Source organism: Myotis myotis, unplaced genomic scaffold, assembly GCF_014108235.1.
Source record: "Myotis myotis isolate mMyoMyo1 unplaced genomic scaffold, mMyoMyo1.p scaffold_m19_p_7, whole genome shotgun sequence".
In the NCBI taxonomy this organism is placed as follows: Eukaryota; Metazoa; Chordata; class Mammalia; order Chiroptera; family Vespertilionidae; genus Myotis; species Myotis myotis.
In genome coordinates, this window is record NW_023416379.1 from 47,892,478 (window position 1) to 48,036,656 (window position 144,179).

The 144,179-nt window shown below is 38.7% G+C and overlaps 1 protein-coding gene across 2 annotated transcripts; it reads right to left on the reverse strand.

The window, feature by feature from the left end:
- Positions 1-31,492: 31,492 nt before the first annotated feature.
- On the reverse strand, positions 31,493-74,229 carry MANEA (mannosidase endo-alpha). 2 transcript variants are annotated; one of them, XM_036317371.1, is made up of 5 exons: positions 74,099-74,229; positions 63,010-63,591; positions 55,546-55,655; positions 33,313-33,389; positions 31,493-32,600 (listed from the first exon to the last, which is right to left on the reverse strand). In XM_036317371.1, exons 2-5 carry the CDS (start codon positions 63,551-63,553, stop codon positions 31,943-31,945), a joined length of 1,389 nt encoding a protein of 462 aa, XP_036173264.1. In that variant the 5' UTR covers positions 63,554-63,591; positions 74,099-74,229; the 3' UTR covers positions 31,493-31,942. The 2 variants fall into 2 exon arrangements, with proteins under 2 accessions (XP_036173264.1, XP_036173265.1); XM_036317372.1 differs by lacking the exon at positions 74,099-74,229 and adding an exon at positions 70,062-70,081.
- Positions 74,230-144,179: the final 69,950 nt, after the last annotated feature.

A 144,179-nucleotide genomic window follows, 5' to 3' on the forward strand; every position in this document is an offset into this window, starting at 1 on the left:
CAAGGAGGTAAATTCAGCAAGTTATGGATTCAGTTCTGCTATAAGTTAGAGGAACAAACCGTGCCTAGACCTAGACCCTTCCTTCTCTCTGTCCTATCTGTTCTTTCTCAGAAGCCTTCGCCCTCGCTGGACAGCTGAAAGAAAATCCTAACATTAAGCCACTCTTTATGTAATTCCAGCTCTTTGGGATAAAATGTTTTCTTTCAGATTTCTATCTAGTCCCTTTTGAGAAAGGGCAAGACTTATGCTATCTCATGTCAGCAGAGGAAACTCAGGCTGTGGACCCACACGGTCCCCCATTCTCCTCCAGAATCTTGGCTGTGGAGGGTCTGGGTTAGTCAGCAGTCTGGCCTATGACTGTCTCAAGTATGACTGTTCATATATCACTCTCTGTTCCAGGTGCTGGCAGCACCTCTGAGATTATGGCTACAGATGTGTGCCTAGGTCTCAAGGTTCCTACCTGAGATAGCTCTGTCTTAAAACTCCTGTCCCTCTAAATAACGTTTGCCTCCCTTCAGGGGTGCTTAGGAGCTCTCAGAGCATAGTCCACAAGGAAGGGACTTCATGACTACCTCTCGAAATCTATCTATCTTGTTCCTGGCCATCACTTCTGAGCCAGCATGTCTATTCCACTTTGGCACATTGGATCCAGAGCATTTTCCCAGGGTTTTTCCACGTCCATCACAATTCCCATGGAATTAAGCCACTTGCCACAATGTTTCCAAACCCTAACCTAGGAATCTGGATATTTCTCTAAAGCTCACCTTAACATTTGGGAATTGAGTACAAAGAGAAGAAAGGGGCTTTGGCCGTGTAACTATTTTGCCTACCTTAGGAGAGCAAGCCTTATGATCTAATCATCAGATAGAGAGAAGCTTAGATATCTAGATAGCTGTTTTCACTAAAATACTATTTTGAGTATCATAAACTCTATACAGCATTAACTCATTCTCCTTTCATTCCTGCTGCATCAGGTGTTATATGTACAAACACAATGCTTCTAGCCGATGGAAACAATTATGAACATATTACAGAAAATGAAAAAAATGTATTAATATATTTCAAATTTTTGGATTTATTACCCTTAGGAAACTGTAGAATTATAGTGGCATCAATTTGAACTTGGAATCTATTATCTAGCAATTTATTCTGAACTTTCCACTAACTTCTTTTAAATTAGGAATATCAAGCAAACAGGGCCAACATCCTATCATTTTCCTATTTTTTATATATTGCTCAGGCAAAAACTGGAGTTGACCCCCTTATGTAACATTAATTATCCTTGAGAAAATGTAACTCTGGGATGATGAAAAAAAAATGTTAGCACTCCATTTTCTGGGTGTGGTAGGATTCTATAATGTCTCCTTTCCAATGGTCTACCTTCTTACTGTTCTCACAGAATCTAGTCTCCATATTTTTTTATTTTCTTCCTTTGCCCATTAATCCCATCATAAATTTGGCCCTTTTAACTTGTTCTGGTTGTACATTTTTCTGTCTGTTCAGCATCCTTTCTGTATTTGTTATCAATAGCTGTGTAACAAATTACCCCAAATTTAGTGCTTAAAAAGTATTTATTATCACACTACTTCTGTGTGTTAAGGATTGGGGAGTGGCTCACCGAATAGTTCTGGCTCAGAGTTCCTTATAAAACTACAAGCAAGATTTCAGTGCAGACGGTAGTCAACTGAAGACTTTTCTGGGCTGATGGATTTGCCTACAGGCTCACTCACATGGCTGTTGGCCAGAGGCCTCAATTCCTCACTATAAGGGCTCTCCATATGAGACATAGAAAAGCTGTAGTTGTGTAGTTGTGTGTGTGTGTTTTTTTTTTGTTTTTTTTTTTTAGAGAGAGAGAGAGAGAGAGAGAGAGAGAGAGAGAGAGAGAGAGAGAGAGAACGGAGAAAGCTGCATTCCTATTATAACCTAATCTCAGAACTGTGGCTGGCTGTGACTCACTTTCACCATATTCTGTTTGCCAGAAGCAAGTTTATTAAGTCCAGCCCACACTTAGGGAAAGGGAATTAAGCTCCACTTCTCAAAGGGAGGAGTACCAAAGAATTTGTGAATATACAGGGTGGGCAATAGTAGGTCTATATTTGTTTGTATTAAAGATAAAATAACATTTAATAACTAATGATACAAGAATAAACTCTGTTTCTCATACTCACAATTGTAAACCTACTTTTTTACCCACCTGGTATTCTAAGCACAACACCTTCCTGTGGGAAATGATTCTTCAGCTATAATAATGCATCTGACTTCCACAGTGCTGTCCTGGACCCAGGGGCTAGCATGTGAGCAGATCTAGCGAGGACTTCCATCCACAAGACAGTGATGGTCCATTCACTCTTTAACCCTAGAGATATATCTACTGTGATCTGTCATAATATCTTTACATTCTGTGCTCTCCCAAATTCATATATTTGTTCACCGTATTTTCTCTGCCTGGAATACATTTATAAAAAATTTCCCTACCTTACTATATATTCTTAATCTTTATGGATAAAACCCAGGTCCATCTCTGAGTTCTAGCTCAAATGCTACCTCAAGTTAAAGTTTTGTGTGTTAAGAATGTCTTGTCTTTCCCTAGTTGATCTGGCTCACTGGATAGAGCGTCAGCCTGGGGACTGAAGGGTCCCAGGTTCGATTCTGGTCGAGGACATGTACCTTGGTTGCGGGCACATCCCCAGTGGGGAGTGTGCAGGAGGCAGTTGATCAATGTTTCTCTCTCATCGATGTTTCTAACTCTCTATCCCTCTCCCTTCCTCTCTGTAAAAAAATCACTAAAATATATATTAAAAAAAAAAAAAGAACGTCTTGTCTCCCGCTCCTGTCCTCTTATATTCTCTCAACTTACCCTTCAGCCATTGCCATAGCAACCAGTTTCTCACAGATGCAACCTGAGGGCACCTCCCCTTAACTGCACCAATTATTTTCTACTTTCTGTTCCAAGCTTCTCTGACAGAAAACACCTGTTGGAACCAACTAGGCTACCATGTGCAATCCAGAAGTATAAGAGAGTTAATGACCCAATGGGCAACTATTGATCATTGGAAAGAGAATCACTTATTAAATTCCTCAGACAGGCAGTTCTGGGACACAACCTTTATGGCTTCACAGAAGGTTCAGGCAGAGTCAAGCTAAGTTGTCTCCGGTGGTGACCAATTCTAGAATATTTTCTAGAGTTGGCTTTTCCTCCTGACCTATTTCCCTCTACCTTGTCTGTTGCTACTCTTCCCTGGGGTTACTTCTGAAAGTAAACAACTGCCTACTAGCAGCAGTCTCAGCCTCTGTTTCCTGGTGGATGCCTTCCTTATGGCATTTTCCCTGATGATTAATGGAAAGCAACCATTTCTTCTCTATCACAGTAGGTCATTTATGTTGCTCTAATTATGCCTCCTTGTACTTAGCTGTAAAAGTCTTTAAAGTGGAAACTCTGTGCTATTCATCTTCATAGCCATGATGCCTACCCTAGTTTTTTCCACATACCAGGTTTTCAAACATTTCTTGAAGATATAATTTTTAAATTCCATAAAATTAGATGACATAGCAAATACATATGCATGTTGTCTGCAAAACCAGATAAGTACCTTCCTTGTGAAATGTGCACCATAAACATTTGGTCAATGATACAAATCAAACTCAGGCTGTTTAAAACGAAATTCTCAAAAGAGATGCAAACTCGGCCAACCTGCTTTTTGAAAGGAATCCCTTCTGGAAAGTTATAACCATAAATTTATGGGGAACTTTCAGATATTTTATGGTCTTATCAAGACCAGGCATCTTGGGGAAATCATCTGAGGCTGTCTATATGACATCAGGAAAAACAAAATAACTTAGAAAACAACCCAATTAATATAAAAATGAAAAGCATTACATTAACAAAGACACCAGTGCCATCATTTTTCTTTGCCTTTAGTTCATAATGGTCTGCACTAGCAAAAAATCCTGCTTACTGTATCTATTGATCTCTTTCGCAAATCTCCACAAACTCAACAGCTTTCGTGTTAAAGAATTATAAGGCATAATATTCTTCCTGTTCCCATTTCACTTTCTTAAAGTTAACTTCCCACACAGCAGCCAAAATATTTTTAAGGCATATCAGGTCATGTAACCACCCTGCTTAGAACAGAGAATGTTAGAACAGATCCACCTTCTTGTCCTAACTACACAGCCCTGCACGATCTGACTCTGACCTGCCTACCCACCTTTCATTCTACTCACGTTGATTGCCGTACCAGTCACACAGTCCTGTGTTCTCTGACATGCCCATCCTTTCTCACTTCGGGGCTTCACCCTACTTTTCTATATCTGGAGTGCCCTTCTCTCATGTTGCTTGTCTGATTCTTATTATCCTTCAGTGTGAGCTCGATGTTACCTCCTTAAGGTAGTTCTTCCCTGACAGCCACATCGAACGATACCATACTCGTCCATTTATTTCGTAGCACCTTTTGCATTCTGACATTAAATTACATGTTTATTTGTCGGGCAGCTTCCCTTGTCTCGCTCTGCCCCACCAGGCCCGTGAGAGCAGGGCCCCTGTCTTTTGCATGCATTGCTTTCTCCCTAGTGATCTGTCCAGAGCAGGTGGCATTCAATAAATGTCTGTGGAGTAAATGAATGAGAAACAGTACAGCATGCTAGGAAGAGCATGGGGTTTTAGAGTCTGACTGACTGATTTTGTATATTAGCCTAGCCCCATTGCTCACTAGTTATATTACCACGGGCAGCTTACTTGACCTGTGTTTCCGTCCAATGGAAGTGATGAAAGGACCAATCTCATAACATTATTGTGAAGATTAAATGCCTTCGTGTAGAAAGGAAAATGTTAAAACGTCTCCTTCAGTATGGCTTTTGACAAAAGTGACCATGGCCATGTGGTGGCTGAGAAACGGCTAAGGATCATGTCCAGGAGGCAGTGTTTAAGCTTTATGGAGTAGCGCACATAATGGCATGACAGATTCTCAGAAAGAAAGGGCGAGGTGGATAAATGCCAGAATTTCCTGAGATTAATTCATGAAAAGATTGGCTAGGCCTCCATAAGAGGCTTTGTGTAAATGAAAAACACAATTTTAAAAAAGAAGCAATGGATAATCTAAATTTAATTTTAAGGTTTCTCTTTCCCATTCTTTCAAAATTGGCATTGAGTAGCAAGATGAAATCATTAATAGAAAATAAGATTATAGATTTTATGAATCTGAGTTACCGTGTATGCATTTTAAAATTCCAGACACATACATACACACCCACACTTGCTTAAAATTATTTTAAATAGTATTTTATGAAGATACAATGAAGAAAATTCACCAGTGATGCCATATCTCACACCAAGGAAGAGGTCTTTGAACTTGAGGGGTGAAAGAATCCATGGTGATATAATTATAAACTGTGCAGTCCTTGTCTCCAAAGAATCTGACTCTGTGGGTTGGTTAGGCCTGGAAATCTGCATTTTAAAGCCTTGTTAGATGACCTAGTATATGGCAGACTGAAGACTAAAGTAGAATAGAACTCTATCTCCCAAAGGTTTATCAAACTGGTAGTTAGGACAAATCAGGAAGGAACTTTCACAGGGGCATTATGCAGGAACATAAAATGCCTAAATTTCAGACTATATGAAAAGACGGGAATAAACTGTTGAAAATACAAATGCCATTAGATTATAATCTAAAATTCTAACAAGCAACATTTTTTGTAGTAACTATTAACCAGAAAAAGTTGAAATATGTTAGAGAATGAAAACTCTGTATAATTAAAAAGTTTAGGGGGGAAAAATCTTACAAAGAAAAGATTAAATTCTCTGTATTTTATTCTTCCACTTTCCCTAATCATTTCATTCCCAAATAGATTAAATTATATCTGAAGTCAACTATAAAGCTTTGTAACTCTTAACAAGCACCTTAACTTTATAACTTTGAATGCACATCAAGGGCAAATGCATTCCCATAGGAACCTCAAGTGACTCAAAGCAATTTGTCATTTAAAAAAGAATTTCGTACCACTGCATGATTCCATCTATACATTAAGCTCTGTGACAAGCAAAACTAATCTGTGTTGTTAGAAGGTTACAAATGCGTTTGTCTTTGGGGAGCAGCGGCCGTGCCTGAGGATGGGGATCTGGGGAGGGGGAGGGGGCTTTGGTAGTGCTGATAATGTTTTATTTCTTGATCTGGGAGCTAGATATACAAAGTTTAAATACATTGAGCTATATACTTAGGATATATATATATTTATATATATATATACATATGTATGTATATATATATATAAATATATATATACACACACACTAATAAAAGACAAAGATGCTAATTGACCATACTTTTGCTACACCAAGCCATGCCCACCAGCCAATTAGAGTGACTATATGCAAATTAACCCAACCAAGATGGCGGCCGGCAGCTACAGAGCTGGAGCTAGTAGGAGGCTTGGTTGCCTCGGCGATGGAGGAAGCCAAGCTTCCCACCTGCCCTGGCAGGCTGTGGCCTCCGCAAAAGGCAACAAAGTTTCAATTATAGAAGATAAATAAATCCCAGATACCTGCTCCAGCCAGCCTCCACTGGGAGCTTGGGAGGCTGTGGGCCATGGCCAGCCTGAAAACAGCCATCAGCCCCTCACCTAGGCTGGCCAGGCACCCCAGCAGGGACCCCTACCTTGAAGGGGCTGTGGCCAGCCTGCAAACAGCCATCAGCCCCTCACCTAGGATGGCCACACCCTCATGGGGTGAGGGTCCCCACTGGGGGCCTTGGCCAGCCTGCAAACAGCCATCAGCCCCTCACCCAGACTGGCCAGCCATCCCAACAGGACCCCCACCTGGTAGGGGCTGTGGCCAGCCTGAAAATGACCCTCAGCCCCTCACCCAGGCTGGACAGGCACCCCAGTGGGGACGCCCACCCTGAAGGGGCTATGGCCAGCCTTCAAACAGCCACCAGCCCCTCACCTAGGATGGCCAGGCACCCAAGCAAGACTCCCACCCTGATTCAGGACACCCTTCAGGGCAAACCAGACAGCCCCCACCCATGCACCAGACCTCTATCCTATATAATAAAAGGGTAATATGCAAATTGACCCTAACAGCAGAGAGACTGGGATTCACTGTTCACTATGACACATACTGACCAGCAGGGGACAGACACTCAATGCAGGAGCTGCCCTCTGGTGGTCAGTGTGCTCTCACAGGGGGGAGCTCTGCTCAGCCACAAGCCAGGCTGATGGCTGCCAGTACAGCGATGGTGGTGGGAGCCTCTTCTGCCTCCTCAGCAGTGCTAAGGATGTCTGACTGCAACTAGGCCTGCTCCCCGCTGGCAAGTGGACATGCCCCGAGGGCTCCCGGGCTGCCAGACGGATGTCTGACTGCCAGCTTAGGCCCAATATCCCAGGGAGCAGGCCTAAGCCAGCAGGTGGTCATTCCCCGAGGGGTCCCAGACTGTGAGAGGGCACAGGCTGGGCTGAGGGACCCTCCTGAGTGCACAAATTTTTGTGCACCAGGCCTCTAATATATATATATATTAGATTATTCTTAGACTTATGGAAAGATTGTGAAGATAGTACAGAGAAATCCCACATATCTCATGCCCAGTTTCCTTTATTATTAATATTTCACATTTGCCATAACTAATTTATTCAGATTTTCTTAGTTTTTTTCTATTACCTTTTTTTCTGCTCCAGTATTGCATCCCAGATTCCACATTGCATTTAGACATCTTGCCTCCTTAGCTGTGACAGTATCTCAGAGATTTCTTAGTTTCATGACCTTGACTGTCTGTAAGAATACTAGTCAGGTATTTTGCAGAGTGCTGTCTCTCGGTATCCCTAGAGTGTTGGTTCCAGGATCCCCCACAACCTGCCATACACAAATCTTCAGACACTCAAATCCCTTATAGAAGATGGCATAGTACTTGCATTTTAACCTATATTTGCATACAGGCTACAGCAGGGTATGCCTACACTTTACTATATGGATTCAGCATAGTGCAGATTCAAGTTTTGCTTTTTAACATTTCTGGGATTTTTTCCAAATGTTTCTTATCTGTAGTGGATGCAAAATGCATGGCTACAGAGGGCCCACAGTACATGTAAAATATCATCAGAACTGTTAACCAGTTCTGCATTGTAAAACAATCTTATCGACTAGGGTAGAATGCTTATATGCTATTCCTTTTACCTTTTGTCTTAGAAACTCCACATGTTTCTCAAGTTACTTCAGTCAGCAGCTTTCTCTTCATCCCTTCAGTGAGGTTGTTTTATACATTAGGTCATTGTGCCCTACTCTGCATTCTACCTTGTGGTGTCCTTTGAAATCATTTAAATTGGTTTCTTAAAATCTGCATATATAGAGCTTCACTCTTTGTGCTGTAAGTTCTATGGGTTCTGAGAAAGATGTAGCTTCATGTATCCATCATTACAGTATCCTTCTGAACAACTAGGTCTCCCCCAAATTCCCATCCCCTGTATTTCAATGATTCATTTCTCCCTTTCCACCACCAATCCCTGGAAGCCACTGATCTACTGATTGTTTCTATAGTTTTGCCATTTCAGACTGTGATATAATTGAAAGTATATGTATGTAGCCTTCTTAGATTGGCTTCTTTCCTTTAGCAATATGTATTCAAGAACCATCCATGTGTTTGTGTGACTTGGCACTTTATTCCTTTTTATTGCTGAACAGTATTTCATTGCATAGATGTAAAACAGCTTGATTATGTATCCAGTTTTGGGTGATTATGAATGAAGCTGCTATAAAAATGTGTGCATGGGTTTTTGTGTGGACATATGTTTTTAAATCATTTGGGTAAATATCTAATTGCTTGACTGCTGAATTACATGTTAAGATTATGTTCAACTTTATAAGAAATTGACAGACTGACTCCCAAAGTGGCTGTACCAGTTTGCATTCCCTTCTGTAATGACTGGAAGTTTTGTTGCTTTATGTCCTAACCAGCAGTTGATTTTATACATTCTAATCTATATATATAAAACCCTAATATGCAAATAGACCGAACAGAGGAACAACCGAACAACCAGTCGCTGTGACGTGCGCTGGCCACCAGCGGGGCCCCAATTGCTCGGCGCTGTCAGCAGGTGTGAGCGATGGCTGCTAGTCCTGATTGCCCCTCAGGGCTTCTCCACCTCCCTCTGCTTCTGAGGGGTGATTGGGGCCGCAGCTGCCTCTCACACCCCCTGCTGGTGATGGCCCCGCTCATACCCGAAACTGGTGCCGGAGCCACCACTTGCACCCGCTGCCAACACCTGGTGCTGGTCCTGATCGCTTGGCTCTCATCACCCCTGAGGGCGCCAGCCCTGCTTGCACCCGCTGCTGGCGCTGGCCCCAATTGCTCTGCACCATCAGTGTGTGCGAGTGGGGCTGGCGCCATCATGGGAGCAGAAGCGGCGGGAGCAGGGCTGCAGGCAAACAGGACCAGGGGCCGTGGAGGAAGGGTTGGGAGGGGCATGGAGGATGGGCGGAGACCTGCCCATGCCTACTGCAGCCTCCTGGCCCACAGTTCCTTTCAAGGTGCACAAATTCATGCACTGGGCCCCTAGTATGTATAAAATGGCATCTCATTATTGTTTTAATTTGCATTTCCCTGGTGACATATGATGTTGGGCTTCTTTTCATATGCTTATTTGCTACATCTTCTTTGATGAGGTATTTGTTCAATTCTTGTGCCCATTATTTAATAATTTAACTTAATTGTTTTAAGAGTTCTATATATATTTTGGATGTCCTTTATTATATGAGTTTTGCAAATATTGTCTCTCAGTCTGTGGCTTTTCTTTCATTTTCTTAATTGTTTCTTTTGCAGAAAAGTTTTTCCTTTTATTAAAGACAAACATAATGTTTTTTTCTTTTAGAAACTGTGTTGAGTACTGCATCAAAAATAATCACCAATCTCACAGTTACATGAGTTTTATGCTAAAAAATAAAAGACAATGTAACTTGATTTTATAAACTGAAGTGATGTTGTTCTTGTGCAAATCTCACTGCAGCAATTGACACCAGGAGGCCAGATTTATAGACAGCTCCTTGGAAACCACAGCACAGCTATCAGAAATGCAGGTGGTTTGAGGCTTAAAAAAACTAGATAAATTACACAGCTAATTCTAAGGTTGACACACTCTCCCTTGGGTTGAATTTCAGTTTTTGTCAATTAAATACCTATTTATCTAACTTGTATTCAGTTCTCCACAAATCTGAAATGTGAACACCTGCAAGAGATACTGACATTCTAAAGCCCAAGCAGCAGAGGAATTGGTGAGGCGCTTTGGTTCCCCCCGACCCCCTCATTATTATTTTCTTTTGTTAGAAATGCCCTTGATCCAGATCTCTCTATGAGGAAAATAAGAATGTAATAGAAAGAAAAAGGAAAAAAATCCCAACATTGTCTTCTAAGAAGATGGATGCTTTTCAGAGTCACTGTCTTAGTAAGCCCTCATCCTGAATTATTTTGCAGTGGCTATTTGGCAGTAGTAGAATGTTATGATAAATGAAAGCTCTGATGCCAGGCTACATGCACTTGTGTCCCAGCTCCAAAAATGGCTGGAGAGTTGATCTTTCACAAGTTCCTTAACCTCAGTTTCCTGACATGCATGTAATCACAGTGAGCCTGCGTTGCCGGCGGTCACAGGGTAATGCTCAGCTGGTTTAATTTAGTGCTGCTTTGGTCAGGGGAGAGGTTCTTCCATGAGCCCCATTTTCATGAGGATGTTCCTACCGTCTCTTCAATGGGGAACTTACAAGCTTCAAACTATGGAAGCTCAGGTTGTTCACTGCTGATAGGGTGATGTGGTGATGAACCACCACAGCTTCATCTCAGATGTCTCTCCAAAAATTGCAATTAGTCCTTTTGTCCCTCTCCTGTCCAAAGTCCTGTTTTATCTAACGAAAAGTCTGTCTCTGAAAAGGAAACTATTTCCCCCTTTCGGTTGGCAGGTGTGTTTTTTCCCAATCTTTCTTTTCCCTTTAGTGTAAGATAGATGGAAGGGGAATGCCCCTGGGGTTACAAATGTGAAAGAAGAGGGATAGGGAATTAGAGAAAATAGATTAATAGTTCAGGATATAATCCCACCATACATATTATATCTACAGTCCAGTGTCTGTCACTAGTAAGAGACCTCTAGTAACAAACTTACATTACTATCTAATCATAATCACCACTGTTACAATGACTTGCTTAGTTCAGGCTGCTAAAACAAAAGGGCACAGATTGGGCAGCTGATACACAGCAGACATTTATTGCTCTAGTTCTGGAGGCTGGAAGTTTGAGATCAGAGGGCTGGCATGGTTAGGTGAGGGCCTTTTTGCCGGTCACAGACTTATTGTGTCTTCACAGGGTACAAGGAGCAGGGGAGCTCTCTGAGGACTATAATAAAACACTGACCCATTCATAAGGGCTCCACCCACATGACCTAGGCACCTCCTAAAGGCCCCACTTCCTAATACCATCATCTTTGGGTATTAGGTTTTGAATATATGAATTTGGGGTGGGAGACGGGACACAAACATTCAGACCATAGAAATGGCCCAGACAGTTTCCCTAATTTGGAATTTGGAAATGATTATAAATAAGAATGCCTGCCCTGGCCAGTGTTGCTCAGTGGTTGGGCATTCTTCCATGTACTGAAGGTTGTAGGTTTGATTACTGGTCCAGGGACATGCCTGGGTTGGGGACTTGATCCCCAGTAGGTGCAGGAGGTAGCCAGTTGCTATTTTATTCTCATATCAATGTTTCTCTCTCTCTCTTTCTCTCTCTCTCTCTCTCTCTCTCTCTCTCTCTCTTTCTTTCTCTTTCTCTCCCTCCCTCCCTCCCTCCCTCCCTCCCTCCCTCTCCTCCCCCTCCACCCCACCCCCCGCCACCTCCTCATTATCCCTTTAACTCTTTTAAAAAATAAGAAGAAGGATTCCTGACTGGGGAGATTAAAAAAAAGGGGGGGGGGAATCCTCCTGACCACTTGAAATAGCAAACAATAATATAGACCAAAAGAGAGAGTGAACCATGGGCTAAAAGAAATCAGTATTTTCCTTAATGCTTTCTTTGACTAGCCTGTATTTCACTCTAAATAGTAGCACCTTGACCCCAGATCCAGGAAGACAAAAATCCGTGCTGCTCAAGAGCTCACATATATTTTAGCAAGTGCCAACAGAAAGGGTTTTAATGACCAACAAGATACATCTCTCTCACATCAGTCTTGACTGTGGGTGTTGGTTTCAATGCCCCAGCTGGTGCCAAGACAGGGGCTTACTGCAGGAACCAGGCTAGGTGAGCTCTAACGAGCTTCTTTTTCTTTTCAGCACAAATGATTCACAAGTTACTTGGGGTAAAGCAAATTTAAGTAATAGGTGGGAAACTATCTCACATTTTCAGCTGATGTTTATTAACCAGACAAATAATCTAGTTAAAAAGATTGGTCTCAACTTAAGGATTTAGTAATTTGAGAAATCATCTTCTATTTCTTAAGCCATACTTGGGTCAGTTGTGCATGTTATATCCAGAAACTAGAGTTATTCCTTTTACTAAGATAAGCCATCAAGCACACTCCCTGTCCTTCCATGTCACGAACCTCTAGGATATTCTCTGAAGCTACCTGGAGGCTATTGGGGTGAATTAATCCTAATTTTTATTTGTTTTCACTAAACATACAGATTTTTAGCACTGAACCTCAGCTTGATTTTTCATATCATAATAGTCTATTTGTATGTGCTTTACATGTTAATTATTATGCTGCTATTCTCTTTGCTATAATTAAAGCTAGCACTTTATTATAAAACCTGATTTTCTAAGTTTTATAGCAAGACAGTAAATATTCCCTGAAACTAACATTAACCTACCCAATCATTTGCATTTTCTTTTTATAAATCGAGATGTGTGTGTATGTGTGTGTGTGTGTTTCTGTATGTATGTGTTTGTTTGTTTTCCCCAATGATGAGGATGGTAAAAAGATAGAAAGTTTTATATTTTTGTTTTGTTTTTATTTCTTAGCCTCAAGTTGAAGTATTCTAGTATTATAATAACTGAACATTCTCATCAACTTATTTTATTATTGCTACAAGTAGTTCAGGTTACAAATTTCAATCAACATTTACTTTATGAAAACCTTTCATGTTAAGACACCTCTACCATCATATGATTTGTGGGGGTTCTGGATAACCCAACTATTTCTTAGCAGTCTACTTGCAATGGAACTAAACTGGACCAGAACTTTGCTAAGGGCTAACAGCAGTATTGACTGAGCCAGTCTAAGTGTAAAGGCTCAAGGAAAACTTCAAAACACAGATGTCATTTACTTTTCATTTAACTTCCAGAACCTTGACCATGTCTACTCTCTTCTGAATCCATCTTTGCTAACTTTGAAGAAAATATTCTAAAAAATGTTTGTGACAATATGGATTGATTATCAAAAGATCTATTTTTTTCCTGGCAGTCTGACCAGGTATAAGTCTTTTAACTTCTCTGGTATTTGGTTTATAATATGAGGGTTTTGATGAGATCAATTCTAAGGCCTAGTATCGCTTTAATATTCTGAGGCTGTGAGAGCTGAAATTTCAATGTCAAAAGGTCTGTGTCCAAATCTCAAGTCTACTCTGATACATTATCGACTTGCCAGTTAACCTCCCTGAGGTTAGGTTTCTCATCTGTGAAATGAGAGAGTATATGATCTACACAGGCTTTTCCAGGTATAACATTAAGGATTTCCATTTACTAGGTTCATATATAGTAGCAGCAAAATAATAAAACCACAACTGATCGCATGTTGAATGTATTCATTACGTTCTGCTCCTTCTTCTATAATACCATTAAATGATACAAAAATGTTTATAAGGTGGAAAATGACAAGAACAATGAGAATGGGAGAAAACACAATAGCAACAAAATTTGGAAGCTGGAATGCAGAGGCACAAGGAGCTGCTGACTTGGGATAGCCAAGAAAACCGAGCCCTACGCCAATGGTGTAGAAGGCAGAGAAACAACTGCTTTATTTGTACTGTGGAACCTTCAAAAGCCTCCAGAATTCACTTTAATAGATACTTCTGGAAATCAGTCAGAAAGTAGGGCTCTAAAGGCGGAGTGAGAATCTCTTTAAGGTGCTGGTAGGCCTCCACATACCCATCCCACTCTTGCAACTGAGCAGTGATTCTTCCTCCAGAGAGTGATTGAAGTTTATGGATTGGGTCAAACTGAGGGTTTGGGACTGGAGACAGAAGATCAAGTTGGAAGTTGGGGTCCATAAAAAAGAGGGGGGTAAATAAAAGTGCACATACTGATCACAGAGTCCCCAAACATTCTTCTTCATTTGCCCCCAGAATTCTAGCAGCCAGGCAGGAGACGGAAAGGATCTCCAAGTAGCCTGCATCAATCACAGGAAAGACCTAATGATGCTGACAAGATGTTTCTCAATAACTGGTTCAGATGAACATCCCACATTAAAAATACACAAGTCCCACCCAGATGTTTCTATCTGCTTTTTAAAAATATATATATTTTATTGATTTTTTTACAGAGAGGAAGGGAGAGGGACAGAGAGTTAGAAACATGGATGAGAGAGAAACATCAACCAGCTACCTCCTGCACACCCCCCACTGGGGATGTGCCCGCAACCAAGATACATGCCCTTGACCAGAATCGAACCTGGGACCCCTCAGTCCACAGGCTGACGCTCTATGCACTGAGCCAAACGAGCTAGGGCTCTATCTGCTTTTTATTGTCCTCTCTGAAATATGAGTGGACAACCAAGGGTAATCTAGGGAATGCATTTAATATGAAAGACAAAGCCAGAAATGAACACGAAAAGAGAATGAAAAGATAAGTTGGCAAAGACAGAGACAAGACAATGACACACACAACAAATAACTTCAAAATGACTATTTTAACTCCTTCATGCTCAACTTTTATAAACATTAAAAAAATCAAATTAAAAAATATTAAAGTGACAAAAGATTTGAAAAGATGAGGGGGAAGTGTAGGGATTGAGGAATGTAAAGGGGAAGGGAGAGAGGAGAAGGAGAAGGAGGGGGAGGAGAGGGAAGGGGAGCAGTGGCCACTCCCTGGGTAACTGGTGTAGTAAACTGAACCAAATTTCAATCAAGCAGTGCCCAAAAAGAGAACTATAAGTTATGGATGAGCTCATTTCTTTTTAAAGGAAGAAATAAAAAAATCAAGACAACCAGGCAGGTAAATTTCAGACTTTAGGAATATTCAAAAAAACTCCTAAAATAACTTATTTTTAAAAGCCTCTTTTGGTCATGGTTATTTGGACTCGTGGCCTCAGACTTCTGCTCAATTTGGTTAGCAGAATTCTGGCTGCAGTGACAGGAACACGCTGAATTCTTTCTTCCTTGCTTGTTTTGGAAGTGCTCCAGAGGAAAGCCCAAAACAACCCTTTTGTATCTTTAAGAGGTCCTCTTGGGGGCCTGAAGGGGTAATCCGGTGGCTAGAGCCACACATATCACTGATTTACTTCTTTTCATTGCCAGAACACTGTGGTGAGGATGTGGTGGAGGTGTGAAGTAGCAAGGATTGTGGCAGGTTTGTTGAGACAAAAGTACAGTCAGCAGATGGAGAAGAGAGACTCACTTCGTGGCCTGGACCCCAGTGGGGAGCATCCGGCTGTGCTCATGAAAGGAATTCCATGTGTATACGTGGTCCCATGTGTTTGACCTTCTCTGTGGTATTATCTGGGGAAAGGCAGGAGCCCAGGCCCAGCCCATCACTCACCATCCTTCCTGCTACACAGGCCTGCTCAGTGTCTTCAATCCGCAGCCTACTGCCCATATTTCTCTCTGCTTTTTCAATGCCTGTTTTCCGTATTTCAACCCAGTGTTTGTCCAGGCCCAGGAGTCCCCAGCTGGAGGAGGAAGCTCTGTGTGAAGTAGCCCCTCTGCTTTGTGAAGGAGACTTGAAAGCAGCAGAAGAGGCAGGACTCAGCTATCTAGTATATTCTGTGAAAAAGAAAATCAAGATGCTTCCTGTGTTTGTTTCTCAGCCACTGCTTTTTTTTATTAGTATGCAGGAGGGGAACTATGCTCTCTTAAAACACTGATTTTTAATTGATAGGTTTTTGCATCATATTTTTAGGTGTGGAAATACTATGTAACAGGATAGTCTGTCCCTGATGACCTCTTCTTGTTCCAATACTCCCTACGCACTTCACAGAGGTGGAAGAGATTGCCATACTTCAATACAGGATCCTTCCTAAACTGCTAGTGCTAGTTTGAGAAACTGACATTCGAGAAGCCATGCTGTGTTTCCATGGAAACTACTTGCAGTTTTAAGGAAAACTATTAGAGCCAGATTTTAATCTCAAATGCAAGAAGCACAAAACTACACATTCTAAATGGAGACGAGGAATGAAATAATGGAAGAAATGCTAATTTGAAGGCACAGAGTGATTGTTTTCTGCAAATTTAAAAGCCCATCCTAAAGTTGTACTTGTATGTATATAGTTTGCCATAATAGTACGATCAAGTTTGATTTTGTCAGAGGTGCAAGCACATTGACAACGAAGCATTTTTAGTAGGAGACTCTCATCTTCATTTTTAGCCAGAATTTGAGAAAGCCATTTAAAAGGAAAAGCACTAAGAAGAGATGATTTTGTGATTATGCACAATGGGTTTGTACATGTTCGGCATTGACTCATCTCTGCAGAAGCTTAACACCATTGTTAGGCACTAAGTGACAAATGGGCTGTGTATTACAAACTGAGAGGATGAGCAGGTGTGTGAGAAATATGTGAAACAAATTAAGACTGAGAATGAGTGAGTAGGATTCTTTTGTAATATTTATAATGAAAAAGAAAAGGGAGAAAAAAGAAAAGCTTTGTGATAGACTCAAAAAACATTCATGGGTACATTTGCACATATAGAATAAGTTGGAAGTAAAAGGTATTTCTAGCTCGGATAAAGAAAAAGGTCTTTAAAAGGTTTTTTGAAAGATCATTTTAAGTTTTCACCATCTGGAAAAGATGAAAGCTAACTAGAGGATTACTGATTAGGTAATGAATCTTACAAAATGTCCTAACTCATTATTTTACTCAGTGAAAATGTTGGAGTAGAAAATGTTCCATTGATGAAAATTTCTTAAAAGACTACTGTAGATAAATACAGCTATGATAGTTTACTGTTTTAAAATTTAGGTTGTTATTGTTTATTTGTTTGCTTATTTGTTTTTTAGGTGAATCGTGGTAGTCAGGGGCAAGAATAATGGAAACAAGATCCCCTATTTCCCAGAAGAAAAAAAATGAGACTCTCTGAAATGTGGTAAGTTCATCAAAAGAACATAAACAGCTACAAATAAATTCTAGTTCAGAGGTGATGGATCTATTGCATAACAGCAAATTCTTTTTTTTTTTTAATATATTTTATTGATTTTTTACAGAGAGGAAGGGAGAGAGATAGAGAGTTAGAAACATCGATGAGAGAGAATCGATCAGCTGCCTCCTGCACACCCCCCACTGGGGATGTGCCCGCAACCCAGGTACATGCCCTTGACCGGAATCGAACCTGGGACCTTTCAGTCCGCAGGCCGACGCTCTATCCACTGAGCCAAACCGGTTTCGGCAGCAAATTCTTAATCAACAAAAAATGTAATAGAAACCTGCCTTTTCTATAACGCAACAAATGATGATATTTTGGTATTTCTACGATTTGCTCCTCTGAGCTTGTTTCACGTACCCCATGAATTTGTCTGCAATCTGATATAGCAGTGAGCAAACAAAGGACCCGCCACATGGAGCTTGTGTTCCAGAAGGGAAGACAGGCTATAAAAAGAAAAAGCTATTATATTGTCTTCAGGTAAAAGAGCCTTGAAGAAAAGTGAAGTAGTGCAAAGGAATAGAGAGTGATATGGCTGCTGTTTATTTTATTTATTTTTTAAAAAATATATATATTATTGATTTTTTTATAGAGAGGAAGAGAGAAGAATAGAGTTAGAAACATCGATGAGAGAGAAACATCGATCAGCTGTGAGAAACATCAGCTGCCTCCTGCACACCCCCTACTGGGGATGTGCCTGCAACCAAGGTACATGCCCTTGACCAGAATTGAACCCGGGACCCTTCAATCCTCAGGCCGACGCTCTATCCACTGAGCCAAACTGGTTAGGCATGGCTATGGTCTAAATAGCACACTGGGGAAGATGTTTGGAGACTTTTGGCCAGAGACATAAATGAAATGAGGGTAACAGTGATCTTTGCAAATAGATGTGAGGATCATTCTAGAAGAGGAAACAGCAAAGGAAAAGAAAGGAGGAACCTGAGGAACGCATCTGCACAGAGGTCTGTAGCGACAGCACAGAAGCCTGTGTGCCTAGGGGGAGCGAGCAAGAGAAGAATGAGGAAGCAGGCCAGGGCTCAAGCAAGGGCTAGATCCTGCAGGCCTAGTGTGTACTATAAATACTTTTTAATTTTATTCTTAGTGTTGAGGGAGTCATTGGATGGTTTTAGAAACGAAATATCATGATGTAACTTAACATATTAAAAGGATCATTCTACTTAACAAAAGGATAGACCGAAAGTTTCCAACAATAGAATCAAGGTGAGAAGCTATAGCCAGGGAAGCAAAAGTGGTGGCTAGAATCAAAGTGGTCCTAGTGAGTGGAATGAGAAAGGTTGATATTGAGAACACATGTTGAAGGTAGAATAGGCAGTTACTCAACAAAGGAATGAATGGATGTGGGATCTGAAATAAAGATAGGAATCAAGATCAATTCCAATGATTTGGAACAGAAAGTATGCTGAAGCCACTTCCTCAGAAAGCAAATATTTGTGGAAGGAAAGAAATTAAGAGTTCAATTTTGAAAAAGTTAAATTTTAGTTACCAATTAGAAATTCAAGTGCCAATTTGATATGAGCTTAGAGCTATAGATATACTTTGAGAGTTACATGCTACAGATGATGTTTTAGAGGTTTTGTGCATGTCTATGAGACTCAAAGCCATGCCTACAAGACTGCCTAGGAAGGTAATGTGGATAGGGAAGATAAGAGGTACAAGGCAGAGCCCAGAGCACCGTTACCTCCAGCGGTTAAGAAAGGCAGGAGGATGAAGCAAGGTAGACTGAAACAGAGCAGTCAGTGTTAGAAGGAAAGCCAGAAATGGGCGATGTCTCCAAAACTAAGGGAAGAGAGTGCTTCAAAGAGAACAGAATTTTTATCAAAAAGAGTTAAGGGACACTGGGCAAGCAGAAAAGAAACAATCAAAACAGATGTCGTGTAAAGAAATGATTCTTTTGCTTCTAAATTGTGAACTCTTTGGGCATGAAAATAGTGCATTCATTTTATTTCATCCTCTGCCTTTGGATTATTTAATCAAGTGCTTAATGACAACCTCAAAGTCCCTTCACCTTTGTCGAATTCTGTTAGAAGATCCTGTCCACACTTTAGGAGCAGAGATTATATAAGGGCATGGCTCATTGGGTATCATCTTCAGTTGCTTCTACTTTCTTAAGTAGGAAGCAAGAACATTAATTGTTTAGACAGAGGAGGAAGAAGTGGAGGTTTGAGAAAATGGGGAAAAAAGAATGAAATATATATAAGAATGAGTGTACCTTTCGACTCTAAATAATCTCTTCAAGATTTGTAGGGCTTCTCCAGTATGTGGCTTCCTAAGATAACTGCTTGTCAAACTCAATCCTCATACTTTAATCAATTATTAAATATTCTGATGGCATTTGTGGGACTTGGTCATAAATAGTAAGAATAATTGATTCTACTATCTTAAAATTTATTTATTGGTGGTTTCTGAACCATTAAAAATACCTAAGAGACTTTAAAAGTAGGTTTTCTCTTACACTTGATATTGAAAAAATTTGTAAGAAATTTGAAAACATGTTACAGAAAAGCTGTAAGGTGTATATGGGCCACTTAATCACTGAATATTTTGAGTATATTAGCCACTGATAATCTGCCTGTTTAAAATGACCCCTGGTTGAACTCTCATGCTTTGAAGAACTAACTTTTTTTTGAGTTATCAGTTCTTTGGAGAAATAAATTTTGAGGAGATGTGGGAGGAATACATTTTATAAAATCTTACAGTGAAGCTCACAAGTTTTAAGTATGCTATTAAAAATCTGTAATGGATAGTTAAGGCAATTACCAGACTGTGAAATAAGCATGTGAGCTTGCCAAACAAGGATTTCAGTGTAGATTTTGTCTTTACTCAGTGATCTTAAAAGGGACAAGTTACAGTTAAAGATTGAATAGAAGAACCTGCCATTGTTGTTCCATAACTGGTTGTTGCTATTTACATTCCTTTGTTGAGCCTGTATCTTCAGCTGTTTAGCAGGTATATGTCAAACACTTCTATTTCATGGTCAAGACAGGATCAGAGGCCGTAGACAATGATAACTGATTTGTCTGTTTTATTCTGTCTTTTCCCAGAATAAAATGAGTCTACAGCCTACTCTAATTTATAAGCACACCTGGAAAACCTACAGGTTTGTGGTTATCTAGGACTAATATAGCAAATAGTGCTGTTATTTTTGGTAAAGAAAGTCAATTTTGTATAGTTTATTTCAACATAATAAAATGTGAATTTTGAAAAAGATTTATTGGTCTATGAGGAATTAGGAATAATGCAGAAATGACGTTAATATCCAGCAGCATATGCTTTTCTAAATCTTATTGTTTGAAAAGCACGTCGATATGTAGTTTTTAAAAATTTCTAGTGCATGTTCTGTTTTAATAGCAGTGTTAAATTCAGCAAAACATTTAATGAAAAGAGCACAGGGATTATGCAAATAGCTCAGAATCTATGACTATTTCAAACATAATACTTGTTAGAATAAATGACTTATTAAAAGTCTGTTTAACTGGGATTCTTCCAGAATTTCTACCACTAAGACATTAAATCAACAGCAATAGCCTCACTTTTAGGGAACAACATAGTTTTTCTTTGTTTGCTTTACAGAACTTGCCTGAAATTGACTTTGTGTGAAAGGCTCATTAACCAAAAAAACAACTTATGAAATAGAACCACAATTTTATTTTTAATGCTTTAGTTAATAAATATAACAGGAAATTATACACACACACACACACACACACACACACACACACACACACACACCAATATTATTTGGCTACAGCCATCAATCATGGAATCTGTCTACAATCTTCCTAGAAGTAGTCTACGAGGAATCAAATAATGTTAAAAAATATTTATGAACAGAAACCTCTAAGTAACACACTGTTTTGTATATGCAGTGTTCATATGAATCTATGTTAAGTTCGACAAGCATTTAATTTGCCCCTACTGTGTCAGGCACAGGGGATATAAATGTGGAAAGGACATACTCACTAATTGAGGCCAGGCTTCAAAGCTACAGGAAATGCTACATTTCATTACAGTTAGTGTTGGGTCCATGATAACACTAAATCTAGCCCAGTTCAGTGGTTGAGTGTTGACCCATGCACCTGGAGGTCACCAGTATGATTCCTGGTCAGGGCACATGGTTGGGTTGTAGGCTTGATCCCTGGTGGGGGATGTGCAGGAGGCAGCGATCACAATGTTGATGTTTTCTCTCATAAATGTTCCTATCTCTCTCTCTCTCTCTCTCTCTCTCTCCCTTCTTCTCTCTCTAAAAATTAATAAAAACATATTTTTTAAAAAGTGTAAAAAAAAGATATTCCCTACCCTCAAGGTGCTTATAGCAGATAAAAACATACTCATGTATAAAAGCTTATCTCAATAAAAAATAGTAAGTGCTAGATGTGTACTCTGAGTGCCAAATCTGTGTGAGTGGGGGGAAATACTTCTAGATAAATTGACCCTATAGTAAAATGACAGTTTGTTCAGGTCTATCTCTACTCAGCTGTGGGAGACTGGCAACTTCCTCATGTATAGTTTCTTTAACTATAGAATAAATAAAGGCTCCCTCAGAATGTTGCACGTATATTACATAAAATAACATACAACACAACATGGTGCTTGACACACATTAGATACTTATTAGAAATATTATTTCCTTTTTACTTTTTTGTCCTACTCACCTCCTCTTTCTAGTAGGAGTAAATGGTTTTTGTAAAACCAACTAAAAAATATGTTTATGCGTAGACATAATTGATATCAATGCAAAAGATATCTCACACACACACACACACACCTTCATGTGATTATGAAATAAGTTGTGTTTGGTGACCCTTCTGAAATAAAATATTGCAGAAGAAAATTTAAGAAAAAATAACCAGGAAATGAGACTATCACTGTAGGCATAGAACAGTAATGGGACATCTTATATGCCTTCTGAAGAAGTTTGTGCTTTATTCTGTAGGCAACTGGGAAAATGACCTTGACTCCGATTCTAGAGATTGATTTGAAATAGTCAATACTGTAGGTATAGAAACTAGTTGAAAATATGAAATGGGCCTCATGAAAAATGATGATGAGCTGGATATAGTCAGTGCAGATAGAGAATAGCATACATATTTAGGAAACATCTAGGGGGAAAGGAATCAAGACTTAATGTTTGATGGGATTCAGGCATGAGAGTGTGATAAGGCCAAGAATGACCCCATGTTTCTGGTTGAGTGGTTGAATGATAATGTCCTGAATTGAGATAGGGAAGAGAGAATAAGGAAGATGAGCTATTCTACTACTGGAAGTGAAATAGTTGGTCATGTGGTAAAGATATGCTTAAATTTATAAGAAACTGCCACATGGTTTTTGAAAGGTGAAATATTTTATACCACTACCAGAAATAAGCTTTAGCATTGCTAGTCTTTTTAATTTTAGCCATTTTTAGTACCACATTGTAGGTTTTTAAAACTATTAATATACAGAAATTTTAATGTTTTGTGTGCATGTGTATCGGGTGTGTGAGGGATTGTATAGCTCTACTTGGCAAATGTAGAGTCAGGTAATCATTACCTTGATAAGGATATAGAAGATCCCTCACTCCCCAAATTATCTTGTGCTTTTTTTGTAATCAACCCCATCCCCAACCCCTAAACCTTGGTGAGCACTAATCTATTCCTCTCTTAATGCCAAGGCAGCTATATATTTTATTGAGAAATGTATTTATATCTTGTACTGTGGACATTACACAATGTGTAGATGATTAGATGTCTTTTCATATTGTCCAATCAAAAGCTTAACTATCAGTATAGCAGTATATTTGCCATAATATTCAGTTTGCATTTAATGCTGGGTTCAATAATTATATTCCTATTCATGATCTACTTTTCACTGAGACTATGTTGTCACATGTTTTGTATTCTAACAAATCACTAACATCATTTTTGAAACAAAGTAGATAAGCAGGCCGCCAAAGGGTAGGAAGTAGGTTGCAGTAAAGGGGCTAGAATCAAACCCAGTTTTTTTTTTTTTTCTTGCCAGGCTTCAAAATGGATTTAAATCTAATAAGCAACAGAATAAAAGCATCCCAGTTTCCCTCAGTGAATATAAATTAAGGCAAATCACTATTCAAAAGCCAAATTGGGAGGAATAATAGAAAAGATCGGCTGAGATATGAACCCAACTCTCCCTTTGGGGTGCTTTAATTTCTGATCTTGCATCAGATCAGACCTGAGGAAAGCTATCACATAATCAGAACCCTCATGAATTCACTGTCACTGACTTGCCTTTTATTGTTACATACTTGGAATTTATCCAATAATCACCACAATGAATAGTCATATGAAATCCTCTTCAGTATTATAAAAGTTTGAGGATATTTTCATTAAAAGTTTTACATTCTATCAGAGGTCATAAATTAATGACCCATGAAATGAATCCAATCAGCAAATAGTTTTTTAAAACTTTGCAATATTTGCCAACACGTTATAATTAGAAAAATTTACACAGATACACAAATATATATACATGCTCATTTTAGTGACCCATAGCTACAAAGGGTGACATGGACAGGAGCTGACCAGCAACTACTCCTTGTAGGTGACAGTTACCCACTGTCCCTAGACTCTCTGGAAGAGTCTTAAACCTGATGCATTTATTTACAGTACCTGAGAGGTTCCTGTAGGTTTTTGCATTTTGAGAAATTTATTTTAAAACATACCAACAAAGTAAAGTTTGCATCACATATAAGGAGGTGCTTCTTTTCTGGCAATAAGAACAATATGACATCTTGTAGTAACTACTCAGAGGGTCAATACCAAATGTGTAGTCATATGAGCATTTAAAAAATTCCACCATTCATAATTTATATATTAATTTTGTAATTATTTTTTGTGGAAAAATACTTGAAGTCCTTTTTGAAAAGGGTCAGAGTGCACATATTCTAGTAAAATAAGACATTACCTAAACTCTAATTAAGAATGACTCAAGTTGAGAGCAACTAAGATGGCGGCATAGGTAAACACCGGGAAATTATTGCCTCACACAACAATTGAAAATTACCGCAAAGGACTGAGCAAACATCATCCAGAACAACAGGAAGGCTGGCTGAGTGTAAATTCCACAGCTAGAGGGAAAGAGGGGCACGCTGAGAGCCAGAGGCGCTGCGGGGGTGAAGTGCAGAGGTACGGCGGCGCGCGCGTGCGAGGAAAGGGGGTGGCGCCTGAGGACGCGGCTGTCTTTTTGAATCACAAACTCCCGACGGCTCTGAACTCCGGTTCCGGGAAGTCTCTGGGGTCCCAGGTCTCATACGGGGAGAAGCTGGTCTGTCCGGCAGCGAGCGAACTTGAGGGCGGCTTTCCCTCAGAGGTGCTTGCAGCCATTACCGGAACACTGAGACGCGCGACTCCGGGCAGAGAATCGGCCATGGCCGCTTTCTCCGCCCTCTGACTCCCTGAGACCCCGCCCCACCCAAGCTGCGGCAGAGGCTTTTGCATGTGAATGTACCTAACTGCAGCCGAACCAGGCAGACCTGGAACTTCCAAGAGAAGGCCCAAGGCCCCGCAGCGGCTTGCATTGCTTCACAGCTGAGCCTCTTCGTGGCTCCTGCTGTGTGGCCTCAGGCAGAGGCTGAATTAGCACCTCCTTAGATCCAGGAGCCACTGTACCCAGTGGTCAGAGGGGGTCCACCCAGACTGCAACTCCTCAGATCCATAAGGGACGCACTCAGGGAGCAGACTCAGTGAGCACCAAAGCCCCACTGAAGCAAGTCTTGCCCCAGAAGGGTGTCTTCAGCACAGAAGTTCTCCCACTTTAGACACAGCTGATTCTCACAGCCAATTGGCCTGGAGGTCAATTCCTCCCAGTGATTCTACAACAACCAAGGCACCAAGAGTGCACCAAGAGTGTCCACCCCAGGTAACTGGGGAGGCTGAGCTACTGGGCCCTACAGGACACCTGGCGCACAGGGCCACTCTATCAACACAGGGAAGCTGCCAAAATGCGGAGACAAAGAAACAGGTCACAAATGGCAGAAATGGAGGAAAGCAAACGATTGGATATAGAGTTTAAGGCCACGGTTATAAGGTTTTTCAAGAATTTTATGGAAACCGCCGATAAATTTAATGAATCCCTCAATAAGTATAGGGAGACCATGGAGGACATGAAAAAGGACCAACTAGAAATTAAGCATACACTGACTGAAATAAAGAATAATTTACAGAGATCCAGCAGCAGAAAAGAGGATCCCAAGAATCAAGTCAAAGATTTGAAAAACAAAGAAACAAAAAATACCCAACCGAAAAAGAAAAAAGAAAAGAGATTCCAAAAATATGAAGATAGTGTAAGGAACCTCTGGGACAACTTCAAGCGTACCAACATCAGAATTATAGGGGTACCAGAAGGAGAGAGAGGGCAAGATATTGAAAACCTTTTTGAAGAAATAATGACAGAAAACTTCCCCTACCTGGTGAAAGAAATGGACTTACAAGTCCAGGAAGCGCAGAGAACCCCAAACAAAAGGAATCCAAGGAGGACCACACCAAGACACATCATAATTAAAATGCCAAGAGCAAAAGATAAAGAGAGAATCTTAAAAGCAGCAAGAGAAAGACAGTCAGTTACCTACAAGGGAGTACCCATACGACTGTCAGCTGATTTCTCAACAGAAACCATGCAGGCCAGAAGAGACTGGCAAGAAATATTCAAAGTGATGAATAGCAAGAACCTGCAACCAAGATTACTTTATCCAGCAAAGCTATCATTCAGAATAGAAGGTCAGATAAAGAGCTTCACGGATAAGAAAAAGCTAAAGGAGTTCATCACCACCAAACCAGCATTATATGAAATGCTGAAAGGTATTCTTTAAGAAGAGGAAGAAGAAAAAGGAACTCTTGCCATTTGCCACAGCATGGATGGAACTTGAGAGCAGATAAATACCACAGGATCTCACTCATTTGTGGAATATAATGAACAACATAAGCTGATGAACAAGGACTGATCCAGAGACGGAGAGGCATTGATTGGACTGTCGGGACTTGGAGGGAAGGTAGGGGAGGGTGGGGGTAAGGGGGAAAGATCAACCAAAGGACTTATATGCAAGCATATAGGCCTAACCAATGGACATGGACAACGGGGGGGTGAGGGCATGAGCGGGGGTGGGGGGTAGAGGGTAACGTGGGGACAAGGACACATATGTAATATCTTAATCAATAAAAAATATATTAAAAAAAAAAAAGAATGACTCAAGTTAAAAAAAAAGTGAAATGAGAAAATAATGTATATTAAAAAATATTTTATTTGGAGATTAAGTCTTTAACTATAAACACAATACTTATATGAAGAAAAATAAAATTTGAGCTCAGCTCCTATTCATATCATTGTCATTAAATATTTTTCGTACAAAATACCTAAAAAGAGCATAATTTTTAAGAATGCACTTTAAATATAGCAACACAGCAAATTTTCAAGAATATAGCAGTTGAATTTTTACATGTAGTCAGAGATTCAACTGCATCATTTTAATAATAATGGCTTAATAGTCTGAAACATGGCTAATCTAAGTCTGGATAATTAACAAACGATATGTAGAAGCATTCAATAAGAATATGTTTAGTATATACAAACAAAAATTGGTGGCATGATATCCTAGGTGACTGTGTTCAAACGTATAAACTGCTTTAGTTTACTGCATGCATTTACAATTGAATTTCTTTCATATATTTTTCTATTTTGCATTTTCTATTTTCAAGATCAGGGTCAAGACCACATTATATTAGTTACCAAGTTAACATGGTGATATAGTGGTTTGATAATGGTTTTTGTAAAACCAACTAAAAAATACGTTTATGCGTAGACATAGTTAATGTATTTATTTTAAATGTTATTGAGTAGCTGTAGTTTGTCACTTTTGTGTTGTTTACAATGATCTTTGCTTAGACTTCTATTCTATTCTTTCAAAAAGTCAAACAAAAAAGCACAAAAGGATACAATCATATACCATAAGTTGAATTATATATAGAATTATCTTACCATGGTACATCATTGCTTTGTGTCATGAAATAGTTATTTCAATGGGGCTTTTTATCTAAAAAGCTTTTTATCTTTGTTTAAATATGTTGTTAATTTGCATATAAATAGAAAACTTAAAATTCAGTATACATGATGCTTTTTAGAAAATGAAATCTAGAACATTCAATAGAAAAAGTGCTAGTTTTGAGTTTAGTAAATTTTAGATCTAAGACTATCTGATTAGGTCTGAAATTATTTTCTTTTTAAAAAAATATTTTTATTGATTTCAGAGAAGGGAGAGGGAGAGGTAGAAAAATCAATGATGAGAGAGAATCATTGATCAGCTGTCTCCTGCATGCCCTCTATTGTGGATGGAGCCTGCAACCTGAGAATATGCCCTGACCAGGAATCCAACCATAACCTCTTGGTTCACAGGTCGATGCTCAACCACTGAACCATGCTGGCCGGGCTATTTTGTCTTTTGATGTCATCAATTAAATAGTAACCATATAACAACAAAAGCTAATCACTTTGAAAAAATGCTCCCTTCATTGGGAGCTGGAATAAAACAGCACAGTTACTAAGTTTTTTTGATTTGGCTAAGAATAAATGAGTCTCTTCAATTAAGTCAAAGTAGTAACTGAATTTTCAAAAATAATAACCATATATGAGGCATACAATAACAGTTAGCTTTTATGTAGATATATAACAAAGTCAGTATAAAATTTAATTTGAAGTACATTTTTAAAAAGAGGGCTATCTGAGCCAAAACTTTTTTGCTTGTGGCTAGATCAATTTTTTTATTTTGAAATTATAGATATTTATAAAAATAACTAAAAATTTGCTGGTTGTAAATAAAGTATTTAGCTCTGTACTGTGAGACATGAGGGTGTCGACCTTAATTCAAAATTTAGGTATAGATTTTCAAACACTGTTTCTGTGTGCACTATAGAGTTTAAGAGCAGTCGCAGGATTTAAATTAACTGATTAGTTTGAAAAAGCACAAGGTTATGAACTTGGTAGGTTTTTCAGCTTGTTACTTTTGCTGTTTGGGGGGAAGATTAATTTCCTAAAGAATATCAGAGCTAATATATCATTATGCCCAAAGGATAAAATAACAAAGCACCTCCCAAATTAAAAGAGAAAGTTTTTTTTTGTGTGTGTGTATAATTCAGATGCACAGATTTCAAAAGTATGTAAAATTAAACATATCTACTTTGTAAATGCTACATATCTCAAATAGAGAAACTATAGTGTGATTGAATATTACCTTTTCATTTGTTGATCAGACATTAAATAAAACATAGCATAAATAGAAAGGAATAAATTTTTATATCTGAGATATAACATATTTCATGTATGCTTTTATTAGATGAAAATTACTCCATATAACAAAATAGTCATCTTTTAATTACATATTCTTTAAACAAAAAAATGTTAACATGCAACTTATATAAACAATAATAACAGTTTTAATAATACTGGTCCTTAAGGGGAGCAATGAAAGAAATATTTGGTTTCTACAGTCAAAACGATTGGATTACAACATAAAATAATTCAGTGGAATTCATGCATTGCATATATTACGCTTTTTCTTTTAATGGTTATTTTAGTTTATTGAATTAAAACGTATAGTTTTAAAATTAGGAAATCATTCTTTGCTCTTATTTACTTGTGAGCTAAACTGTTTGTTACTAGTCAAATGGTAAAGGCAGCTGTAATGAATACCTGAGAGTTTGAAAGCATTCCTCCCTAATAATAACAAAACTATCAGATAATTCCTCCTAATAACTTTTATTTAAAAAAGGAGAAAAATATTCATCCTGTATAATAAAAGGGTAATTTGCAAATTGACCAAACAGCTGAACAACCATGGCTATGATGTGCACTGACCACCGGGGGCAGATGCTTAATGCAGGAGCTGCCCCCTGGTGGTTGGGTGCACTTCCACAAGGGGAGCGCGTCTCAGCCACAAGCCAGGCTGACAGTGGTGAGCGCAGGGGCTGTGACAGGAGCCTCTCCTGCCTCCATGGCAGTGCTAAGCATGTCCGATGGCTTAGGCCCGCTCCCCCAGGGCCTAAGCCATCAGTCAGACATCCCCCAAGGGCTCCCGGACTGCTAAAGGGCACAGGCCATGCAGAGGAACCCCCCCGCCCCCAACAACGAATGTTGTGCACCAGGCCTCTAGTATAATTATAAAGTATTAAACCACTATGTGATCACATTCCAAACATTCATAATGAAATCAGAATCTGTCGTATCTTACATTGAAATCTGACTGCCTATTACTGGCTAGTGGGGTAATGTGTTGGGAACTACACTGAAGGTCAGAGTTAAACTGTGCTGTAGTAGGTTATCTATTTCGGCCCTATGAGCAGGATAGGAAGTGGTGCTATCTGTGTTGAGGATATACTGAACATGTTTATACAATCTCCCTTAATCTTAGAACTATTTTATAAAATTAATTTCCTACCATAATGAATTCAAATACACAATATAAGCAATGACAAAAATTCCTCTGTAGTAGCTATTTCTCTAACCAATCTTTAATAAAATGTGGTATGTTATAAAATATTATTAGGTATGACATATTTAGAGTTTATATCCATAATATATAGTGGCTAAGTGGATATAAGAAAAAAAAATCCACAGGTTATATCTATGAGTATTTATTCCTATGAAGATGCTTGGTTATATCAATCATATACTGATTTTTTCTTGTGATTTCCTATAAAAAGTAGATTATTACTATTGTAATAATTTCCTGTGGCCTGATCATTTTTTGAGGAATGGCAAATTCTAATTATAAAAATGTTCTTTTACTTCAAAACCACTGGTTAAAAATAAAATTTCATCCTATGATGGGCTATTTTATGATAAATTACACTGCTAATTTGTTTCAGACTCTCTTTATACTTTAAAGATTTATATGCATTATTGTTTAGTATACCCTATTGCTTCTCTTCAATAAATAATATTCATGTAGTAACATATATATTAGACTTTTTACTACAGTTCTAGTTACACATATTAACTATAATAACATATTTTATTCTCTAGTTTTTAAAGTAAGGAAATTCATTTTTAGCACACAGGTGCTTAATTTATCATAATATGATAAACAACTGACCACAAGTATTTAACCTGATAGGAACCATAAAAGTACATATAATTGGAGAACTATTAAAATAACTTAAAATATTATCTTTGAAACAAAAATATTATTTCTATCAAGTCTTAATCAAATGTCAAACTTCAGGAATGAATTTAAGATATAAAGAAATTTTCATTTCAACGTCTCTAAAAAACTAAAATAAGCTAAGTAAATGTTCTCACTTTTGGTAAAAGTAGCTTAATATCATAAAAGGAGGCAATCTAATAGTAGTATCAACTTTTTTCTTATCTAACAGTTGGTTTCTGATTAAATTGAAAAATATGAATAATAGAATAAGAAGTTAAAGTCTAAAACATTATCTCTAAAAATGATAACATTTTGGACATTATATCTATCCTATATAATAAAAACTTAATATGCTAAGTGTCTGGTCATCCATTCAACCAATCAATGAGTAATATACTAATGATATGCTAAGACCACTCAACCTCTTACTATGATGTGCAATGACCACCAAGGGGCAGACACTCCAACCAGTAGGTTAGCATGCTGCTGGGGTCTGGCCAATTGGGACTGAGCAAGATGAGCTGGACACGGCCTGGAGCCCTCCCGCAGTCTCTCCCCAGCTGGCCAACCTTCCACGTCCAGCCCCGATCATGCACCAGTGGCGTCCCTCAGCCTGGCCTGCGCCCTCTCGCAATATGGGGCCCCTCGGGGGATGTCGGAGAGCCAATTTTGGCCCAATCCCGCAGACCAGGCTGAGGGACCCCACTGATGCATGAATTCGTGCACTGGGCCTCTAGTATATAATAACTGTGAAAGAACTATGTTTTTTTATTTGAGAAGCAATCGTTAACTTTTGTAAAAGAATTTTCTATAGCTTCTAAAATCTAGAATTCAGCTTTTTAAAGCAGAAACATTACACATGCAAAACACCTAGCATGCTCTAGGTAACCAAAAATCTGCAAATGATGATACATGTTGTGCTGCAGAAAGTAGGCCTTCCAAATACAATATGGTTCACAGTAAAGTTTAAGATATGTGATTTTATTTTTGTAAGAATTATTATTAAAGAGTTATCCAGAATCTAAACACTAATACCATAAAGTTTATTGAATCATTGAAAAAACATACAGATGAAACAAGTACATTAACAAATACATAATCCTATTTCTTTGGGCCCAGAATACAGTAGGATAGAAAGAACTGTGTGCTAATTATTTTATGAAATAAGCATTTATCTATTGTAAAATAAAAATTAAACTGCTATAAAAGCAGGATTTCAATTTTAGTCAGAAATTTAGCAGATGATGGCACAGGGAATGTTTTTGCACAATTTTTTCTCAGGCATTTTCTCAGTACAGCATTGTGAACGGTGGTGATGATAAATAACATTACTACCTTTAAAAAAGTACAAATTATTTTTATAAAATAGTAACAATGCATATGATTTTGACAGTTTTCTTTCTGTAACTCAAAACAATAGGCATTTACTGAAATTAGGTGTTTTCTATAATTATTAAACGTTAAATAGTGCATTATGAAACAGGCAGCTGGTGCTCTAATGCGTAAGTTGATCTTTCCTTACTGTATTTTTCAGACCACTTGCGAGTTAGTTCCAGATAAAGACTTGGTTTATGAGGCCGGTAATCCAGGTACACTCTTTTACTGGTTCGTTTGGGCACAGCTTTTTCAATCTGAGTTCCTTCATGCCACTCATTGAAAGAGGTGATAGAAATTACACTAGGGTGAGCTTGCAGTGCCAAATTCAGAGCAGTTTCATAATACTTCCCATTGATTCGGTTCCGAGTGTTTTGAGTGTTCCATGGACGGATGCTGGTATCTATGTATCCTGGGCCCACACTTGGGATAAATAATAGTTGGAAGTGATCACAAAATAATTTTATTTTAGCCCAATTCTCATATGATGAGCCATAAGTAAAGCCATTTGTGGCAAAATACGTGTAAATTCCATTAAAACCACTTTGAAGGATATCATATTTATGCTTGTCTTCTACTAGAAGTGCAATAAACAATGCATCATAAGGAGAGTTGCGAATGCTCTGAGACCCTGAGGTGGTTAACAGATTGGCCCATTGTTCAGGCTCTGTAATATAGGAATCATAGACATAAAACATAGGAAGAGAATTGCCGGTCTTAGTCTTGTACCTGTAAAAGGCCGGATGATTTCCATATCTAGAATACAAACATAGATAAAAGTGAAATAAATATTCACATTTCATTTGCCATAGATAATAATTATGTATGAAAATCAAGGTAATCAGAGTTTATACAAATTGTTCACCTTCTTTGGGGAGTCAGTTATATAAGTGTAATTATTAAAAGTGCATTTTAATTTTATTGATTAGGGAAGGAAATACTAGATATCAAGACATTACCAAACAAGAAATTAATTCTTATGCTGAGGTCTACAAATGATGACGAACACCATGAAAAGCCCATTTTCTACATGAATATATAGACTGCTTTTTTTTGTATCAATAGTACATGGCCATCTGTTGCTGACAAGTTTCTTTGTTAGAGTATGGCATCTGTCAGACTATTATCAGTAGTACTCATGAACAGAGTGAAACTGAATAAATTCTTATAATCAGACTAAGTATAAATGAAAATATTAGATGTTGGGTCCACCGTTACAAAAGCAGTTCACACTTCATAATCTGAACCTTCTTTTAAAAAGATAAAAATCTATATCCATAAGATTTAAAGAATAATATAATTTTAAAATGTCAGTATGAAGAAATCATAAATAGCATAAAACATATGTAAAATACTAAAGAGCAATCTTTATTCATATAGAAAGTGAACTGTACGGAACCTCAAATGTTCCTCAAAATGACTTCAATATTCACTACAAAATTAATTTATAAACACAGGAGAAACTCACTTGTCTATAATGTATTTGACATTTCTGTACATGTTTTGAACATCTCGATTGCTATATGGTTCAATGTGAAAAGCGACCTAAAACAAAAATATTGATTAAAGAAAAAATCATCTATGATGTAAATATAAAAGTATATCCTATGTTTTAAATTAATCCCATTATTTAATAACCTTAATTTAAAAAAGGAATAGTTATTGAACATAGAAGTTACCCGAGAATTTTAATATTTATTAAGAGCTTTTTCTATTAAATAATATGCTAAGTATTTTATACACTTTACCTCAGTTAATTCTGCCAATGCTATAAGGTAGTTACAATTAATATCTTCATTTTCTAAGGGAAGCAGATTTAAGAAAGGTGTTGTAACCAGTCACACCCAGCCAGCTGGAGGCATTGAGGGTGATCTGACTTTAGAGCCCAAATGTCCAACCACTGTGAAATACTTCTTTCTGTATGTTAATTCCTGATAAAGAATAAATAGGGAGGGCTTGGCCGGGTAGTTCAGTTGGTTAGAGCATCATCCAAATGATGCTGTGGGTTGGATCCCAGGTCAGGGCACATACAAGAATCACCCAATAAATGCATAAGTAAGTAGAAAAACAAATTGAAGTTTCTCTCTCTCAAATATCAATAAATAAAAATTTAAAGAAGTAATAAATCAGGATATATTCTATATTCAGACATAACTATTTTTTAAAAAATATATTTTATTGATTTTTTACAGCGAGGAAGGGAGAGGGATAGAAAGTTAGAAACATCGATGAGAGAAGAACATCGATCAGCTGCCTCCTGCACACCCTCTACTGGGGATATGCCCGCAGCCAAGGTACATGCCCTTGACTGGAATTGAACCCGGGACCCTTCAGTCCGCAGGCCGACACTCTATCCACTGAGCCAAACCGGTCAGGGCACAGACATAACTATTTTTTAAGAAAGGTACAATAACAACAACAAAAAGAACCCCAAAGGAAACCAAACTATAACGAAGAAAAATCTGGATTCTTTTTTTCAGATGTGATTATATGTGTACACTTAAATGGAGTCAACAGCAAATGCCTTTAAGTGAAAAATTCTTCTATATAATTAAAACAGAATTTTACAAAATAATGTAAATTTAATTTATACTATTAACATTCACTTGTACTATAAAGGGCAATAATTTTCAGAATGCTCATTATTGACATGGTTTATATATCTCTACTGTAATAGTAGAAGCAGTAACCAAAAGTATTTTTAAGATACTATGCACAGAAGACTCCATTTTTTAAAATTGAGGTAACATTAATAACATAAAAATTTCAGGTGTTCAACATTATAATTCAATATCTGTTATGTGCTCCCCACAAAAAGTCTAGTTTCCAATTTCACCACACATTTGACCCCACTTTGCCCTACCCTTACCACCTTCCCCTCTGGTAACATCAATCTGTTGTCTGAATATGAGTTTTTGTTATTATCCTTCATGACTGTAATCATATTCTTTGTCTTTTTCTCTTATTTTACTTAGTATCATACTCTCGAGATCCACCCATGTCATCACCAACGGCAATATTCATCTTTTTATGGCTGAGTAATATTCCACTGTGTATATTTACCTCATCTGTTGATAGACACTTCTTTCCATATCTTGGCTATTGTAAATAATATTGCAATGAACATAGGGGTGCATGTATCTTTTCAAATTAGTATTTTCATTTCAGATGAATACCAAAAAGAGGAATTGCTGGATTATTTGGTAGTTCTACTCCTTATTTAAAAAAACTTCATACTGTTTGCCATAGTGGCTGCCCCAACTTACATTACCACCAGCAGTGTACCAGGGTTCCCTTTCCTCCATATCCTCTCTAATATTTGTTATTTCTTGTCTTTTTAGTTACAGCCCTTCTAACTCGTGTTAGGTGACACCTCATTGTGGTTTTGATTTGCACTTTCCTAATTGGCGAAGTTGAACATCTCTTCATGTGCTTGTTGGCCATCTGAATGTCTTCCCTGAAAAAATATCTATTCAAACCCTCTGCTCAATATTTAATCTGTTTTTGTTGTTGTTGTTGTGGTGGTGGTGGTCGTGGTGGTGGTATGAGATTTTATTTGGATATTAACCCCTTCTCTCATTTGATTGGTTGCTTTATTGACAGTTTCCTTTGCAGCACAAAAGCTTTTCAGTTTGATGTAGTGCTATTTGTTTTTATTTCCCATGCCTTTGGAGTCAAATTCACAGAAAAACATCACTAAGACTAATGCCCATTAAGTTTAGTGCCTACTTTTCTTCTAGGTATTTTATTGTCTCAAGATCTTACATACAAGTCTTTAATCCATTTTACGATAAATTTTATGTATGGTGAAAGATATTGGTCTAATTTCATTTTTTTGCACATGATTCAGTTTTCCCAGTACCACTTATGGAAAAGACTTTCTCCATTGTATATTCTTGTCCTCTTTGTTACAAATTAGTTGTCCTTATATATGTGGGTCTATTTCTCTGCTCTCAACTCTTTTCCATTAGTATATAGGTCCGTCTTTCTCCCAACACCATGCTGTTTAAATAGAGCATTGTAGTATAGTTTGAAATTAGAGAGTGTGACGCCTCATACTTTGTTCTTTTTTTCCTGAGGACTGCTTTGGCTATTTGGGGTCTTTTGTGGTTCCATAAAAATTTTAGGATATTTTGTTCAATCTCCGTGAAAAATGCCATTGGGATTTTAATAGGGATTGCATGGAATCTGTAGATTGCTTTAGGTAATATGGGAATTTTAGCAATGTTAGTCTATTCCTCCAATCCATGAATGGAGCCTATCTTTCCATTTTGGGTCTTCTTCAATTTCTTTCAACAGTGGTTTGTAGTGTTCAGTGTGCAGGTCTTTCCTGTGTTAAGTTTATTGCTAGGTATTTTTCTCTTTCAGATACTTCATTGTTAGTATATGGAAATGTAACAGATTTTTGTATATTGATTTTGTACCTTGCAACATTACTGTATTCACTTACTATTCCTAATAGTCTTTTTGAGGTGAAGTCTTTAAGGTTTTCTCTATATAAAACCATACCTTATGCAAATAGTGATGGTTTTACTTCTCTTTCCAATCTGGATGCCTTTTTTTCCTTACATAACTGCTCTGTCTAGGACTGACAGTACTATCCTATATAATAAAGAGGTAATATGCAAATTAACCCCCACACCCTCACAAGATGGCTGCCTACAACCAGGCCTGCAGGGGGGTTAGTGAGGGACGACCAAACGACTGAACAGCAGGCTGCGTGGGGCAACCAGGCCGGCAGGCAGGTGAGCGATTAGGAGCCAGTGGTCCAGGATTGTGAGAGGGATGTCCAACTGCGGGTTTAGGCCTAATCCTGAGGATCGGGCCTAAACTGGCATTGAGACATCCCCTGAGGGGTCCCGGATTGGAGAGGGTGCAGGCTGCACTAAGGACACCCCCTCCGTGCACAAATTTCATGCATCAGACCTCTAGTGTTGAATAAAAGTGGTGAGAGTGGGCATCTGTCTTATTGGTGATCTTACAGAACAAGCTTTCAATTTTTCATCACTAAGTATAATGTTAACTGTAGGTTTGTCATATATAGCCTTTATTATGCTACAGTACTTTCCTATATATCCACTGTATTCACAGTTTTTATCTTAAATTAATGTTATACCTTTTCTCCATCTTTTGAAGATCATATAATTTTTACCCTTCATTATGTTAATGTGGTATATCACATTGATTAATTTGTAGATGTTGAACTATCCTTGAATCCCTAGAATGAATCCCACTTGATCAGGGTGTATGATCCTTTTAATATATTATATTTGATTTGCTAGTGTTTGTTGAGAATTTTGCATTTGAATTCATCAGAGATATTGGTCTATAGTTTTTCTGTGTTACCTTTGCCAGGTTTTGGTATCAAGGTTAGGTTGGCCTCATAAAATGTGGTAGGAAGTATTCCATCCTCTTAAATTTTTTGGAAGTGTTTGAGAAGAGTAAATATTAAATCTCCTTTGACTGTTTGGTAGAACTTACCATTGAAGCCACCCGATCCTGGACTTTCGTTTTTTGAGTTTTGATTTCTGTTTCAATATCCTTGCTGGTGATTGGTCTATTCAGATTTTCTATTTCTTTATGATTCAGTCTTCCTAGGAAGGTTGTGTAATTCTAAGAATGTATCCCCTTCCTCGAGGTTGTTCAATTTGGTGGTGTATAGCCTCTCATAGCACTCTTTTATGATACTTTATATTTCTTTGATATCCATTTTAACTTCTCTTTTCTTTCTGATTTTGAGTCTTCTCTTTTCCTTAATGTGTGTAGCTAAAGGGTTGCCTCTCCTACAAGTTCCAAAACACCCACCTTCAGGTTTACCAATCTATGGATCTCTCATAGGAACCCATTTTGGATTATAGATGTTCGACTAGTTGTAGAATGAAGGGGAGATACAAAGAGGTTGCCTCATTCTGCCATGATGCTCAAAGACTCCATTTTATTTCACTAAAAATGTTGTTTTTGTTGATTTAAATATAACTAATTATGGCAAGTAAAACCATTTTGTATGTCCATTCTAACTAATAGTGTAGATTGTCATTTTAAGAACAGACAATATCTTTATTGTCTATTTAAGATCTGTAAGACAAATAATATAAAAATTTTCACTTTTATTACTAATTTTATTGATTTATTAGTAGCCATTAAAAATCTTTATGGCAATCTAATAAACTTATTGATGTTATTTTAAACGTAGTGTTCAGTCTCTGGAAAACATGTAAGGACTTCAATGCCACTATGATATAAAATGCCTTAGTTTCAGCTACCCATTAAAGCAAAATGGATTTCCTTCTTAACCTCAATTGAAAGATGATTGACAAGGGTATAGGTATTTTTATACTCTTATATAGGGTTATCTTGAATAATTCTCTTTTTAAATGCAACATTATATTTTTTAAAGTAGGTGTCCATTTTATATATAAATGATACCATATCTAAGCAAACATCCTATGTCAAAATGATTTGCTTTTAATGTTGCAAACCATAAATGACATCCTTCTTTTGTAAAATGCAGCTCAATATATGTAAATAAAAAAGCCAAAAATTAGTAAGTATAAGAATTATAATTTTCCCTCATATATTTCAAAATTTTTAATTGTAATAAAATTACTTGTACATTTAATTAATGATGTGATTTAGTCACTATTTCTCTCTTCCATTTGGCAAAATGTATTAGACTAATATTAAAATAACTTTTAACATGACAATACTACAGTTTACTGTTGAACATGGGGGTTAAGAGTGCTGACCCCCTGTGCTTTAGAAAATCTACGTCTTTCCATTCCTCAAAAACTTAGTTGTGCATTGGTATCTATTAGTGATTGGTTTCAGGACACCTCATGAATAGCAAATGACATAGATCAATGCATATGGTTGGCTCTCTGCATCTGTGAATTCACAGCCGCAGATAAAAAACAGTACAGGCATTTATTGAAAAATATCTGTGTATAAGTGGACCCTTGCAGTTTAAAGGTTATTCAAGGGTCAACTTTTCTGTCTTATCTCTAGATATTATATGTTCCCTTATTTCATGCTTCTAGTTTGACCTTGCCAGTCTCTATCCTGCAGCAAAAGTGAACTTTCTAAAGTGAAAATGATCCTGAAGAATGATTTCAGAAACATGGTGGTATAAAACATTCCTGATACTTATCCCCCTTCAACTAGCACCTAACTCCAAGAAACCAGGAAGAGTCTTGCCCACCAGAGGAGCAGCCAAAATGCCTCTTGTCACTGCTGGACAAAAGCTGGGTGAGTACAGGAACTCACACATTACAGAGAGAACTTGCAGAAGTCCAGCCTTCCCAAAAGGAGACTCTCCAGCACAGATCACTGGAGTGGGGGGACGGGGGATATGATTTAGGACACAGTGGAGGCTGTCAGGAAAACTCTTCCAGCACCATTGAAACAGTGAAAAGCACTAATTTATCTGCTGAAGGTGACCTCTCCCACAGGAAAAAAGGAAAGCAGTGTTATCCCCAGCTAGTTGGCACCCAGCTGGAGAAATCAAGTCTTTCTTGTAGCAGTTAGAGTAGTATGGTGAAAGCTCTATAACTGTGGGTGGGGGTAAGGCATTGAGAAAGAGGCAGATAAGTATTTCAAATGGTGTTAAAGGGATTGTGTTCAGCAGGAAGTCCTAACTGGAGCTTCTGGGTGTACCACCCTGTGTGCACCCTCTGGGTCTGCAGGCACCCCCACTGCACTCAGTGCTAAACCCACACCTCTCCCTACTCTATGTCAGCTCCTTGTGTGGGCTGACAAGTACCACTGCGAGAGCAAGCTCCAGTGGACAGAGAGCATGCTCAGGAAGCACAGAGTTGAGTATAGTGCCCCCTTATTTAAAACAAAAGAGAGTTTCTAATACTCAGCCTGGTGATTTTTAAAAACCAGAAGAAGCACAAAAGCTTAAACTTTTGCACAAAAGAGGGAGCAATAGGAGTGGAGCAGTACACCTTCACAAGTGTTGGGGAGACAAGAGACTTGGTTGGAAAGTTGTAAGGAGGACATTCTGAGAAAAGGGAAGTGTGTGAAGGCCGCCCGCCCTATCAGAATTCTGATTTAGGGGCGACTTAGGGGAGTGTCGAAGGCGGCACCCCTAATTATTCCTTGACCTTTCCAAACAAGTCTGTGCATATGCAAACCCCCGGGTGTTTACTGGAATCCTTATGTTTAATCTCTGGATGCCCTTGCCTAGAGGACAATGTAAACACATGTGTCCTCCCAATATTACTCACCCTACTGATTGTATCTAAAGATAAAAATTCCAATAATGAGGCAGGCAATCGAGGCTGCCTGGCTTCTTCAACGGGGCTGTCCCTTAGTCCTCTCCCCCACAGTGAAACTGTGTCGGAGTAATTTGTTCATCCGTCGCTCAGGGGCTGCTGGTCAGCCCCAGCACACAAATACAGATAAAAACTCAGGTAATAACAGCACCTCATCTGCTGAAGGAAATGAGAAGAGAGTCAAGAAGGTATCTACTGCAGCAAAGCATATCTGCAAGGAATATGAAACTTCAAGGAAATATGGCATCAAAAAAAGAAAATTATATTCTCTAGCAGTCAAGCTCAAAGGTACAGAAATTTGTAATCTAACAGTTAAAATTTCAAAATAGCTACTCTGAAGAAATTCAGTTATAAGAAAACTCAGAAAGACAATTTAGTGAAATCAGGAATAAAATTAGGAACAAAATGAGTTCTTTACCAATTTTATAATTTTATAAAATTATAAAAGAGAACCAAACAGAAACTCTGGAACTGTAAAGTCAATGAATGAAATTAAGAATGCAATATAGAACCTATGTAGCAGGGCAGATTATATGGAAAAAAGAATAATTAATTTAGAGAATAGGAATTTTGAAGTAACACAGAAGAGAAGAGGAAACATAGTTTCAAACAGAGCAAAGACAGTCTCCATGAGTTATTGTTATTCATAAAAACAACATATAGAATAATCAGGAATCCAGGACAAACGGGCAGAGAGTTTATTTAAAAAGTAGTTGAGAACTTCTCAAACCCGAGGAAAGACCTGGACATACAAGTCTAAAAAGCCAATAGATCATTCTGTAATCTCAATTCAGAAAGACCTTCTCCAAGACATAACTGTCAGAAATCAGTGATAAAGAATCTTAAAGGCAGCCAGGTTAAAAAATATTATTTAACTTACAAAAGAATCCCCATTAGGCTATTGGTGATTTCTCAGCAGAAACTACAGGTCAGGAGAGAGTAGAATGACATACTCAAAGTGCTGAAAGATTAAAATGGCCAGCCAAGAATACTTTATCCAGAAAACTCATCCTTAAAATAAGATCTGAAGTAGTTCACTACCACTAGACCTGCATTGCAAGAAATGCTGAAAGGAGTTCTTCCTACTGAAATAAAAACATACAAAAGAATACAACACACTAGTACAGATGAAAAATGTACAGCCAGACTTAGAAAACTGTATGTCTAAAGATTAAAGGAAAAGAAAAATATAACTACAGTTATTATACATAACAAAAAAGTAAATTGTGATATCAGTAATATAAAAGGTAACAATAAAAGGTTATCTACTAGTATCTATACTAATAAAATCTATACTAATAAAAGGGTAATATGCAATTGGTCACCACACCCTAACAGTCATGAACAGATATGCTAATTAGTCACAACCACTATGCAAATTGACCATCACTCCAACACACAAGATGGCTGCCCCCATGAGGTCAAAGATGGCCACCACAAGATGGTCTATTGGGGGCGATCAGGCCAGCAGGGGAGGGCAGTTGGGGGTGGGGGACCGGGCCTGCAGGGGAACAGTTAAGTGTCGGTCAGGCTGGCAGGGGAGTGGTTAGGGGGAAGATCAGGCTGGCAGGCAGAAGCAGTTAGGGGCAATCAGGCAGGCGAGTGGTTGGGAGCCAGCAGTCCTGGATTGTGAGAGGGGTCCCAGATTGGAGAGGGTGCAGAGGCTGGGCTAAGGGACACCCGCCCACAGTACACAAATTTCGTGCACCAGGCCTCTAGTGTGTGTGTGTTTATATATATATATATATATATATATATATATATATATGTATATGTATATGTATATGTATATGTATATATATACACATATATAATAAAGAGGTAATATTCAAATTGGCCGGCAGGGGAGGGAGGGCAGTTGGGGGGGACCAGACCGTTAGGGGAGCAGTTAGGCGTTGATCAGGCTGAGAGGCAGAAGTGGTTAGGGGCAATCGGGCAGGCAAGTGGTTGGGAGCCGGCAGTCCTGGATTGTGAGAGGGGTCCCAGATTGGAGAGGGTGCAGGAGGCTGGGCTGAGGGACAACCCCCCCCCCCAGTGCACGAATTTTGTGCACTGGGCCTCTAGTATATATATAAAACCCTAATATGCAAATAGACTGAATGGCAGAACAACTGGTCGCTATGACACGCATGGAACATGGTGGGTGGCGGGATGATGGAGCAGGTGAGCGAGGGCTCTGGTCGCTGTCATTGGGGCAAGCCTGTGGTGGTTACTAAAAATTCTTTGCTCCTGCGTGCCGCAATCCCACCCGGCACTCACACCCACTGCCGGCCCTGCTTGCATCCGATCGCTTGGCGCCATCAGTGGGTACAGGCGGCGCTGGCGGGAGCGGCCAGGCAGGAGCACAGAGGATAGGCCGAGACCTGCCCCTGTGCCCATTGCAGCCTGGCGGCCCACAGTTCCATTCAAGGTGCACGAATTCATGCACTGGGCCCCTAGTGTTTTTATAAGACATCAAAGATAAGTTGTTATTAATCTAAAACGAACTGTCTATCTAAAAAATATTTTATATATATATAAATCCCATGGTAAACACAAAGCAAAAACCTGCAGTAGATCCACAAAAGACAAAGGAGGGGAAAACAGAGCACACCATAATAAAAAATAACCAATTTATAAAGTAGGCAAAAACAGAGAAAAATATGGCAGTAAAGTCCTTAGATATTAATATTTACTTTTAAAAGAAATGAAATTGAATTCACTAATCAAAAGGCAAAGAGTGGCTGGCTGGATAAAAATAAAGACCCTACTATATACTGTTAACAAGAGACCCACTTCAGATTTAAGGATACACATACACTGAAGGGATAGAAAAAATATTCCATAAAAGTGAAAACTGCAATAGAACCCAAATTTCAGAATGTAAATTCTAAAAGGGCAGAAAAAATGCAATGTCCAAGTGGAAATTAACTTTTTAAGAAAAACACTTTCATGTGTTATAATAGTGACAGTGTATTTTTTAAGTGTTTTTATGTCTCCTGTTTTTTTTTCCCCATTAAAATGTCAACAGGTATTTATTATTGACTATATTCATGTTGATTACATTTAAATTTTTCACAAAAATGTTTCTCAGGGAGTGTCAAATATTACCTTTTTTGTATTTTTACTTATAATTTTGTTGAAGTAAGTATGTTTCTACTCTTTTGGAAAAAACAAAGAGGGTTCCAGTTAAAGACATAGGAAGATCCTGAACTTGCCTCTTCCATTAGAGACACCAAATCTATAGCTACATATGGAACAATTTCCTTTGACAAAACCAAACACCTAAAAACTGGCAGAGCAGCTCCTTCATATCTGCAATCAAGAGGAAACCCACATTGGAGCAGGTAAGAAAGGCTGAGACATAATCTCACAAACTCTTGCATGGAACAGTGACCCACAATTGGCAGAAAACTGGAAACCAGGAGCTTCTCCATGAGGGGCAAAGGGTTCATACCCAACACTGGGCAACCTAACTTTTAACCTTTTGTGCTCCAACGTCGAGGCTGAATCTACAGACCAGGCGCTGGTAGCAGGTCCAACGTCAAGTTGGTGATTGAGGTAATTGGCAATTTCCGCCAGAGAACTACTGCAACCAAGAGAGGAAGGACTTCCAATTCGGACCACACTGTTTGAATTCCAAAATTAAATTGGAGCACAAAGGGTTAATACCAGCATGTGAGAGATAAGCCCAAAGCATCTATATTTAACGACCAATGGGGCTTGTCACCAAGGGACTATCGTGAACTGAGAAATAGCTCTTACAAAGGCTTATGCACAGGCTCAACTGCCATGGTGCCCAGGGCAGAAGCAATCCCTGGAAAAGTACCCGGACTTTATGTGAGAAACAGGGTCCTGCTGGGATACTCTTGGGGAAAGGAGGCTGGTGGGCACCATCTTTCCATGTGCCCTCTGTCTTGCTAAAGCTGCTGTGTGCTACCTTTTTTATTCTTCCTTTTCTCTTTTTTAGGTGGATACTGTCTTTGCAGTGGATCCAGCCAGTAGTATTCCAAAGTGATATCTCCTAGATAGGATCCTCTACACAGACAGGTCTGGTGCCCTGTGTTTCGTGGCTACCACCCAGGGCTATTACCCCTGACTGCCTGGCTCTAGAGGCCAGAGAGGTGGTGTTCTTGGGTCCCATGAGACTGTAGCAATCTTGTTAGACTACCACTCCCAGGGCATTGCAACAGCTAAATGAGTAGGGCACATCCCAATGTTTCTGAGAAAGAGGCCCATTTGCTTGTTCAGAAGATCTGCCTGATGGGTACACATATATAGGCCTACTGCGGTGCTCTCAGGGAACAGAGGACAATGCCTGCATTCACACAAGCTCACCCTTATCTCCCAGGACAGAGCTTATATCCTTGGCTGGTGGCCTGATTTTTGCAGCTGCTACCAGGGGATACATCTACATCACCTGGCTCTAGGGGCCAGCTGACTTATGCTGTGGGTCCCACAGGACTGTAACTAACACATAGAGTCTTAAACAGCTACTACCCCTAGGGCACAACAGAGGCAGGGGCTCAGCATTTCTGTGAAAGAGGCCTATTACCTTATCATCATAGCTGTAGGCTGAGAAACAGGCATCGAATTTATCACACATCCAAGAGTGACTGAAAACCTTTCCTGAGACTGTAGAGGTCAGGAATTACCTTCACACTCTGCCACATTCCAGAGCACCAGCATCTCTTGGAGGGGAAGCTCTTACATGTGTCTGGTGCCCTGGTTTTTGTGGCTAGAGTCCAGGGGATAATCCTTAATTGCCTGGCTCTGGTAGCCAAGGGGGCTTGTGTTCCTGGGTACCAAGGGAATATGACAATCAGAGAGAGAGGCCTTGGCTACCACCAGGCACTACAGAGACAGAAGACTGAAACACATGCCCATCCTTACTGTGAAACAGGCCTACTTGCCTGGGACAAGTCTGGCACACATGTAGGGGCTACAGAAATGCCCTCAGGGAATGCATCTCGGTGCTCTCTCTCTACCCCACGACAGCGCACCAGTATTTCTCAGAAAGGAGCTTACACTTGACTAAAACACCAATTTGTAAGTCAGCCTCCTGGCTCTGGGGGCTGATGGGGCTTACACCTTTGGTCCCACAGACTGCATATATCTGCATTCTTCAAGAGCTGCTGCCCAAGGGTCTGGCTTACAAAAGCCTGAATCTAGGTGTTGAGACTCTCTCCTATGGGGAATCAACTGGTCTTTGCACGCCTGGAACCACTATGGATCATTAAACATAAAATGGGCTGCTTAAAGAGGTTTGAGCCTGGCCGGCATGGCTCAGTGGTTGAGCATCGGCCTATGAACCAGGAGACCGCAGTTGGGTTCCCATCAGGACACATGCCTGGGTTGCAGGCTCCAGCCCCAGTGTGCAACGTGTAGGAGGCAGCCGACTGATGATTCTCTCATCACTGATGTTTCTATCTCGCCCTTCCTCTCTGAAATCAATTTAAAAAAAAGGTTTTAGAGACAACCAAGGTCTAGATCATGGTGAGTGATAAGATTAATCTCCTAAACCAGGGGTAGAGAACCTTTTTTCTGCCAAGAGCCACTTAGATATTTATAATATCATTTCACAGCCCATATAAAATTATCAACTTAAAAATTAGCCTGCTATATTTGGTCAAACATTTAATTAACTCACCCCTAATGCCTTGACAGGGCCGGATGTTCCCCACCCCTGTCCTAAACAAAGTAAAACCCTCAAGACTGGGAGAGATGGCTGTTTCATCTTATGCATAGAAACAAACACAGAATTAAGCAATTAATGAAAAACAAATATCACCAGGTAAAGATAAAATCTTGGGGAGGTAATAATAAAGAGTTCATATTAATGATCATAAAGTTGCTTATAAACAAGGCTTGGGAGAAGAATGAGTGGACACAGTGAGAACGTCAATAAAGTAAAGAAAAATATAAGAAAGTACCAAACATAGATAGCTAAAGAATATAAAAAGTAAACAGAAATGTACTAGAGGGTTCAATAGAAGACAGAATTAGTAAACTTAAAGACAGGACAGAAAAAGTCACCTAGTAAGAGTAAACAGGAATGAAAAGAAAGTGAAGCTAGATTAAGAAACTTACCTAAACAATCAAGCGGACTAGAATTTGCATTTCAAGAGTTCCAGGAAAAAAAAGAGAGAGGAGCTGCAATCTTCCCTAACCTGGGGAAGAAAACACTTCCAGATCAAAAAAGCCTAGAGCAGCGGTTCTCAACCTGTGGGTCGCGACCCCTTTGGGCGTCGAACGAAGACCATCGGAAAACACATAATTACATATTGCAGAGGTTCTCAACCTGGGGGTCGAATGACCCTTTCACAGGGTCGCCTAAGACCATTGGAAAACATATAATTACATATTGTTTTTGTGATTAATCACTATGCTTTAATTATGTTCAATTTGTAACAATGAAAATACATCCCGCATATCAGATATTTACATTACGATTCATAACAGTAGCAAAATTACAGTTATGAAGTAGCAACGAAAATAATTTTATGGTTGGGGGTCACCACAACATGAGGAACTGTATTAAAGGGTCGCGGCATTAGGAAGGCTGAGAACCACTGGCCTAGAGGGTTCCAAATGAAATAAACCCAAAGAGACCCACAGCAAGACATATCAATTAAAAAGTTAAAGAGAAGAAGATTATTTTAAAAGCAGTAAGAAAAAAACAAAAACAACTTGATATACACATTTTTCAGCAAAAACTCTGCAGGCCAGAAAGGAGTCATATAACATATTCAAAGTGCTGAAAGAAAAACAACACTTTCCAAACAAGAATACTCAGCTCAGCAAAGATAGCATTTGGAACTGAAGGAGAAATAAGAGTTTTCCAGACAAGCTAATGGAGTTCAGCACCACAAAACCAACCTTACAAGGAAAAGTTAGACTTTAAGCTGAAAAGAAAGGGGGCTAAATAATAACAAGAAAACATCTTAAAGTATAAATTTTATTGGGAAAGGTAAATATATAGTAAACGAAGTTGATTACTTATAATGTTGATAAAAAGATTACAAGACAAAGGTAATAAGAACAACTGAAATAGCTACTTTAGGGTACACAAGATAAAATGATGTGAAATATGACAACCATCCAAATTGGAAGGAAAGTATTAAAACTATTATTATTTGCAGATAGCATTATATATAGTGAAAACACTAAGGATTCCACCAAATAACTATTAGAACTAATAATTTGTTACAGTGGCAAAAAACAAAATTAAAAATGCAATTGATTTTTTAATATTATACACCAAAGATTAACTATCAGAAAGAGAAATTAACATTTACAATTGCATTAAGAAATTAAAATACCTAAGAACAAATTTATCCAAGGAGGTGAAAGGCCTATTACTCAAAAAATAATACACTTAAAAAAATTGAAGGTACAAATAAATCAAACCATATACCATGCTCATGGATAGGAACAATTAAGATCATTAAAATGCCCATACTACCCAAAGCAATCTATAAATTCAACTCGAAGTCTATCAAAATACCAATGACAAAACTATAACCATCTTAAAAAGCCACGAACAATAAAAGCTATCTTGAGAAAAAAGAACACAGTTGGAGGTTCACACTATTTGATATCCAACTACACTACAAGGCTATATTAATCAAAACAACATGGCACTGGCTTAAAAACAGATACAAAGATCAATGGAACAGAACAGAAAGACCAGAAATAAACCCTTACCAAAGATCCATCTATGACAAAGGAGGCAAGAATATGCCATGGAGTAAAGCCAGTCTCTTTAATAAAGTATGCTAGAAAAACTGAACAGAAACATACAAAAAAAAAAAAAAAAAAAAAAGAAAGAAAGAAAGAAAGACCACATTTGGACTCCACACACAAGAAATAAACTAAAAGTGGGTTAAAGAGCCCTAACTGGTTTGGCTCAGTGGATAGAGCGTCAGCCTGCGGACTGAAAGGTCCCAGGTTTGATTCCGGTCAAGGGCATGTACCTTGGTTGCGGGCACATCCCCTCTCCCTTCCTCTCTGTAAAAAATCAATAAAATATATTTAAAACATAAAATAAAAATAAAGATGGGTTAAAGATTTAAACCTAAGACCTGAAACCATAAGACAAATAGAAAAAAACACTTTGACATTGCTTTTAGTAATACTTTTTTGGATATGTCTCCTTGGGCAAGGCAAACGAAAAAATATATAAATGAGAAACCATTAAACTAAAAAGTTTTGCACAACAAAGGAAACCATCAATAAAACAAGACAACCTACTCAATGGAGTAAGCTATTACCAATAATATACCTGTTAAGGGTTTAATATCCAAAATATATAAGGAACTCATACAACTTAATAGTAACAAAAGAAAAAATGCAATTAAAAAATGGGCATAGGACCTGAATAGCCATTTCTCTAATGAGGACATACACATGGCCAATTGACATAGAAAAGATGTTCAACATCACCAATCAGGGAAATGCAAATTAAAACCACAATGAGATATCACCTCACACCTGTCAGAATGATTGTCATCAAAATCAACATATAACAAGTATTAAACTACCATATGATCCAGCAATTCTGCTGGGTATTTATCAAAAGTAATCTAAAACACTAATTCAAAAAGATACATGCAGCCCTATGTTCATTGCAGCATTTATAATAGCCAAACTATATAAGCAACCTAAGTGTCTTCTGATGGGTGATTAAGAAGAGGTAGTACATATATACAATAGAACACTACTCAACCATAAAAAAAATGAAATACTGCCATTTGCAACAACATGGATAGATCCTGAGAGTGTCATACTCAGTTAATTAAGTCAGACAGAGAAAGACAAAAACCCTAATTTTTCACTTATATGTGGAATCTAAAAAACAAAACAAACAGAAAGAAATTGATAAGGTACAGAAAATACTATAGTGGTTACCAGAGAGAAAGGGCTATGGTGGGAGGATAAAGAAGGTAAAATATATAGTGATGAAAGGAAACTAGACTTTGGGTGGTAAGCACACAATGCAATATACTGATGATGTATTATAGAATTGTACTACTGTAACTTACATAATGTTACTTACCAATGTCACCCAAACAAATTTAATTTTTTAAAAAGTTGCAAAATGCATTGCACAGGAAAACAAGAATAAACTCTAAGAAAAAATAGCAATCTGAAAATTAGAATTATTAGAAATGAAAATTATTGTCCAAGAACAACAGAATGGATAATGCAAGAAAACTAAACCAGTATCATAAAAATCATATATAAGTATTCCTTTTACATGATTCAAAATGATTGATTATATATCAGATTTCCATATAAAGTGCCTTATTATTGGACTGTGTTTCATTGATCTGTTTTCTTTCTGTATACTGATACTAATGCTATACTCTTTTAATTACTTCTATTTTATTATTTGGGAAGACAAGTTCTGCCTTCATTATCAAACATTTTAATAAATTAAACTATATTTTTAAATTTTAGAATTAGCCTGTCAAATTCTGCATTAAAAATCTCACTGGAAATTTGGATTAGAATTACATTAAATTTATACATATTAATATTATGAGTTATATTAAAAATATGATACAAATGTTTGAGAGAACATTTTTGCGATTTTGAGTCTTCCCATCAAATTTATGTTTCTGTACGTTTTCTTTCATTTCATATCCTTTATTAAAATGTCCTTGCTATGCTAATTACAAAGTACATTTTCCCCCTGAAATGTAGGAATCCTATTGCCGTGTATATTTTTGGTTCCAGTCACATTACTAGACTTATGATGTCTAATAATTTTTAGATTATTTTCATTGGTTTTGTAGGTATTTTCCATTTGCAAAAAATGATTTTACTTAGCAGTTTAAAAGTATTAAAAATAGTTATTTCATAGAATCTCTATAGTAATATTAAATACTGATGGAGGGCAGGCTTGATTGGTGTTGCTATTGTTTCCCCATTAAGTATGGTGTTTGACACAGTTATTAAAATATACCTTTTTATCAAGATTAAAAAAAACTTTCATTATTAAGCATGTTATTAGTAACAAGTTATTTTCTCAAAATTTCAGTATCCAATAAGATATTTATCTCCTTAAATATCCAATGAAGTCCTATTTACTTAATTGTTATACAGTGTATTCTGTGCCAGACACTAAATGCTATATATATTAAAGCATGTAATCTCTATAACCATTCCATTTGAGAGATGAAGAAACTGAGGCACAAGAGTAACATATATAGCTAGTAAGTGGTTGAGTCAGGAATGAATATAGGAGATTTGAATTCAGATTTCATATACTCTTGAAACTATTCTTAATATCCATTCTAATAACAACTTCTTTTTAAAGTCTTCTTTAGGAATTTTGCATATATTTTCATCAGTGGGATCAGCCTATAAATAAATCTCTTTCTTATGCTATTGTTTAGTTTTTGAATCAGAATCATGCTATCACTATATAATAAATTTGCAAGTTTTCTGTAGTAGCCACTATCCAAATTAACCACATATGATCCCCATTTTCTAATATTCATGACCTATGCAATTGCCTTTTTCATTGTACCAGGGTTGGTTTATCAGTGAATAAACCAATAAAATAGGATGAAAGTGATATTATTTCAAGATTAGTTCAGAAAAAAACTTCAGCTTCTACACTGGACTCTCTCTTCATTCACTATGGAGAATCTGTTGGGGAGCACACGAGACTTGGTTGGAAAGTTATAAGGAGGACATTCTGAGAAAAGGAAAGTGTGTGGAAGACCGCCTGCCCTGTTTATCAGAATTCCGACTTAAGGGAGACTTAGGGGAGTGTCATAGGCGGTACCCCTAATTATTCCTTGACCTTTCCAAACAAGTTTGTGCATGTGCAGACCCCCGGGTCTTTACTGGAATTCTTATGCTTAATCTCTGGATGCCCCTAGAGGACAATGTAAACAAGATTACTTACCCTACTGATTGCATCTAAAGATAAAAATTCCAATAAAAGCCTAAGGAGGCAGGCAATCAAGGCTGCCTGGTTGCTATCAGCCAGGCCATCCCTTAGCTTTCTCTTTCACAGTGAACTGCAGCAGAGTAATCTGTTCATCCATCGCTCAGGGGCTGCTGGTCAGCCCCAGCAAGGTGGCACCCCCTGTGAGGGGCCCCAGCAAGAATCCAGCTCCCATGTCATAAGAGACACAGGAAGCCCCACAGAGAGGCTAATGTGGTGAAGAACTAAAACTCCCATTTCAATAGCTGAAAGAAACTGATGCCTGTCAATGACCACATGAAAGAGTTGGACGCATGACTGTAGCACCAGTCAACAGCTTGATTGTAATCTCCTGAGATATCCTGAATCATATTACCAGGCTAAGACACTTCCAGATTCTTGACCTTTAGATATAGTATTAGATGATAAATGTTTTGTTTTAAACTGCCAAGTTTTGGAGTAATTTGTAATGCAGAAATAGGAAACGAATGAAGTTTTTCACATGAATAGTTCGAAATAACTGCTTTAAGATGCTCACCGAGGTCAGAACACAGTGAGAATTTCAATAAACAGAAAATATAAGAAAGTATCAAATACAAATGATGGAGTTAAAGAATAAAATAATTGTACTGAAATATACAATGGGGGGGGGGGGTGTTCAGTAGCAGACTAGAAAAAGTAGGAGAAAGACTCAATGACAAGACAGTGGTACTCATCCAATCAGAGCAGCAAAAGAAAAATGAAAATAAGAGAACTTAAGGGACTTGTGGGACAATATCAAAAAAGACCAATATGTGCATTATAGGAGTCCTTAAATAAAAAAGGGTAGAAAACCTCCCTAATCTGGGGAAGAACAGGCATGCAGTCCAGAAATCCCAGAGAGTTCCAAATGAAATGTACTGACAGAGACTCCTAAGATACATTATAAATAGTCAGAAGTTAAAGGAATCTTAAAAGAAGCAAAAGAAAAAAATGGTATGTTATGTTCAAGGGAACCCCTATAATATCGACAGGTTTTTCAACAGAAATATTATAGGCTAGAAAGGAGTGGCACAATATATTTAAAGCACTTTTAAAAGAAAATTTACAAACTAGAATACTCTCCCTAACAAAATTATCCTTCAGAACTAAATGAGAAAGATTTTTCCATAAAAGTACAAGTTAGAGTTCATGATCGACCAGCCTTACAAAAAATGTTAAAGGGACTTCCTTAGCTTAAACAAAAAGGAGCTAATTTGTAATAGAAAAAAAATAAAAGTATAAATCTCACCGCTTGAAATATATATATATTAAAACTCAGAAAAATCTAATGTAAAAGCGATGAATTAATCACTTATAAAGCTAGTATTAAAGCAGAAATAGTAAAAATAACTACAATAATGTTATGGGAAACATAAAAACATGTAAATGGGGGAACATGTCTACAAAACACACTAATACAAATATAAGTTGTTGTATGGAAGTCTCATGATAACAAAAAAGTAAAAACCTATAGTACATACACATAAAATAAAGAGAAAGAAATATAAGCCTACCTCTATAGAAAATCATCATAAAGGGAAGAAAACAAGAAAAGAAGGAACAAAGGAATTACAAAAAAGCTATAAAACAATAACAAGACCCCATACCTATCAATACCTACTTTAAGTATAAATAGATTAAATTCTGCTCCATGGGGAGTGGGCCTAAGCCGTCAGTAGGACATCCCCTGAGGGCTCCCGGACTGTGAGAGGGGACAGGCCAGGCTGAGGGACCCCCCCCCCAAAGTGCATGAATTTTCATGAACCAGGCCTCTAGTATATCTATAATAATAAAAGGTAATATGCAAATAAGACCGGACAGCTGAACAACCTTCTGGACGAAGCTGGGCTGCAATGGGCCTCTAGTATAGAATAAACTTGCTTAATTAGACCTGCTTTCTGATGTAGCTAAACTTTTTCCAGCCCAGTAAAGCACCCCAACTTCTCTTTCAGGTAGTTGTCAGCAACACAGCAGTAAATATCAACATGAAGCAGATTATTATTGTAGATCACACAAGGAGAACAAAGGGTAAAATATTTAACTGCAGCAGAGTTTGACTATGCAGTGAGAAAACCTGAAGTCATTTTCAAGGTCCGCCATTTCTTACTTCTTTTCAGTTGGATCAAGTTTCTAAGCTTTCTAAATTTCCGTTTTCTGGCTAATGAAACGAAAATAGGATTCCACCCAGTCTCCTATCTACCTACTTCAGGACTTCTGTGAGGATCAAATGAGAAGAAGCACGGGAAAACGCTTCACAGACATTTGGTTAAAGTGTAAATGTTTTCATCTGGCTATAAAGCAAGTCATGTTCCGGAGCTGAAGAAACTACAAGGAGGTTACTAGTAGTCACTAGGGAGAGGAAACCTGGCGTTGCTACGTGACATCATTACCCAGTGCCCACAGCAACTATTTCCGGGCTGGCCATGGGGTCTCGACAGCATCAGCTGCAATTTAGTGGGCTGTTGCTCCAGGGTGGTGGCGGGGCCTGTGTCCCACTTGGGGGAAGCTGAGTGTTGCTTTGTCGGCACCAGGCCCACGCTGCCATTTCTCTGTAAATGGCCAGTGTGCATCATGGCAGCTCCTGAGTTGAGCATCTGCCCACTGGTGGTCAGTACACATCATAGCGACACTTAGCATATTAGCCTTCTATATACTAGTATACAGATTGATTTCAGAGAGAGGGAGATAGAGATAGCCACATTAGTGATCAGAGAGAATCATTGATCGGCTGCTTCTTGCACGCCCCGTACTGGGAATCAAACTTGAAAACCGGGCATGTGCCCTGACCAGGAATCCAACCCTGACCTTCTGGTTCATAGGTTGACCATTAAACACTGACCCACACCAGCCGGGCTGTAAACCTACTTTTTCCATACCCTGTATAAAGGTGTTAATCCAACAAGAGACTATATATAACATTTCTAAATATTTATTCAACCAATATAGGGAAACCTAAATACAAAAAGCAAATATTAACAAACTTAAAAGGCTGAAGTAGGCAGAACTAAAATAATAATAGTACAATCAGTGGATAAATCATCCAGACAGAAAATTAATAAAGACATGTTATACCAGATGCAATTAACAGAACATTCAATCCAAAAGAATAAAAATATTCTTCTCCAGTGCATATGGAACATGCTTTTGGATACATCAAATGTTAGGCCACAAAACAAGTCTTAAAATTTTAAGTAGGTTAAAATCACCAAGCATCTTTTTGGATTACAATGATATGAAACTAGAAATCAATTTTAGGAAGAAAACTCACAAGTATAGATTAAAAAATGCTACTGTGCAACCCATTAGAAAAATAACAAGAAAAATAAAAAAGTATCTTAAGAAAAATAAAATAATATGGAATGATATCAACCTAAGAAGCTTCTTTCTGCACAGCAAAGGAACCATCAACAAAATAAAAGGCAACTTACCAAATGGAGGAAAATATTTGCAAATATTTATCTATAAGGGGTTAATATTCAAAATATATAAAGAACTCATACAACACAATAGCAATAAAAACAGAAACACCAATCTGATTTAAAAATGGGTAGAGGTTCTGAATATACACCCCCCCCCACTCCAAAGAAGACATCCATATCCCAACAAATAAATGAAAAGATACTTTAAGTTCATTAATCATCAGGGAAATGCAAATCAAAGCCACAGAGAGATATCATCTCACATCTGTTAGAATTACTATCAAAATGGGGGAAAATAACAAGAGTTTGCAAGGATATGGAGAAAAGGGAATATAAACTGATGCAACCACTATGGTAAACAGTAAGGACTTCTTTCAGAAAAGTAAAAACAGAACTACTATATGAAGGAAACAGAAACATTAAGTGGAAAAGACACTGGATACTCAATGCATCATTATTTACAACAACCAAGAAATGGAAACAATGTAGTGTCCACTAACCAATGAATGGATAAAGAAAATGTGGTATATGTATTCAGCTATAAAAACAGAAGGAAATCTTGCAATTTGTTACATCATGGAAGGAAGTTGATGGCATTATGCTAAGTAAAATAAGTCTGTCAGAGAAAGACAAATACCACACAATCTCACTTAAATGTGGAATCTTAAACACACACACACACACACACACAACCAACAACTCAGTGCTGCAGAGAACAGATCGTGGTTCCCTGAGATGGGGTGGAGCAAAATGTTTGAAGATGATAAAAGGTACAAACTTCCAGTCATAAAATTATTAAGTCCTGGCATGTAAAGTAAAACATAGTAACTATAGTTAATAACTATAATAACTGCATTGCATATCTGAAAGTTACTAAGAAAATACATCTTATAAATTCTCATCACAAGACAAAATATTGTTACAATGTATAATGATGGATATTAACTAGACTTATTGTGGTATCGTTTCAAATATATACATGTTATTATAATGAACACCTGAAACAAATATGTCATATGTCAATCATATCTCAATAAAAATTTAAAATACATGAAATAAAGTACCTTTAGATTGTATTTATGAGCTTTATCCATAATAGTTGATACCAAGTCATCAGTAGGTACTCCATTCTCATCATGTGAATCAGGTGGGTACCAAGAAAGGACTAATACACCTAACAGAAAAGACCAAAAAGAAAAAAAGAAAAAAATGAACACAGAAACAAGAATGACTACAGGTATTCTTTAAGAAAAAAAAAAGGGGGGGAGGGGCACAATGAGAATTAAAGTTTTAACAGAAGAGAAATATCTTCCCTTAACATTGTTTTGTTACATTAGTTAGACACTACCTATGGCTATTAGATTACTTTGTATAATCAATTTTATGAACTCTTTCAGGCATCAGTAACTGAATTAACAGGTTTTTATTTTTTTAAGCAAATTTTAGGTTTATAGAAAAACTGCACCCAAAGTACAGTATTCTCATATATGTACTCCCAGTTTACCCAACCCCTCTCCATCCCATATAGTTTCTATTATTATTAGCATCTTGTTTTAGTGTGGTACATTTGTTAAAACTGATGAACTAATATTGATACATCATTATTAACTAAAGTCCACAGATTACAGTAGGGTTCACTCTTGAGTTGTACAGTTCTATGGCTTTTGATAAATAAATACATGCTGTGTGACCACTATTACAGTATCATCTAGATTAGTTTTTCTGCTCTCAAAAAATCTGTGTGCTCCACCTATTTATCCCTCTTCTCTCCCCGTCAACTCCCTGAACCATAATTAATCTGTTTACTGTTTTTATGGCTTTGCTTTTTCCAGAATGTCATATAGGTGGAATAAAAAAGTAACTTTTGTCTGGACTGGCTTCTCACACTTAGCAATATGCATTTAAGGTTCACTTATGTGTTTTTATGGATTTATTGCTCATTCTTTTTATTGCTAAACTAGAGGCCCGGTGCATGGATTCGTGCACTAGTGGGGTCCCTCAGCCTGGCCTGCGGGATTGGGCCAAAACCTGCCCTCTGACATCCCCTGAGGAGTCCCGGATTGCGAGAGGGTGCAGGCCAGGCCAAGGGACCCCACTGGTGCACAATTGGGGCCTGGGAGGGACCGCGGGAGAGCTCCAGTGCATGTCCGGCCCATCTTGCTCAGTCCCAATGGGCCAGACCCCAGCAGCAAGCTAACCTACCAGTGCGTCTGCCCCCTGGTGGTCAGTGCACATCATAGTGAGTGGTTGAGCGACCTTAGCATATCATTAGCATATTATGCTTTGATTGGTTGAATGGATGACAGGACAACCAGACACTTAGCATATTAGGCTTTTATTATATAGGATAGTATCCCATTGTAGAAATGTACCACACTTTATTCACCTACTGAAGGACATCTTGGTTGCTTCAAGTTTGGGACAATTATGAATAAAGGTGCTAAGACTTGGGGAAGATATTCTTCGTTCTTTGTTCTTCCTTATCCTGTTACTGTGCTTCAATTTCTTTATTGTATCCATTATCACCTCCACGTGTTTAATGCTATCCCATACTGTGCTTCACAACCCAATTTTATCTTTGTACAGTAAGTTTCCATTTAAGGCAGATAGCCTGATTTAAGTCTGCATGGATCAACTTCCAGAGAATAACTGCATTGCCCTGCCAAGGGGATTAACATCCCTCCCTCCCCCAAGTAGGAAGGACCAACTTTGCAGGGAACAACCATACAATACGAAGGTGGGGGTGGGGAAAGAATAAGTAAAAGAGATTTTTATGCTTAGGCACGTGCAGTAGAAATCAGATCACGAAGCAAAACTATTAGACCACTGCAGTAGGAGCCCAAATGGGACATAACAGCATGGGAAAATCTGAGAAAAGGACTGGATAGGATAAGGGCACAGAACCTCAAAGACCAAGGAAAGGGATTGCATGGGGGGAGGACCCAGCATAAGCCACAAAGAATTAGAAAGAAGACTGGTTAGTTTGAAAGAAAGCTTATCCCTTCACAAGCCCAAAGTAATATGATCAAAGCTTATTAACAAATACCAGGGGCTGGTTCCTTCACACCTTCTCTCTTCCCATTGCAGCCACCCGTGTGAAGCACAATGCTGATCAGGCCAGAGGGCAGCCAGGAGCAGAGTCTACGTTGGACTACCAGAGCCAAGGTGATGGCAGTACAGTTCCAGATCCTGACCCTCTTGCTGGGTTGTGTACTTGTGCTGACCAGGCCCCAGACTTCCACAGCGAGATGGAGCTAAGCCACCTGGTCTTGGATGAGACATCGGGACCCTGGGGGCAGTCCTAGGTTTCCATTCCAATAAATACTGCCACTATTCACATCCTCCTATGCCTAAGTCTCCAAAATGCTTTTCTCACAACTCAGTGGAAGTATCCCATTTCCACTGGCAACACTATGGCATCACGTCAATGTTATAACGAAAGACATAGAACAAACATTATTTGAGGACCTGCTGTATAGTGCAGAAGACTCACTCATGAGCTAGCTCTACATAAGTAGTATTCTGGGAACCAAGCCAATGATGATTGTGACCTGAGGACAGTTGGACCATTTACAATGGTAAATGAGTCCTTCATAGTCACCAGATTCCTGTAAAATACATCAACCAGGTATCATTAATAAGTAATACCTATTATTATGTATTTCTACCTTTCCAATTGCTTAATGAAAAGTAATACTCATTGAAATCCATTCATAGAATATTAGTATGTTAAATGCAGATCACATCATATTGATGGTGTCATCCCTCTAAAGAACTTATCAAAGGATGACCTTCAATATAACTGACACCCATTTTTTTCCCCATTAAGTTAAATAATGCATTGAAACAAGGTAATAGTTAAGAACACCAGATACGAAATTGACAGACTTGGAGAATCAAGTCCCAGTTATGTCATTTGACAGGTGTTTATTTTTATGTAAGTAATTTTACTTAAGTTTTCACATGTGTAAAATGGGAATAAATTCATAACCTAAAAGTCTGTTTTAAAAAATATAAATCAGCCCTGGCCAGTATGGCTCAATTGGTTGTGGATTTGATTCCCATTCAGTGTACCCAGGTTGCAGGTTCAATCCCTGGCCAGGGTGCATTTGGGAGGCAGCCAATCGAGGTCTCTCTCATATCATCAGTCTCTCTCTCTCCCGCTTTCTCCCGCTCTCCCTCCCTCCCTCCCTCCCTCCCACACTCTCCTTCCTCTCACTAAGATCAATTTTAAAAAAAGAACATATCCTGGGGTAAAGATTAAGAAAAAAAAAAGTATATATGAAACATGCATCACACAGAGTAAGTCCCCCCAAAATTAATTACAAAAAACAATAATATGAAAACAGCAAAATAGTAAATAAATTTGGATACTTTTAACTCCACAGAGCTTATGAAAGCTTCTCTTACATTATAGGAAACTTACATATAGTGACTCTTTAAAATATCACGAACATTCTTTCAAACTAAAGATTTATCTGAAAGGCAATTCCATTCCCAGACATAAACACTATTATCACAATACAGAATGACATGAAACATTACAAAGCACATAAAAATTAAAAGGCAAACAAATAAGCAAGGAAAACAACTCACTGACAAGAGAAAGCAATCAATGAAACCAAATTCAGACAAGAAACAAATGCTGAAGTCATTAAACAGGGAGCATAAAATCACTATGATTACATGATAAAGGATCCAAAGGGAAAGATAGCCAATAGGTAAATTCAGGTGAAAACAGCAAAGATAAAAATTACAAGAATCGAACAGAAATGCTGCAAATGAAAATCCTATTAAGACATGAAGAATACCTGCAACAGACTCAAAAATAGACTCAACAGTAGTGAGGAAAGAGGTAATTCTGGCAAGTCACAAAAAATTACCAAGATGAAATATAATGAGGAAAAATAATGGGTAAGAGAACACAAAACAACATACCCAATTGCTCTGGGATTAGTCAGACATAGAAGGACAAATAATGTAAGATATCTCTTATATGTGGAATCTAAAAAAACAACAAAGAAAGCTCAAAGAAAAACAGAGTGGAATGGTGGTTACTAGCAGATGGAGAGTGGGGAATGGAAGATATGTTGTTAAAGGCACATACTTGCAACTAGTATATAAATAAGACAACCTAGAGATCTAATATACAGTGAGTATAAACAACACTATTATAAACATTAAACTTGCTAGGAGACTAGATCTTAATTGTTCCTATCACTAGAATAAATAATAATTATGTGACGTGATAGAGAGGTTAACTAATGCGATAATGGCAATATAAATGTATCAAATCAATATGCTATAAACCTTAAATTTACCAAATGTTAAATGCAATTATATCTCAATTAAAATGATTAGTATAATTCAATATTTAATAAGGAAATAAATTCTTTATTTACCAACGGGTTATGTCATTTTTTTTTTTTTTTTACTATCAAGGTGTTTTTTAATTTTCTCCTGCAGAAAATCTACCAAAGAAATATTTGCATCAATTTGACTGAAATTGTCAAAATTTAAGATAATTTGGGAAGAGATTAACCAATGAATTTATATGCATATAAGCATAGCCCATGGATAGATAATAGTGCAGGGAAGACCTGGGGAGGGGTGGGAGCAGGGTGGAGGGGGTTAATGGGGGAGGAAGGTGAACATCTGTAATACTGTCAACAATAAAGATAAATTTTAAAAATTTTAAATTGTATTGTTGACAATGTTTTGAAATGATTCATGTTCATACATATTACGTAGTAATATATAATTTACAGGGGGAATGGTCTTCATAAACACTAGATAGGCTTAGAACTAAATATGAACTGAAACTTTTTCTTAATCATAATTAAACTATAATATATGCAATATGCCATTTACATATTGCTCACATACAAAGAGTTATGCATCTGATTGAAGGGAAAAAGAGCCTTATTGTATACAGTTCAGTTTGCATTAAGAAAACTAAAACTACCATGAACATCCATTTTTTTTCTATCAATCAAGCATGGCTTTTCTAGCCACAAACACATCAACTTTGAAATAAAAAATAATTGACTGTAATACAAATTCTTTGTAGAAAGTAGGAAAAAGTCATTTGAAAGGTGCTCCCCCAAAAAGTAAATTGTAAATAGAGATGGACACATACACATGCACTAGTTAATGCTATCTGAATTTACAAATCCTATCCTATCTAATAAAAGAGAAATATGGTAATTAGCGTACAACCCCTACCCTTCCCACTGGCTAATCAGCGGTGACCAGGCTGGTGGGGGGGGGGGGGGAGTTGGGCGCGATTAGGTTGGCGGGGGGGGGGCAGTGAGGGGCGACTAGGCCAGCGGGGGGGCAGTTGGGGGCAACCAAACCAGCAGGGGCAGGCAGTTAGGGGCGACCAGGCTGGCAGGGGGGGCAGTTGGGGGTGACCAGGACGGCAGGTGGGGGCAGTAAGGGGTGACCAGGCAGGCAGGCAGGTGAGCGATTAGGAGCCAGCGGTCCAGGATTTTGAGAGGGATGTCTGCCTGCCAGTTTAGGCCCAATCCCTGGGATCAGGCCTAAACCGGCAGTCAGATATCCCCAAGGGATCCCAGATTGGAGAGGATGCAGGCTGGGCTGAGGGAGTCCCCCCACCCATGCATGAATTTCATACACCGGGCCTCTAGTTTTTTGTCATAATTTATGTCACAGAACATAGAAATTAGAGCTATAAGTATATACTATAAACTTAGATTTGTTTTAAATGGTTGGAAAAAAAAATCCCACAGAAGAAAAACAAGCCATCTTACACATAGTTGATGTAGATTCACAAAATTCTGTACTGGTTTGTTCATTAAAAAGCCTTGCATGTCTCCACATACATAGAAGACTGATAGTGAGTTTGTACCTTTTGTACAACTAGAAAAATGTGAGAACACCTAATTTCTTCTTATGGCCCTAGTGTTAGGAATACTAAGAAGACAAAGGGAACCAAAACAGGGAGGTTTTTATAAAACATATATTAATGACCTGAAGAATTTTTAGGCACCCAATGATATTTTTCTCATATTATTTACTAGTGGGATAATATGTCTCTTTCAAATATGTGTAACTGGAGTGCCAGAAATTAGAGGGAATAGAAAGTTGAAGAAAAGGAGGAACAAGAAAAAAAATTACCGGTGATTTCTCACCCATCTAATTAAGGATGCATATTGTAAACGTTGCAATATTATATGTAATAAACCAGAGGAAAATATCAAACAGCAAAAACATAAGAGAAGGAAGAAAGGGGGGGAAAGGAGCAGAACAGATGGGATAAATAGAAAAAAAAATAGTAAAATGAAACTTTTAAATTCAACTATACCTAAATGTAAATGAAATAAACAGAAAAATTAAAAAATAGATTGCCAAGCTTGTGTGGCTCAGTGGTTGAGCATTGACCTATGAACCAAGAGGTCACAGTTCGATTCCTAGTCAAGTCAAATGCCTGGGTTGTAGGCCCAATCTCCAGTTGGGGGCATGCAGGAGGCAGCCAATCAATGATTCTCTCTCATCATTGATGGTTCTCTCTCTCCCTCTCCCTTCTTCTTTGAAATCAATATGTTTGAAAAAGAGAAGAGATTGTCAGACTAGTTTTAAAAAACAGAAAAAAAAACAAATCATTTGCTACATGCCTAAACCTAGAAACAGCCCAAATGTCCATCAAGATGAATGCAGAAACAAACTGCTAAATTGCTATAATCATTACAATGGAATACTATTCAGCAATAATAAAGTACTGATATCATTAACATAGGTAAATTTCAAAATAGCAGCCTGAGCAAAAGACCACAGACACAAATGCTGAATAATTCTATTTTTATGTAGTAAGAGAACATTCACAACTTCTCTACAGTTACAGAAATGGCATTCATAGATTTCTGGGGTGGAATGGTGGGGCTGAATAAGGGAATCATGAAAAGACTTGTTGGGCTAAAAAGTATTTTACTTCATGACGGGTGGTATTTAAACAGATGTACATCTTTGAAAAACATCATTGAGCTGTATACTTAAAGTGGAGAATTCATGGTCTCTTACATAAATAAATAATAAAATTCTAAAAGAGTAGTAAATTAGAAATCAGTAAAAATATATACATAAATCCTACAAAATTTTAAAATTAAACATAAAGTAGTGTTAAAAGGCGTTTCTGCCCTTGGTGTGGTTCAGTGGTTAGCGTGTCACCCTATGCACGGACGGATTGTAGGTTTGATTCCCGGTCAAGGACATGTACCTGGGTTGCAGGTTCTATCCCTGGCCCCGGTCAACCAATCGATGTGTCTGTCTCACATTGATGTTTCTCTCCCCCCCACCCCCTTCTACTCTCTCTAAAAATCAATTAAAAAAAATATATCCTTGGGTTAGGATTAAAAAAAAAAAGTGGTTTTCTGGATGTTTAAGAACATATATAGTTTAATTTGAAGATTGTAAGTCTACACTTTAATAATGTGAAGATTAGTAACTTAATTTTATACAAGAATTATATATTTTACTCTCATACACACACAATAAAATAAAATAATTACCAATTGAAGCTGAGTATATTTGTTTCATGTGAGTTTCGATGACAGAAGGATCCCGAGAGCTGTATGTTCCCAACTCAGGGTAAAAGCTGGAGCCAATATCATCAGGAGGTTTGTGTTTCCCTTGTGGATAATTCTTGTTTATTCTAGGGTCCCAATGCTTCAGCATTGAATGGTTCCAATGTATGTATTTACCATCAAATTGTGGATTTCCATACCAACTGTAATAAAATACATGTAAATAATAATTCAGAGGTGGCAGTTCTTCCAGGTAAGGTTCAGATGCTTTGGGAGGTTTCACAGTAAATTCAACATTTTTTAAATTCTTGGTATTTGTTTCACTGTTGATTGTGTCACTCAATTCGGAATCAAAAATTTTCCCCAAGCGAGGAATTTGTTGACGAACTTCTGGAAGAAGATCAAGTCCAAAAGGAGCTCCAAAAATACCTTTATTTGGTCTCAACATTTTTAAACCCATCATCACAGAAAAAATAAATAGAATAAAAAGTGACAAAATGATGCAAGTCCTTCTTCGAAACTTTGCCATGATGACATACTTTAAACTCCAAAATGATAAATGTTTAGCTGTAATTTATTGAAAAACAGTAATTAGTAAGTGGTATTATTATTTTCCAATGTATTAAAAAATGAAAACTCGAATGCACAAAGTTTATTACATTGAAAAAATTTAACAGTGCATTAGGGTATTAATTATATCAAATATTTATGTCTACAACAGAATCTATATATGGCTAGACTAAATGCAGTATTTGGAAATACCATAATTAGATTTTTTCAGATAAACATTTTTTTTAAATATATTTTATTGATTTCTTACAGAGAGGAAGGGAGAGAGATAGAGAGTTAGAAACATCGATGAGAGAGAAACATCGATCAGCTGCCTCCTGCACACCCCCTGGGGATGTGCCCGCAACCCAGGTACATGCTCTTGACCGGAATCGAACCTGGGACCTTTCAGTCCAAAGGCCGACGCTCTATCCACTGAGCCAAACCGGTTTCGGCCAGATAAACATTTTGAAAATATTATTTAAAAAATATATATATATTTTTCATCGTTTGGGAAGATTTTACAAATACTGATTATAAATAAAACATTCTATGTATAGGGACTAAAACTTTCTAAATATAAAGTTAAGGTTCATAGTTTAAAAAAAGAAATACTTGTGAGATTTTCAAGAAACTAATTTTTTCAACAAAAAATAATTATTTCACAAGAAGGAAGTAATCACCCATTTTAAATGACATTTATTATGGAAGAGAATGAGATAAAAAATTTAAATGATCACAAATTAGATTCCTGATTTTTAAAAATATTTTTACTTTATAACTTAGAAAATCACATTGCACAGAGGTTATAAAATTAACTTACAACTTTTTTAAAAAAATATATTTTATTGATTTTTTTACACAGAGGAAGGGAGAGGGATAGAGAGTTAGAAACATCGATGAGAGAGAAGCATCGATCAGCTGCCTCCTGCAAGCCCCACACTGGATATTGAGCCTACAACCGGGCATGTGCCCTAATGGGGAATGGAACTGTGATCTCCTGGTTCACAGATTGATGCTCCACTACTGAGCCAAGTCAGCTGGGCGACATTCACTTTTTTATTGTCATCAAATTATTTTCTATTTAAATTTGTTCTGTTGCATCGCTTTGCCTTTCTTCTACAGGAAGTTCTACTACTTTCTTTGAATTTTTGCTGAATTTTCCCAAATGCACTTTCTTTTTCACCTCTTCATTTTATTTTGATTTTTAAGTTTCTCTTTACCATTTCTCACAAGGATTTATCTGTTGTGCTTGTCTTCTAGTCTTCATTTATGAAATCATTTATGAAGTTTTATTCTAATTATTTTCTGATTAATATTACATTTCTGAGTTTTCATATTTGTAATTTACTTATTCATTCATACATTATTATTTTGTTTGCTTTAACTTAAATATTAGGGTACAGTTGTCAGATGTTTTGTGAGCACATCTCCAGCAGGCTTTCAGTGTTTACAAGTATGATAACTTTTTGCCTATAATTACTTTTTATGGGATTTGACTGCAATCATTTTCTGTTGCTAAAGGCAGCAGGTCCTCAAATAACTTCACTTTGTTAAATGCTCTTTTGTTACAATGTTGACGAGATTAGGGTAAAATTGGTTTTGTTATAAATTGTTTTGCTTATAGTCACAGAACCTATTGAGAACATATGTGAGAACATATGAAATAATTTCCCCTTAATTTTTGGAAATAAATGTTGAATTGTGATAGTTTTTCCAGCCTCACAGCTCTACAGAGATCATTTTTCTGCTGCTTATGTGAAGTCTTCATATGGCCTAAAATTTTTCTGAGATCGGTTGGGATTTTTCCATTCCCATAATTATCTGGAAGTTTTTATTTCCTTCACTTCTATTTTGTTCCCACCTTAATCAATTTGAAAATTATTTCCAGACCTTACTCTTCAATATGGAGTTTTATCCTGAACAAATTTCAGCAACTTAAGGTTTTAAGGGTTCTTGAAACCAATATGCTTGTAGCCCCTTCAAATATGACTTCAAACTCCACATTGCAGCACTATTCTCAAATTGGAATGTCAATCTTTCCTAAAATATATACATTTAGAGAATGAGGAAAATGAAAGACAGTTTAGAAGTAACTATTCAGACTGAAAAGACAAAAGGAGGCAAGTTAAAAAAAATTAAAGAAATACATGTGACATAAAATTCTAACATGTGAATAATGTATTCCAAAATGGGAGATAATCTATCTTCTCTCTTACTTCCTTGAACATTTTAATCCCATTTATATAAAGTGCAACTCTAATAACCTGAATTTGGATCTTAATGATTCTATTTCTATTGCCTGTTTAATATTTTTTTGCTTACTTGTTTGTTTCTCTCTTAATATCTGGACATTCACTATCTTTTTTTTTTGTAAGCTAGGTTTATTTTTATTGAATGCTGTATAAAAATTTTTAGAGACAACTCTCTATATATTATTTTCCTTTGAGAAATCTTATTTTTTGCTTCGTAGTCTGCTAGAGAATTATCTTAATCTAATCACAAACTGAAATCTTCAAAATTGGGCTTAAATCCCTATGAATATTTGTTCTATTTCTGATTCATCCTTACTCAATAACAACCACAAGTTCCAAAATCAAAGCATGCGTCTTTCATGGATTTGGAAGGATCCTCAATTCCAACTTTGTTTCCCAAAGAGTCCTAAAACTGCCCCAAACAGTTCATTTTCTCAACTGCCACATTCTACTTATGATCTCTGCTTCTCTGCTGCTACTTTTGAATCAGGGGTTTTAAACCCCCCCTCTTTTGGACCCAAATCTCCCAAAGAATAATGCAACTTATAAGGCTCAGAATCATTCAAATGATTAAATAAATAATCCCACCTGAATTTGCTTATAACCCCCGAGTATAGTGATAGGCTTTATAACTTACTAGAGGCCCAGTGCACAAAAATTTGTGCACTTGGGGCAAGGGGTTCCCTCAGCGCGGCCTGTGCCCTCTTGCAGTCTGGGACCCCTCAGGGGATGACCACCTGCTGGCTTAGGCCCGCTCCCTGGGGGATTGGGCCTAAGCTGGCAATAAGACAGCCCTCTGGCAGCCCATGAGTCCTCGGGGAATGTCCACTTGTCAGCGGGGAGCAGGCCTAAGCTGCAGTCGGACATCCTTAGTGCTGCTGAGGAGGCGGGAGAGGCTCCCACCACCACCGCTGTACTGGCAGCCGTCAGCCTGGCTTGTGGCTGAGCAGAGCTCCCCCTGTGGGAGCGCACTGACCACCAGGGGGCAGCTCCTGCACTGAGCGTCTGTCCCCTGGTGGTCAGTGTGTCATAGTGAACAGTGAATCCCAGTCTCTCTGCTGTTAGGGTGAATTTGCATATTACCCTTTTATTATACAGGATAGAGGCCAGGTGCACGGGTGGGGGCCGGCTGGTTTGCTCTGAAGGGTGTCTAGGATCAGGGTGGGGGTCCCGCTGGGGTGCCTGGCCAGCCTGGGTGAGGGGCTGATGGGTGTTTGCAGCTGGTCACACCCCCTTCAGGGTGGGGGTCCCCACTGGGGTGCCTGGCCAGCCTGGGTGAGGGGCTGATGGCTGTTTTCAGGCTGGCCAAGCCCCCCAGCGACGGAAGCTCCCAGCCTCTCCTTTTTTACTTTTTATTTTTTATTCTGGGATTTATTTACCTTCTGTAATTGAAACTTTGTTGCTTTGAGTTGAGCTCAGAGCCGCTCGCGGCAGGTGGAAGGGAAGCCTCCTGCTCGCTTCAGCTCCATGGCCATGGCCAGCTGAAAGCAGGTATCTGGGGTTTATTTATCTTCTATAATTGACACTTTGTTGCTTTGAGTGGAGCTCAGAGCCAACCTCGGCAGACGGGAAGTTGGCTTCCTCCATCATTGGGGCAACCAAGCCTCCTGCTCGCTCCAGCTCTGTGGCTGCTGGCCGCATCTTGGTTGGATTAATTTGCATATAGTTGCTCTGATTGGCTGGTGGGCATGGCTTAAGGCATAGCAAAAGTACAGTCAATTTGCATGTTTGTCTTTTATTAGTATAGAGGACTCAAAATTCAGAAGGCATAAAGGACAGTAACTACATAAAATCTTAAAAAATATATACAGAGTGTCCCAAAATGTATACACACTTTGAATAATTTTTAATTCCAATGAGTTAAATCTGAAAAGAAAGAAACATCAATTGAGCTATCAAAAAATGTATGGGGGACATGCTAACTATCAGAAAACTATGAAGGGCAATTGGAAAACTGAGTGAAGATAAATAAACCCCAGATACCTGCTTTCAGCCGGCCATGGCCACGGAACTGGAGCGAGCAGGAGGCTTCCCTTCCATCTGCCGCGAGCGGCTCTGAGCTCAACTCAAAGCAACAAAGTTTCAATTACAGAAGGTAAATAAATCCCAGAATAAAAAAAAAAGTAAAAAAGGAGAGGCTGGGAGCTTCCGTCGCTGGGGGGGCTTGGCCAGCCTGAAAACAAGACCTGCATCACCCAAAATTAGAAAAATGCAAATTAAAACTACAAAGATACCATTTCTTACGTAACACATTGGAAAAAAGAAAGCATGAAAATACATCCTGTTCCAAGAGAGTGAGAAAACAAGCACTCCCATATATTGCCAGTGAAGGCAAATTGGTGCAACCTTTTCGGGAATTTGGCAATATCTAACAAAATTACACATCCATTTACTTTTTGAGTCACCAATCCTACTTCATAGAATTTAGCTTAAAAATACACAAACAATAGTAAATAAATTCACATACAGCTTTATTTGTAATTGTATTGATTGACATATTCAGTGGAAAAAAATGAGGAAGAGATTCCTGAAATCCCATAAAGTGTTTTTCTGGGTATACATTTGGCTTTGTATACCCAAATGCCAAATGCAAATAGGAAGTATACATTTCTCATGAGCAAAAGAAACACAAAGACTAAACAAGACTTTAATTAGGCTGATTATTTAAAAGGGGTGAGGAGGAACAAGGTGGAAAATATGGAGGGGATGAAAATGAAATAGAAGGGCTAGGAAATGAAACACTCTTCTCTGATTATACCTTTTTGCAGTCTTATTTTTTGAGCCATTTTATATTTAGCACACTTAAAACAAACAAACATATCTAATATTAAATGTTGAACTCCAGTTAGTAAGTTGTTTTTTTGCAATGGTATTGGTTAGCAATTCTTGAAGTACTTAATGTGTATTCTAGAAGTAAGCAAATAAGCAATATATGCTGGAAAATAGGGGCCAGAATTTTCACTGACAAAAAAAAAAAAGTGAACGATAAAAAAGTAGGAGACTAGAATAAAAACTGTGTTGTTAGATTGTAATTGGCAATTTCAGGATGGATGTGGGGTTTTTACCATCAATATATAGGTGTAGGGGTGTGTGTGTGTGTACATGTAAATATATTCACATTATTTCCTAGCTCTGACCACTGAGAGTGTCTAGAACCAAAGCAACATCAGCAGCAATTAACACATCTGATGCCAAGATTTTGGTTTTTAAGTACCTTTCTCTACTTAAAAGAACCAGGTTCTGTGGAGAAATGTTGATTCTAAGACTGTGGATGGAAATTTATAAGGTACGCCTAGAAAGTAGGGAAGTACACAAAAAATGTAGGATGTATATCTGTAGGACACAGGAGCCAGCTTGACGAGACAACCACTGCCTAAATCTGGGACAATTTCAGCATCAAAATAAGGAATAAGAATAAACTAAGGCATTAAGATAAAGTGAGAACTACTGAATCTTTATTTTTTAAAAGGTAAAAATAAATGGAATAAAGTAGACTCATATTAGAAAGTCAACAAATAAATTTAGATGGAATAACGGAATTAGAATATCACCATTTGGCAACTACCATAACAATTATTATCAGGCAAGAGTTATCAATGGATATTAAATGAGGGAGAAAAAGTTTGATGAGAAACAGGATATCTCCCCAAAAGATATCTAATTAACTACAAAGGGAAAATAGTAACTTAACAGTACAGAACCTAGCAGACACCACGTTATTAGACAAGTAATCAAAATTAAGTTCTTCAGTTAATTTTGGAAGGAGATATGATGAATCTCCTGAGAGAATGTCTTAAGGACACAGAATCACTGCTGTGGTATTTGTCAAAATTTAATCTGGATCTAAGCATGAGGAAACATCAAACATGTTAGACACACACACACACACAGATCTATGTATATTTATATGTGCACACATATGTGCACACATGCATACAATTACATACATGTAATCGTACACAGTATATTTATATGTGCACACATATGTGCACACATGCATACAATTACATATATGTAATTGTACACAATGTACTATGTAAGTGTGTATGTGTATAATGATAAAGCAAATGTGGTAAAATGTTACCATTTGATGAATCTTCAGAAAAAAGCAAAGGAGAACTGTTAGTTCTTTGTATTATTTTTGAAACTTTTCTTTAAGTCTAAACATGTTTGAAAATTAAAAAGGAAAAATAAAGAAAGCAAACTGGAGGACATACACTGTTAACCTAATACCTGCTTATTTCTGGGAAGGTCCAACTCATGTACTCTTTCAAGCTCTGCACTGAGGGACTCCAGGGAGTGAAATTCCTACCTATGGAATGTGGCAGTCCTATAGAATAAGAATAAAGGAATGATATCACTATTTGTGGTTACCTGTGATTTGTTGTCCTTAAATTTCCATGAAGTAGAAAAAAATTATGAATATAACAATATCTCAATTATATTAAAGATACACACAGAGGGAGAAAATAAGGTAAATAGGTATAATGATTACCTCTGGGTGAGAAAATACAGTTATGTTTTCTTACTCTGTCTTCTAAAATGAAAGCAATCCTTTTAAGAAAAGTTTGGGGCAGATATTTTATAAGGAAATAATCAACGGTAATGAATATTGATGAGTCACAGAGGATGGAGAAAAAACTACTGAATTTAGAAATCAGCAAGACATTGAATTCTGAGACGTTGACTAGTTCAGTGGTGAAATGCATGAGAGTCAGGATATAGAATGGAAAGAATATTGATCTTGGAATGGAAGAATCAGTCATGTTGATTTAGTTGTGTGACCCTGAGTAAGTAACTTAATCTCTTCTTTCAAAAGAGTATGTTGCCTGTTTTACTTTCTGACAAAGTTGTTCTGTGAATCATGCAAGATAATGTATGTGAAAGAAAGTATAAAAGGGTAATGTTTTAATCAATTGGTAAGTACCAATTGGATTTAAAAATAAATAAAAAGGAAGGAAATATAGGCAACATAGTTGATTTTTTAAATATTTGTTATATAAACTTCTCAGATCTACATATGAACATAAAACACACAAAAAAAATCCATTTATGAAAGTTGATGCTTTTTTTCCCCTCTTGCCTGTCAATGTAATTTCTTAAACTGGACCCTCTGTCTTCTTTTTTTTTTTTTCATTCACTTAAAAAAAGTTATCACATCATTATAGATGTTCCACTGGTTCTATCCCAACCTTCATATCTCAAATAACAGTAAGTCATCTCAACCATAAGCAAGGCAGCGGGTCATTGTGATTAAAAGTATGGGCTCTGCAGTTCAGATGCCCAGGTTCAAATTCCAGTTGTATCCTTTTTAGCTATTTCACCTACACAAGTGAACTGACCTTTCCCTGCCTTTTTTTTTTTTTTTTTTTTTTTCATCTGTACGAGTTATCACTTCACTCAGAATTTTTGTGAGGATAAAATAAGTTAACATTATAAAATTCTTAGAATCTTTCTGGCTTATGTTACACTGAATAAATATGAATAAGCATTTATGACGACAATGCCTACTATTAAAGCTGGGTGTCTGGCAAAAAATTAAAAACTAAAACATGATTTATTCTCTTTAAATGCCTATTGTTTATATGGCTAACTTTTAAAATACTACTTATTCTTCTAGCTGAAATGTTGCCTCTTCTTGATACCTCTAATGGTTCCAGAGAGAAAAGCACTCACTTTCTCACATATTCTATTGTTACAGCGTTACCTGCTTTTTAAATTGGCATTTAAAAAAAGTACTGCATCATTTTATTTATTTACATGTATTATATTATATTCCCTACTACATTGCTCCTTAAAGTCCAGAAATTGAATCCTTACCTCTACAGTCTAGTAGAGCCCAATATATCTTTCACATAGTTAGTGACTATTAAATGTTTAGCTTAAACAATTTAATTTCTGGCCTTTTTGTTCTGATACTGGTATATATTTGGGCAATATGTGTATAGACAGATTCTACTGACTATACATATACTTAATATGTTTATAGTCTATAGTGAACTGATTATACAGGGAGAATCATAGGTATACAGATCCAAAAACTTTAAAAATCAATTTTAATAAAAATCATGTCCAGCCCTAATCAGTTTGGCTAAGTGGATAGAGCATCAGCCTGTGGACTGAAGGGTCCCAGGTTCGATTCCGGCTAAGGGCATGTACCTTGGTTGCAGGCACATCCCCAGTAGGGAGTGTGCAGGAGGCAGCTGATCAATGTTTCCCTCTCATCGATGTTTCTAACTCTCTATCCCTCTCCCTTCCTCTCTGTAAAAAATCAATAAAATATGTTTTAAAAAAAATTATGTCCAACATAGCAAAACCACAATGACCCTCGGGATGCCTAACAGGTGTAATAATCTCACAGGAAAGGTATTAGGAACTACTTATTTGGGTTCAACAAAAGTTTCAGAAGTCACTTAAGAGAAAAAAACAAACAAAAATCCTGCAAGTTAATTATAGATGTATAGGTTCTCAAAGCAGGAACCTACTCCAGGTGTTGGCTATTGAAAATCTGTTATCTGCAAAGGACAATTCACATTACATCAAAGATTCTTTCTAAATTTTATGGTTTCTATATTTGTGTGTTGTGCTTTTAATCTTTGAAGTGCTAGTTTTTGACTTGGAGGTTTAGTGAGGTCCAAGGGACCCAGAAGCCGTATGATTTAACTATTATTTCAGAAAGTATTTACTGTTATCTTGTTACTCAGAAAAGCCAAAACATTTCACCTTTTAATGATCCATTATACCGACTTCTGCTGCTTTTCTTATTTTAGTATTGCTTTCTTCTAATTTTACTTTCTATGAAGCCACTAGAGATACACTAGTACTGTAAGACAACCTGGAACTTTCAAAATCAGTTTCAGGACCAAGGCTTCCTGCCCAGGTGGGCAGGTCGGTTTTAAGGAAACACTTGCACCCTCTGGCTAACAAAAATTCAGTTAAGCGTAATCTCATCCTTTTGTTTTAATCTTCACAACCATCTATGAAGTTAACGCTATTTTACAGCTGATGTAACTACTGTACAGAGCCGCCTTTGATAACTTTATCAGCTAGCAAACGGCAATCACCTGCCTGAGGTTAAGCAACTAGCAAGGCGCAGGGCAAGTCTGGCTCCAGAACTCAAGCTTTTGCCCTCAGCCATTCCATCTTCCTACAACATCAGCCACATCAAGTTTACAGAATATAACACTGCTGACGTGTGACCATATTTTCATTAAACAGTGATTAACTGTTACCTCCTCAAAAATGGTAGCCCAAATTTAATCTCAAAACAGCTTATTTTCTGATCATACACTTACTATTCATCTCGTGACTAATGTTTTAGGCGTGGAGCCTGAAAAATCCCAATATTCACTGCACTCAAGGGCTTACCTATAGCTTAATATGAATAGAGTAACATCATGAAAATGATTTGCAATGTGACATGTCATTACCAATCTCTAAATTTTACTTTGTATTAATATTTCCAACTATTGTCTAAATATGTTAACATAACCCACTTCAGTCCCTCTTGTCTTTTTTTTTTTTTAAGTTCATATAACAGTATCCTCCCTTGCTTTTTTTTTTTTTTAATCACTTCTACATTTCCCCTTAACAGCTATCAGTAGGGTCTTGCAATAATAAAACCAAAACAAACTATCCTAACTGCCTGAATTTCAATTCCCTCTTTTGGAAAATGAAAAAAGACACCAATCCACCATAGTTGCACCCTGAGACCTAGCAAATATAAGTCTACGATGACAGTGCCCAACATGTTAACAGGTGAATGGAAAAAAACATGTCTGTGGGGCCTCGCCATCCTAGCTCCCCGCTCCCGACGCCTAAAAACACTGCGAGACGGGCGACCGCGACTTCCCGCCGCAGCCCGAACCCGAACCGGGCAGGCCCGGCTCCCTCCACTCCCGGCTCCCGCCGGCCGCCGGCTGGGGATACGGGGCGAGGTGTGGACCCGCGTTCCTCACTCCCCAGTTCCCAGTGTGCTAGCGACGGGAAGGAAAAGCCGAGGCAATTGAGGTGCCATCGGAGAGGACCCCGACGGGGTGGGGAGGAAGCAATAAAACCAACCCAGGCACAAAAACGGGGTCCGAGGGGCACAGCGCAGTGGCCCGGGTCCGAGGCCCGCAGCTCCCACCTCCCGCCGCCGGCCCGGGGTGCAGGGAGCGGCGAGCAGATTGGCTGGCGAACCAGCGCGCAGGCGCAGGCACTGGGCCCCCCCCCCCCCCGTGCCCGCCGCACCCGCGTGTGCGGGGCCTCAACTCCCCCAGGTTACTCACCGGGGCCTGGGAATCCGGCCACCGGCGGAGGTTCCGCTGGCCGAGCTGTCTAGGTTGGGAGGCGCGCGACAGGGTGCCTGCGGCCCCCGACGGCTAGGCCAACCTGCCCGGCCTCCGAACGGGCGCGCGCAGAGCGTTCCGGGAGCAGGGGGCGGGGCTTGCTGCGGGGGCGGGGCTTATTGGGGGCGGGGCTTGATGAGGGGACGGGCTCTGGTTCCCCTGGCAAAGGCCCTTCTGGCTGTGCGGGTGGGGAGGGAAGTGGATGAGAGTGGAGAGCTTTTTAGTGTGTCCTGAGCTAATAGTGGAAAAAATGTGGCAATGCGGTCAGGCTGGATTGCTGTCCTCTTCCTCCAAGGATAGATGACCCGCCCCCCTCTCTCTGAGAAACTGGTCCTCCAAGGTTCCACTGGGAAGCGCTCACCAATACCTGTCAGCTGATTTTGATAAAGTAACAGGAGTTGCAAATTTGTATTTGCGTTTAAGTCTAGTACAGTGGTTATTTTCAACCTTTTTAAATTAAGGAACCCCGTTGTGTTTAATGGAGCTTTACTTGGAAGGCCAAAGTAGACAGATAAAGGTGACATTTTTAATTTGCAAAGTATTATATAACCTCACCTTTGTATTGAAATATTTATACAGGTAATTGAGAACAGTGAGGAAGGTGTGAAGAAAAAGAACTTTTGAAATAGCGGTTACAGCTGAAGGTTCCTTCTTACATCAGCCTCAGAAGCCAAGAGAATTCTCTGTTTGGTTCCATAGTAACAAGGAAATCCTGACTCACAGTTTAGAACTTACTGATGTACACAATTTGCTCTCCTTAAAATCTCACTGAATTTTTAAAACACATATTAATTGTGAAGTATACATATATAAATTATCCCATATTTGCACATTTTAAAGAATAATAAAAAGAATATCCAGGTATCACTTCAGAGCTGAAGATACAGAAAAATACCAGTATTTTTAAAGCCTTTTAGGAAGGCCTCTCCTTAAGTATCTCTTTCTCTCCCACCAAGAAATACCATTATGCTGAATTTTATATTACTCACCCCCTTACTTTAAAAAAAGTTATATATATGATTCCATAAAAATATAGTTATCCTGGTGTTGTATTTTATATAATGAATCATACTCTTCTTTTTTCACTACACTCTGAGGTTTTTGAGCTTCATCTATACTTAAGTCCATTTCACATGAGCTAAGCTGGCACATCATTATCAATGACACCTGCTGTGGTTAGATTCAAAACTTTTGCCTGGAAATAGTCTCTTTTAATTTGCATTTTCCCCCTTGCTATCTGGGTTTTGCATGTTTGTGTATGCTAGTGGCTATTTGTGCTTCTGTGAAATGCCTGTTCTCAATTCTTGACTCATTTTTAATTGGCTTCTTTGCTTTTGAAAATTAATTTATACATAATCATGTATTTTAAAAGTTTACATATGGGTGGTGGTACACAATGCGATATGCAGATCATGTATCATAGCAATGTACGCTTGAAGCCAATGTGATGCTCTTTACCAATGTCACCCCAATAAATTTAATTAGTAAAAAATAATAGAACATTTTTCAAAAAAAGTTTAAATACTTCCCTTTTATCAAATTCTATTCTAATGCATTAACCTAATAGGAGCCTTTGGTTTTTCCTAATTGCCATTGATTAATATAATAATCTCCACCCCATAAGATCGTTGGAATTAATCTTGTCTTGCTATTAGAACAACAGAACCATTTTCTCTCTCTTTTTTTTAAATATATTTTATTGATTTTTTACAGAGAGAAAGGGACAGAGACAGAGAGTCAGAAACATCGATGAGAGAGAAACATCGATCAGCTGCCTCCTGCACACCTCCCACTGGGGATGTGCCCGCAACCCAGGCACACGCCCCCGACCGGAATCGAACCTGGGACCCTTCAGTCCGCAGGCCGACGCTCTATCCACTGAGCCAAACCGGCCTCGGCCATTTTCTCTTTTGGCATTAGCAATAAAGAGCCTCTTATTTCCCAGGCCTATGCAAACTTTTATATAGAGTGTCCCAAAATTCACGCAAGAAGTAATTTGATAGAAAACACAGGTTTATAATTAAAAATTGTAAACTTTTTATTGATTCATAAAGTATATAGTATAGGGTTATGTATGGAATAGCACATTGGGTAAATGGCCTCCACGGCTTTGCTGGCATATATGCAAAGCTGTGGTCTTCATTGGTCTTCATTGTCCCTGCTCCTGGGCCATAATTGGTACTTGGTAATCCTTATCAAATTGAAGGGATTGAAATCAAAGGGCAACAGATATTAGAATCTGATTTAATAAACCAAGTAAAATTAGGCTTTTATTTTTTGTTGTTGTTGTTAATGCTCACGCAAAATTCAAATCTTTGCGTGAATTTTGGGACACCTTATACCTACAACCATTCCTCTCCTTGTCTCCATTTTAATGAGCCTCAGACACATACAAAATATATAGTATGCAAGAAGTTATGCCAGTTAGGATTAGCTTTAATTACATAAAACAGAATACTCAACAGTTTTGTAAATAAGACACAGCTTTTCTACTTTCTTGTATAAAGGAGTCCGGGGATCATAAGACAATGCCACAGTTGTAACGCCACAGACTTCTCTTTTTATTTTATTTTATTTTTTTCATTTTACTTATTTTTTGCGCCACAATCCTAATTGTTGGCTTCCATCCTCTCTCAATATGCTGGTTTTCATCCTCATATCTACCTTGTAGTTAAGGATGGCTGCATGCTCTCGACATCTTGTCTGAATCCTAGTCAGCGAGTAGAAGGAAGTGGTAGCAGGAAATGTTGAAAGGGGATGGCTCTTCCGGCTACTTATTAAAGGATTTTTCTGGGAAGTACAAGCCAACCATATATGCTTTCATGTGATTGACTGTAATTGAGTCACTTAGCCATTTCCAGCTGCAAAGGACTCTTAGAAGTGTGCCCTTTCACCTGTGCTCAACAACTCCTACCCCCAATTAAATCAGAGCTCTGTTACTAAGAAAGAAGCAAAGAATGGATATTGGGTAGGAAATGAACAAGACTTACCTCAGCAGAGAATAGAGTAGAGAAAGAGCAGATAGACCTTACCAAGATCTTGGGCCCAATCCAAGAATCTTGGAATACATAGCTTATCACATGGCAGCTTAGTTCCCCTATGGGGTGTACCTGTTTTTAGAAAGGTAATAAAAAGGGTATAAAAGCTCTGCCATAAAATTGATAGCATCTGACAATATTACCACACATCAGTCTTCCAGTTTCCAATATAAGTGGTGGTGAATATAGGTCGTTAGGTGTTCAGAGGAATAAAACACTCACTCAATGAAGGTCTTCTCCCAGTGCCAGTTATAAGCCATCAAATTCTTTAATACCATTTTGGGGGCAGACACATCAAAGTGTACTCCTGGTCCTAGCATTAGAAGTGGTAGATATTCTTGTGGTTAACTGTGTTTGATGTTGATAGGTACAAGGACCAGTGAAGTTTCAATAAAAAGCGTAACATTCACCCTGGCTGGTGTGGCTCAGTTGATTGGAGTGTCATCCCATATACCAGTGGTCGGCAAACCATGGCTCGAGAGCCACATGCGGCTCTTTGGCCCCTTCAGTGTGGCTCTTCCACAAAATACCATGTGTGGGCGCGCACGTACAGTGTGATTGAAACTTCGTGGCCCATGTGCAGAAGTCTGTTTTCCGCCTGGGCGAGTCTATTTTGAAGAAGTGGCGTTAGAAGAAGTGGGGGGTGTCGGTCGGTCAGGTGACGGGAGACATGGCGCGTGCGATTCCTGCACGAGTTGAGTGAGCCAGGCAGTCAGCAGTCTCATGTGCAGTGGTTAGTGCTAGTCGCATCCGCAAATCGCACGCGGGTGACAAAAGTACCTACTTGAAGCATAAAGTTACCTGTATTTTTCCAACCAGCTGCAAATCCTACAAGTGTTTTTGTCATCAATTTAAGAATTGTAATTATTCTGTGTTGGTGGCTTTATTATAAAATGAGGACGTTCTTAGCAAAGGCCAGCTTAGGAGTACCCTAATTAAGTTAATAACAATGTACCTACCTATATAGTTTAAGTTTAAAAAATTTGGCTCTCAAAAGAAATTTCAGTCGTTGTACTGTTGATATTTGGCTCTGTTGACTAATGAGTTTGCCGACCACTGCCATATACCAAAAGGTCCTGTGTTTGATCTCTGTCGGGCGAGTATCAGAAGGCATCCGACGGATGGTGGCAGCTGAGATGGATGCATGCCTTGTAGTTGAAAGCTGGGCAAGCAGGGAGATGCAGCACTTCCTGGGAGGGAAAACTACTACACAGGGTGATATAGAGCCTCTCGGTGTTTGGGAGGAAGGAAGTTTCATGTGTTGTAATCGAGCATTAGTTTCACACCTTCACCAGCCGAGCCCTCAATGTGACACCACTTTTAAAGCCCATATTTTACTGGGTCATTTCCTAAGGCATTTAGGGTTTGAGTTTCTTCCTTTGCAGGATACCTTAGATTCCTTATGATGCCTTAACCAAATAAGATTCCTCTGCCATAACAACACCCTCTGTTGTCATAAAAAAGAGCAGCTTGCACAGTTACTAAAAGAAAAAAAAAAGGCTTGTTTTTTCCTAAGATAGATGAGCCTACTCATCCTGTCTTTATATAAGAAAGAAAAAGTTAATTTTTCTCAACAGTATCTGCTGAAAGGTGATTTTCTGTGCCTGCTTATTCTAAGAGGTAGCTGGCAATTTTCTTGTTAGAATAAAAATAGGAAGAAAATGTATTTATTCTCTGCTAATGCATTCCTTTGCTAGAGAATCCAATTAAAAAGCAGGTCTATGCTTTGTACATTTCTTCTATTCCTCATAATGTCAAACTCTATGAGCGCAGATACAGAAATGTCCGAGTCTCTGAGTCTCCTACCTCCAGCACCTACTGCCATATGTCACAGTATTGTTTGTAGTGGGGTGAATAATGCCCCCCCCACCCAAATATCTAAGTCCTAATCCTCTCAACCTGTGAATGCTACTTGATATGGCAAAGGGGACTTTGCAGATGTGATTAGGGTTTTGAGATGGGGATTCTCTGGATGGGCCCTAACTATTATCTTTATTTATAAGAGACAGACAGAAGAAGATTGGACAGATTAGAAGGCAAGGTGACCACTGAAGCAAAATACTGTGCTGCTGGCTGTGAAGATTGGGGAAGGGGCTACAACTAAAAGAATGCAGCTCTAGAAACTAGAAAAGGCAAGAAAATAGATTCTCCCCTAAGCCTCCTATAGGTGAGTAACTGCCAACAATGGGATTTCACCCAGTAAAACTGATTCAGACTTCTGAACTCCAGAACTTCAAGAAATTATGTTTTTTTAAGCTACCAAGTTTATGGTCATTTGTTCTAGTAGCCATAGTGTTAAATAAATGAAACAATGAACAGTAAGATTTTAGTAATCATTACATCAATTACAAGATGATCACGTTGATTTAAATATGATGTGTGAGAAGAAAGATTATAGATATACTGTATATTCATTATTATTATTATTAGCCTTGAAAGATTCTTTGGATGTGAGAGAAGCACCATCCTTCAAATATATCTAAAGAATTAAAACTGAATACATTTATCTTACCTGGGGTTTTTATTTACCAAACATTACTCTGATTGTTTTTGGTTGGTTTTGGTTTGTTAATATTGCTCAATATGTTAGTTTTGTGATAACACTAGACGCCCGGTGCACGAAATTCATGCACTCCGGGGTGGGGGGATTCCTCAGCCTGGCCTGTGCCCTCTTGCAGTCCATGAGCCCTGCGATCAATCACCCTGCAGAGGGAGGCCCCGCCCACCCAGCCTGGGCCTCCCTCTGTGGGGTGATCCTTTGATCCAAAGAGGTAGACCCTGACCACCTGGCCTCCTTCTTTGGGGCAATTGTGGAGCCCCCCTATTGATCTCCCCACTGGCCGGTGGCCTGGGCCTCCCTCTGTGGGGCAATCATGGGGTAATGGGAGGCCCCCGAACCAATCGCATCGCACCCACCTTGGCTGGCCTGGTGCCAGTGGGTGTCATAGTGTGGTCATCTGGAAGGTGGTTCCACTGTTTGGCTGTTTGGTTGATTTGCTTATAATGCTTTTATTATTATAGATGTTTCATTTGCTTATTCATTTAGTCACAATATTTAGGTGTTGCCTACTCTCCGAATACACCAATTCATAAGAAATCTGTCTTCTAGACATTTGCCATCTATCGAGAGAGATACAGATAGACACTATGTGGTTTATATTAGTTACCCACTTACCACTGCTTGGATTACTTTAATTATACATATATAATCTATATTCTCAAAAGCATTTGAATTCCTGTAAGGCAGGATTTTCTTCATTCACCTATGTATTTTAATAGCACCTAGTTCGATGCATTTCATGAAGAAAATCTTCAAATTTTTGATTAATTGCATCAATTCATTCTTTATTGACTGAATAAGGACCAAAGCACTGGTGTGTGTGTGTGTGTGTGTGTGTGTGTGTGTGTGTGAGAGAGAGAGAGAGAGAGAGAGAGAGAGAGAGAGAGAGAGAGAGATAACTTGGTGGTAACATTTTTCTGTTCCTGCTTCTTTCAAAATAAATTGAGTATGGTGCTTAATTTTCTTTTTAAAATGAAAGAATAAAAACAGAACTTATCAAATTACCATTAATGACTTCATCGTTGAGAAATATACATATATATTCTGTTAACTACTATATCTCAGTACTATTTTATGATTCATTAGAAGAATATAATATGCTCTCAAAAAGATTTATTAAAATAGACTTTTATACGTACATTTTAATGACTTTTGTAGGTTTAGAATTTGCTGCAAGATATGAAATATCTTTATTCCACAACATTAATTTTTATATTCTGTACATCTTGTTCAGGAAGAGTATATAAAGAAATGTCAAAGCTATTTTTCAAGTAAGTATTAATGCTATTTTTTATTCAAAAAATAAGATGAAGAATTTTTAGATTGGGTTCAATAAGGAAGAGAGAATATGTTGGCTTCTCCAAAATTTCTTTCAATTTTGATCCCCTCCTAGATACGTTCAAGCTCCCTAGATAGTCTTGTCTTCCTAGTTTTCGATGTGGCATCTTTGCCTCCGGACCTGAAATTTCTTTTCCCTTAATCTCCTACTGTGGGAAGTTCAGTGACACCCTCTACCAATACTAACATGTAGATCCAAAAACTTTTACTGACTGGAATTACCTGGTTTAGGCTCATTAACTCTCCCCTTTGATTACATCAGGCTTGCATCTACTGGTGCTTTGCTGGAGTTATGCAACCCATAGGATTTTACAGTGTAAAAGGATAGTAAAATTCAGCTGGACATCATTTCTCTTAGTAGATCAATCTCTTCAACACTCCAAGCAGTTGGTTCCAATACTTTGTTCTGAAACAGCCAAGATAGGCAACTGACACTCCCAAAGCCAGGAAAAACTGCTGCAAATTGTCCACAAAGTTAAATGAGTTTCCCTATCTGTTTCATACATTGGTCCTAGCTCTCTTTGTGGAGCTACAGAAAATACTATAATCCCTCTTCTAGAAGAAAGTCCTACCAATATATGAATATGGTCCTACTTTTCTTCCCAGGTTTTTAGAGAGGAGCATTTTAATCTCTTTGAAAATTCTCCATGTGACTTTGTAGCCAGAATAAAAGCAGTGATTGTCAATGCAAAATACACTATTTTGGCAAATATTGCTCTGTCAGTGCAGCTTAAGAAAAATAAAAGCATAAATTCTTCACATCAACCTTACTTTAAATTTCAAAATAAAACTTCTGGTGAACACAACTGGGTGAACTAGATAGCCCACCATCCCTCACACATAGAAATTGAAAACCGTTGACCATATAGAAGCCAACCCTTGCCAAGTATCTACATGGACTCCACTTCTCACTTACAATGGCAATTGACAGCACTCCCCCTAACAATCAGAAGCAGAGAGGGATGGGATAGTTTAATCAGCAAGTGGCTTTCATACTGTATCGCAGTCCTTCAGGCCGCGAGCCCTTGCTTGTCCAAGGTCAACGTAAATCAGAAGCTCAACCTAGAAGTTACCTCCTCAAAACTCAGGACCCGACCAATTAATGAACCCTAGTTCAAGACTGTAGGTTCCTGAATGTAAGAGAAATGTCAGGATCAATTTTATCTGTGAGCTGCACGTTATGCAGTATTCCTGCTGGATTGTGGTAAGAGTAACTGGGCGTGTTTATTTTCTTTCATCCTATGAAGTTTTTAAAAAGTAGAATTTTAGGAGAATAACGAGACTTTAGAGATTATCTAGTTGGGTCTAGCTCGGTGGTCGGCAAACTGCGGCTCATGAGCCACATGCGGCTCTTTGGCCCCTTGAGTGTGGCTCTTTCACAAAATACCACGTGTGGGCGCGCACGTACAGTGCAATTGAAACTTCATGGCCCATGCACAGAAGTCCGTATTTTGTGGAAGAGCCACATTCAAGGGGCCAAAGAGCCGCATGTGGCTCACGAGCCACAGTTTGCTGACCACTGGTCTAGCGCGATGCTCTCATTTTACAAAGAGGAAATTGAGGCCCAGAGTGGTAGAGTAACTTGAAAGCATCACACAGCTAAGAAGCAGCAGAGCTCCTACTGTCTCCCAGTCCAGGTTCTACCTCCAGCCTCTGAAGGAAAACCCCAGGAGCCCCTTTTCTATCATCTCACCCTCCTCTCTGTTTCTGCACTTCGGCAGGGGTGAGTGTCCCCCTCTCGGAGAGAGAAAAGACAACTGTGCATTCTCTCTGCTGTGTTACAGTGTCAACTGTGGGCTAGGCTAGAGTAAGGAGGAGGAGGGGGCAATTTTGGAAAGGTCATATTTATAGGGCAGAGTGCCTCCCAAATCCCTACAACATCCTGGTGCCTCAATGTCTACGGGCTGAAAAATCAGTGCATAGGAAGGTACTTTCTTGGTCACCCTGTAACTAGGAGCGCAGCTGCACTGGAGACCGCACAATTCTCCAGGAGCAACCAGGCATCGGTCCAGCACCTCTGAGAACTGAGGGGACTGCAGAGAGCTAACTTCTTCCTTCCAGACTTGGAGAGATGCTTTGCTTGAGCTCTCCCAGGCTCGCAGGGGAGAAGCAGATTAAGAAGCTACAGAATTGAACCCAAAAATACCTTTTCACCAGGCGCAGTCTCATTTCTCGGTGCTGGCTTATTTACAGAGAAATGTGTGTGTGTTGGGGGAGGGGGCGGGGGGGTGAGGGTGGGGGGAAGGAGAATAGAGATGTTTGGTGGAATGTACAGTTTCAATATTTCAAGGTGTAATAGCTTGATTTAGTTTTGTGTTTGTTTTTTTTTTAAACTTGGGCCTGACATGGAGAAACAGATTTCTTAGAATTTTAAGGGACTTGAGAAGCCATCAAGTACAAAATACCAATTAATTGAGGCATCCAATCTGTAACAGACTTAAAGCCCTTTAATTCATCATCGAGAAATGAAAATAAATGATAAATTGTAATTTGGTAATTTCTACTAACAAAATATTCTCTGGAGAGAGAGAAGACTGAGACTGTTGCCTAAATATTTTACTGGTCCATGAATTTCACATTTAAGTGCTTTGTACCTCAATCACTACCAAGGAAACATAGTTGCTTATCATTTTAGGTAGCTTTCAAGAAAAGTGGTTCACAAAAATGCCTACTATGTGCTGAGTACTTTATAGGTAAAGACAGATGGCAAAAACAAATAGGACTTGGTCCTGCCATCAAGGAGTTTACAACAAAGGCAAGAAGCCCGACAATTCTATTTTATCTGTACTTACTTTCTAACCTCTGACCTCTCTCCTAACCTCCAGTTCTGAACTTTTAACAAAGTGCATAACCCCTGCCTCCCCACACCCGTATATTCCAGTGCATTCCTCAAGCCAAAATGTCTAAAGCTGAATGCCTTGTTTTCCCTCCAAAATTGATTTTCCTGTTTTCATAAATGATACTAATATTTTCAAAGTCATCCAAACACAAGACCTTGGAGTTCATTTTCATTCCACCCTTTTCTTTATTCTCAAATTCAATCACGTCATCCTATTGATCCTTTCTTCCTAATCTCTGGATTTCCTTCCTCTCCACCTCATTCATCTTCCTCTCCCCCTCATTCATCTTCCTCTCCCCCTCATCTTCCTCTCTCTCTCTCTCTGGAACCGAGCCTCAGGCCCTTCAGTCTGCAGGCCGACGCTCAATCCACTGAGCCAAACCAGTCACGGCTGTTTAGAAGGAAGATAAAACAACCTCAAAAAGAATTGTTTTCAATTTTCAATTGAGGGGTTATTTTAAAGCAAATACATGAACCTGGTGAAAGGGAGAGAGTGAGGAGTGAGTGTGGGAAAGAGAGGCTTTGTAATGACCCTTTAATACAGTTCCTCATGTTGTGGTGACCCCCAATTTCATTGTTACAAATTGAACATAACTAAAGCATAGTGATTAATCACAAAAACAATATGTTATTATATATGTGTTTTCCGATGGTCTAAGGCAGGGGTCCTCAAACTTTTTAAACGGGGGGCCAGTTCACTGTCCCTTAGACCGTTGGAGGGCCAGACTATAGTTTAAAAAAAAAAAAAAACTATTAACAAATTCCTATGCACACTGCATATATCTTATTTTGAAGTAAAAAAACAAAACGGGAACAAATACAATATTTGTATTTGCATGTGGCCCGTGGGCCGTAGTTTGAGGACCCCTGGTCTAAGGTGACCCCTGTGAAAGGGTCACGACCCACAGGTTGGAACCGCTGCAAGAAGGAAAGGAGAAAGGCAGAGGGTTTGAATCCGTACCAAAAGGAGGGGAAAAGAACTCTACATGGACACAGAGCAGTCCAAGTAAGACCCCATAGGCTTGAAATAGTGTGCAAGTTGGGGAATTATGATGTGTTCCAACCGTAAAGTGAAAGAAAAGATGGAAGGAGATGAGGTTGCAGAAAGGGGTCCCAGGCTGTCCTCACATGGAAGTCATTACAAAGCCTCTCTTTCCCACACTCCCTCCTCACTCTCTTTCTCCCTTTCACCAGGTTCATCTATTTGCTTTAAAATGACCTCTCAATTGAAAATTGAAAACAATTCAGGAAGGAAGATTTGCAACATAAATGGCATCTGTGAATGCTCTGGAAATTAATCCATTATATACATCATTCTTTTTGAGATTGTTTTATCTTCATTCTAAAGAACTCAGAAACTCAATGGCAACTTGAAACAGAACCCAATTTAGTCCTGTCATTAAATATAGCACCCTAGAGAATTAACATGTTCAGCTGTTGCCATTGTCTGGTGTAAATCTCTCTCTATTCACCTGTTTCCCTTGGGAGAGAGTAACTCAATGGACCATGGCTGAAAACTCCACATAGTCCAAACCTTGGTGATCTGTTTGGTTTATTCTCTCAATGGGCCTCTTCTCTGTAGCCACACACACCCTCTGTCCATTCCTTGTACTGTTTATAGTACCTCCCATCACAGGGTCTGTGCATTTATGTATTTCCCACATTCAATCATCCTAGCCCACCCTACCAGCCACTGTTCACCCACCTAATCCTCTCTCATTCTTTAGATCTTATTTTAAATGTCTCCAAGGCAACTACCACCAACCACTGACTCTCAGACTATCAGAAATATAGCTACCTGTACCATTTATTCATCACACTGATCACATTTGTGAGTATTTAATTGAGAGTCTCTCCCACTTCTCCATAAACTTCATGAAAATGGGAATGGAGTTAGTCATTCTCTTCATCGCCATAGAAGCAGTCATGTGTTGACAAACTAGCCAATGTGGCCTTCAGGCTCTGGGGTGGAGGAGAAAAAGCAGGTGCTTTCATTATAAAGGACAATGGGACTGGCAGGAATTTGTCCACTCTCCTTTATGATGGGCCTTTCAAAAGGCTTGTTTAATCCCACAGGGTCCCACAGGACCCCATTAAGCTCCTGGATTTTGTAGCTGGCATCAAACAAAGCAGGTGTCTAATACCCTCACTTCATTTACAAGCTAATCTTCAAATCTTTCTCCTTAAGCCTCCTTATGTTCCAGCACAGCTTCTCACCTCTGAGAGTCTCCTTCTCTGATTTCATTTCTTCTGCATATAACACTGCCTCCAAATCGTTTTGCCTTTCTCCATCCCCAAACCATGGTTGGAGCTCCATCCTTCTTAGCTGAAGATGTGCCTGTCCATGTTCTGGTTCCCCCCAAATGCAGCTCTATGGATACTCCAGCCTGATTCATAGCCTTTCAGTTTCTCAAATCCTTTGCTCCCTCAACCCCAGAGTTCTGCATCTGCTTTTCCACTGCCAGGAGTATTCTTCTTCTTACTCTGCTAATTTGGTTAACTCAGACTCAAACTTAAGACAACAATGCAAATAAGAACCCTTCCCTGACTCTTAGCTTCTGCTAACACCATGAACAGGGCATTTATAAAAAATATTTGGAGCAGTTTATAAGGTTGTATTTGTGAGATTATTAATGTCTATCTGTTCTAGACTTTAAACTCCAAAAAGGCTGTCCTTTTGTTGTTGTTTTTGTCCATTAGTACAACCTTCATGCCTGGCATGGAGTGTGTGCTTAAAATATTGGTTGAATGAATAAGGGTAGAAATTCTTCAAATTGAATACATCCACCTTGAGCCTCTGCCCTTTTCTACTCTAAGAAAATTCGCTGAAGAGCATGGACAGTCTCATATATAACCTTCTCTAAATGTCCCCTACAGTAGGGGGGCAGATACAAATGCCCTCAATTACTAACAGTGAGAGATGAACAAGTACTCACTTGCTCTGTTCCTCAGTCTCTACCTTTCCAAATGATTCCTAGAATAACTGCCTCAAAGGGTATGTTTATTTATTCATCCAACCATCAATTCATTCATTTATTCAGTATATGGCATTTCTCAAGGTGAGGTCCTAGGACCAACTGCATGGAAAGCACCTGGCTACTTATTAATGATGTAGCTTCCTAGCTCCTATGAGAAGATTATAAAACTAAAATCTCTTCACATGCAATTTTCATTTTAACAAGTATTAGTGATTCTTATGCACCTTTAAGTTGAGAGCCAATGGGTGTTGTGGGTTGTGATGATTGAACAAGATGCTCTATATAAAGGATTTGGGAGCCATTTTATAGCACAGAGCCTGACACATGGTTGGTGCCACACACCAGTCCATCTTTCCATCTACTTAACCATCTGTCTCCCTAACCATCTATCTTCCTCCATCTTTTCTAATATAGTACTTTCATTTCTCCATGTGATTCCATCCTATTCTATTTGCTTTTCTCACCTTATCTTAAACTAGAGGCTCGATGCACTAAATTCGTGCAAGGGGCTCGGCCCTCGCAGCCATGGCTCTCGAAGCTGTGGTGGCTTGCCTCGGCCCTCACAGCCCCGGCTTCATCCGGAAGGTCATCCGGAAGGACATCTAGAAGGTTGTTCAGCTGTCTGGTCTAATTAGCATATTACCCTTTTATTATTATAGATATTTTACTCTGCCCCAAACTAACAGGAGGTCCATCACTGAACTAAGTGATGAGAGAAATATAGAAGACAAAGAGCTGGTTCTCAGGGAGCTCCTAGCGAAGAGAGGAGATATGAAACTCCACAGCTGTATACAGATGTGTGGGCACATCCTGGCCCATGAGCCTTGACCTGTGCAAATTGCCCCTCCTCTGCTCTTTTCTCCTATCCCAGGAAGCCTAGATCCAAGCTCTCCCAAATGACTCTAGCTCTGGTTCTCAAACTTCTCCATCCTGTGCTTCTTTGTCACTTGGAGATAGACACAGTCACTCATTCACCACATCCCACCTGGGCATTCAGAACTTCCTCCTCAGGGTAATCGTAAGATAAGATTAATTATGCTAATCAGCCTCTGCAGGCGGGCACAATTAACCAGAGCATGAAATAGCTCCAGAAATCTGTATAGGAGCTGCCTACCTGCTGGGTTTAATTTCACCATCCAGCACAGTAACTAGAGGGGAGAGGTGGGAGGTGCGGTGAGAGGAGTTTGCTCTTTTCAACTAAGGAGCACATTGTTCTATCTTCCAATGGAAGTTGCAGGAAGTTTTCCATGGAATGTCTAGCCATTTAATTTCCCCTCTTCATACCTGTTGCTGGACATCTTCTTGGGGTTAAGTACCAGCACTGTAGCCATTTTTTCTTGATGGTGGTTCAAAATGAGGTACTTGTATTCTGATACATTTTAAAATCCTTTTCCCTCCCCTATCTACTCTTAAGCACCTTTAATATTTTAAATACCTATTTTTCTTATTCAAATATAAGAGAAGTTGGCCCTGGCTGGTGTGGCTCAGTTGGTTGGGAATCATCCCATGCACCTAAACGTTGATGGTTCAATTCCCTGTCAGGGCACATGCCCCTGTTGTGGGTTCAATCCCTGGTTGGGGGTGTGTAGGAGACAGTTGATCGATGTTTCACTCCCACATCAATGTCTCTCTCTCTCTCTCTCTCTCTCTCTTTTCTCCCTTTCCTGCTAAAAATCAATAAAATATTGTGTGTGTGTTTTTTTTTTTTAAATAAGAGAAGTTGCAAAAACTTTAGATCAAGCATCCCTAACATGAGAGCATCCCTAACATGAGTTTCAGGGAGTGCTAGTTCTGCAAGTTGCTTTGGGATAAAAGTTTACAGTTCAAGTTTGGGAAGCCTGAATTTCTTTATCCCCTCTTGAAGAGCCATGATCAACATTAGCATATTAAAACTCTTAAATTCCTGTAACAAAGAAAACATGTTTAACTACAGTTAAATGAAGATTTCCCAAATTTATTTTATCATATATTTTAGTTTTTCTCTCAAAGGTGACCTAAGATAAGGACTTGAGTACAGTTAGTTTGTTGAGAGACAATTTCAGAAAACAAAAGTGAGGGGATGGGAAAAGTGAGGCAAGTTAGGAAAGAAAGACAATCAAGAGGTATTAATGAACTCATTGCCGCTACAAACCATCGGGATTTAGTTTTGCTAAAAACTCTCTAAAGATTCATGTAGAATGCACCACAGAGTTGTCGTGCTTGAGGATAGAAAAGATTCAGCATTCATCCACTGACTCACATCCCTTATTGTTTGGGAGTTGCTCTAAGGGACTTTAACCTTTGTGTACTACTGAGTTCATCAGTTGAGAAGCCTTCTCCAGCTTTGAAAAAGCAGACTGGAGAGATTCCTTGACTCAATATGGCAGCGGTTCTCAGCCTGTGGGTCACCACCCCTTTGGGGGTCGAACGACCCTTTCACAGGGGTCGCTTAAGACCATCGGAAAACACACATATAATTACATATTGTTTTTGTGATTAATCACTATGCTTTAATTATGTTCAATTTGTAACAATGAAAATACATCCCGCATATCAGATATTTACATTACAATTCATAACAGTAGCAAAATTACAGTTATGAAGTAGCAACGAAAATAATTTTATGGTTGGGGGTCACCACAACATGAGGAACTGTATTAAAGGGTCGAAGCATTAGGAAGGTTGAGAACCACTGTACTAAAGTCACATTCATCTGACCCACTCTTCTGCTTTCCTCTCCCACTTTTTAGAACTCATGAGAATATATTGGGCCCCAGTGAATAATTTATGATAATAGCCCCATCTCAGATTCCTTAACCTTAATTGCATGTGCAAAGTTCCTTTTGTCATGTAGAGTACCATATTTACAGGATCTGAGGAATAGGATGTGGATACCTTCGGGGGGCCATTATTCTGCCTACCACAATATCCACATGTACATGTAATATATTTACATATATATATATATATATATATATATATACATATATATATATATATATGCATACACACATGCATACATACAAACAGGAGTGAGGAAAGAGACAGAGGCAGAGATAGAGAACAACATCAGCAACAACAAAAAGTAAACATGTGTGCCTATAGAACAAATTTTAAGAAATAAACATACCAAACACTGAATAGTGGCTATGGTTTCTAGTGAACTAGGGTTTCAGTTGTATATATATATATATATATATATATATATATATATATATATGAATGTATATTTATATAATAATATTTTGCATTTGTAAAAAAGCCTACATTAATTTTACACTTAAAAAGTAAAGAAACAGTAAATTGATCAATCAGGCTTGACAACTGATCTAATTCACTTAAGTTTCCTAGTATGAACACCTAGTGAAAGAAATAGTCTTTGAGTAAAATATATGTTCCTTAAATTATTCATCAAAATAAGTTGGCAGACACTTCTGAATTGAAGAAATTAACCTTAAACTAGTGATTGACTGAATTGCTGCACATTTAAATAGAGTAGCGATTCTTAGAACAGAATAATCATATGTGTAGTATTACTAATAACACTAACTGCTAACAGCAAATGGCACCAGATGTCATCAGTGAAGTTAGACCTTGGTCCATGAGTTTGGCTATGAAAGAATTCTGAGCCAAGAACTCAGATATAAGCAGAATTTATCTAGAAAATCAAAGAGGTAGAAGTCCACCAGCGGGGCAGAGTGGACTCAGGAAACCAGTCATAGAGGCAAAAGTAGGCCCTTGGAGCTTAGAAAAAAGAGAGTGAGGGTATGCACCTCGAGGGAAGAAAGGGGGCGTGCTCTACAGAGAGACACTGAATGATATTGGATATAGAAACTATAGAGAAAATGAGAACTAAGGATAAAACATTAGGGAATGCATTTATCTATTTTTTTAGGTGAAAGCAGAGAGCACTTGAAATCAATGAATAAAAATTCCATTAAGGATTTCAGACAAATAAAAACCGATGAGGGTTTATGTTTGTGAATAATAAGCTATTAGTGATGACTTTCAGATAAGTAAATGCCTTGAGCAATGATATACCTGGTCCCTTTTCCAACCTAACATTCTCAATTACCTAGTAATTAATGAGTAAAATATCCAAAGGACGTTAAAAATGGTGAAAAGCATGCACAGTGTTAAGAACCATGACTAATCAGTATACTTTAAACGGAATTAATTTTCCTGGAAACAAATTAAGGAAAGACTCCTTGCTTCTTCATCCTGAGATGGTAGTGTGACATTAGAGAAAATAAATCTTGAAGATTCTGGCACTTCACAGTTTCCACAGAGAGGGCTGAAGGCGATGGCACAGAATGGAATAAGCAAGAGGTGCCTCTCTTGGATCCATTTACTTGCTCTGATCAACAGCATTCTAAATTATCTGCACTGAGAGACTAAGAATGTAACCTATTTAAGGAGAAAAACCAATAGGTGGTGGGTAGTTTTCTCGCTGATCCACTGTGTTTCTTCCCAATGGTTTGGTAATAACACAGCAGAGGCAACAAGATACATGTTATCTGCAGACTGAAACCTGGGCCTAATGGAAGATGAGGCACAGAAAGCTAGTCTTTGGGATAGCAGCCTCATAAATTATAGAGAGGAAATTATGCACAGATTCATTAGCCCACTAGGCCTGCCTATGCCTTAACCTCCTTCTAATTCTTTTTAGGATGCTGGATTAATAAATTTAATTTATGCTAATTGCATTTCTAGTTTAAAACATAAGAAAAATATCCTGGAAAATATATTCAGGTATACAGTGAAGACATTAGGAGTATATCTTACCATGTGCTGCTTGGGCTAATATCAGGCCATAAAAGATCTCCCCATTGTCAAGAAAAAAAATGGGATGATTAAAAGAAGAAAATCAAAAAGAATAGTTTGTTCTAATAGAAGGAGGAGAATGCAGCTCTCTAAAAGTTGTTCTTCAAAAAACTTCCCTGAGAAACAAAAAATGTTTTAAAACTGTCTGTCTTCAACTGTCAAAAAAATTTACTCCCTGGCTGGTGTGGCTCATTTGGTTGGAGTATCCTCCTGTACACCAAAACTGTACACCAAAAGATTACAGGTGTGGTTCCCAGTTAGGAAACATACCCAGGTTGAGGATTTGATCCCTGGTCAGGACGCGTATGGTATGCAACTAATCAGTGTTTCTCTCTCTCTTTCGTTTCTGCTCTCTCAAAAAAATTCACATGGACTCTTGAAGCAAAAAATATAAGATGAAATGATAATCAAAATACTAAGTTCAAAACTTATAATAGTCTCTTTAATGTCTCTTAGTTTTTCAAGGGATTTGGGCAGATGTTTGCTATAGGCCTCACTCCCTGCTGCATGTCAAAAGTCAAGAGGCTGCTGAGCTCAGAGTGTTACATGTAGCTAGAGAGAAAAGTACCTAGAAGGACCCTCTTTTTCATGTTTCTCTGAACTGGCAGTTGGCTAATAGCAAGGACTGTCATAGATGAAGGGCTATGTAACGCCTAAATTTAAGGGTATACTCAAACTGCTTAGGCCAGATTCCATAAATGGAGGCTATAAGTCAAAAAAGTACAAGTGCAAAGCAAATAGGCATCTATGCAACAAAGAGAACACCAGCAGAGTGAGCTTGTGTGTTTAATCTCTTCAAAATGCTTACCAATGTGGCTCTCTCACATCAAAATCAAAGAACAATCCATATCACAACATTCTTGCAATAGATGGTGGATATAGTACTTGATGAAGTGATTTTAAAAAATAAAATCCCTTGGTTTTAGTATTCTGAAATTGTCATTTTCACGTTCCTCTTTATAGGCAGCTAAACAATCAATTAGGTCATAAAACCTTACACTCTGACAACCCCTTACTAAGTGTATGATCAAATGGGGCCCAGTAAATGGAAGGATTAAAAAGAAAATTCAACCAAATTCTTGTAGCACATAAATTACTTTTCTGCAACTTATAAATGACATTCTGGCTAGGCTTATAAACTCCTCTCCCAAAAGCCAGAATACAAGGGAACCTGACTGATTTTGTCCATAGTGAACTTTCCCCTGCGGCCAGCACGAGTGGAGAAACGTAACAAACAGATCTTGAGAAGCAAACAGCATGGTGAGCTTTTAAAATTTTTTTTCTTTGAAAAGATATAATATGAAAACAAAATTAACTTAAGAATGTGCAGGACCTACTAGTATATGAAGAAAGCTACCTTCGATTGAGGTATATGAATAAAGAATTAGATAAATGGAGATAGGTAGCTGTTTTTATGTGTGAAAAGTTAATATTTAAAGACCCTGATTTCTCTAGCTGGATCATCACATTCATTGTTTTTGCAATCAAAGTCCCCAGGGTTCCATTTCACAATTTGATAAAATAATTCAAAAATACAGGTTAGAAAATTAACCAGAAAAAAAATAACCAGAAAATGTGTAAAGAAAGGAGAATGAATAGAATTATAGGGCTACAGTGATTAAAATAGTGTGGTTTAGGGGAAAGATCAATCAGTTAGATCAATGTAAATAAATAGAGACTCTAGAAATTGATTCCTACATTCCTGTTGGCATTTCTAATCACTGGAGAAAATAAACATTATAAAATAAATGATGTTAGGTCAATTGAATAACTTGCTTGGTAAAAGAAAATGCAGTTAAGATCTGACCTCAAGTAAAAAACATTATAAAAAGATTAAATATTTAAATCTAATTTAAATGTAAACAAAAAGAACCCTCAAATATGTAAGAAAAAATAGATAATATTTCAATAGTTTGGGTGTGGGGCTATTTAAAAAGTTCATACAAATTAATAAAAAGACATACTAGAATTTAAAAACACTGGGTGAAATCCACTTATCAACAGTAGTCAGAAATAAAATTAAAAGGACAATATGCATTTAAAAAGCTAACCCTGGAGTCAGCTTTATGAGTATGAAACTTTGAGTTACACAGAGCCCCAAATTTATAAAGGCCCAATGCTTGGTTAATACTCTGCTGTCGTAGTCTTGAAATTCCTAGTTTTTAAACAAAGGGTCTTGTATTTTCATTCTGCCCTGGTTCCTACAAATTTTGTAGTCAGTTCTGGTTAATCTTCACATATAGTCAACAAAATACAAAATAAAACTTGAATTTTAAAAATTGTTTCTGGATTTAAAAAGATAAAACAAACTTGCTGTCATATAATGTCAAAATTGTAGATAAAGCAGCACTCTCATACATTTTTAGTTCAACCATTTGAAAACACTCTGTAATCATATATGAATATTTAAAGTGAATGCCTTTGATTTAGCATTTTTCTCTCTAGGAATAGATGTACAAGAACTAATGGGACCAATATGTAAAAATAAACATATCTATCACAATACTGTCTACTAGTATAATAGCCTAGATGTCAACCATCTAAATGTCCATAAAATTATTGAAAGATACATTTATATAGTTGCATATTATACTTGAACTTGAAATGTTATATTATACGTATAAGTTGTATATACACAAACCTATATGATATGTAAAAATATATAGTGCCCTGGCCAGTGTGGCTCAGTTGGCTGGGTGTCGTCTCACGCACTAAAGGTTTGTCGGTTTGATTCTTGGTCAGGGCACATGCCCAGGTTCCAGGCTCGATCCCCTGTACTGGGGTATGTGGGAGGCAGCTGATCAATATTCTGCTCTCACATCCATATTTGTCTCTAAAAATCAATAAAAATATTAAATACATATAATGACCCATAAAGACATTTATTTCTAAGTGAAAAGCAAGGTATGTAACAAGGAGAGTAAAATGCTATAGGTATCTGTAGAAAAATTTTACACACGTGTATAAAAAGTATCTGAAAAGAAAACATGTAAAGATATTTTTCTCTGGAATTACAGAAAATTATGTTACATTTTAACAATGAGCTTTTATTTCAATTAAAATTAAGAAAAGGGATTTATTTTGAATAAATAATGATTAAGCCATAAAATTGTGTTTGTGATCATTAAAATATTTAAATATATAATTGCAAAAATAATTGTAATTTGATATAAAAAAGGCAAATGACAAGTTTTGAAAGGAAAGATAAACAATGTTTAAAAGTTACAGTAAGTTGTTTCAAACCTGCAAATTACACTACTAAAAATCGGAAGGTGAAACCAAAGGTATACTGATTTGCTCATCTTAAAAGGAAGCAAGAAGATATACTAGTACACTGCTCAGTTCTGACATAGACAATTAGAGTAATATAGGTTTAATTTTGTTTTCCAAAGCATAAAAATAGTATAATTTATAATGATTTTTAGAAGCATGAAAAATTATGCTTGCCAGATGATTATGAGACAGAACACAAGGTAGTATATCTTGAACTGAAGTGACAAATAGTACTTAATGTGAAAAATAATAATTGATTTGGACTAAAATTTAATTAAAAAAGAGGAAACCATACCACACTTAATGAACCACAGAAAATTTCAGTCTTTCATCGAAAAAGAGAACACACAGAATGTAGCTGAATCCAGATGATATATTACAGTCATTGAGTTAATTCTCTATGTTGATTAAAATAAATACATAATCTTCAATAAATTGCTTCCTGATATTCCTTTAAGTTGTTTTACTTGAAAGAGATTTCAAATGGAGCAAAATAGCAGACATCTAAAATAAATTCAGGACCACCTGCAGTTTGACTCTTCAAAGTCTGATGAGTAGAGATATTTTAGTCAAGTGTCTGACCTAAAACATCACATTTCTATCATTTCTGATTGGAAAGGAGATTCTTGGAGGTAATCCCGCACAAATGGCAGTCATACTGAAAGGTACTGTAATGCCAATTTTATCCGTATATTTTAACTGTTAAAACTTAATTTTAAAGAACTAAATTAATGGATGTTTTTTCTTCCTTCCAAATCAATTTAATGTTTATTAAGTCATTTTTTTTTTCACTCTTTGGAAACATTTTAACCTATACTATCAAGGTAGTGGAACCCTAAGAAAAATTATATAAAAACTCAAAAATTGAATCTATATGTCTATAGTCAGCATGTTGATAACTGGATAAAATGAATAAATTTAAGAATTTAAGCCTTTTTAAACATTAACTGAAAATGCATATATTATAGGTTGTCAAAAGTAATACTAAATTGATGAATGCTAGTTTGTGGAAAACCTTATTTCTTTTAAATAAGGTTTACCCTATACAGAGGCAACTGCTTTAGTGACAAAATTGAGCAATCTTAAACAACAGAATACTTATGCCAACTTTAGATAATCGGTGACCAGATGAAAAATGACAAAATAGAATTTGATTGTTTTTCAATGTGCTTTCTGTATATCATCAGCATAAGGAGTACTGACTGTGTTTGTTAAGAACTCAGCTGTTAGAGAGAAAAAGAAAAAGTAAACAAACAAGAATTCAGCTATTTAAGTCCTGGTTCAGAATGACAAAATCCCAATCTCTGTGGTAAAACCCCGGAATCTGGGTTTTTGTCAAGACCTTACCAAAACCTTTGAGACGTCTTCTGCATTAATTTATCAGTACTACTGCTTACAGGGTGGGGAGCAAGAATCCACACTAGGAGAAGAGGAAAAGCACAGGGAGCTAACAAGGTCACTAGCTGATTCTCTGAGGACAGCTGACTTCACAGACACTGTGCACTACTGTACATAACTTCATGTATCTTTGGAGACTGCATTAGGAAGACAGATGTCAGGAGAGCTAGAAAAGGTGAGGATGCAGGGTGCAGGAACCTACTTTATTAGTAGTTTTTCAGATAAAATTTAGAACAGAAAGTTAAGAAATGTACTTTTTCTGCCTGGTATATGGATTTTGAAAAAAGTTATTTTTACATCTATGTCACCGTCAGTTATGAAGTGATTAAAAAATGGTTGCACTCTTCCAACCCCAGATAAATATTTATATGAACAATGAAGAAATGTTTAAAGAGCTTTGGCACGTCTACAGAACAGAAGCTTTCTTAACCAGTCCTACTAATTGTCACTGAATCAATTGTTTCCTTTCACTGAAATATATTCCAACCCCCTTCCCTCCCAACTTTATTCTGTATATGAAGAACGTATCGATAGACTTTCTTGTAGACTAACATTTTAACACAATGCCTAGCATTATCACTAGGCATATAATTTATTAATAGGAAATATTTAATGTTGGTAAATTGCTAGTGCTTACATCTCATGTTCACCTAACATTTTTCATTTATTGATCAAATATGTTTGAATTTCTACAAAACACTGCCAGACCCCAGGCAGAAAGTAATGAACCAAATAGACACCATTATGAAGTATATGGGATAATGGAGAAAACAAAAATCAGACATGTGTTCAAACAAATATATTTTAAAAGAAAATAACAAATGCTACCAACAAAATATACTAGTATAGTGTGCCCTCAGAGAATATAACAGAGTAGTCTAATAGGGAGGTCAGTTCCAAGCTATTTTTTATGTATGTTTTTATTGATTTCAGAAAGTAAGGGAGAGGGGGAGAGATAGAAACATTAATGATGAGAGAGAATCATTGATCGGTTGCCTCCTGGACAACTCACACTGGGGCTGAGCCTGCAACCCGGGCATGTGCCCTGACTGAGAATCGAACCAGGACCTCCTGGTTCATAGGTCAATGCTCAACTACTGAGCCACGGTGGCCCAGCAATCCCAAGCTCTTTGAGGGTGTCCTGTTTGAGTAGGTGCTCGGGCCTAAAGGATAAATTCACTAGAATTTGTTCATAAGAGTGAAGCTGAAAGGACTCCAGACAGAAGAGAATATAAATAGTACTTTCAAAATCCAGCAAGTAGTCCAGTGTGGCTGGAGCATAATGAACAAGAGAGAGAGAGTAGCTAGAAAAAAAAAGCTGAGGATGAAGGCATGAGTCAAAGCAAAGACTTAAAAGCAAATGTGAAAGCAATGGGGAGCCCTGAAGGGTTTGAAGCAGGGGAGTGACTGGATCCTCTTGGCTGCCCCATGGAAAAGAGATGGGGGCAGAGACGAGAGTAAACATGGGAGAACACTAGAGGGTATTCTACTCTAGTAAAAGATAATGCTGACTTGATCTAGGGTCTTTTAGTGAAACTGGTGAGAAACTGTCAGCTTTAAAATACATTTTGAATTTGCAGCCACCTGAATTGGTGATAGATTAGCTGTGGAGCTGGCTGGAATGAGAGAGAAGAAAATGCTAAACTCAACACAGAGATAAAATGCCTTGCTTATGTAACATGGCCTTGTTTTTTAATATGACCATGAATGGCCCAGGAAAGTAGGCTTTTTGATAATCCTGGAGTAACCTGACCTAGAGCTAAGTCTAACCATAATGGTGAAAAAGAATTTGCTGCCAGGAAGTAGGAAAAGTGCATTTGAGAATTAGAGTACAGTGTTAAAAAGGAACCGTAACAGATGTTTACTTTGCAGGCTGTAAGGTCAGAGGAAGCCTACTGAGAGGAACAGGTTTAGAAATTACAGCAGGAGGCGGAGAGGCAGCCGGGCAGTGGCTGAATGTCCATCTCAGACCAGGGAGCAGGCTTGGCATTTCAAGGCAAGATTACGATCCCTTCCTTTGTTGCAGGAGGTAAGTAAACCCAGAGGATCTAAAGTATTGGGTAGGTAACCAAGAGAGGGATTTGAACCCACAAAGGAAAAGGCAAAGCCCAATCTTCAGAACTCACATGTGAGAATGAAACCAAGGCAAAAAATTTTCAAAATTATAGCAACACTAAGTGACAACTCAGAGTGTCAGAGGTGGGGCTAGAAATCAGAAGGTAAGGCTTGTCCTAGAACCTGCAGTGATGTAGGTGGAAGTCAGGAAACACCGGTGTGGGAGAACATGCCTACTGGCAAAAACTACATTCTCTTTAAATCACTGAATTATGATAGCAACGTACAGTGGGGCCTTGACTTACGAGTTTAATTCGTTCCGTGATGGAGCTCGTCACGCAAATTACTCGTATGTCAAATCAACAGTGAACGAGTGAGGCACGTGATGCTGGGCTGATGTTGTGGCGTTCACTGTGAGGTTCGCTGCGCCAACTAGCGGTGGGGTATCTGCAGCTGGCTCCTAACCCGAATTTTAGCTCGCAACTCAAAGCAAAAAATCGGCTGAGAGACGGCTCGTATCTCGAAAAACTCGTTAGTCGGGACACTCGTTAAGTCAAGGCCCCACTGTATATTACAAAATAAATGCTACTATCGAAACCTAAAGTGTGCTAAGGATATGTATTGCATATTTAAAGTGAAGAGTACAAGCACCAGAATCCCATCTAGTAGCAGTGCTTGACCAAGCCTTTCCCAACTTCCAAGCATAATATCCATAAAAATATTAAAATCTCAAGTCTGTCATCTCTAAGGTAGAGACGCAGGACAATTGGTGTAATTCAGTCTATGACTGAAGGCTTGAGACCCAGAGGACCCGATGATATAAATTCCAGAGCAAGAAGAGAAGATGAGGTGAGATGCCCCAGCTCAAGTACTGAGGCAGAAAAGATGGGGCACATTTCTCCTTCCTCCTTTTTTTTTTTTTTCTACCCAGGTCTTCAATGGGTTGGATAAACTCCACTCACTGTGGGGAGGGTCTTCTACTTTACTGAGTTCACAAACTCAAATGCTAATCACACCCGGAAACAACCTCACACACACAGAAATAACGTTTAACCAGTGATCTGTGCATCTCCCTATCTACTTAGGTTGACACATAAAATTAACTGTCACAAAGAATAACAAGGTCATTAGTCTTCACTGTTCTGCCACGGAGGGCCTCTTGGCCTCAATACCCCAAGTCAGTACCAACTGCAATGCTAAACTTCTTTTTCTCTAAAGCGGAGGAAAGAGCTGCTCTCTGAAAGGTACAAGGTGATTCAATCTTTCGATTTCTTCCATTTGTAGTTTTGCCTGTTCATTCTAGAAATAAAATTATCATTATTCTGTTCTAGCCAGTAGCAGACATGGAAGGTGCTGGTGCTGTTGGGGGATGTGGAAGAATTGGTGGGACAGGATTGCGAACACTATATGCTTGTTTATAGTGTTTGCTTGTTTGCTTTTTATTTTATTTAATTTTTTTTAACTGCATCTAGCAAGGGAAGATTGAAAGAATGTTTTCAATCATCAGGCTATAAATCATCCTTTTTGGAAGACAACCAGATAGACACAAAAGATAAATGTCTTTTGGATATAAGAAATTTCGATAGAGACTCTGTACATCCATAAGCCCTCTGGCTCAAAATCCATCTGACGGGAAGTTATAATAGAGTCAGAAAGTTCATGAATTCACCCACAATGCTTAGGGACAAAATATCATGTTTGGGTGTATTATTTGTTATTAGGACAAGCAGGTATAAAAGGTAAGTGGGTATTTTAACAAATGATACAGAAAAGAAATGCTACAGTATTTAAGCTGCAAGGACATATTTTTGGAAAATGTCTATTATAAAAAATTTAAAGCACTGTTTTTTTAAATCATCTAATTTGTGTTTGTAATGCAATATAAGAAAATATGGACTGTGGTATAAAAGGTAAAATACAGGTGAAAATTTAATACATTGACAAGAGAGAGACATTGAAAGGAGGGTAGAAATTAAAGCAAAAAATGCAATAAAAGAATACCTGGTATTAGGCATCAAAGATGGTGGTACATAATAAGTTGAATTATATGTTAGAAATAGGTTGTCAGACAAAATACAAAAGTAATTCTTTTTTTAAATATTTTATTGATTTTTTACAGAGAGGAAGGGAGAGGGATAGAGAGTTAGAAACATTGATGAGAGAGAAACATGGATCAGCTGCCTCCTGCACATCCCCTACTGGGGATGTGCCCACAACCAAAGTACATGCCCTTGACCGGAATCGAACCTGGGACCCTTCAGTCCGCAGGCCGCCGCTCTATCCGCTGAGCCAATCCAGCTATGGCCAAAAGTAATTCTTGAAATAAAGTATGTAACATAAAATAATAATAATCTGGGTCTCAAAAATTTCTGACTATAATTACAATTCCCTATTATTTTTTTTCCTTATGATTTTTTTTATTTTATTAAATCTTTATTGTTCAGATTATTACATTTGTTCCTCTTTTTTTCCCCCCCATAGCTCCCCTCCACCCAGTTCCCACCCCACCCTCTGCCCTTACCCCCCCACTGTCCTCATCCATAGGTGCACAATTTTTGTCCAGTCTCTTCCCGCATCTCCCACACCCCTTTACCCCCCCCCCCAAGAATAGTGAGTCCATTCCCTTTCTATGTCCCTGATTCTATTATAATCACCAGTTCATTCTGTTCATCAGATTATTTATTCACTTGATTCTTAGATTCACTTGTTGATAGATGCATATTTGTTGTTCATAATTAGTATCTTTACCTTTTTCTTCTTCCTCTTCTTAAAGGATACCTTTCAGCATTTCATATAATACTGGTTTGGTGGTGATGAACTCCTTTAGCTTTTCCTTATCTGTGAAGCTCTTTATCTCATCTTCAATTCTGAATGATAGCTTTGCTGGATAAAGTAATCTTGGTTGTAGGTTCTTGGCATTCATCACTTTGAATATTTCTTGCCACTCCCTTCTGGCCTGCAAAGTTTCTGTTGAGAAATCAGCTGACAGTCGTATGGGTATTCCCTTGTAGGTAACTGAGTTTCTTTCTCTTGCTGCTTTTAAGATTCTCTCTTTGTCTTTTGCTCTTGGCATTTTAATTATGATGTGTCTTGGTGTGGTCCTCCCTATTATTCAATTGAGAAGTGAATGAGGGATGAAGGAAGAAAAGTAAAATAATACTAATATACAGTATTACATTGGATGGTATCAAAACACTATTTTATTTGTTAAATTGATTATTGGAATTTATTTTTAACTTGTATGTATTGGTTAAAATTTAAGATAATATTTATGTTTTATAATACACTAGCATAGGTAATAAAATTATGCTACATGAAGAATAAGATAAGAAAGAGAGAGAAGGAGAGAGTGAAGAAGTATTAAAAATTAATTGAAACTAAAAGGGTAAATGAGCAAGCTTTTCCAGTATAACAGGATAAAACGTTTGAAGCTGGGTGGGTTAAACTCTCCAATACAGAAAAAGTTCAATTATATGTTATTCCTAAGTAAAAGTAAAAATAAAAAAGCCAGAAAAACAAAACAAAACAAAAAAAGAAGAATAAAAGAACTGTCATAGATATATTGTGTAAAGGCAAACAAAAGAGAGTGTATATTACTAAAATCGGTTATAAAGTATTAGATTTTGAGGCAAATAAATCATCATAGAAAAATAACTCATTTTATTGAAAAATTATACATTCAAAATGAAGATATTAAAGGCATAAACCTTTATATGTCAACATAGCTACAAAGTATTCAAAGTAAAAGCTATGCTATAAAACTTTACAAAGAAAAATTGGAAAGAAAGAAAAAAATGTAGCTTTGAAGATACATGTCCCAGGTTTTGAAAAATCATGTAGGAGAAAAGAAATATATAAAGACTATGTATACATATTACAATTTATAATTTACTTAAAAGCAGTATATACACTTTCTTCTAAAAGCCTTCGGATCATACAAAAACTAGACATGCAATCGGCCATGAAGAAAAGTTTAATAAGTTACACAAAAGCTGAAACTGTGCATGCCATATTAGATCACAATATAATAATAGCCATTAATAACAAAAGTTAAAAGTTAATTATTTGGAAATAAACAATGCATGGCTCATTAGCATGAATCAAATGGGATTATTGATTGTTTACAAAACAAGATGAATGAGAATAATTTATTAAATATTTTCTAGAAGCTTTATGCTCAAAAATTGGATTAAAATCAGCAGATGCGATGTGTTAGCAACTAGGTAGACAGTGGATAATACTAAGGCAATTCACCTATAATGTTTATGGTGAAATATCATGAATGAATATATTTTTACCATGAAGAATAAGCAGATTTTAAAAGAGAAAAATGTGCATGGATGTAGTACAAAATATGGCACTCAGTCTGTAGCCAAAGCCAATATTGTTTAAATGCTATCAATAAAATAAAAACTAATAAAAATAATAAATCATTCACATGCCCTGCTTCTTTCAAAAGTAGGTGTTTGTATTCAGTCATGGAGATGAGTATTCAGAACAGGAGACGATTGCCATGGAAAAGCTGGTTTGTTACCGGTAAGTCCCAGAGGAGGACGCATGCCTTGCTATACAGGCCACATAGGGAAGCACGAGGGTTGGTCAGGAAGCAGAGGTTGCAAGGAGAAACCGTGGGCAAGAGCCTTTCTGTGGGAAGAAGCAGGCATGGCAGGGTAGGCAGGTTTAGCATTGCCTACTTGTAATACTTTCAGCAGGCTAGAGTGTTTTAGGCTGTCCCAAGATGCCTAGTACCTAACTATGGTGTGATTAGGACAGGGGCATAGTGGTCCTGAGAGTGAGAAGGTGGTGGTGGTGTTTTAGGGCCCTGGATTGGTGGGTTTGCATAAAAAAGGTGTGCTCCAGGGCTAATCAGCTGCTTTGTAGGAACTGGTCAGCACTTACTTGCAAGGCCCCAAGACAGAGATTGTCAACCCTTTTCATCTCATGGCACACCTAAATTAATGATTAAAATTCTGCGGCACACCAAAAAGCATATTTTTTGCCAATCTGATATAAAAAAAATAGGTATAATTTTGATTTATTCACACCAGATGACTATTGTGTTGGCTGTTGTCATTTTTTAATTTGACAATTTAAGGGAAAAGAGGTCAGTGCCCCTGACTATATAGTCAGGTATTGCATGTTTTAAAAATTCTTGTGGCTGGTCGAAAATCAATGCTCCAAGATGTTAAATCATTAGGATTACAGAAAGGAAAAAGTCTACGATTAATACACTGCTGATCGCAGCAGGTGGTGAAAAATAGGCTTCCTTACCTCCCTTCCACGGCCATGGCAGATGCTCTGATGCTCCGCTTCATTCCTACTTAGAAATAAACACCTTACCCCAGCTCCCGGGAGTGCTGTCAGCACTTCGCAGCTGAGGAGCTTCATTGCCTGCACCACTCTTTTCCTTGGTGGGCCCACATCCAGTGACTAATCTGTGTAAGACAGGGCTTCTCAACCTTGGTATTATTACCATTTAGACAGGATAATTCTTTATTATAGAGGTCTGTCCTACATTGTAAGTGCATTGCAAGATGTTTATCAGTACTCCTTGCCTTTACCCACTAGATACCAGTAGTATTTACCCTCAGTCATGGTGTTCAAAAATGTCTCCAGATATTGCCAAATGTCCTGGGGGATGGGGGATCACTTCTGGCTGAGAACCACTGACATAAGAATATAAAGGCCATCCACTCATCCTAACTATGGGCAGTGCTAACATGTCATTCTTCCACATATCCCATAGAGTTCCATATGAAGCCACAACGCTGCTCACATTACCCACTCCTCTGAGGCTCACGCATCCATTCCATGCATTCATTGGCATGTATAGACGAACAGCTTTTAGATCCATATCTGTGGCCCAGATCTCTTGTCTAAATATCAAATCTGTATAAGTAATTGTACAACTATTGGCCGTGTCCTTTTATTAAGATACTAGAGTTCTGATGCACGAAATTTGTGCAAGAGTAGGCCTTCCTTCCCTCGGCTGCCAGTACTGGCTTCCCTCTGGCACCTGGGACCCAGGCTTCCCTTGCAGCCCCAGCTTTGTCCAGAAGGTCATCCAGAAGGACATGAGGTCTAATTAGCATATTATGCTTTTATTATTATAAATATTATATTTTTGTGCTTAATAACACGAGCTCTAGAAATAGCTGCTTATGTAAATACCTTGATTTACCGACCAGCTTTGTAACCTTGGGACACCACCAAGCCCCCCTTTGCTTCAGTTTCATCATCTGCATTCTTAGATTTGGTTGAATTTTTTCACTTTCTTTATTTCAGTTACCACTATCTTAGTTTATTTCCATATCTATTATTGTAAGAGCATAGTGAAGAAATGAAGAACACGGACACTGGAGTCACAGAGAGCTAGATTAAAGTTCATTCTAGCTGCTAAGTGAGATTGGGTAAATTACATTTCCTCTGTCTATCCACCATTTTCTTTGTCTGAAAAACAAAAATCGACTCAAGAATAGGATCTACCTCATTGGTTTGTATGGGAACCATGTGAGTTAACACATGTAGAGAATTTATAGCAGTTCCTGGCAAGTTGTTAGTTCACAATAAATGTAAGCTACTATTATTAGTCACTAGCTTGTCTTGCCAATACCAAAGTGCCAGTTGTCTTGCTGGTTCAAGTCAAAACTAATTTCTCCATTTTCCAACTTGGGTCTTTCTTCTGTATTTCTTATTTCAGTAAATGACACCACCAACCACCATTTAAGCTAGCTGCTTTCATCAATGGTGTTACCATCAATTTTTCCATCTCCTACAGTGACTACTTCAAATTAATCACTAAATCATGGTGAATCTGCATTCTTCGATTTGGTTGAATTTGTTCACTTTCTTTATCTCAATTACCACTATCTTAGTTTATTTCCATAGCTATTATTGTAAGAGCATAGTGAAGAAATGAAGAACATGGACACTGGAGTCACAGAGAGCTGGATTATAGCTCAATTCTAGCTGCTAAGTGAGATTGGGTAAATTACATTTCCTCTGTCTATCCATCATTTTCTTTGTCTGGAAAACAAAAATGATTATGTTTAACTTACCGGTTGCAAAGAATATTACAAGAGAACTTAACACCAATGACCATTAATGAGAGACAGGATTAAATAAATTGTAATCCTATCTAATAATAGAGAAACATGGTAATTAACCTTAACTTCACTACCCTTCCCATTGGCTAATCAGTGGGATATGCAAATTAACTTCCAACCAAGATGGCGGCCGGCAGCCACGCAGCTGAAGCGAACATGAGGCTTGGTTGCCCCGGCGATGGAGGAAGCCAAGGTTCCCTGCCTGCCGCAGCCCAGCTCTGAGCTCCGGGTGCAACAATGTTGCAATTATAGAAGCTAAACAAACCCCAGGTACCTGCTTTCAGCTGCCAGTGGGCTCAGAGCTTAGAGCGCCAGTGATGGCAACAGAGTTTTAATTATAGAATCTAAACAAACCCAGATACCTGCTTTCAGCCAGCCACAGCCTCAGAGCTGGCAATGGCCTCAGAACTGGAGCTGGCTCTCAGCTCCAGTGACAGCTATAGAAGGTAAATAAATCCCAGAATTAAAAAAAAAAAGAAAAAAGAAGAGCCTGGGAGCTTCAGTCGCCCACCAGCCTGAAAACAGCCCTCAGCCCCTCACCCAGACTGGCCAGGCACCCCAGTGGGGACCCCCGCCCTGAAGGGAGTGTGACCAGCTGCAAACAGCCATCAGCCCATCATCCAGGCTGGCCAGGCACCCCAGTGGGGACCCCCGCCCTGAAGGGAGTGTGACCAGCTGCAAACAGCTATCAGCTCCTCACCCAGGCTGGCCAGGCACCCAAGCAGGACCCCCACCCTGATCCAGGACACCCTTCAGGGCAAACCAGCTGGCCCCCATCCATGCACCAGGCCTCTATCCTATATAGTAAAAGGGTAATGTGCAAACTGACCCTAACAGCAGAAGGACTGGGAATGACCGGTCACTATGACACACACTGACCACCAGGGGGCAGACACTCAATGGAGGAGCTGCCCTCTGGTGGTCAGTGCGCTCTCACAGGGGGGAACTCTGCTCAGCCACAAGCCAGGCTGATGGCTGCCAGTATAGCGGTGGTGGTGGGAGCCTCTCCTGCCTCCTCAGCAGCACTAAGGATGTCCGACTGCAGCTTAGGTCTGCTCCCCACTGGCAGGTGGACATCCCCCAAGGGCTGCTGGGCTGCCAGAGGGATGTCTGATTGCCATCTTAGGCCCAATCCCCCGGGGAGCAGGCCTAAGCCAGCAAGTGGTCACCCCTGAGGGGTCCCAGACTACGAAAGGGCACAGGCCGGGCTGAGGGACCCCCTACCCCCGAGTGCACAAATTTTTGTGCACCGGGCCTCTAGTATTTTATATAATAGAACACTATATACCACTGCACACTACAACATGATTGCATCTTAGAAAGATAATATTGAGCTACTCCACCAAAAAAGGGCAAGACATATACAGTATTTATATAAAATTTAGAGCAGGAAAATCTTAATTGTATGGTTTAGTGATATACCTTATATCTAGAGGTAAAACTGTAAAGAAAAACATAGTGTAATTACCATAAAAGTCAAACACATGAATGGGGCCTGGAAGTACTGAGAAAGGTTGCTTTGGAACGTGATAATTTGGAGGCTTTTGAGGTATAGACAATGTTCATTTTCTCACTCTGAAAGGTGGTTGCATGGGTATGTATATATAAATACTATTTACTAAACTTTGGATTAATATTTTATGTATGATACACATATCACAAATTTTAAAAGGTTACATAAAAGAAATATAATAAATGACCACTAAATATAAGCACAGAAATAGAAAATATGTAAATATATATCAATGTATTATTCACATTTGTAAATATTTATAAAAAATGTGAATATATATATGTCAATGCATTATTTACATTTATAAATAAAGGTTTACATTGGGCTGAAATAGCTTCAAAAAAATCCTCAATTCTCATAGCACTGTTTCCTTGGAAACAGTAGAGTTAAGACAAATGAAGAATATTTTATATGCCTCATTTGTTGTGTGGGACACATCTGCTTTGGATTAGGGTGCTGTGAGTTGGCATTGGGCCTAGTGAAAACTATAGCAGAAAAGCTTGGTGGGAAATAGAGGCTAAGGTTTCCATGTGTCAAGGTGACCCACTTGTACCTTGGCTCTAATCTGTGAAAGCCATACACATCCATGCACATGAGGCTGCAAATGAAGCCTCCTTTTTTGTGTATTTGAGTAGCTTCTGAGATGAGATGAAGATGCTGAACCTACTGCATGTATTCAATTTCCTTCTATAATGCCAAGTGCACATAGTATTGTGTTAAGTCTGGCCTGTGCCTCTTGAATCTGACTGTCAGTTTACATTTGTGTCATGCTAGAAGCAGGGAACCTTTTTTCTGCCAAGGGCCATTTGGATATTTACAGCATCACTAGAGGCCCGGTGCATAAATTCGTGCACTCAGGAGGGTCCCTCAGCCCAGTCTGTGCCCTCTCACAATCCGGGAACCCTCAGGGGATGTCCAACTGCTGGTTTAGGCCCAATCCGACAGGAATTCTGAGGGATTGGGCCTGAACTGGCCGTCGAACATCCCTCTCATAATCCAGGACCACTGGCTCCTAACTGCTCGCCTGCTTGCCAGCCTGATTGCTCCTAACCACTCTGCCTGCCTGCTTGATCGCCCCTAACCATTTGCCTACCTGCCTGATAGCCCGTAACTGCTCACCTGCCTGCCTGATCACCCCTAACCACTTCTGCCCTGGTCCCCGCCACTGCAGTTTCATCCGGAAGGATGCCTGGAATGATGTCCAGAAGGTTGTTCGGCTGTCCAGTCTAATTAGCAAGTTATGCTTTTATTATTATAGACTAGAGGCCCAGTGCACAAAATTTGTGCATGGGGGGGTGGTCCCCTCAGCCCAGCCTGCACCCTCTCCAATCCAAGACCCCTCGGGTGATGTCCGACTGCCAGTTTAGGCCCGAAACTGGCAGTCAGACATCCCTCTCACAATCCAGGACTGCTGGCTCCTAATTGCTCACCTGCCTGCCTGCCTGATTGCCCCTAACTGGCCCCCCTGCCAGCTTGGTCACCCCCAACTGCTCCCCCCACCAACCAGGTTGCCCCCAACTGCTCCCCTTGCCAACTCAGTTGCCCCCAACTGCCTCCCCCACTGGCCAGGTTGCCCCCAACAGCCCCTGTCTGATGGCCTGGTCACCCCCAACTGCCCCCCCTGCCAGCCTGGTCGTCCCTCACTGCCCCCCCCACCCCCCCGCCAGCCTGGTCTCCCCCAACTGTCCCCTGCTGGACCAGTAGCCCCTCACTACCCCCCCGCCGGCCTGGTTGCCCCATGAAGCCATCTGTTGGTCATTTGGTCGCCCCTCTCTCCGCGCCCCCCACCGCTGGCCTGGTTGCCCCACACAGCCTGGTATTCAGTCGTTTGGCCATCCCTCAATCCCTCACTAACCCCCCTGCCAGACTGGTCGCCCCATGCAGCCTTCTGCTCAGTCGCTTGGTTGTCCCTCACTAAAGCCCCTGCCGGCCTTGTCACCCCGCTCAGCCTGTTTGGTCATCCGTTCGGTTGTTTTGGATGTGATGGCCCCTGGTTCTTTATATGTATAGATTTGTGGGCCATACAAAATTATCAACTTAAAAATTAGCCTGCTATATTTGTGCAAACATTTAATTAACTCACCCCTAATGCCTTGGCAGTGCCAGACCAAATGAATTAGAGGACCTTATATGGCCTGCGGGCCAGACATTCCCCACCCTTGTTAGAGAATGGTGTTAAAAGCAGTCTTGGCTTTCAGGACCTTGAGTCAAAATACTTGAGGTAGGAAGGAGGCAGTGGGGGAGAAGGAGAGAGGAGAGAGAGAGAGAGAGAGAGAGATTAATGTGAGAGAGACACATTGACTGGTTGCCTCCTGCACGTGCCCTGACTGGAGCCAGGGTTTGAGCCTGCCACCAAGGTATGTGCCCTTGACTGGGAATCCCTTTGGTGTGTGACCCGACACTCTAACCACTGAGAAATACTGGCCAGGGCAAATGGGAAGACATTTCATGGATTCTTTTAACAGATTTACTTGCTTATTGTCAGTGGTTAAAAAAGAGGAAAATCTGGTCCATATCTGGCAGTTGCCTTCTTTATCCCATTAGATATGCCTTTTCTAACCCAGCCTGGATATATTTAAATCCAATGATGCTGTTGAGGAACATTAACAAATGGTGCTGACTCAGGCTGCTAAATGTACTCTGTGTGTTGAGGCAAAAGAAACTAAAGAGGATTGACTTGGAGGCTAGGATATTTTGCCTGACCCCCAGTGGAAATTCCAGGCCACGTGTGTTGGTTAAAGTAGAATTTCCTTGAGTTGGTAAAACTTTTTGAGATAAGTGGATATCAGTATATAATGTTCTATAAATCCCCAGGGAGCAAGAAGACACTATTAAGAGGCCAAAAAGGAAGCTGAGGGACAGCGTAGAGATACTGTAATAGGAGCTACCACAGTCCTAGTCAAACTCCAGATAAGTACATAAGAAAGTGAGAGAGATCCAGTGATGTTATCCCCTTCGCTTGAATGTATAACTGGAAGGATGTGATTCATAATTGGAAGTTCTTGCCCTTACTGGTCTGTATCTGAATGTTGGGGACATGGACACTTTGCCAGGTTTTCATTGGATCAGCTAAGTGGAAGCCCTTACAACCGCCCTAACTTCCTTCTGTAGTAAAGACTACTCACCCTAAACAAATAGCCAGGCATTTCTCTAGCAAAATGGGGTTATTTGGGAACAACAAAAAATTGCAATTTGAACATGTAGTCTAAAGGTGAACCTCATCAAAGTCCAAAGTAAAAAAGAAGAGGAATGTTCTTTTCTGCACTTGGGAAGACTCCATTGGAAGAAACTGAAAATTTAAAGTTTAGTGACTTTTCATTGGCTGAGTTATGGTGGTCTCCCATTGACTGAGCTGTTATTGGGCAAGTAGGAACCTTTTATTCCTCCAGCTGAGGTAAGTTAAGTAGTATCACTTCCTGTCAGAGATGCAAAGTGCATCTCTTCCCATGGGATCACTGCATTGACAGGTGCAAGTGCATTAGAGTTCTGTCTTCTAGCCTTCTGACTCGATTTTAAATGAGGTTTCTGTCTATTAATTTTCACAAGACTAAGCTATACCACCTTTCAGGAGGGCAGCAGGATATATCAGATCTGATTGAAAAAGTCATGGAATAAGGTGTCCTCTTCCAACACCACTTCTCTCCTTCTTAGTCCTGTCTGGCCTGTGAGAAAATCCAGAGTTAAAGAAAACAATTCTCCCCAAAGCTTCTGTTGTGCTGGCTGTGATAAAAACCATCAGGAATTTTAGTTGCTGATGGTGACGCTGTGTTGTCATAGACTTGGAATCTCAAGCAAGTGTCAAGCACTTTGTGTATCTGCAGCAGAAAAATCCCATGATTTATACTCTTCCTGTCTCACTTTAAGGTTACTCACATTCTCCAGGTACCAGTTTCTGTCCTGTCTGTTGATTTATGAAGCTGAGACGATAATGAAACTTTTCCTCTCAGAAAGAAAACTGTGGCTGGAGGGAGGGGGAGTTTAAAAGCTGTGGTTGTAATAGGAATAGCCCAGTAAGATTAAATAATCTAAGATTCAGAACCCAGCCCAGTCAATCCTTTACCGGAAATAATCTGGGCGAGGGCCACTCAAGGCATTTCACACACAGTAAAGAGCAAACTGCAATTCCTCTGGTTCTGTATCAGTAAGAAAGAGGCACAAAGCTTGAAAGGGCTGTTTGTATTCTGGAGGACACATATACCATATATGGGAATCCTGTTGGTCCCCACATACAAAGGGAATAGGAAAAAAAATGGGTTTGAATGTGGTCCAGGGCAGAATGTAGCACAAGCTGATGCCTGGGGACTCTATAACCCGACATAAGCAGTGCTTTTAGAGATGTCCACTGCTCACCTACAAGCTCAAGACTCGGCCAGAAGCCTTCGCATGCTCTTTAAAGGCAACTGCTAGACATCTGGACAAAAAACTTCCCTGACACTATGTTTAAGACCAGCCCATGTGAGAGACAGGTATTTGGCTCCAACAGAAACAGCCCCCATCCCGGAAGAGCATCAGATTATATTGAGGCTTGAGTTACCTATGATGTCACGTGTAATATCAGAAAGAGATTCCAATAAAGAAGGAGCTGTCCAAGTTCCTTGATCAAATATAAATGATATGTTTGGGAGCGTGCTACTAGGTCTGCTCTGGGGGAGTGCATCGTATTCATGTAGAGAGCATCTCTGCCTCTACAGTGGAACACCTGCAGAGCTACCCACTCGATGTCAAGGAGTCTCAAGCCCGCGGAGGCAAAACACCTGGCTGACTAGCCAATGGGAGTTCGTGTACTGAATGGCGGGACTCTACTGCTGCCAGGAGGAAATGAAAAGCTAGTTAGAACATTCTGCCTGGCAACAACTCTGAGAAGGTGCTGTGTCTTCACCCAGGAAAGGCTCTCCTCTGAGCTTGATTGCTGTTGTGTTTAAAGGCATGACTGGGTGTTTTAGAAGCCAGGTTATAAATGCTAAGGACCATTTGACTGGTTGCAGAATATCACTGAAACACGTGGTCCTTATCAGTCCCTGTTGCATGTGTGCCATGAATTTAAAAGAAGGTGCTATTTCTTGTTATACAGTTAGCGAGCACTGAGCAGATAAAAAACCAACACTGTGTCCTCTCTATAGAATAAATAGGTTGTGCTCTGCATTAACATGTGGGAACCAGTGTCAGTAAAAACCTATTTCTTCGTAGCTGGGAGGGATTAGGAGTCCAGGCCAGCAGGAATCCAGAATTTACTGAACACTCTAGTGACCATCTTGTCACTGAAAATATATAGTATGTAGGTAAGAGATGACTCTGTTGGGAAGGATGGGGCAATTACACTGAAATAAGCACAAATGTTTGGTGTACTAGGTATTACTGTAGTATCTACTGCTATTTGTGTAATATAAACAAGTGGTCTGTGTGCTAGGCATTGCTTTAATGTTTCATCGAAGCCCATAATAAAACATTTTATGGGCTTACATACGGAAATTAAAGAAAATGAAATGTATTCTCATGATGACCCCAGGATGAAAATATATTTTTGGAAACTCATTTAAAACCCCCAATTAGTATTAACTCCATAGAAACTGATTGTCCAGACGAAATGGTAAATTTGGCTTGAAAGAAACTAAACACACATAAATGGCTCTAATAACTTTTTAAAAGATACAAGTGATAGTGAATGAAAGTGAGACTTGTGCAATTGATAAGAAAATATCAAAAGACTCAAGAAGCATGCTGGTCATGATTAACATGTTTTAGAAAAAAGAACCCTGCACTTCATTGGGTGGTACAGATTTTGGTGATTGCAGCTGTGCTAGCTTGCCTTTTCCTGCCTGTAAAATATTAGAATTGTGTCTGTCAGAAAAAAAAAAATCACAGAACACTGAAGGAATATGTCTTGTGAAAATACTGGCTTGTGGTCACGAGGGCGAACTGTGAGAAATAATTTAACATCCGCCTGGTCTGATTCAGCCGCTCAGAGAATGACCTCTGTTTCCCACAGCCCTCTTTCCTTGGAAGGAGTGGGAGCTCAGAAAAATGAAAAATGGTGTTTCTGCTCATTGTGTAAAGTCAGCATGGGGTTGGGAGAGCTACAGGGTGGCCGCGGATGTGAGGGCTATTCACTTGAACGTATAAAGGATCCGTAGAAAATACAGCTGGGAGCTGCTAGTGTCAAGGTGACCCCCACACACCTTGCTCTCATTTATGTAACCCAAATGTCCATGCGTGAGAAAGACAAAGGAACCGAAGTTCTGGGGATTTGCTAAGAGGAAGATGAGGTGGAGCTGCTATGTTTTGTTTCCTGGCTCATATCCTATCATAAGGCTAAATCAACATTAATCCTATTAATGCTTTCAAAAAAAACCCCAGCCAGACTCTTCCGTGCAACATCCGTCCATTATATGGACGTGCTTCACCCGAACTTGTAGTTCTTATTTATAATCTCTGTATACCTACATATAAATCCATAAGTAGATAGATAAATACTTTAAAATACTTGTATTTCCAAGCAATAATTTATCTTATCTCTGACCATATGCAACATATTCCTCTTTGTTTACAACCACCCATTTGACTGTAAACCTTACCCCCCACCCCTGGTCACCTCAATCTTAAAAGATGTTCTTTGCTATAAGGCAGAAGTAATTATCCAGGCTTTACCATGGCATGGATGAATTATACCCCCAAACCCTCAGCTTCTTTGATCTAATATTATGGTGACCATACAATCTTCTAATTACCTTCCATATTTTTTTCAAATCTTTCTCCTAAGGACCTTGATGTAATAAAGGACAAATGCAGATGGTGGGCATTAGAATTCTGGGGACCAAGCTGATGTATCAGGGTTCATGTATTAACATTCCAAGATTAACATCAGTGTTTCATGGCTTTGTTAATGTCAATCAGTACCCAAGGACCTTATAAATGTGAAGGGACTGAGAAATCCAAGTTTATCTCATCCAAAAACCTAAGGACTACATCCTTGATACCAAAGCACGGCATGTAGTAAGGCTACCTTTTGAATGCCATCTCCCTTTAACTGCAAGAATCAACTTATATTTTTATTAATCTATCTCTCCACAGTTATAATAATATTTTATCTAAAATAAAATTAGTAATACTTTTATCTAATTAACGTAAGTCAAAGAAAGCTTTGCAAATAGGCAACATAAGTTGATGCTTAAAATGAATAAGAAGAGAATGAGAAGATAAGTTACAGACAGGGAGAAAATATTTGCAAAAGACATATCTGATAAAATATACAAAGAACTCTTAAAACTTAACCATAAGAAAACAAACAGCCCCATTAACATATGAACCAAAAGACCTTAACAGGCCCCTCATCAAAGAAGCTATACAGATTTCAAATAAGCATGTGAAAAGATGCTAGACAAAATATGTCATCAGGAATATGCAAATTAAAAAGACATACTATCGCACCCCTATTGGTCAAAATTCAGAACAATGACAACACCAAATGTTGGTGAGGATGTATAGCAACAGAAACTCTAATTTATTGCTGGTGGAAATACAAAATGGTACAGCCACTTTAGAAGACAATTTGGCAGTTTTTTACAAAAGTAAACATACTCTAACCATTCAATCCAGCAATCACACTTCTTGATGTTTCCCCAAAGGGATTGAAAATTTATGTCCATTCAAAAACCTGCACACAGATGTTTAGCGCAGCTTTATTATTATTATTCATAATTGCCAAAACATGGGAGCAATCAAGTTGTCCTTCGATAGGTGAATGGATACATAAACTGTAGTACATCCAGACAGTGGATTATTATTCATCATTAAAAATAAATGAGTTATCAAGCCATGAAAACACATGAAGAAAATTTAAATGCATGTTATTAAGTAAAAAAAAAAAAATGCAATCTGAAAAGGCTACCCAGTATATGATTCCAACTATATGACATTTTAGGAAAGGCAGAAAAACTATGAAGACAGTAAAAAGATCGGTGGTTGTCAGGACTGGCGCAGGGAAGGATGAAGAGGGGGAGCACAGAGGATTTTAGCACTGTGAAACTAAGAATGATACTAATGGTGGATATACAACATTACCATTGTCCACACCTTTAGGAGGCCTAACACCAAGAGTGAACTCTTAAGTAAACTATACACTTTGGGTTATTATGTGTCAGTGTAGGCCCATCAATGGTAACAAGTGTACCACTCCAGTGGGGGATGTTGATAATGGGGACTCTACACATAGGGGAGGGGAAACAGAGTATATGGAAAATCTTTGTACCTTCCCCTCAATATTCTTGTAAACCTGAAACTGCTCTAAAATATTCTTTAAAAATAATACAAATATATACAAAATTTAATTATTGTTCCCACATGGAAATCTGAATTTGTATTTTATAGCTATCTTAATGCCCATGTGAGCTGACACTTGAATCTGTGCTTGTTTCCTCATGTGTAAACTGGGGATGAGAATGACAGCACCTTCATCATAGCATGGGGGTAGGAATTAAGTAAAATAATGCATGTTGTTGAGAGAGTGCCTGGATCAGCAAAAACATCCAATAAAGCCATAATATATTTTGAGCTCTCTCTTTTCTTATAGAACTTGGGTTAGTAAGGGCAAAAAACAATCTTGCAAATTAAGTCCTTAGTAGAAAGGGAAGCTTCAGTGCATGGGCAACCAGAAATTGTGCTCAGAAGTGAAGATACTGTGTGAGTCCTATGTGCTAAGGAAATACTTCTGGTGTTGGCTTCCGTTAGTCTGACTGGACAAACTTACTGGTTCAAAATTAGTTAAATACCAGCTTTCTCCATAAAGTGAGTTAGAGATATAGTATGTCAACCAAGAATTTTTTTTTATTTATGACTTTTTTATTGATTAAAGTATTACATATGTCTCCTTTTCCCCCCATTGACTTCTCCCCAGCCACGCCCACCCCCAGCACATACCTTTACCCCCCTAGTGTCTGTGTCCATTAGTTATGCTTATATGCATGCATACAAGTCCTTTGATCGATCTCTTATCCTCCACCCCCCTTTCCTCTGCCTTCCCTCTGAGGTTTTATGGTCTGTTAGATGCTTCTCTGTCTCTGGATCTTTTTTTGTCCACCAGTTTATGTTGTTCACTATATTCCACAAATGAGTGAAATCATGTGATATTTATCTTTGTCCGGCTGGCTTATTTCACTTAGCATAATGCTCTCCAGGTCCGTCCATGCTGTTGCAAATGGTAAGAATTCCTTATTTTTTATAGCAGCATAGTATTCTATTGTGTAGATGTACCACGGTTTTCTAATCCACTCATCTGCTGATAGGCACTTAGTCTGTTTCCAAATCTTAGCTATGGTGAATTGTGCTGCTATGAACATAGGGGTGCACATATCCTTTCTGACTGGTGTTTCTGATTTCTTAGGATATATTCCTAGAAGTGGGGTTACTGGGTCAAATGGGAGTCCCATTTTTAATTTTTAGAGGAAACTCCATACTGATTTCCACAGTGGCAATATTTATTTACTTTTTAATGCAGTGTATTTACTGGGACATGCAAGCATATTGTTCTGTGTCAGACCATTGTTCTGTGTGAGACTATAAAAGACTGTTTAACTATACAGATAATAAAATATAAAACTTAAAAAAACATAAAAAGGAAATATGACTAAATAAACAGCTAAGTAGTGGTTAATATAATCTAATAATTTCAAGAGTGATTCTATAGACTTCTAGCATTTCAAAGGCATAACAAGGAAGTTAAGAGTGACTTGCCAAGTAACAGCAGTTATCCCTTTAGTTATGGATTCTATTATCCACTAGACATCTCACTGTCTCTTGTCTAATTCAGAGAGAGATTATTTATGGCTATAATTCCAATTTCAGGGTTTCCACTGACAAAAAGATTCCCTTACTGACCAAACTGTATGCAGGCTCCTCTGAGCCCTCTTCTCAACTGTGTTTCAACTTTGGCCCATAAAAACTTGAACAAACACTAACATAATTTCTAGATCTCAAAGCTGCATCCCTAAGATGGCTCTAGTCCCTTTTAAAGTGACTGCCTGAGAAAAATATAGGCGCCAAAATAAATTGCTTCAGTTTGTTCCAGCCAATATTTGAAGATAGGGCCCCTATCTTCTTTGTGGGAGAATAGAAGCCTAACTTTGATAAATGTCAGTTAGCAAAACCCACAAGAGTTTTACATGGGCCAACTCTCCCTTCCCATTTTTGAAATTTTTTACTTAGCCAACTCTACTGAGTTTCTTCAACCCCCTTCTTATTCTCTCCTTCTTCCTTTAGAACACCCTGTCACCTCTATACAAATAGAACTTGAGTTTATTTCACATGGAATCTTTTTTCTATTGAAATAGTATTATTCATTAAATTCTGTTCTTACAATTTTTAACTAGTATTCAACTTCTTTATAACTTTTGACATGAAGAATTTTTAAGAATCATTTATAATTAATGCATTCAGAATTTTAACTACAACCTGCTACAAAGCTTAACAACTTCATTTTCTTTCCAGTAAGTATTGATCTTACTTAAAACATTAATTTTCTTATCAAAACTTGCTTCATCTTAGACAAAACTAAAGCTGAAATTTTATAACTTGCAAAGAAACCCTGTAAATGCTGGGATGCCGGGGTCCAACCCCAGCAGGTCCAGGGGTTCCCAAAGGCGTAGACAGAGTCAGCGAAGAAGGAATGACACAGAGGCAGCGTTCAGTTGATCAGCAGCCTAGCCAGGATCTCCAGCCAAGTTCTGGTCTGGATCTCCAGAGAGGTTCTGCTTAGGATCTCCAGCCAGGTTCTGTGTCCATGTTCTCTTGCTAGGTTCTCCAGGTTCTCCAGCCAGGTTCTGTCCAGGTTCTCCAGCCAGGTTCAGTCACCAGGTTCTAGTCAGGTTCTCTTGCCAATTTCTGTAGTCAGGTTCAGTCCAGGATCTTTTGCCATGTTCTCTCCAGTGAAGTTCTTCTGTCTCTAGGTTCTGTGTAGGTTCTGTCTTCTAAGTTCTGTCTTGTTACATCTGTATTTATACCAGTTGATTCCAATCCTATCAATCTCTATTCCAAAGGTTAGGGCATTTCTTATCTCCATTCCAGGGAGTAAAGATTATGTAGCTTAAGCATGATTGTTCGTAGTTAAAGTGATTAATTACCCGCCTGGCATTTAGTTAAGAGGTTTTATTCCCTCCCTAACTTCAGGGGAAAATCCCTACCTGGGGAAACAACCTTTCTCAGAGACCTTGGTTAAAACACATAGTGCCAAGAAGGTGAGCAAACATATTAAGAACAGTATGCCATATATGCCAGGTCCCTTGAAACAGCAAGCATGGACCGGCTCCCGGCACTGGGAAGCTTTTATTCAGTATTCATTTGACCATTTGTATATTTGAAAACATTTCTTGACTGTATACTTTATCAATATCTATAATAATAAAAGCATAATATGCTAATTAGACAGCCAAATGACCTTCCAGACGTCATTCTAGACAAACGAAGCTGCGTTGGCGGGGGACGAGGCAGAGGTGGTTAGGGGTGATCAGGCAGGCAGGCAGAGTGGTTATGGGTGATCAGGCAGGTAGGTAGAGTGCTTAGGGGTGATCAGGCAGGCAGGCAAGCGGTTAGGGGTGATCAGGCAGGCAGGCAGTTAGGAGCGATCAGGCAGGCAGACAGAATGGTTAGGGGCAATCAGGCATGCAGGCGAGTAGTTAGAGGTGATCAGGCAGGCAGGCAGGTGAGCAGTTAAGAGCCAGCAGTCCCAGCAGTCCTGGATTGCTAGAGGAATGTCCGACTGCTGGCTTACATCCCCCAAGGGGTCCCAGATTGTGAGAGGGTGCAGGCCAGGCTGAGGGCAACCCCCACCATGCACGAATTTTGTGCCCATGCCTCTAGTATAAAATAAGTATGTGGCAAATTAATTAGCATGTCTTAATTTCTTAATGTGGGTAAAGGGGCTGACTTTCCAAATACTAGATTTTAATGCTTTAATATATCTATATGTATAAAAAGCTAATATGCAAAGTGTCCCCTCAGGAGTTCAACCAGGAGACCTGGAGTTTGATCGTTCACTATGACGTGCACTGACCACCAGGGGGTAGCACGGAATGAAGGAAGGCCCTGGTTGGCAGCAGATAGGCCCTAATAGGCCCTGATCACTGGCCAGGCCTAGGGACCCTACCCATGCATGAATTTCATGCACCGGGCCTCTAGTACATATATTGAGTGGCCATATTGTTATGACCACCTGACGTTTTACACAAATTAGCCATACACTGCATCCTATGGGATATGGAAGCCAAAGGCCTGTTCAAACTCCTTTGCTGTCTGCAGTTACCAAGATAAAACGTCTCCAATTTGCATAGGAACACAAGGATTGGACAGTCGAGCATTGGAAAAAAAGTCATGTGGTCTGATAAATCATGTTTCCAGTTGCATCATTCAGATGGCAGAGTGAGAATTTGGCAGAAACAGCATGAAAGCATGCACCCCACATGCATGAGTACAACCCTTCAAGCTGGCGGGGGCAGTGTTATGGTTTGGGGCATGTTTTCCTGGCATGATTTGGGTCCTTTAATTCATGTGGAACAACGTCTGAATAGCACAACATACCTAAGTATCATTGCTGATCAAGTTCATCCTATCATGTTGATGGCGTATCCCAATGGAGATGACTTTTTCCAACAGGACAATGTGCCATGCCACGGTGCTCGTATTGTGCAGGAGTGCTTTCAAGAACATGAGAAAGACTTTACCTTGCTTAGGTGGCCCAGATCACCAGATCTCAATCCAATTGAGCCATTTGTGGGACGAAGTTAAAAGAGCCATCAGGCAGCTGGTTCTACAGTCATCAAATCTCACAGAACTGGACAGTGCTCTTTATCAGGCATAGTGTCAGATTCCTCGCATCACCTTTCAACATCTCGTGGAGTCAATGCCAAGAAGAATCGCCGTAGTATTGAAGGCAAAAGGTGGCCCAACGAAGTACTGATGGGGTGGCCATAATAGTCTGGCCACTCAAGATATATATATATATATATATATATATATATATATATATATATATATATGGCATATTGCCTTTAAAAAAGAAATGTCTTGGCTATGTCCTAGCAAAATACTTGCCTCTTACAGATATGACCAAGAAATGAGATCACATCTAACTTTCCTTCCAGTGTTATAGGTATTCTACTGAGGTATAATATAATGGCTTCTTCTTTCTCCATAGGGATACTGATTTTTCTCAGTGATTTTTCTAATTTAACAGGTAATTCAATTGCTATTACACATTTCTCCTGGCCAAGACTCTCAAGAGAGCCTTTGCTTCCAAAGGTATTGAATCTTACAACATCACAGACTATGAATTAGCAACAATTCATTATATATTTAATAACAGAGGTACTTTCATCGCGTGTGCTTTAAAAAGATTCCTTTTTTTTTTTTTTCAGTAATGCTAAAAGCACTCTCGCGTGGGAGAGATATTTTCCATTATTATATCTATTTGACAAATGGAGCAGCTCTGGCCCAGAAGTCCAATTAAGGTCACAGAAGTCACTGGTACACTAAGACATGGAACTCCCAAACTGACCACTTCAAGGCCCTTGCTCTAAGCATTCATCATACGAGATATAATTATGTGTGTTTGAAAGGAAAAAATGACAGGGAGAAACAGAAATTTTCCCCTATCAGAAAATTTGTTATATTCTCTGATATAACCTTTATTTATAACAGTTTTATGGGCAGTAAGAGGATGGACTGGAATTTGATGGCAGTCTTCTATGTCCTAGTCACTGTGTTAGGTGTTTTACAATAATATCTTGTCAGATCTAGCTGAAGACTGTGGAAGGTGGCTATTCCTATCTCTATTTTACAAGAAAAATCTGTCATTCACTTAAGTTCACACAGCTATGAAATGTCAGATTTGTGGCACAAACAGGGTGAGCTCTGAAGCCCATGCATCCCTTATCTGAAGACATCTCCTTCTGAATACTACTACAGAAGAACTGACAAGTGTATAGGGCTATCAGATGTACCAAAATTTAAGAAAATCGCATATTAAAGCTTAAATTATACAGTTATAATATATTAAATATATAACTTTTATAAAATAAGTTCAACGAAACTGCTTAAGCTGACTGTGATATAGTTGTCCAAAATGGCTTTAATATTCCCCTCAACTTGACTAAACTTCAGACAAGTTTTTTACTGATTATAGGCTCAGATCTCTCTTTTCTTGAGCATTGACTTTAGAAAACTTGCAATTGTAAACTCTTTCTGGGCCCTTTGTAAATGTATATGAATCCTATCCCAGCCTCTTGTCAGTTTTATAATACAGGATCATCTTCCTCAAGGACCTAGGAGCCATCCATTTGAAATGTAATCATTAAGGACACCCCGCCCCCACCCCCTACCTCCCAGTCTCTGTGAGAGGGATGAAACCTAATTTCCATGAGTACTAATTAGAGATTGCCTACTTCCAAAGGAAAAGATTCACAAACTCAAAAATAACTCTATGCAGTCAACATATGCTGTTTATCAATCTCCCATCTAATATCCCCTGTCCTGTTTTCTACTAGCTCACCCAGTGCTAAAAACTCTTCTGCTCTTTGTCTCTGCACAAAATAGCTATTCAAACTTGACCTGAACTCTAGCTTCTTTTAATATCAATGTATTGAAATAAAATCAATTTTCGTCTGCTCATCTTACCCAGTGTGATTTTATTTTCTTCGATAAAGAAGTTCCAATTTCATGCAATTTTTTGAGAAATTTGCCTATTGATGAAAGCTCGTGTTAAATAACATCAAATTTTATTTTGCATTTCTTTATGCTCATTAAACATGTTTGTTTAATGATATTTAAAAGGTTTAAATAAAATTATATTTCATAAAGATTATTCAATTTCTCTAGTAATTTAAAATGCTTATTATCTGCTCAGTAGATGGTTATCTAGTTTAGGATCACTTAAGCTTTAATAGACATGCCTTAAAAAGATACACACTAAATATGTGTGAAGGTGATGCTTTTATTGTTTGCCATTTCCTTCCTTCTTCCCTCCCTCCTTTCCTTTCTCCTTCCTTCCTTCCTCGTTTTTACTTAATTACCCTTTTAAAACTATAAAACCCCAAACAGCTATCTTTTGAGGTATTAGGGGTTAGGGACTTTATACCATGAATTTGGGGGGGGGGGGACAATTCATCTCATACCTGACCCCATTCCCTAAACCCTGTCTATGTGGCTCACCACCCTCTGTCTGGACTGCAATTCTTGTTTCTGAAAAATGCTACCTGAAGGTTTTTGCCATTTCTCATCTTGCCTGGAATGCAATTCTCTCAGACTTGCTTAGCTTATGCTTTTACTTCATTCACACATGCCTAGGCAGACAACCCTCCTTACTCTCATTACACTGACTCCCTCAAGTTTTCTTCACCGTGCTTATCACTACCTGATGCATTGTTGAATATGTGTTAGCCTGTTAGTTGTCTGTCGACCTTTAGCCACCAGCTTAGAATGCAAGCTCTATTATGCACTATTGGTCACATATACTGCTTGTACCTTGTACCTATTAGATGCTGTATTAGCCAGGGTTCTCCAGAGAAATAGAATCAATAAGGATATATATAAAGATTTATTATGAGGAATTGGCTCTCACAATTATGGAAGGCTGAGAGTACATGGGCTGAGAAGTCCCACAACCTACCATCTGAAAACTGGGAAGCCACAAAAATTGGCAGCATAGTTCCAATCCCAACCCAAAGGCCTGAGAACCAGGGAAACCAGTCCTGTGAGTCCCAGTCTGAAAGCTCGAGAACCTGGAGTGCTGATGTCTGAGGACAGGAGAAGATGGGTGCCCCAGCTTAAGCAAAGAGAACAAATTTGCTCTTCCTTCACCTTTTGTTCTATTGAGGCTATCAGCAAATTTGGATGGTGCCCAATCACACTAATGAGGTTGATTTTAAAAAATTTTTATGGTTGAAAGTATAACATAGGTCCTCCTTTCACCCCCAATAACCTCTTCCAGCCCACTCCCATCTCACCCCCTCCCATTCAAATGCTCCTCTCTGTCAGAACCATTTTCACAGAAGAGATATAGCCAGAAATAATGTTTTACAAGCAATCTGAGCATCCCTTAGGCCAGTCAAGTGGACTCATAAAATTAACCATCACAGGTGCATAATACATTTTGCTAAAAGATTGGATTGCTTGTAAGCATGCATAACATTCTGGGTCGGGCTGAAGATAACCAAAGAATGTAGACACAAACAGAATGGATGAGCTCCAGACGAACTGGGTCTGGAACACACAAATCAAGTCTAGTGGTGAACAAGCTTAATTTATACAATCATTTAAAGAACCATGAGATAGATCTATCATGACTCCTTAGGATTTGGGAGGCCTGAAGCTTTCTTTGTTGAAAGAAACTGCCATTATTAAGACAGCTGGACATTCTTCTGAATGTAAAATCATTTTACTATCAATAAAGCACACATCCCTGTAATTTTAAAACTCTAATTCAGCCTATAATTATATTTTCTTATGTTAGCTAAGATTTAAGAATATATTCCTTTAAGAAAAAAGAGTTACATCATCAATCATATGTTCATACATTGTTGTTGTCCTATGATTGATTTGACTTCTAAAAGTTTAAAGTGCAGCTAAATTTGGGAGTCTAGTTATTAATAATTAAAGACTGGTTTACTTTTGACAAAGAGTTAAAGAATGATTGTTTGGTTACTCTGAAATTCAGGATTTTATGTAGTTATTTCATAAAATGTAGGTTACAGAGGGAATATTTAGAGAAGACAAGCTGTCTTCTCACCAAAATACTTATCTTAGTTTTGCATATTTTCTGTCTACTGTTTCTACTAAGTGGATTTGAAAAGTTAGACTTTCAAAATACCATAAAATATGATTCATATACTTAAATCATAAAATATGTTTTTATTTTAGAATGTAGTTATTCCACAGATAAAATGTTGTATTCCTCTTAATAAAGAATATAATTGCTGAATGATAAAATTCTAAAGACACAGGTTAAAAATTGGTATAAATTCAGTACAACAGAGAAATAATAACATAATAGCTTCTTACAATATTGGGTGGGCAAGTTGTACATAAAATGAGCTTAATGAGAACACAAAACAGTTTGGAGCCTTTTAGATATGTGATATAGGAGAAAAATCATCAGAGAAGTATGGTGTTGTAGGCCAATTATAACATCTACACTAATAAAAGAGACACATGCAAATTGGTGTCACTCCACTACTCCCACCATCCAATCAGGGTGACTATGTTAATTAACCCAACAAAGATGGTGGTTAATTTGCATATGCAGGCACGGAGCAAAGACTGAAGGCTCTGGCCAGAGTGAAGACTGAAGACTGAAGACTGAAGACTAAAGAGTCTTGGCTTCTCCTCTGCGGCTACAGCAGAGAAGCCAAGCCTTGCTGTGGCTGCAGCGGCTGGACCAAAGGCCTGGGTCCTGGGTGCTGGAGGAAAACCGGTGCCAGCAGCCAGGGGAAGGAAAGCCTATTGTGCAAATCTTCTTGCAATGGGCTTCTAGTTTTAAATAATCTCCATTAAAAGCCATTTTCAAAGTATATCATATCTTAGCATAATAAAGTTACTTTCGTATGCCGAGAAAAGACAAAGTTTTATGTAAATATTGCCTACATATACCTACATGGTTTCAAATAAAAGACCAACAAAATGGACAAAACCCTTTAAGACAAGAGCAGAAGTCTTGTTAGTGTATGATATTAGAGTTAGCTTCTCTGTGAAGCTATGAATGAAATGAGTGGTCTTAATGCAGCACCTTGGTTTCCAAGGTTGAAATTTTTCTATTTATAAAATTCCAGGAATGCTTTACAAGATCCAGTCCTCTCATCATGTTGTATTTCTAAACAACTTTTTTGAGATAAAATTCACATATCATACAACTCATCCATTTCCAGTGTACTATTGAATGGATTTTAGTATATTCACAGATAGGTGCAACACAACCACAGTCAATTATAAAACAACTAGAGGCCTGGTGCATGAAATCATGCATGGGTGGGGTCCCTAGGCCTGGCTGGCGATCAGGGCCAATAGGGCCTGAAGGCCCTGGTGGGGTCAGGAGAGGAGGCAATGGTTGCCTGGCCGGGCGCGGAAGGAATGGATGCCAGATGCAGATGCTGCCCTTGGCACCCCGCCACCACGAAGTTCCCCGCCTCCCCTACTCCTCCTTCCCTTGCCACTGCGCCACCACAGGGGCCTGCCAGCCAGGGGAGGGATAGGGGTAAGGACCATGGGAGGTTTGCCAGCTGGGGGAAAGGGCCATAGGAAATTGGCTGCTGGCCCCAAGGAGGGAGCCGGCCCTCGGCCCCCCTGGGAAAGGGGCCAGATCCACCTCCACCACCACCCACCCCTGGTTCTCCAACCCAATCAGGCCATTGTGGCCAGCCAGCCAGAGGGAGGGGCCATGGGAGGTTGGCTAGCCGGCCCCAATCCTGATCAGACCGGTTGGCCGGACGCAGTGCATGTCATAGTGACCAGTCATTCCAGTTGTTTCAGTCACTTGGCTTTTATATATATAGATTTTATCACCTCAAAAGGAACCCATTTGAATTTTTTTTAATTTATTTTTTTTTAAATTTTTTTTATTGATTAAGTTATTACATATGTGTCCTTATCCCCACATTATCCCCCCATACCCCCCACTCATGCCCTCACCCCCCTGTTGCCTATGTCCATTGGTTAGGCCTATATGCTTGAATATAAGTCCTTTGGTTGATCTCTCACCCTTACCCCCACCCTCCCCTAACTTCCCTCTGAGGTTTGACGGTCTGATTGATGCTTCTCTGTCTCTGGATCTGTTTTTGTTCATCAGTTTATGTTGTTCATTATATTCCACAAATGAGTGAGATCATGTGATATTATCTTTCTCTGACTGGCTTATTTCACTTAGCATAATGCTCGCCAGCTCCATCCATGCTGTTACAAATGGTAAGAACTCCTTCTTTTTTACTGCAGCGTAGTATTCCATTGTGTAGATGTACCACTGTTTTTTAATCCACTCATCTATAATGGGCACTTAGGCTGTTTCCAAATCTTAGGTATGGTGAATTGTGCTTCTATGAACATAGGGGCGCATATATTCTTTCTGATTGGTGTTTCTGGTTTCTTGGGATATATTCCTAGAAGTGGGATCACTGGGTCAAATCACTGGTCCATTTTTAGTTTTTTGAGGAAACTCCATACTGTTCTCCTCAGTGGCTGCACCAGTCTGCATTCCCACCAGCAGTGCATGAGGATTCTTTTTTCTCTGCATCCTCGCCAGCACTTCTCCTTTGTTGATTCATTGATGATAGCCATTCTGACAGGTGTGAGATGGTACTGCATTGTTGTTTTGATTTGCATCTCTCAGATGATTAGTGACTTTGAACATGTTTTCATATGTCTTTTGGCCTTTCTTCTGCCTTCTTTCGAAAAGTATCTATTTAGGTCCATTGCCCATTTTTTGATTGGGTTGTTTATCTTCCTTTTGTTAAGTTGTATGAGTTCCCTGTAAATGTTGGAGATTAAACCCTTATCAGTGATAACATTTGCAAATATGTTTTCCCATAAAGTGGGCTTTCTTGTTGTTTTGTTGATGGTTTTCTTTGCTGTGCAAAAGCTTTTTATTTTGATGTAGTCCCATTTGTTTATTTTCTCTTTAGTTTCCATTACCCTAGGAGCAGTATCAGTGAAGAAATTGCTTTGGCATATGTCTGAGATTTTGCTGCCTGTGGATTCCTCTAGTACTTTTATGGTTTCCTGTCTTATGTTTAAGTCCTTTATCCATTTTGACTTTATTTTTGTGTATGGTGTAAGTTGGTGGTCTAGTTTCATTTTTTTGCATGTATCTGTCCAATTTTCCCAACACCATTTATTGAAGAGGCTGTCTTGACTCCATTGTATGTTCATGCCTCCTTTGTTGAATATTAATCGAGAATAGTGGTTTAGGTTGATTTCTGGGTTCTCTATTCTATTCCATTGATCTATATGTCTGTTCTTGTGCCAGTACCAAGCAGTTTTGAGAACAGTGGCTTTGTAATACAGCTTGATATCTGGTATTGAGATCCCACCTACTTTGTTCTTCTTTCTCAGGATTGCTGCAGCTATTTGGGGTCTTTATTTTTATTGCAGATGAATGTTTGGAAAGTTGGTTCTAGGTCTGTGAAATATGCTCTTGGTATTTTAATGGGGAGTGCATTGAATCTATAGATGGGTAGTATGGACATCTTGATGATGTTGACTCTACCAATCCATGAACACGGTATGTTCTTCCATCTGTTTATGTCTTCCTCTATCTCCTTTTTCAGTGTTCTGTAGTTTTCTGCGTATAGGTCTTTTGCCTCTTTAGTCAAGTTTATTCATAGGTAGCTTAATATTTTTGGTGTGATGGTAAATGGGATTGTTTTTTTAGTCTCTCTTTCTGTAAGTTCATTATTGGTGTATAGAAATGCCATAGATTTCTTGGCATCAATTTTGTATCCTGTTACATTGCCAAATTCATTTATTAAGTCTAATAATTTTTTGATGGAGTCTTTAGGGTTTTCTATGTGCAGTATCATACCTCTGTGAATAAGGACAGCTTTACTTCTTTTCCAATTTGGATACCTTTTGTTTCTTCTTGTCTGTTTGCAATGGCTAGTACTTCCAGTACTATGTCAAACAGGAGTGGTGAGAGTGAGCATTCCTGTCTTATTCCTATTCTTAGAGGAAATGGTTTTAGTTTTTACCCATTGAGTATGATGTTGGCTGTGGGTTTGTCATATAAGGCTTTTATTATGTTGAGGTATGATCCTTCTATTCCCACCTTGCTGAGTGTTTTTATCAAGAAAGGGTGTTGGATTTTGTCAAATGCTTTTTCCGCATCAATTGATATGACTATGTGATTTTTATCTCTCAATTTGTTTATGTGATGTACTTTTATGAATGTTTGATTTATTGATTTGTGGATATTGTACCATCCTTGAATCCCTGGGATAAATCCTACTTGGTGATGGTGTATGATCTTTCTGATGTACTTACTGCTGGATCCGATTTGCTAGAATTTTGTTGAGGATTTTGGCATCTATGTTCATGAGGGATATTGGCCTGTAATTCTCTTTCATTGTGTTGTCTTTATCTAGTTTTGGAAACCCATTTGATTTTAATGTGTGCTGCAGTGGTTAATTTAACTTATTTAGTTAATGATAAATTAAACAAATCATTAATAACTTATTTAATTAATGCCACATTAATGTAGTAATTAATTTATTGATTTTAATGTGTTTGAATGATACATCAGCCTTTCTCCTGCAACTATTAAAGGATAGATGAAGGAGAAATCTTTATGGTTTGATATATCCCTTATTCTAGTAACTTATCTCCTCCCCAACCAGAGACAAAGTGGGTTTATAATTGAAACAAAAAGAAAAAGATAAAACTAAGGGTACATCGTTATTACAATATGAAAGCATGGCTGACAAATAATGAGTATGGATTCAGGAGTAATTTAAGAATCAGTTTATTTCACATTCACTTTCAGAACATATGGTTCTTTGCATCTATTTAAATGTAAAATGTCTTACATCTCTCCCGGAGGGGACTAAATTACGTTGAATGTTATACATCTTGATGCTAAAGAAGTATCAAGTTATTTTTATTATAGTGCATTGAAGATCTTAGTAAAATCCAAATGTTTTCTACTTAGAGGAGTCAAAATAGTTGATATATCAGGATCAGAAAACTCATCTTTTTACCTAGCTGATGTATGTATATGGATATATTTAACCTCTGTCTCTTGCACACATACATGTATATCACTTGGATATCCACACACACATATGCAGAAAATAGTGCAAGTTAACATTGTTTATTTTGGTATTTTCTTTTAGCCACTTCCAGAAATAAGTTTATATCCAGGGACTATTTTAGGTAATTATCGTGGTTTTATATTAAAATTAATAAAAGCTCATTTTAATTTATTTTTACTTATTGCTTTCTTTGAGGAAAAGTTTTATAAACACACTACAGACAATTTGAAAAACAAAAAATTTTACCTTGCCATAAAAACAACATTCCTGTTCTAGCTACAAAATCTGCTCTTCTCAGCCCCTCATCATTTGTTTCTCAAGATAAGATAATTTTTAAGCAATTTCCACAGAATTAATAACTCTTCATATATATAGTATCTTTTAATGCCTTATGGATAAAGCTTTTGAGGAAATGTGCCTCTTGGGAACTTATACTGCATATTAGCACTTAAGGTTCTGAGAAAGCTTAGAGTAAAGATTCTTGTTTAAAATAATCTATTGAATTATCATGGTCACCGAACCCTTAATACAAATAACATTAATTAACATACTGTTTGTGGAACACAGTTTGGGAAGAGATTAGTTAATTGTTCTATTATTGATGATCTCTGTTTTGTTTGGGGGATAAATATACTTGTGAATGCAGTTTTTTCATATGTTGGACAATATCCTTAAAATAGGTTTCTTAACATTGCAATATGGGTCAAAATTATAGACATTTTTAGAAAATCTGTGTAGGAGTTGCTCAATTGCTTCCAAAGGAATTCTGCTGGTTACAATGCATTTGAGTATGTGTCTTGCACATTTGCATACCTTTGTATTATCATATTTTAAGTCTTTTCTATTGTAATAGGAAAAAAGGGACATTTTCTTTTATTTCAACTTATTCTATGATATATCTAAAATAGATATATGTCTGAGATGTTCAGCTGCCATGGGGTTGAGATGACAATAATTGCCTCAGGTATTAAAAAGATATTTAGTAGGCTGGGTGAAATGAGTATATTTCAGTTATGACCATCTTAGGTCTATAAACATGGAGTTTGTGGGCAGGTTTTTATTCAGAATGTGTCCTAAATTGAAATGATCTCCACGAGTGTTATTATTTTGAGTGTTTTAAAAATCTAAATTAATTGATGAAAGGTTAGGAAATTGCCCTAAGGTACTTATACAAGCAGCATGTGTAAAAACAAGAAGAGATAAACAGCTGTTTTAATGGGAAAAACACTCAGCGATGAAGACTATTTTCCTAATTTTTGATTGTAACAAGGCTGGGTTTTTTTTCATAGCTACCACAATCAACACCTCCAGCATAGCACTCTCACCTCCTCATGGTGTTGGCTTGAATCCACTGAAAAGTTTTCTTTTTCATAGGGAAAGAAGAGAGGTGAGATCATGACAACAGTGCTATGGTGCATTCTGTTTTCCTACACGTCCTGCTTCTGAGCCCTGAGTGAGGGAGGAGTCAAAGGCAGAAACATGTGAAACTATTTTGGGCGAAATCAGAAGTGCATCGGGAATGAGGAAACTAGTATGGTACATAATTGAGGAAGAGCGTGATGATTGCCACTCTGCACAGAATGCAACAATGCAGCTGGAGGACTGATAACCTTGGCAACGCTCAGAGGTGACAACCTCTGTATGAATTACCCATCTCCTAGTGGGTACCACAAATGTGGATGCTTCTCTGTGCAGCTCTGAGGGAAGAGAAATTGGACAAGCAGAAGGAGGAGCAGGAGAACAAAGCCTGAGCAGAGGCTGTGCAGTGGCTGCAGTTGAAAGACAGATGTATTTAATGTTAGGAGGGATGCAAGAAATTTATCTGGTGCAGTATAGGAATTGTGATTCTTGAGATAATAAGAAAGGATACTTTAAAGAAACATTGTATTAATACCACTGAATCCTAGGGGCAAATGTGGCCACTTTCTTCATTTTCTTGGTAATAGAGGTTGTTTGGGGAAAATGTAAAAAACAATTTTTCTATTAACTTTAATATGCTATAGAAAACCTATAAAAAATAATGAGTATTTATGTTAAACAATAGTGTTTGCATAAGAGCATAGACTTATGAATTTTACAGCTAATTCATGATATTGTAGACGATGCCTTAATTTCAAGGAGGGTTGATTGTACTTTATTGGAGCACTTGAAAAATTTTTTCTGCACATTATTCAAATTATACAGTTTAGCATATTCAATTAACTAGGCTTTATTGATTTCCAAGTTTCTTTAAATCAGTGATGCACGGTTTCATCTTTATTTTTATATTAACCATATTTCTAATTAGCTTATAGACCCCTGTCATTTCCTGATAATGTGATAAACTCATTTAAAATCCTGAAGGTACATTAAACTAAATCTTCATCATGACTGACAAGCTACAAGCTGTAATTTTGTCTGACAATGATATTTTAAAAGTTGCCTGAAAATAAACTAATTATATTTCCCTCAAATATATTGAAATGGTCATTAATTTGTGCACTTGATTTTTTTTCTCATCATTCATAATTATTCTGTCAAGGTGGTAAATACACAGCTACAATTCTTTCCACATATAATGAGCCTTTACGTTTGCAATATTTGCATTGGAAAGTGGCAAACTCCCATTAGAAATATTTGTAGAACTTGCATCTCATTTAAAAGTTCTGTAAATTTAAAATGTGCTTAGCCATAAATATATGATCATTATGAGACATTCTACATAGAAATGGAAATGGCCTATAAATTCCTTCGCTTTTTCTGTGCTAATGTGTGTGCTGCTATAAAAATGGCAAGTATATACTTCATCAATTTTAATCTAATTTGCATCTCTCTGCATTTAACATTGGTAGCACATTGGATGTCCACAAGGGTACCTGGCTCATTGGATTAATACATCATCATATTTAGATTCCAAACTGCTCAATTCAAATGTATATCCTAACATTTTATAGCCAAGTTGTTTCTTAGACCTAGAGGCATAGAAAAAATTATATTTTTAAATTCATAAACAACTTTATGTATTTCAAAACCTTTTATTATTAATACACCTAATCTTTATTTCTCACCTGCTCTGTGAAAATATGAATAACACATGAATCCTACAATTAAATTTGCATATAGAAGAAAGAAATGTGCCCCCAAGTTTTTCTTAATTTTCTTCATACGTTGACCAATGATTTTCCTCTCTAGTCTCATGAAAATTATTTTTGAAAGTTTTCTTTTTGTCTAATGGTCGCCAACAATATGAGAGCCTCTGTGGTAGATTACAGTGACCACAGAATTTTGTAGTTTGTCCCATCATCGTGTGGAATCTATTCTCCCACCCACTGAATTTCAGTTGGCCTTAGGGTCTTCATTTGGCCAACTCAATATTCCAGAAGTGACAGTTGAAAGCGTTATGGAGGTTAGACTTCAAAATTGCAGTTTCTACATTTGCTGTTTTCGGACATTGTGTGAAGATTGTCATGTAGGAAATCCACCTTGGCTTACAGGAGAACAGGAGGATGTGTGGAAGAAAGCTGAAGCGTGCGAGCTTTGAGCATGTACTGCCAGAGTGAGTGAGGCCACCTTGCCCATCCCATGGGCAGGGGAGCCACCAGATAACTGCAGCTGCCTAGTGATCTTAGTTGGATTCAGAACAACTATCCACCCGAGCTCAGGTCTAGTCATTATTCTATAAAATATCTAGCTAATAAGTGGTTGTTTTCATCTACCAAGTTTTGAGGAGGCCTGATCATTAGCAATGGATGACTGAAGCTGGCCCACTCACTTGTGTGCGAGTGGATTCATCAGTTTCCACTGCCACCGCAAATCAGGGTTTGTTCAGAGTCCCTCGGTTTCAGACTGATCATCCTGCCAGCCGTTTCTTCTCCACACCTGAAGACTGCCTCTGTATCAGGTATAGACATTATCGCTCTGCCTTGCTCATAAAGAAAAACCCTGAAAATTAATGACCTCCTCAAACTTTTGTATATCCCAGTAAACTTCATAAAGAAAAGTATTGGAACCTTAAAAAAAGAGACCTTAGGCAAATAGCTGTAAATACACAGTATGTGTGCAACAAATTCCTCTCTGGAACTCGGAGCTGACATCACCAATTTATCCTGGTGTTTGTCCCAGGGAACCATGACGTACCTTAAGAATCTTTTGCACAGCCTCCCAGGTGAGCATTACCAACTGATCTAAACTGGCATGTGAAACACCAGCCCTTCCTTACGTGCAGCCATTCCCAGCAGCATGGCCTCTGCTGCCCTGGGATTTTCTAAATTCTTAGGACAATGCTCTATCCTGTGGGGTAGGAAGGGATGTACCTGGAAAGGGCAACATCAATGATCTTGTTTATACCAAACTATCACATTGTTGACCTTGTAACTCTTATTTTAAGACAGCATTGTATCTAATGCAAATCTTCCATTTTATAGTGTTCCTAATTTTATTTTTCCTTCAAATTGTTCCAGGAAAAATGATCTCTCTTTTTATTTTTCAATTAATCCTTGATTTTGTTAAACCAAGAATTGACTAATATGTCCTTAATTAATGTAACATATTGAGACTATCACACATCAGACAAATGTTTATAATATTCCTCTGAAATTTTCAATTTAGTCTTTAAATTTTTTTTATTTTTATTTCATTCCTTTGAAAATATAGCAAAACTTATAAAAATAATCTTCTAACTAAATAAAATGTACTAATTCTGTGAACAAAGCTGAATATCATATACTAGAGGCCCAGTGCACAGATTCATGCACGAGTGGGGTCCCTTGGCCTGGCCTGCAGCTCTCTGACATCTCCCAAGGGGTCCCGGATTACAAGAGGGTGCAGGCCAGGCCAAAGGACCCCACTGGTGCATGATCGGGGCTGGGGAGGGGCCATGAGAGGGCTCCAGGGCATGTCTGGCCCGTCTCACCCAGTCCCGATCAGCTGGACCCCAGCAGCAAGCTAACCTACAGGTTGGATCTTCTGCCCCTTGGTGGTCAGTGTATGTCATAGCTACCAGTTGAATGGTAGAACAGTCACTTAGGCTTTTATATATATAGACTAGTGGCCGGGTGCACAAAATTCGTGCACATTAAAAGGGGATTAATTAGAGGAAATATTTTAATATTGCTATTTGCCCTTTCTCTATAATAGAAGTGTCAGAGATGAAAGAAAATTGGTAAAATGTATATGAAAATCTTCCTCCTGTCAGTCTGGGGCACACCACAGGACCCAGAGTCAAGTCCCCGCCCACCCACGTGCGCCTCAAAATCATGCAAGACCCAGACCTGGCCAGCCCCCCCCAACCCCATTGGGCTAGATCCAGATCCAGCTGGTCCCACCCTTGTCAAGCCCCGCCGGGCGGGGTCACAGCCTCAGGTCTTCTGGCCTGGTGCTGGGTGGGGGGCACAGACTGAGGTCCCCCGTCAAGCCCTGCTGGGTGGGGGGCGTGGCCTGGTTTCCCATCAAGCCCTGCCGGGTGGGGGGCATGGCCCAAGGTCCCCTATCAAGCCCCACGGTGGGGGGTCGCAGCCTCAGATCCCTGCTGATTGCTCGTTAAGGCTCATTACGGGAACTCGGCCTCTGCTGTGGGGGCAGCCATCTTGTGTTATGGAAACCCGGCCTCTGCTGTGGGTGCTGCCATCTTTGTGGCAGTGACAGCCAATTTGCATATTCCCTCTTTATTATATAGGATAACTGATAGAAAGCTTGCTTTGAACAATTTGGGAACTCCTTTTGCAGTACTAGTTATCTCTAGCCCATGTTCTAAAATATCACTGATATTTCAATAGCAGTTTTGTTTGTTAAAACCAAACACTAAATTTATCTGAATTAATGCCATAAATCAGGAATATTAACTTCAAATTTCTTAATTATAAGAGATATAACTTTATTATATTTTGACAAAATAGATAATTTTATATTAGTTATTTTATATTGAATATTATTTAAATATTTCTATTTATGATGTGCTATTGTGAACAAAAAAGGGGCTATGCAATAAACTTGACAAGCTCAGACGGTCCACATGGTAGGTGTGACAAGTTCAGTAACCAAAAGTAACCACACAGGATGGTCTGTTAATGAGAAGGTTAGTTTAGGTGGATTGGTGGAGACAAACTTTTGGTAGAAATAAAAAATAAAATCTGAGATGTTTGATTCACTTTACTGTTGAATATTCTTGAAGAAATAGTTCATTTTGTGGGGGTTGGGAGAGTGTCCCAGGAATATGTAACATTGGAAGCAGATTATTTCAAACTCATATCTATTAAAGACCAATAAACCTTAGAAGAGTTTTACCTCCCCTTTTATTCTTAAAGAGATTCAGATAGAAAATCCTGCTTCAGGAAGGAAACCTTAAGTATTTTCAACTTAGCATGAGACAGGAAGGATCCAAGCAGGGCCAGTTAGCTAGATTCCCCCATGTCCCAGGAATTCCCACTCTCAGGGCTACCTCTGTATTGCCTATATTCACTTTGGAAATCTAAGACCCCGTTCCTCAATTTTCTTCTTTATCCAAAATGACTTATATACCCAATTTTGCCTCACTGAATTTGGGATAGTCATGTTTATATAAATTCCCTATGTGCATCTATTAAAATTTTATTTTTTCCTGCTAATCTGCTACTATATGTCCTTGGACGTATTCAACAGTCGGAACTAAAGGACTAAGGATAAAGTTTTCCCAACCCCTTCAAAACCCATGAGGATAATCATATCCAAGCACTTTTCACATTTTAAAATGTATAATGCTTATATTTTGCTGATTATTCAATAATTTATCTGATCACAAATTACTAACTGGGCAGGTCATAGTGGGTAGGCCTGTCCCAGGCCTACAGCTTTCTTAGCAAAGGTAGATCTATACCACAAGTGAGCTCTATTCATTGTTCTTATGCATCTAGGATAACACACCTTTGAAATGTCATAGTGCTTTTCTTTTCCTACCTCGTGAAGACACAACTGCCAGCACTGGAGCACATGACTAGCAGAGCGTAAGACCACAGAACACTTCATTGCTACCTCGTTGCTTACATACCATCTCTATGTGCTTATGTAGGTCTGTGTTTCAAAGAATCCCAAAATGCTAATTGTATTCCTAGTTTTGATTTCCATAGATACAAGATCTACTGTTGTCTTGTCCCAAGTTTTTCTTATGTTATCATGCTTAAAGGTAACACTGAATGAAATTACAAAAAAAAGACCCACAATGACATTAAAATTTCTAAATACCTCTTTCAATATTTAATAGACAAAGTAAATAGAGAAATAAGCTATAGAATATCAAATGATGCCATTAATTAATAAGCTGATTAGCATCAACTGAATAATGCTAATTACCATTTAGTTAACACATATAAAACCTGACACTACAAAGATTTATCAATGTATATTATTTTCATGCTTTTTATTTATTAATTTCTGCTCTTTATTTTCTTTAGCCATTTTTTCACATTTACACTGATGTATATTCTCTAAATTCTTAATTTCAATAATATGTTTAATTTAAAAATAGAATTTACATATTAATGGTGGAATTATAAATTGATATAACTACCTTGAAAAATAATTTCCAATATTTAATAACATGTAGTAGGTAGGACTCAGAACTTTGCTCAATACTCTAGAGCAGGGGTCGTCAAACTACGGCCCACGGGCCACATGCAAATACAAATATTGTATTTGTTCCCGTTTTGTTTTTTTACTTCAAAATAAAAGTGCAGTGTGCATAGGAATTTGTTCATAATTTTTTTTTAAACTATTGTCCAGCCCTCCAATGGTCTGAGGGACAGTGAACTGGCCTCATGTTTAAAAAGTTTGAGGACCCCTGCTCTAGAGAAACTCACACATGTGCACAGGACAACATGTATAAGGATGCTTATTTTAATTTTGTTTGAAATAGGAAAAAATGAGAAAAATGCCCAAATATACAGCAAAAGGAAAATTACTAAATATCCTATCTAATAAAAGAGAAACATGGTAATTAGCGTACGTCCGCTACCCTTCCCATTGGCTAATCAGCGAGATATGCAAATTAACTGCCAGCCTAGATGGCGGCCGGCAGCCAGACAGCTTGAAACTAACATGAGGCTTACTTGCTTCAGTGACGGAGGAAACCAATGTTCCCCGCCTGCCTTGCTGGCCTCTGAGCTTGCAGTTTGAAACATTGTTACAAATATAGAAGCTAAACAAAACCCCAGAAACCTGCTTTCAGCCCCCCGGGATCTCAGAGCTGGAGTTGATACAGAGTTTCGATTATAGAACCCAAAAAAACAAGATACCTGCTTTCAGCAGTAGAGGCCTCAGAGCTGGAGCCAGAGCTAAAGCTGGCCCAGAATTAAAAAAAGAAAGAAAAAAAGGAATAGTTGGGAGCTTCAGTCGACCTGAAAAGAGCCCTTAGCCCCTCACCCAGACTGGCCAGGCACCCCAGTGGGGACCCCCACCCTGAAGGGTGTGTGACCAGCTGCAAACAGCCATCATCCCCTCACCCAGGCTGGCCAGGCACCCCAGTGGGGACCACCATCCTGATCCAGGACACCCTTCAGGGCAAACCAGCTGGCCCCCACCCGTGCACCAGGCCTCTATCCTATATAGTAAAAGGGTAATATGCCTCCCAGCACCGGGATCAGTGGAGCTGAGAGGCCTCCCGGCACCGGGATCGGTGTGACAGAGGGCAGCGCCCAAACCCCCTGATCGCCCTGCGGCACTGTGTGTGACAGGGGACGGGGCCACAACCTCCCTATCGGCCCTGCTCTGTTCGTGACAGGGGAAGGCGCCCCAATCCCCTGATCAGCCCGGCTCTGTGCCTGATAGGGGGGAGCTCCCCAACCCCCTGATTGCCCTGCGGCTCTGTGTGTGACAGGGTGGGGCACCCCAACTCCCTGATAGGCCCTGTTCTGTGTGTGACAGGGTGCGGAACCCCAACCCCCCCTCCCCATGGGCCCTGCTCTGTGTGTGACGAGGTAGAGCCATAACCTCCCCATCGGCCCTGCCCTGAGTGTGAGAGTGGCGGCGCCCCAACCCCCTGATCGGCCTTGCTCTGTGGGTGATAGAGGGCGGCGCCTCAACACCCTGATCCTCCCTGCTCTGTGCATGACAGGGGGGAGCTCCCCAACCCCCTGATGGGCCCTGCTCTGTGCGTGACAGGGTACGGAGCCCCAACCCCCCTGATTGGCCCTGCTCTGTGCGTGACAGGGGGCAGCGCCCCAACCTCCCCATCGGCCCTGCCTTGAGTGTGACAGGGGGTGGTGCCCAACCCCCCAATCGGCCCTACCCTGAGTGTGACTGAGGGTGGCATCGCAACCTCCCGATCCGCCCTGCTCTGTGCATGACAGGGGGTGGCGCCCCAACTCCCCAATCGGCCCTGTTCTGAGCCCGACCAGGGGCTACACCTAGGGATTGGGCCTGCCCTCTGCCACCTGGGAGCAGGCCTAAGCCAGCAGGTCGTTCTCTCCCGAGGGGTGCCAGAATGTGAGAGGGCACAGGCCGGGCTGAGGGACCCCCCCCCCCCCGAGTGCACAAATTTTTGTGCACCCGGCATCTAGTATTATATATTAGTCATCAATTAGAATGTCACATAGCAGTAAAAATTATTGAGTCAAATCTTTATGTATAGATTATAGACATGGACTAGGACTAAACAAAATTTTAAGTAAAAAATGTGAGTTGCATAAAGATTTATAGTATGATATGTTGTTACAAGGTTCATAAATATATCTTTATAATTGTATATAGATATATATAGTATGCATAGACTAGTAAATACATATGCACTTTACATAATATAACAGTGATGGCGAACCTATGACAAGTGTGTCAGAGGTGACACGTGAACTCATTTTTGGTGACACGCATCGACAGAGACAAAAAATTGAATAATTCAAATATTTGTCTCTTGCAACGGCCATAGTTGGGCATCACTAGAGTAATATTATTACTCACATTACTCATGATCAATAATGCAATTCTAAAACCGGATGTAAATATGTACATCGGTGTTGCGTAGCAATGATACATAGTGAAAACATCCAAGATACATTGTTCCAATATTGAAATTCATATAAAAAGGTTAAGAATTGCACTTAAAGAGATTAATCTTTACTCATGACATTTTGTTTTTATTTGAGTGACAAAATGCCCAATTCTGGAAATGGCCTCGTTATTTTCAACATGTGCCTCGGGTAAGCTTCCTGTGTATTTGGGTGCATTCGGCAAATGGATGCACTTGATCGCCATGTTCGTTAGGAGACAGGAGTGGGAGGGTTAGAAGAAAAAGATATACAGTGCAACAGTGCTCGACGAGACATTCTGCTTGTCGGATAATTGATTACAGTACCATATATTTGTTGGTTATACATACTATCTTTGAATTGTTTTGCACCAGGAGTCAGTGCAACAACACTGCAAAAAGTTAATAGGTAAGAAACCTATCAACCTTTTATAAAAAATGCCATGATTTATATTTATTTATTTTTGAAGCCTTGTGATGGAGAATCAAAAAAATAAAAAAAGCAAGATTGAATGATAAGGGAAGTGGAAGTAGCAGTAGCCGACCCTTTCAAGACATATGGACCGAGATGTACGGGATTGTGGACAGAAACAACACATCATTGTGCATACTGTGTAATGAAACGGTAGTAAGCAGAACGTGGAATGTAAAGAGACATTTTGAAACTAATCATTGTCAGCTCTTGAAAAAAAGTATCGATGAAAGGAAGGAATACATTTCTAGGCAGCTACACCTCTATAAAAGTCAATCAAATTCCATCATTAAATTTGTAAGAGGCTCTACAAATTTAATATCAGCAAGTTACTGTATTGTTCACACCATAGCTCAGCATGGAAAAGCCCTCAGTGACGGAGAATTTATTAAGGAAACATTTCTAAGATGTGCACCAGCTCTATTTCACGATATGAAAAATAAAGATGATATTATTAAAAGAATTTCTGAGTTACCAGTCAGTAGAAATACTATCAAAGACAGAATAATAGATCTTAACAAAAACGTACAACATCAATTAAAAAAAGACTTAAATAGTTGTAAATATTTTTTCAGTTTCTCTTAATGAAACTACTGATGTCACATCAAATGCTCAGTTGGTCATTATTGCTAGATATTCTGATGGTCTCACAATGAGAGGAGAGTTGATAAAGTTAGAATCAGTGCCAATAAGTACATCAGGAAACGAAATATGTAAAGTTGTTATAAAAACATTCAGTGACCTAAACATTGATATCTCTAAAATTGTGTCAGTCACGACAGATGGGGCACCAAATATGGTGGGGAAAAAATGTGGGATTCCTGAAATTGTTTATGGACGCTATTAGACATCCACTTGTACCTTTTCATTGCATTATCCATCAGGAGGTGTTGTGTGCCAAATCGGGATTCTCAGAATTGAATGATTTAATGTCAGTTGTAACAAAAATTGTGAATTTTATAGCTTCTCGACCCCTTCACAAGCGAGAATTTTCTGCACTTTTACAGGAAGTTGATTCAACCCACAGTGGACTACTGATGTTCAATAATGTGAGATGGCTGAGTCGAGGTAAAGTACTTGAGCGATTTGTGGAGTGCTTTGAAGAAATTATGGTATTTATTGAGAATAAGGATCTGGCAAACTTTCCTCAGATCAATGATCATAAGTGGGTCAGCAATTGGATGTTTTTTACAGATCTCTCTGTTCATATGAATGAAATGAACTTAAAATTACAAGGTTTTGGCAAAAGTATTGACCTTATGTTTGGATACATCAAATCTTTTGAAAGTAAACTTAAAATTTTCAAGCAAGATATTGAAACTAAAACGTATAAGTATTTTCCTCAGATAAAAAAGTATTTTGAGAAGGCCACTACAATGAGTGTAATGGAGTCCATACTTATGTACCAGAATATAGTAAACTCATTATTTGAACAGTTCAGCCAAAGATTCGACCAATTTAGAAGCCTAGGACAGACCATTAAACTAATTAAGTATCGGATGTAATTGTTTACAGTACTTTGGAATTAAAGGATTTCCAATGGATGCAAATTGACGATTTGGAGATGCAACTTGCAGATTTTCAAGGTAGCATTTGGACTCATGTGTTTGTCGACTTAAGGTTGAAACTTGAAAATCTGGAATGAAATCGTTTGAATAAGGAAGAAGATTGCAACTATGAACAAGAAATTTTGAGTGCTTGGAACAGAGTACCTGACACTTTTAGCTACATAAAAAATCTAGTGATGGCTTTTCTAACAATTTTTTTCATCAACATATTTTTGTGAGACTTTGTTCTCAGCATTAAATAATATTAAAATGAACAAAAAACCCAGCTAACAGATGAAGTTAGTGGTGCTTGCTTGGCCTTGAAGTGCACCAAGTATGAACCTGCAATCGAAGAATTAGCAGACAAACTTCAGCACCAAAAAGTCACTAATTTCTAGTTTTCATACCATTTGATTATTATTATTACTAGAGGCCCAGTGCACAAAAATTTGTGCACTCGGTGGGGAGGGGGGGTCCCTCAGCCCGGCCTGTGCCCTCTCGCAGTCTGGGACCCCTCGGGAGATAACGACCTGCTGGCTTAGGCCTGATCCCGGGTGGCAGAGGGCAGGCCCAATCCCTAGGTGCAGCCCCTGGTCGGGAACAGAGCAGGGCCAACTGGGGAGTTGGGGCGCCGCCCTGTCATGCACAGAGCAGGGCAGATTGGGAGGTTGTGATGCCACCCTCAGTCACGCTGAGGCCAATTGGGGGGTTGGGGCACCGTCCCGTGTCACACTCAAGGCAGGGTCGATGGGGAGGTTGCAGCGCCACCTCCTGTCACGCACAGAGCAGGGCCAATCAGGGGGTTGGGGCGCTGCCCCCGTCACACACAGAGCAGGGCCCATCAGGGGGTTGGGGCGCCGCCACTCTCACACTCAGGGCAGGGCCGATGGGGAGGTTATGGCTCTAACCCATCACACACAGAGCAGGGCCCGTGGGGGATGGTTGGGGAGCTCCCCCCTATCAGGCACAGAGCAGGGCTGCTCAGGGGGTTGGGGCCCCGCCCCCTGTCACACACACAGCCTCAGGGCGATCAGGGGGTTTGGGCGCTGCCCCCTGTCATGCTGATCCCGGTGCCAGGAGGCATATTACCCATTTACTATATAGGGTAGAGGCCTGGTGCATGGGTGGGGCCGGCTGGTTTGCCCTGAAGGGTGTCCTGGATCAGGGTGGGGGTCCCCACTGGGGTGCCTGGCCAGTCTGGGTGAGGGGCTGAGGGCTGTTTTCAGGCTGGGAGTGACTGAAGTTCCCAACAGCTCCTTTTTCTCTTTTTTTTTTTTTTTTTATTCTGGGCCAGCTTTACCTTGAGGCTTGGCTCCAGCTCTTAGGCCTCTGCGGCTGAAAATAGGTTTCTGGCCTTTGCTTACAATGTTGCGATTCTGCTGGCTGAAGTCCAGCGGTATTTGTTACAATGTTTCTTAAACTGCCCGCTCAGAGGCCTGCAGCCGCAGGCGGGGAACATTGGTTTCCTCCAACGATCCTCCGTCACTGAGGCAAGCAAGCCTCATGTTAGTTTCAAGCTGCCTGGCTGCTGGCCGCCATCTTGGCTGACAGTTAATTTGCATAGCTCACTGATTAGCCAATGAAAAGGGTAGCGGTTGTACGCCAATTACCATGTTTCTCTTTTATTAGTGTAGATTATTTTATTTTTATTATTATTTTTTCCTAAATTTACATTGTTTTTCTGTTTTTGTTCATTTTATACATATTTTTGGTTGATTTTTCTTTGTTACATGGCATTTAAATATATAAAATAAGTATCAAAAATATAAATCTTCTTTTACTATGGCTGCAAATATAAAAAAAAAAAAATTATGACTATTTCTATGTGTGACACGGCACCAGAGTTAAGTTAGGGTTCTTCAAAATTTTGATATGCCAAGCTCAAAGGTTTGCCATCACTGTAATATAATGTGTGTGCATGTTTGTAGTGTTTTTTGTGTATATACATCCATATAATAAAACTATAAAGCATGCTTTGAGATGATACAGACAAAATTTAGGATGGTTGATACTTTTAAAAAATTATATTTTTATTGGTTTCCCAGAGGAAGTGAGAGGGAGATAGAAACATCAGTGATGAGAGAGAATAATGAATTGGCTGCCTTCTGCATGAACCTTACTGGGGATTGAGCCCTCAACCCGGGCATGTACCATGCGCCCTGACTGGGAATCAAACCATGATCTTCTGGCTCATAGGTCAATGCTCAATCACTGAGCCACACTGGCCAGGCAGGATGGTTGTCACCTTTAAGTAAGGAACAAAAGAAAAGGGATTGGAGACACCAGCAGAATTGATTTAATATGTATGTGTAATACTGTATTCTTATTATTTTGAATGATCCAAGTTTAAGTTACAAAAATTTTATTAACTAAATTAAAGGTAGGAACAGGGCCTTTGTCATATTATTCTTTCTATATTTATTTAGGCTTAAAATATGTCATAATTTAAAAAATAAACAAGGCATCACTGAGCACCCCCTGTCCTTTCATATTCTCCTTGTATTCTAACAACCTGCTTGTGTGCCCTGTTATTGCTTCCATGTCTTCCAAGATAGACTGAAAACCCCTGAGCTTAGGAGCAATGTCAAAGAAGATTTGTATCTTAAAATGAGGTTACATATATTTGGAGAAAAAAAATTAAAAAATTTCTTTCTTAGCAGTCATAATTCACATTGCCTGACTACTAAACTGTCACTCCTTGGACAACAAGCAAAAACTATAAAACAGACATCACAATCATAATAGAACTGAGACACATGAAAATATTGTTGAGTCAGTCACATTTCGCAAACAGTTGTTGGGGCAAGAATGGCTTTAAATATTATCTTCCCTGTGGATTTGTAGAATGGCTGCAAATACCTGTATAAAAAGTACAATTCAGTCTTTCTTTCAGAAATGTTTGTATATTTTAATAAGGTCTAGACATAATAACATCTATAAGTATAACATCCGATTACAAACAAACAAACAAACAAAAAACTAGATACTTTTCTTCGATGCTGGGAGGACTCTGTAAATGGGTCTCCCAGTGGAATGCGGAAAAATGCAAGCTGAAGCCACTGTGAAAAGTGCACTAACAGTTCCCTAACAATAGGAAATATTTGGGAAATGTGAAGTCTATGGAATAGAAATGTGGTGTCAAAGACTATGTAACCCTTTCTCTTTTCTTGTCTCCATTTTTGAATAGTGCTTCCTCACCCAGCCTGGGAGCTGGAGGGTGAAAACTGTTTTCCATATAAAGAGAAAACTCCTGCTTCAAACCAGTCAGTATTCCTCTGGGTATCACTTTTTATTTCTCTTGCTTTTGGATTTACAGTTTGCCTTTCAGAGAATTTTAATGTTTTCCCACAATACCTTT

What these genes read in the sequence shown, in the direction of transcription:
- MANEA (XM_036317371.1), bottom strand. Translation starts at nt 63,553, where the DNA reads ATGGCAAAGTTTCGAAGAAGGACTTGCATCATTTTGTCACTTTTTATT. An exon ending in AATATACTCAGCTTCAATTG is followed by an intron (nt 55,656 to 63,009) that starts GTAATTATTTTA and finishes CTTTTCTGTTAG; the next exon opens with GTGTATTAGTCCTTTCTTGG. An exon ending in GTCAAATACATTATAGACAA is followed by an intron (nt 32,601 to 33,312) that starts GTGAGTTTCTCC and finishes TTTGTATTCTAG; the next exon opens with ATATGGAAATCATCCGGCCT.